Raw genomic sequence first — 140,400 nt, 5'->3', positions numbered from 1 at the left:
CTCTTCCTACCAGACCTAGTGAGCACGTTGCTTTGGGAAGTGCCTCTGTTGCCCCCAGGCTCTGCCCCCCTGGTGACCCTCCACAGGGTTTCCCAAGCCCTCTGTTGGGAAACAGCTCCACAAACAGCGGCACAAGGCCTTGCCCTGGTATTGGCACCCAGTTTGCATTTTTCCTCCATCCCCTCATGTCTCTGCAACATGAGAAGGCTCTGGAGCTGCTCAGCTCTTGCCATGGCCACCCTTCCAAAGGGGGAGGAGGGAGCAGGACCAGCAGCCACGGTTTGACTGCGGCATGAAAGAAAAAGGCACCTGTTGAAAGAGTTTCTGGGGGTTCAATCCTGACATTCTCCTCCAAAATTGATCTTACTTTAGGAGAATTTCCCAGTGAATTGAATGCCATCAGCCTGAGCGAGGTGGAGCAGTGGTCCCACACCTCTGGGCATCCTGCTGTGGCTTCCAAAAAGGGACACATGGAATTCCTGGCTGTGAGGGGTGTTGGGGGGGTGAATGGCACGGGCTGCCCAGAGAAACTGTGGGAAGTGTCCAAGGCCAGGTTGGAGCGACCTGGTCTGTGGAAGGTGTCCCTTGCCCATGGCAGGGGGTGGAATGAGATGAGCTTTAAGGCCCCTTCCAAGCCTGGAACTGAGGTGCTCAAGGAGCAAAGGCAGGAGCGAGGTCAGGGCTGGAAAACAGCCACATTCCATGCTCAGCATCCGTCCGGGGATGAGCTTGGCTCCTGATCAGGGCTGACAATTAGGCCGTACAGTTAATATTTTTACAGCTGTTTTATTAATAACACATACAGAGCATCCAGCCAGGATTTGTTGGAGACACCTCAGGAAAACGAATGATGTAAATAACAGATGGATGAGGAATAGTCTCACAAACAGGCATCAAGATATTCCCATCTTGTTTAGAAGGAATTTAAATAGACAGATTGGAGATAAACAGGCAAACTGAGAAGCGGAGAGGGTGGGAATGGGGCTGGATAAACCTCCAAGGTGCCTGGGGAGTCCCTCAAGTCCTCAGGATCGTGCCATCCATACAGATGCGGGTGTGCCCACCTGGAGCAGCCGGTGGGAGCACAGAGGAGCCTTTCCCCTGTGTCTCCCACCCTGGCTGGCCTGGTTTAACCCTTGCAGGATCTCACTCCCAGCTCCCCAGCCTGGAAATGGTTAATTAGGACAATTTCATCACCCCTGAAATGATTTTGCCTTTAAATCTTAACTCTGCTATTCCATGGTTTTGCTTCTCTGACTGTCTTGGATTTTTGGGGCAGAGCAATAAGAAGGGAGAAGGGGGACGTGACCTAGGAAGGGACTGACTGGTTAGTGCATTTTTGGGGCAAACAGCTGCCAAATGTGAGCACTGCATGAGCTGATAAACATCCCCAGTGGGTGACACACTAATGCTTTGTGTATGGAGGGTAAACCAAAATCATCTGGCACCAGTAGCCGGTGAATCATAGGGATTTGCACTTGGATTTGTACCTTGGGATTTCCTGTGGAGCTTGGAGGGCTCGGAGACCCGGTGGTTAACAGCTGGAACTGGAAGTCCAAGTTATCCGGAGTGTCATGGGAGGAGGGCACGGGGGTAGACAGAGGGGTCTGGCCTGGAGAAGAGAAGGGCCTGGGGAGCCTTGAGGGACCCTGGCAGTGCCTAACAGGGCTCCGGGAGAGCGGCCTGTCCCTGATGTGGGCACAGTGTGATTGAAAAGCCGTGTGGATGTGGCACTTGGGGACGTGGGTTGGTGGTGGCCTTGGCACCGCTGGGGGCTCAAGGCCTATTCCAACCCCAGTGATCCCATGGTTCTATGATTCTAAAGGATTCTATGATTATATCCTGGCAATGTAACTGAATTTTGGTAACTTTAGGCCACAGGCATAGAAACTTCCTGAACCTCATGGAAGCCTCTTCCCAGGTACAATGGGCAGGGATGGAGCCGTGCACCAGAGCTCCCACCAGGAGCTGCTCTGCTGGATAAGGGGATAATCAGGCATTTCAGTGGAGATAGTTAAAGGATAAAGAGTAGAGGCAGGAAGTCTATGGAGCTCGGTTTGCAGAACTCTACAGTACAGACGCCTTAACACATAAATTTAACAATTATTATTGTGTTGCCCTTTTCTAAGAAAGGGTAAAGGAGATTTGTAGGAGCACTTAACACATGTAAATCCCTACCTCCTTAAAGCAAAGCACTGTGCTAAATGGGGCCATAAATATCAGGAGTATTCTGTCCTTTTGGAAATCATACCTTTCTTCCCCCTCCTTTCAATGCAATTAAACTGCGCCTTATTATAACACAGCTCTTGGGAACCAGGCATTTAAAAAACTCTGAACAGGTGTTTACGGAGAAAGACAACGATGTTCCTTGGGTTAAACGGAAGTTGAAGGCAAAGGCAAGAGGCAGTTTGTGGAAAACAGGGCCTGAATCACAACTTGCTGTTGCTTTGCCAAAAACAAGATCCAATCTCCACCCACCGCATCTCCTGCCCACGGGCGGGAGCTGAAACACTCACCTGGGGCTTCTCTTGAGTCCCTCAAAGAGCTGTGGCAGCAGAATCACTGAGGCTGGAAAAGACCTCAGGGATCACGGAGTGACTTTTGGGTCCTGCCGTAACTCCGCGCTGCTGCATCGCCGCCAGTGTAACTGCACTTGTACCGTGACGGTGGTGGCAAAGGGAATAACGAGGATCTTTGTGCATTTGGCACATTTAATCATATAATTATTTTTTTAAGGAAGGAGCAGGAATGTTCAATGCATTTCCCCCTTTTTTTCCATCTGTCGTGGCTGACGTGCAAGACTGGAGCTCTGCTAAGGAGGCTGCTCTGCCGAGCCGCCGCCTGATTAATATTTCAGGATTATTCGGGCCCCCGCTCTCGGCGCGGTGTCTGTTTGCAGGACATCTGGCTGCAACATGTGCCTCGTTAAGTTACACCTGTAAATCTGAGGTCAGCCTGGAGGGGCCCGTGGAAAGGGCCGGGAGAAGGGCTGTTACCGGTGCCAGGTGCGGGCACACACGGCGCAATAACCCTGCGCGGTGTAGGGTATCAGGAAGCAGGGTGGGTGTTAATCACCCCTGAAACACTCCTGCACCAAGCCTCGGTCTCACTGCGTCAGCCAGCGGCTGAAACAACCCACTGCAGGGCACCCTGGAAAGCCTCACTGTGCTCACACACGTCGTGTGACCCAGGCTGGGAGGGAGGGTTCAAAGCTGGCCCAAATCATTTGTATTCTGGATGGAAACCTCACTGGGTTTTTCCCCCTTGGTCACACTGAGTCAATCCATCACATAATGGAGCAAAGAGCAGGGGCTAGTGGTGGGGCCTCCCTGGCCCTCAGGACCAGCCAGGAGGGGCAGTTGCTTTCTGGGAGTGACTTTCTCACAGCCAGCCAGGAGAAAAGTCCAGGAAAAAGGTCACTGGTGGCAGCAGGCAGCGGGTTCCAGAGCCAGTCCTGACTGGGAGAGCAGCTCTACCGTAAGGACAGACCCCAGGAGGGAAGCAGAGCCCCTGGTAACAGGAAAAACCATCCCAGACATTAACCAAATGGGGAGGGTTTTAAGGAAATAGGGATACCTGCTCTCCTGGAGCCCACGGCTCCCTCTGAACTGAAGGGAGCTGTTTCCTCCAGCTGGGAATGGCAGCACAGGGATTTGTTTTTTCATTTCTTTGTTTGTTTAAGAAAACCCTTCCTGGAAAATTAGTTTCTTTGTTACTTTTCCCCTTTCTCCCCCTTTTCAGAGGCAGAATTAACAAATAGTTCATAAGGCATTTTCTGCCCTGCAGAAAAGCTTCCCCTAATTACCAGGGAATCTCTCCTGAGACAGGACTTGTGGGGTGGCCACATGTTGGGAAGTTGTGGATACCTAAAGGTTTGTTCCACTGAACGAGGGAACAAGGAAGGAGGGTTTGGATTGGAATCCTCCAAGGTTTTAAAAAGCATCAGCAGCTTTTTGGGGGCTCCATTTTTTCCAGCAGCTCAGTTTGTGCCACCCCATTTCTTTCTGCCTTTCCCAGAGGGTGGGTGATGGATTTCCCAGGCCCTTGCTCCTCCCAGACCTGGCTTCCAGCAGGTCAGGCCCATCCACATGGATAAGCTTCCGAAAAGGCTGGTTTTCCAAAAGTTTTAAAGTCTACTTTTCCACCAAGTACAACATACCGGATTTGGAAAAGGGGACGTCTCCTGTTTAATTTTGCCGTTGCCATAGTGATTGATTAAATAAAATAAAATAAAATAAAAAAACCAACCAACTTCAACTTGTAAATTCCAAATCCTAATTGTACTGACAACAATCTAAATGTGACTGGAACAGTGAGTCACACTCCAGATTATGTGTCTCAAATAGGTTTTAATTTCAATCTAACAAGGCAATTATTGTACAGTATGTTAATTCCGTATCATTTGATTAACAACAACGTGCTGCTGGAGCTTTAGCACCCCTGGTATTTAGTGAGATCTCTGTCTACAGCAGGGATAAACCCCCTGCCTCGCTTGGTGCTCATAATTAACATGGAATATGCATATGTGTCAGGGCACCCTCCCAGAGCCCATCCCAGCCGCAGATCCCAGGGTTCAGCCCCAGGGGAAACCACTGCCCGAGAAACCAGGGAAATACCAACCCAAACATGTTTACTGTCAAAGGCAGTGAACCCCCAGCTATTCCTGAGAGAGTCTTCCAGCATCCAAGGCTCCTGATCGATGCTGGCTCTTCATGGTGCTGAGAATGCTGCAGCCCCCCAGACACCGTGTTCCTCTCTCCACGCTCACTGTGACCGGCCTGGCAGTTTCTTCCTGCCGGGAGACTGCTCTGGAAACTAAGATGGGAATTCACAAGGAAAATATTTAGTTTAATCCCATAGTGCAGAGGGGCCTGTGCGGCCTTGGTTTATTCATTTTCACGTGTAATCCCATAAAAGCTTCTGTTCCTTAATATTGGAGGCTGCCAAGGAATTCTAGGGCTCCTTCCAGCGGTGAGGTCAGTGCACAAAGCCTCGATAACGAGTCAATGGGGACTCGGCCCTGGGACGCTTCCCCACCTGGCTCTGCTCCTTCCTCCCTGAGATCCCAGAGCGTCCCACGGACCAGCTGCAGACACCCAAACCCCGGGTTATCTGCGAGTCTCCATCTGCCCCCAGAAACTGCTGGACACAGAAGGAAAGCACAGGAGGAGACTGGGAGCCGTGGTACAGCCGAGGCATCATCCCCGTGGTCATTTGGGACACAGTCCGGGGGGAAAGTGGGACCATTCCCTCAGGAAAACTCTGAGATAAGGGTGATCCCACGGCAAGCAGTGTCTGGATGAGTGAGGCAGCACCGGGACACGGGGCCCAGCCCCGTGTCCCCCTGGGGAGTAATACAGTGATTTATTGTAGGCAGGAGCTCCTTTTAAACCCCTAGCTGCTTTCAAGTCATTTTGGATGGATATTTAGCTCTGAACAAATGGCATTTCCTTGTAAATCCATATTCCCAAGCCTGTGTACAAACACAGTTGAGCACCAAATCCCTTCGAGGTTTTGACGCCAACACACGTTTCCAAACTGAGGCACTTTGGGGTTTGACACTGGAAAAAGGGGGAAAACAGCTAAAAACCCCTGAGTTTAGATGGTTTGCAGCACCAGTGCTTGTGCTAAAGTTGTTTTCCTATGAATATAGGTTACATTTTTTTACATGGCAAATAAACAAATGCATAAAGACGCGTTATTTCGTAAGCATAAGAAAACCCTGCTGCAAGTATAGTGGTTTTAATTTGTTTTTATGATTACTTGTAATTAATTAGCATCAAAATGAGATTATCAACACATCTAAAAATTGAAATTGTACCACCCAGCACAGGAGTGATTTCGCTGGTTTATCTTCATATTGAGGTGGAAAAAAAGAAATTATCCTGGTTTTATTTTATTTTGTAACTATACTTAGATTAAAGTGTCAAAAACTAGTGGCAGCACAGCCTAAAAATGGACAAAAATGCCCCAAAAGAGAAATAATATCAATCATTACAAGCTGTGCAGAGCCCTCACCACACACATAAATATTTGGGGCAGTCTGGCTGATTATTAAAGTTTCCAAAAGGCTTTTTAGAAACCATATTTACACTTTATGGAGCAATTTATGGGGTGATAGGGATGTTCTCCCGAGGAAGCTGCTGTTCCTCGTGTGAAGCCAAAGCAAGGAGAAATTTTGGGAGACATCACGGAAGGAGCCCAGAGATCCACCAGGGAAAACTCCAGGGTGCCAACTGTCTAACCCTGTGGGAGGGTTGGAGGAGGTTCTACTCCAAAGACAGGCTTTAATTAAATCCCAAAAACCTGAAAGCAGATGATGCCTCCCAAGCCTTCTTAGGGATTTCTGGCCCTTCCACCACATTCTGCCCTCCTGTTCCACCACTCCAGGGCCATCTGGCACTTGGATGCTCCTTGACATCCTGGTGTTCCAGGGGAAGAAGGTCCTGCACCAAAGGTTGCTGAAATCCCACCTGGGGGTCTCCAAAGGACCCCCAGCACGTAATGCCCCACAGCAAGACCACCAGGGCTTCGAGTCAGAGCTCTCTTGGCCTTCCACACCCAGCAAGGAGCAGCTTCTCTTAGAGGCACATCCATAACTCCCTGAGTGCATCTCCCCCTCTTCTCACCCTGGAAAATTCCTGGCAGCCACCAGGACTGCCAGCCCTCTTCCCAAGGAGAACAATCCCCGAGAAGCTCCTTTTAAACACCACTTTTTCCTATTAAATGCCAAATCCGGCACCGCCTCATTAGTTATTAATGAAGCAACATATTTGTTCAAAATTGATGATTGTTGATCTGCTCCCATCGTTGTATGAAATATTAACGCAGCGTTTGTACTTGCAACCATTTTGCAGACATTAGGCTGTAGATTTGCATATTCATGAGTGCTCATAAATGTTTAAGGAGACAGCCCAGAAAGCATGTGAGCTGTCAGCCAGCCAGTAAAAAGGCATATTTACTGGCTTAATAAGGACTGCAGTTTATAGGACAAAACACAAGAAAACAAATTCAGTGGATCTGAGTTTCCCCGGCACAACCAGCTCTGGCAGCTTTTCCTCCTCTTGGTGCCCCGGAGCTGAGGGAGCTTCAAAGCTGGCTGTGACACTGGCCACGCAGCAGCTCGTGGTGCAGCTGGGACACCCTGTTCTTCCCCTGCAGCATTCCAGGGGCTGCCTGACCTTGTCACCAGGATATCTGTTCCCAGGGGGAGTTATGGGATGTCAGGACAGGGCAGGGATACCTCCCACTATCCCAGGTTATTCCAGCCTGGCCTTGGACACTTCCAGGGATCCAGGGGCAGCCACAGCTGCTCTGGGCAACCTGTGCCAGGGCCTCACCACCCTCACAGTCAGGAATTCCTTCCCAATACCTATCCAACCTAAGCCACTCCCTGTCTCCTGTCCCTCCATCCCTTGTCCCAAGTCTCTCTCCAGCTCTCCTGGAGCCCCTTTAGGCCCTGGAAAGGGCTCTCAGGTCTCCCTGGATTGTTCCCTTCTCCTGGGGAACACCCCCAGCTCTCCCAGCCTGTTGATCCAGATTAGTCCCAAACACCTCCTTTGAAGCTCTTTGTATTTACGCGGTGGTGACACAGGTGCTGTTGCTCCGCAGGGCTCAGATCCCACGCCCGTGGAACTGAGGGAGGGTGGGAAGGCAGAGCAGGGCTCCCGTGGTGGGGCTTGTGAGCTCCTGCCTCAGGAAATGAGTGCAAATTTTGGAAACTGAGGCAGCTTTGCTGCCCGAATTAGAGCTCTGAAGGTACCACCACGGGCAGGAGAAATGGTCTTTATTTACCACAGCTATATGGGTAATAAAATGCTACATTCATGTTATTAAATAAATATTTTCCTGCCTGTTAACTGTGTCTAAAGCAGGACAGTGATTCACTGGCAAGACAATAAAACTTCCTTTTCTGCTTACTGGGATTTTTCCGTCTGCAGAGCATAAATCACATTTTGTGTGGAGCGCATCCTTGCTCGGAGCGCCCCGTGCTGCAGTGTCACAGCCAAGCCAGTTATTTTAATCTCTGCTACTTTATAATAAATGCTTTTTATTGATTTTTATTGTGCACGGCCACGAATTGAATAAACTATGTGCACTAGCAGCCGAGAGGGAAAGGCTGAAGGAGAAAACGTGATCAGCATGTTTCAAAGTTAAAGGTGGAAACACATGGTTGGCACTTTCCTTGGTCAGCAGCTCCCTGGGAGCACCAGGAAAGGGAGCGAACGTGCTGTACGTGTGATTCTTTCCTCTTAAAGTCCCAGATCTGGGAGAATTCTGCAGCAAGGATGAATGTGATATACAGAATCATCAAATCCCAGATGGATTGGGTTGGAGGAGATCTTAAAGTTCATCTCGTTCCATGCCCCAGGGGCAGGAAGGTTCCACCAGCCCAGGTCACACACATTGCAGGGGTATCATTTGAAATCTAATTTAAAAAACAAAAAAAGGAAACATTTTCCTTGAACAAGCAGCTCCTGGCAAAACGGGGTTATCCAGCCGGACAGTGCCCTGCAGTGGCAACTCCACCGCCGCAGCCGGCAGGGGCTGCACGGGGGGCCCTGTAAGCGCCGACGCTGCCCATCATCCCTTATCCGCGGCAACCTGCTGCCCAAGCTCCTCTTCCCTCATGCAGAGCTGCCGTCCCGCTGCCTGTCGCCTCGCCAAGGCCTCCGGGACACGGGAATAACTGTTTGCTTGGCCTTTGGCAGCCCTGCCTGCCCGGGGTCCGGCCCGGAGCGCCGGCAGCCCCGCGGCGCCGGTTCCGCTTTCGCGGAGCCCTGTCCCCGGCGGGGACCCCCGGCACTGATTTATCGCGGGGCCGCCGCAGTTCCGACACTTCCTGCGCTCCTCGGGCTGATTTCTTTGGGGTGTTATAACTCGGAGCTGCTCCACTAAGTAGCAAACAAAGTAGAGCCGGATCCGGCAGGCTCAGCTTGAGGCTGGGCTTTCACACAACCTGCTCGGTCGGGAAGAATGCCGTGCCCTTGTCACACGGCTCCGACTGGCGCCTGGAAAGACGGGAATCCATCGATTCCTGCATAATAGGGACTCACGCTGCCTTTGCACAACAGCAGGTTTCACACCCCAAAATAACCTGGCAAAAAACCCGCAGCAGTTTTCCTGCTGGTTTAGCCGGGAAATGTGTTACTACTCCAGGTAATGTGGTGCTTATTACACAATTACCTCAAGTGCTTGACAATGCATTAATTGCTGCTTGATTCAAACATTTCCCGGGGAGGAACCAAACTATGTCATTGTGACAAATTACGAGTCAATAACCGGGCTCCAAGGGAGAGGGAGAGAAGAAGCTGGAGATCCCTTCATTGAGGGGACCAGAGCGTGGCTGGGTGAAACCCTGAGCAGCATTAGGGCAGGGAAAACTCCCGACCCTCCGGCCCTCCTCGTGCGGGCTCTGTCATCCCCTTTTCCTGGCAGCTCCCAGCCGCGGGCCCCGCCCAGCCTTGCGGCTGCCCGTGGCGGGACAGGGGCGGTGCTGGGACCTCCCCAGGGGTGACACCCCCGGGGTGACACCCCCGGACGGAGCCGTGGCCGCTCCGGGGTCAGCTGCCGACGTTTCGATGGGCTCCGGAGGGAGAGCATTTTGCCCGAGGTGGCTGCAGATGTTCAGGGAGATGCCCCAAGGCCCCGCAGATAGCCGTGGCTCCATTCCTACCCTCAGCTCTTCCTTCTGCCTCGCTGCCCCGCAGGCAGCGCCGGGAACATGCTCGTGGGTGGGCGGCCCCCGGCCGCTGGGCAGGGACGTCAGGGCAGCTTTGGGGTCGGAGCCGTGACGAGGTGCCGGGGCTCGGCAGCCGTGGGTTGATGCCCCGTGGGTTGGTGCCCGTTTGCAGCTGCGGGGGCGCTGGGGCAGGAGGAGCCCCAGGGGCGGGCAGCGGTGTCGGGTTGGACACCAACCACGCGCGAGCTCCTCCCGCCCACCCGGCACCGGCATCCTCCATCCTCCCGGGAAACCTTCAGCTCCGCGGCTCTGCGAGGGCTGGGGGCTGCTTTCTCACCACCTGAGAGAATTCCGCGTGTCGCGGAGATTTTCTTCCAGCAGAGAATTCCTCATGCAGAGGAATGTTTCATTTTCCAGGAAGTTCTGTGACTGTGTGTAAACAGTTCCAGATACCAAAACACCTATCTCTCCTCTCTCCTCTTGTCCCACTCTGTCCCTCAGTGTCAAAGTGTCCACAGAGTCCTGGAATCATAATTTCCCCATTCCAGAGGTTCCCTGTCAGCCACAGCCTCGTCCCTCCAGCTTTAATCCCACACTATCAGCCAGTGCCTGGGTCTGCATGCCACCCTTCAGGGAGCAATATATTTGGGATAAAACCCTTTGCACCGAAATGTGAACCAGCAGGTTGAAAAGTAATTCCCAGCACTTGTGTTTCAGTGCCCAACTGGTAAAATGGCTGGTGGGGGAACTGCTCCGAGGGGATGGAGCCTGAAATTCCCGAGGCTTGTACACACGGAAAGGAACTGTCACAGGGAGCCGCTCCCGAGGAATCCTCCCCATCCAGACTTTATCTAATAAGCAGGAGGCATTAATCAGGAGTTGAGGTCTGCAAATATTTGCCTGTTTCCATAGCGATGGGGGAGCCCACACACACAATAATACCTTTTCCCACATGCGTTATCATCGCTTCCTAATAATATAATCACAAAGCCACTGCTCAGGCGGGGCCAGGGGGAGAATAAACACCATTAATTAACAGAGTTATAAACTAGAGGAGGAGGAGGAGGTGGCAAAGGAGGAATCGAGCGTAAGATGCGTGTTGGAGCACAAGACGGTGGTTTGGGCCTGTCTCGTTTCGCAAGGAAACTTCACAAACTCTTAATTATCTCCCCAAATACTCCCTGTCTTCTTCCAAAAATAAAACTTCTGACAACTGTTCAAACCACGCCACGCTCTCACCCACCAAACACACATTTCTGTAAAAATATAAAGCCATGGCTGGGAAGTGTCAGAGTTATTTATTTGAAGGAGAAAAAGTGAGACTTTTGGCATCGCTCGCAAAATCAGACGCCGAGTTGTCTCCCAAAGAGGACACGGATTGTCTGGAGCTGCAGGGAATGTGGCACATGACAGGAGAGTGACACTTGGCCAGGCTCTGAATGAGTGATGTCACTGCACAGCACCCACAGAGCCGCAATTGTCTGAGAGAATCACTCCCGGGATTTCCAAATCCTGTCACTGAGATGGGAAGTGCAGCCTACCCAAGGTGTTTCACAGGAATGGAGCATCCAGAGCCAAAAGGATTTCTGGAATTCAACCTGGCTTCGCTCATTCCTTATTCCTTACTTCTGAATCAAAAGTAATCAACAGAGACATGGCCTCTGGTCTGTAAAGCAGCAGAGTTTTAAGGCTGGCTTTGGTTTCTGAGGATCAGCAGGACCCACAGGGTTCAGCTTGGAGTTTCCAGGGTGAGAGAGTGTCCCTGTCCCAGAATGCCCATGGCAGCTGAATAGCTGGATAACTGGATAGCTGGGTAAATGGATGGCTGGATAGCTGGGTAACTGGAGAGCTGGATAACTGGAGAGCTGGGTAAATGGATAGCTGGATAACTGGATAGCTTTATGGGTGGATAACTGGAGAGCTGGATGGGTGGGAGCAGCCATCCCTGCTTCCTAACTCAGTCCCATGCCCAGAAGGATGGCAGAGGAGATGGGCTGCACTGCTCCCCAGTGCCACTGCCATCAGAGGGATGTGGATTTGGTTGATGACAACCTCATTATGGCCCATAATTGCGACGCCATCTCCTCGTAAACACTGGGTTAAAAACTCCTGGAAGATGCTCGTTCCCCTCATTATTAATTAGCACGTGTCCACTCCGCCAGATCCACAGCCCAAACTTCATTTGTTATGTGCAGCCAAATGCATGAGTAGCTTTTGAGTAATTATTTTCCAACATCATCTAATACCTCTCTGCACATCAATTAAAAATCCTCTTAACAAGGAACTGCATTTTGTTGGAGATCAAATGCCTTGTCCAAAGCTGTATCAATCATGTAGAGCTAATTAGTGGGTCTGCTTTATATCATTTGTTTTACTTTATTATTCTATTATACACTTCCTAATGAAACCAATTGAACAATTTTGAAATCTTTGTTCAATTAATTGAAGGCTTAGAGGCCAGATACTGGGGTTTTTGCTTTAAAAAGCATGAATGTAAAAGGAAATAAAAATCCCTACGTGTTTTATATCTATTTATTTTATGTGTTAAAGGCTTTAGCACTATTTTTATATCGCTTGCAAGTAACTCATGGCTCAGCAGACCCTGGGAGCCCTTTGGTCAGTCAGGGGCTGAAAGGATGGGAGAAGATCTATGGGAGCTGATCTGGGCCCCTCAGACGAGAGAGACACGGGCCTAAATGATCCTGTGGTCCTGTGATCCTCAAAGTGTAGCAGTGTTTCCTCCTTTTACCCCTTTGCACACCGATTTTCCACTGTCCAAACAGCCCAACTCGCCCGGTATCTCTAGGAGGACACATCACATGTGGCAAAGCATATCTTAATTAATGTACAATCAGAGTAGTTCATGATGCTAAAGTAGAACTAATTTTCTCCAGCCAGGCTGTCTGAGCAGCCCCTCTGCAGCAAAGTGAATGCTTTTTAGCTAAATAAAACTGACAAATCAGCAGATGCTTAGGGGCTTGCAGCAAATGGACTGTGTTTCCTTTTTCATATGGATAAGGAGGGTAAAAATAAGAATGACTTTCACATGCCGTCAGATTGCGCCGGAGAAATCAAGGGATATTATAGAAGCATTGGAGCAGAGGGAATTCAGATATAGACCTCTAGAAATCTGGGTTTGGAGCTGAGTTTCTACTTCTTGTTAATATAAAAAAAATATTGCTTGCATTTGCTACAGGCTGGATTTAAAGGCACAGGTCTGTCAGAAAGGTTGCTCCGACACCCAGGAGCAGGAGTCACCTGTGCTTCCATCCCTCTGGGATACATGGGTCATCCAGTGGGATGTCTCCCCCATCCCCAGCAGGGTTGGGACAGGCTGGATGTGTGCCGAGCTCGGGGAGGGATGAGTGGTGGGATCCCAGAGCTGACTCCAGGCTCCAAACTCTCTGAATCACAGAATCAAGGAATGGATGGGGCTGGAATGGACCTTAAATCTCATCCAGTCCAACCATTTTCCATGGCAGGGACACATTCCAAAGCCCAGGCTGCTCCAAGGCTTGGTCTCAGAACATGAAGAGACCCCAGAGGAGCGGCAGAAAATGACTGGGAGTATTTCTGGGTTCCCAGTGAATAATCAGGGAATTCAGGTTCTATTTTACTGTGTAAGCAGGTCCCACTGAGCTTCATCTGTAGCAGATGTGGTGGAACTGCCCCCAAGGGCATCCTGCTCTCCCTGGACATGGGTGGTCACACCTTTGATGTCCAGTGCCCAGGTGGGAAGGGCCTCTGGAGTCAGGACATTTGGGAGCCATTAAGATTCCTCGCTCCTTCACGGCCTGTTTCCCGTTTCTCCCGACCGAGGGGAGCGGGGGACACATCCTTTTCGGATTATCCCGGCATCCTGTTTGGGAAGTTTGTGCCAGAAAGAGCAGCTCCATTTCACATCCAGCCACGAAGCAAAAGCAGACACACACAGACCCTAGGACCTCTCAGTGTCACAGGAGAGCTGTTGCTCCCTTGGCTTTGGGGCCTCAGCCGTTTCAAAGCTTAGGAAGAGTCACAGGGAGAAAATTTCCTATAATTAGTGGAGTGCTAAGCTGATGTGAGTGGGAGGAAACGCAGGGAAAAGCAGTTGAGACTGGTTTGGAATTGTGCAGAGTTTAATTATCTTTTGGGGGTGATGGAAATAGCCCTCGTGAGGGTGTGAATCCCTTTCACACCTGGATTTGAGCCGGAGGAGCAGCAGCTCCCCAGACTGCCTCTGCGTGGAAAACAAGGGGCAGAGCAGGAAGTTCCTGGAGACCTGGGCAGCCTGGGCTGTGGAAGGGGGCCCTGCTGGGGCAGGGCTTGGAAGGACGTGGCCATTCCACACCACACACCCCTGGCCAGCTGCAGCCTGGCCTCGGGAACACTGGAGCCTTCCTGGAGTTACGTTTTCCCTGAGAGTGCTGTGGCAGTTAAATTTCCTCTGCTGGAGAACCACCAAAACCTTTGGGAATCTTGGATGGTGCAGCTGGAGCTCCTGTCCCTTAACTGAGCTCCTTTCTCTTTGTCTGAAGGTCTCTGCAAAGCAGCACCATGCAGACACTGCATTGGGAGTTCTACACTTCCCCCTAAGCATTTGGAGCTGTATCCATCTCTTCCAGCAGGGATTGAGTTGGCACCCAAGACTCCAGTTTCCCAAGGGAAAAATGCAGCATATTTTGTTTTAAACAAGTGGTGCTCCAGTTTAATTAACATGAGGGCAAGCCCCAGGCTGTGGATGCCTGGATCTCTGCACCTGAGCAGGGATAGACTTTAAAAAGAAGCCTAAAAAGTAGATCTAACACACCCAGGGCCCTGAATTGAAGCTCACCTGTGTCCTGAGGGCTCTTACTCAGCCTGCGGAGTGTCGGAGCCACATTTCCAGTCCCAAAATAGGGCTTAAGTAGGACAGGAGTGTTTGTAACCTTGTGCTGGCCACAGCGCGGGCATGTTTTCAGCTCAAGTGAACATTGAATTCTTGCTGAAATCCTCTTGGCACCGAGCCTGGCTCAGGGCTTGGCGAGGGGACACCGGGTACAACATCCAGGACCCGGAGTGTGCCCTGGATGAACCGCACGGAGCACATGAGCTCCGTCCTGGGTGAGACATCCTGGGCACGTCTCAGGGCATGGATGTAAAAAAGGGTCTCTATTTTCCCACGTCCCCTCTCTGAAAATTTAATGTATTGGAAAGCAAATGCACCCCTGTCCTCCTTTTTTTAGGGGGGTCACCAGCTTGTGATGTCCTTACAATCCATCCACAGAGCGATGGTTCCCCCTCCCACCCTGGTCCTGCTCCACACAGCCCGGCATCTTCTCCTGCCCCTCAGCTGGAGCACAGGAGAACAGCCATCTGGAAATTAATTTGGAACAAAGTGTAAAGAGAGAATATTTTTGTGATCTAATCCTTTCGGTGCCATTATTTAATTTCTGCGCACAAAGCGAGGAGCGCGGAGACAGATGCGCGGGAGCTCGAGAGGCAGCGAGGACATTGTTCTGCTCTCCTCCTCTAAAGAGCCAATTATTCTCCTGTAAAAGTCCTTTAGTTTCGGGGGCTGACGGAGTAGTTTAAGGGATAAAAGTATTAGCCTTTCATCTGGAGGATTCAAGTGCCAGTCCTCCAGGCAGACCAAAGCAAAATGAAGTGGGTTGGCTTATTTTCCCTCCTTAATGCATTATTATATAATGGTATTATTAAACATTAGTGAATAGAGAATTTAAATTTGCAGCATTGACAGCTGATTAATTTTTTTTTTTAAGCAAAAAAAATTTAGCTCATCATCAGAAATATAAATTAAATCCTTGAGGAGAACTGTGCAAGGAAAAGCACAATGGTTGCTTTTTTCTGAGTCTGATGCTCCTTTCTGTAATTCTGTATCGGGGGGGAGTTTTCTTTTGGCCGCCGAATAAAATACAGATTTGGGGCTTTGCAGTAAGGTAATTGGAGGTGTCCTGACCTGTGATGCCATCACAGCAGGTGCCGAGGAGCTCCTGAACACCTGGAAACACCCGTTTTCCACAGCAGTGCCCAGCACTGCGCCCCAGCCTCTGGCACATCCGTACTTATCCACACTCTTCCACACTCATCCACACTGCCAGGTAATGGGCAGCCTGAGGAATAACAAAGAGAGCAGCAAAACTGTGGGAATGTGGTTTATTATGTGGTAATGTCCAAGACCACAGTGTTCCTGGAGGTCTGACCTGAAGTGTCTGACCACACCTCTGCTCTACACTAGAATGGCTTTAGGTCACTTGAACTCTCAGAAAATCAAATCATTTCCCACTAACGCCACTTTAATTCCAAATGTAACTGTTTCTTCAATGGCTTCATTTAACTGCCTCATTCTAAATTCCCACCTGCTGCTCACCCCTCTTAACTTTACCTCCTGATCTGATGGAGAAAGTCTCACCATCGAGTCATAGAAAGGTTTGGGTTAGAAAGGCTTGAGAACTACCATCAGATATAAAGATTCCCCTCCGATCTCGAGTAACAGATTTATTGAGCAGTGCCCTTGGTTTTCCTGCAGCTCCCGGTCTGTATTCCCCGCCGGAGGGAGCATCAGCAGCTCCTGTGGCAGCGGTGTCATTGTGCTGACTGCACACAAGTTTAATGATTTCCATCCATCTCGGGGACCCGGAACCGCTCCTGGCACGACACACCTGTGCCTGGGACGGGGACGGCCGAGTAATTGCCGCGTCCTTCCCGCTCCGCTCCAGCTGCTGCAGCCCGGCCCTAACAAAGATGCATGGCCGAGCTGGCATCCAGCTGCACTCCCGATCCGCTCCTGGGCGCGGCCCTCGCCGCTCTTAACCCCTTCTGCTTCGCCCCCCAGCCCACACACAGCGGCCACAACTCCCTCTCGGTTGAGCGAGGGCAGAGGAATTGTACTGTTTGTTATTGCTGCGCGAGGTCGTGGAATGTGTTACATTCCCCTCACCGGGGGTGAGGCACGTGAGGGTTTAACCAGTTGTAGTTCATCACTCCTGGATCAGGGATGGGTTCAGGCCAAAGAGCCGCAGAATCCCAGAATGGTTTGGGCTGGATGGGATTTTAAGGATCAGCTGGTTCCCACCCCCTGCCACGGGCAGGGACACCTTCCATGGGATCAGGTTGCTCCAAGCCCCGTCCAGGGGAATGGAACGGATGATGTGTAAAGGTCCCTTCCAATCCAGACCATTCTGGGATTCACTGGGATTCTTTGGAAACGCTCCCACAGGGAAAAATTCCCTGAGGCTGAAACAAGGGATAGTAATTCAAGGCATCCAGAACTCAGCAGGATCCTTCTCAGAAACTATTTGGACCCCAAACCCCTAATTTTTGACCAAATTGGACCCTCCTGCGCCTCCCCAGAAGACCCTGACTGCTCCCAGCCACCATACAGGGAAATACAAAATCCCATAGAAATTGTACTTCCAAGGGAAAAATAGAGAGACTGATGCAGTACCTTCCAGCTCTTTACAGGGAATCGAGAATCTGAGGGATTAGGGGTGGTTTAGCCCTATAAACCCAGCACAGGCTGCTACAAACAGCACTTCAAACTCCTAATTTCCCAAAATCTCCATATTACCCGGTCAAGATCTTTAAGCAACCAGCAGATTTCCCCAGATTGTTGCCCAGAGCTATTAATCCCACGTTTCATCCTTTCCTGGGGGTTTTGCAGAGGCTGAGAAGTGTAATCCTAATTTAATCCTGACTGTGGAAACCAGTGGGGAAGGTGGAGGGGCAGATCTGGAGCAGGAAGATCTCCACAGCACAGACTGAGGGGTTGAGTGTGAAAGGGCTTCCCAGAAATCCCCTTTGTATTCCCAAGGGAAAGACAGTGACCCCACAGCCCTGCTGGGGGAAAGGCCACAGGACATCTGAGGGATTTACCCCCAGGGCATCCCGTGCTGGGGTGGGATGAGACACCAGGGAAGCTGGAGAGTGAGCAGACAGCTTGGATGTCACTGAGAACAGTCACTGAGGCAACACAAGTCATTCAGTCACTGATCCGAGCTGATGCCAAATATTGTCAGGTCCCCACAGGCCTGACATACCCTGGATGTTCCAAGAACTTTTATTCTCCTTGTGACCCACTATGTCTGTCCTTTGCACTGAAAATTCACCCTTTCCGAGGGGGGGGAGAATGGATCAGGGTTGAGAGAACTATCTATGAGGAGCTGATCCTGGTGGGCCCCTCCCAGCTCAGGCTGTTCTGTGATTCTCTGACCTTCCCTCATTCATGCAGAGAGAAATTCCTTGGGCAGCAGTTGTGTCCATGCAGATTCCACTGCTGTTTACTCCTCTCTGCACTGAGTAACCCACATTCCCTTGCGTGTCCTCCCCTCCTGAGCCAGCCCAGCTCCTGCCTGTGCTTGGCTGCCTCTGGTTCCACTGGGAGCATGGATCCCAAATCCCACCTCCCGCCATCCCCTGTCCAGCTGCAGCCGGCCGGGATAATGCGCTGCTTCCAGCACAAAGCATTTGTCCTGTTTATTTTTCTACTGACAGGGGGGAAAAGCTTTCCCTGCTTATTTAGGCTGCAAGTTCTGAATGCTTGACTGTTGCTGTTACTCATTTAAGCTGTTCCAGGTGCTGATAATGAGTTAAGGGTGATCAGGTGTGGATAAAGGGTTAAGGGTGATCAGGTATTGATGAGTTAAGGGTGATCAGGTGTGGATAAAGGGTTAAGGGTGATCAGGTATTGATGAGTTAAGGGTGATCAGGTGTGGATAAAGGGTTAAGGGTGATCAGGTGTTGACAGGTGTTTCTGGGTTTGTGGTTTGTTTTGTTTTTTTTTTTGCCCAGAAAGAACAGTAAATAGAAATGTGACATTCCAAAAAGCAAGCGGAGAGAGGAACCCAAAGGCCTGAGCCTCCAACCCACTTATTAGAACCAGGATTTACTGTGACTTTGTGCAGTGGGGGATTAGTGGAATGAATCACCTTACTTCCCCTTAAGATTTGCCTGGGCCTGTGATTTGTGCCTGCTAAGCTGGTATAATGATGAACAATCCTTTTTATTAATGTGGCTAAAAATAGCAACTGCAGCAAGACCTTACATAAACCAGGAGTAACACGTGCCAACTCCTGCCCAAATCCCCGGCGAGCTGTCTCGGTCTGGGAGATGCTGGCATCACACAAGTTGACTATTTTGAGAAAAGAGAAAAACACAGGATAAAGCTACTCCAGTGCTGTGCTTGAAGCACAAGGTCAGGACTTCCCTTGGCATGTTTTTCCCACAAGATAACGGGATGGGCTTGGGGCCCTGTGGATGGAGGAGCAGCATGTGCACCAGGGCACTGATAGACCCCCCAGAAATGCACACAAATACATCCCCACAAATACACACACACAAATACCCCCCCTTAATACACACACACAAACACCCCTGTCAGGAGGAGAGGTGGGGACACCCCACATCCCACCACCAGAACTCCTCTCCCCTCTTTTACTCCAGTATTGTGATTTCATCCCAATGTTACTCCTCAACTGTGGTTTCATCCCAGTTTTACTCCTCAGCCTCTCAGTCGCCCTCTTCCCCTCTCATCCAGTGATGACAACTCCAACACTCCAGTGGCTGCTTCCTCCTCTTTTCCCTCGAGTTTTAAGGGGACATGAGCCACCCTGGGGCTCCATTTGCATGAGGCATTGGAGTTCATCTTGTGGATGCCTTGGAGTTCACCTCTCCGAAACACCACGTTGTCCCCTTCCCACACAAGCTTTAGCACCTCACCTGTGCCTTCGAGCACCATCCCTCACCTGCTCTGCCTGCAATAAAACAGGTGGATGAACAGAAGAGGGGTTTATGCCGTTCCTAAGAGAAACAGAGCAGGTTAGCAGCACAGAGAACTCCCAGCACCAGGGAAATCCTTGCTCAGAGAGCTCCAGGAGCCGCTCGTGAGCTCTGCCCACCTGGCCCGGTCCCAACCCGCTCAGAACCCCACAGCCTTATCAGCCCCGACACTCCTGCCCAAGCCTCGCCTGCTCGTGCCGCGCCGGAGCCCAAATTAGCAGTGCAATCAGGAGACAGAGAACGGAGCCTCCTCCAAGCTGTCAAGTGCATTTTGCTGGCTGATTAGTTGGCGGAGCCACGGCCAAGCCCTGGGTCCTGCTAAAGGCCAGGCCCCTTGAACTGCACCTGGCGCGGCTGATTGCGGGGCTGGGTGGCTGTGCCGCGCCCACCCTCTGCTCCCGGGCAGCTACTGAAGCACTCTGAGACCCCAGCCAAAGAAACACAGCAATTCCAGGAGAACTGGCCGAGAGATACTCACAGAAATGTTCTGGGTGTGCAAACACTGAGTTCAGAGCTATCTTTAGTGGGAGATGTCCCTGCACATGGCAGGGCTTGGGATGAGATGGGCTTTAAGGTGCCTTCCAGCCCAAACTAGTCCATGATTCCAACTCCCAGCTGCCACAAGGCCAGGGGTGACTCCTTTGGTCCTGGTTCCCCATCTCCCACCTGTGAGCAGGGAAGAGGGAAGGCTCATCCACTGCACTCCCAGGAAATGCTTCCCTGCTCCCAGGAGGCTCAGACACTCCTGATTTCCCCAAGAACCCTCGGATTCTCCTGGCACACACAGGAGCTGGGACTTTAAGAGCTGTTCCTAATATTGTGAGTCTTGCAATCAAGTTGGAAGGGTTGGAAACACTTGTGCTCTATAAATAGCTGCTCTGTGGAGCCCATATGCAGCTCCTGTATTTGAAACCTCGGGAGACATGGAGAAGGGAGTCCTGGGAAGTGTGAGCTGCTCATTAGTGTGGGAGCTGAGGGGAATCAGAATTCCTTGTGCTTTCCCCACCCAGATGCTCTGCTCCCACCCAGAGACTCCTCCCTGGTGCCTGGCATGGCTGGGGACACCTTCCAAGGGGAAAAGCAGTGGGAAAATGTAACACTTTCTTCCTGCTTTATGTACTTAGTGTGAAGAAAACACTCCAAAATGCTTTGCAAAGCCAGAGGGGAAAGGTGGGACCCTCTGATCATCCCAGAATTGGCCTTTGTCCTTATTTGTCCTTAAGGGGGATTTCTTTTTAAAATGGGGAGGTTTTTCCTCAGAAAACAGCAATAGAATTGAATAACATAATGTGGATGAGCACAGTGTTGGCTCCCTGGGGTCAGAGCATCTCTGACCGTCACTGGAGCTGCAGTAGAACAAGCTGGACTCAAAGGACACCAGCCCTCTGTGGACAAGGAGAAAATATGATCCAAAGGCTGCTTAGTGCTGATGTTCTGGTTAGGAGGTGGGTGGAATCATGGAATCATAAACTCATGGGATGGGGCAGTCATAGCTTCTCTGGGCAACCTGTGCCAGGGCCTTGCCACCTTCCCAGCCAGGAATTGCTTCCCAATATCCCATCTGGCGGTGGGGAGCCACTCCCTGTGTCCTGTCGCTCCCAGGCCCTTGTCCCAAGTCCTTTCCCAGTGTTCCTGGAGCCCCTTTGGGCCCTGGAAGGGGCTCTGAGGTCTCCCTGGAGCATCCTCCTCTCCAGCTGAACACCCCCGGCTCTCCCAGCCTGTGTGTCTGGGTAACATCATTCCTGCAGATATCTCCAAACCTCCCCTTCCGTTTGGAAGCTGCTTGGAGCTCCTTTGGGAGCGCTGCCTTGGGAGCTGTGTAACAGCCCAGATAACCCCGTGGAGCAGAACGTGCTCTGGGATGACCTAGAAATCACTCCTACTGGTAAGGAGCACGTCCTCCGTGTGTGCACTCAGCTACATTTCACTGGTGCAGCAGGCGGAGAAACCCGGAATGGAGAAGTTGGTCCTTTAAAAGTCAATTTCTGCGTGCGTTTAACCATAAAAGCAACATCTGCTCTGCTAAATGCAGGTGTTTTATATCCCTGTCATTAATTGGAGGGGACATTATGTCAGTGCACATCAACAGGGAAAGTTGGGGAAAGTGCCACTTATCTCTGGCGCTGTCATTAATCAGCTCCTTTCACCGGGGTGCCCACACTGCCGCTGTCTGGGGCTCTGTCACATCCCCTCGGTGCTTTCCTTCTCTTCTTTGGCAGTCTGGGATTACAGGTGTGGAATTCTGACATGCAGAGTGGTCACTGAGGGGAGGGGCCCTCACCAGGCAAACCCCCCTCCGTTTGTGGAACATGGATTGTGGGATCCAGCCGAGGATCCCACAGGAGCAATCTGCGACAAGGAGACCATGGAATGGTTTGGATTGGAAGGGATTTTAGGGATCATCTCACTCCAACCCCGTGCAATGAGCTGGAACACCTTCCATAGCCCAGGTTATTCCAGGCTGGCCTTAGACACCCCCTTGGATGGAGCAGCCACAGGTTCTCTGGGCAACCTGTGCCACCCTGGAAGAGGCTGTGCCCTGGCACCATCATTTCCCTGGACATGGGAGCAGGAGGAGGTGGAGCAGCCATCCCCAGGGCTGCAGAGCGAGGATCACCCCCCTCCAGCGGGGGCATCCCTGACAGGATGGGGAGCGCACGTGGCAAACGGCCCGTCTGCAGCCTCAGCTGATGGGAACTGGGAGTCAAACAAATTGAGTGTGACAGAAATAAGTGAAGTCTTCAATGGATTTGCTTCCCGAGAATTACACCAAGTCAAGTATCTTATTAAGTTCAAGAGAATTACATTTTCCATGCTCCAGCAAGAGACAGGGGCCCTTTAGAAAATAATAATGAACTGCTTTTTTCCCCGCCTTCATTTACATACCTTTGATAAATTACTGTAACCAGATTAGGGAGATAAAATAACTAGTCTATTAATTACAATGATTATTATTTAATAGAAAATGGGATTGTGGGCACTGCGGATGGGAAAAGGGAAGCTTAGCAATGCATTATATGGATGTGGTGGTTTATCTTTAAGAGTAAGATAAGTGTCCAGCTCTTTCTGCAATCTAAAGAATATGTTCATTACCTGGGCAAGATTTATAAGTATAATTGAGTGTAATATTTTAAAACTCTTTGCCTTATTTCGTGGTGGACAAGGCAGGGCTGCTGTAATTAAGCTGGGTAAGTTCCTCCATGGAGTTGTCTAATGAGGGTCCCATTTGTGAGGAACGCACGGCTTTGTTTTAACAGTTTGGGGGATTATATAATTACTGTCCTGCTTGAACTGAGGTGGGGGGGTGAAGTGATTTACATCTGTCTGTGCATCTTGTGTATTTTTTATACAAACCAAGCCCTGTGTGGCAGCAGGACCAGGGCAGGGATTGTCCCTCTGTGCTCAGCACTGCTGAGGCCTCATCCTGAGTCTGGGGACAGCTCTGGGCCCCTCAGAGAGAGACACGGAAGGGCTGGAGCGTGTGCAGGGAAGGGAACGGAGCTGGGAAGGGCCTGGAGCAGCAGGAGCGGCTGAGGGAGCTGGGGGGGCTCAGCCTGGAGAAAAGGAGGCTCAGAGGGGACTTTCTGGCTCCGCAACTCCCTGATGGATCCAGGGGGGAATTGGGCTCTGCTCCCAGGGAACAAGGGACAGGAGGAGAGGGAATTGCCTCAAGCTGCTTCAGGGGAGGGTCAGGTTGGACATCAGGAGGAATTTCCTCCTGGAATGGGTGGTCAGGCCTTGGCAGAGGCTGCCCAGGAAGGTTTGGAGGTGTCTGAAGAAGGCCTGGTCGTGGCACTCAGTGCTCTGGGCTAGGGGACAAGGTGGGCATTGGGCACAGGGTGGACTCTATGACTCTGGGGTCTTTTCCAACCTTGATGATCCTGGAATTCCATGATCCTGTGATTCTGTGTTTTCACATTCATGGGCTGCACGTCCCTTCTTCCCCCACTCTCTGTTGTTCCAAGCGGCCTCTCAGCTCTTCACACTCCGTCAGCAGGACCCCCTTGTTCAAAAGAACTTTGCCCAAATAAGAGTTGCCTGGAAGAGAAGGAAAACAATAAAACAGGGAGCAGGAGGTAGTGATATGTTCTGCAGGGTGCCTGGACCCCCTGGGGCTAAGGAGGGGCCCGGGGACAGATGTAGGCACAGGGATGGATGTGGGCACGGGCAGGGATGTGGGCACGGGGAGGGGTCGCTGCTGCAGCCGCGGCTCAGGGAGCGTCTCCCGCTCTCGGGCAGAGCCTTTACCTGCCACTGAAAAAGAGAATGAAAGATAAATGGCAACATCTGCGCCCGCACATGCGGCGGTGGCAGGGGAGGCTAAATGCTAAGTAGAGCACGAGACGTGTCTGGCAGAGGCACCTATGCATAAAATGAGCCTCCCCGCAGTGCCCGGAGCTGTGTCCATCCCCGGCCTCCCGCAGCGCCCGCCCGCTCCCCCGGGAGCCTCCCGGGCCTCCCCAGCCCGCGGCCAGCCCGGGCCGGGCCGGGTCCCCGTCTCTTCCCTCCCTGCCTGCTGCCAGGGAGCTGTTGTCACCTTTCCCGGCTCTGGGCTCGTGTCTCACATCTCCCGTTCACACTCCAGGCATCCATCATCCTCCGGAGCCCCGCGGCCGGAACTTCTCCCGGCATCTGTCAGCTCACCGGTTACGTCTCGGCTTTCTTTTTTGGGCGGAACATGCCCCACGCTGGGAGCGTAGCCTCATGATTTATAACCCCCCCGCCCTGGGTGGCTCTCTTTCCAGCAGGTCGGGAAGCCGCCCTCCCGGCCCTTGGGTGAGCTGAGCACGGGTGTTCTCAGCTTATCTGTCACATCTGCTTTCAGTCACACATCTGGCAGGCAGCAGCCAGCCATTCCATCTATTTTCCCCAAGTGCTGCTGCCTTGCCTGCAGCCGGAGGAAGGGGAGGTCAGGCGGGAGCAGCTCCCTGACAGCCCCGAGATGGCTCAATGCGGCCACCTCACAACATTCATCAGAGCTGCCAGTAATTAACTCTCCGGCCGCTTTACCCTACAGCCGATGCTTGAACCGGCGACCGGAGCGCCGGGATGCTGGGATAACCACAGCTGGATGGCAGCTGGATCACTGCTGACCCCCAGCACGGGGCTGGTCCTCACAGGAATGCTGAGTTCCCAGCCTGGGCACCCCGAGCAGACCCAGCTCTCCCATTCCAAGCACTGAGAAATAGAAACAACCACCCATCAGGTCTGATTACCTGGTATTTCCCACAAGAGATTGGATTCCCTGTTAAAGGGCACTGGAATTTTCCCTTCCTTACTCATTCCTCCATATGTGGAGGAGACAGGCAGGATAAACTGGAAAACCATGTGAGAAACAGCAGAGTAGTCCCTAAGCCCAGCAGGATTTAATAAGGATGGAGTTAATGCACTTAATAGGTTCTGCAATAGCTGAGCTGAACCCCTGTAATGTGCCAGCTCTGCTTACGGATCAAACAGGGAGCCCTGACCCTCTTTTCTACTCAATACATTTCACACACAACTTCCAACCCCGGAAATTCCTTCAAGGAGTTGCTGATCAGCGCAATGCCACCAGAAATCAAGAGTAGTGGTGGTTAATAATAAACCAGGCAGCGTGGAAAGAACAGATTGCATCGGAATTACTGTTTTCCCTGAGATTTGGGGGCTGGGGGGGCTGGTCTGGGTTCGTCGCTGTTGTTTTTAGCTGATGGATCCCAGCTGGGACTATAAATTGGTGTGTGTGGAGCTATTTCCCTCCCTGGTTGTGCATCCTTCGGGATGCTTTAGCAGATAACAGCATTGCTCACAGTCACAGAGTCACACACACAGGAAGTCCTGGCAAAAAGCTTTCTCTGCGTCCTACTCCTGTGTTAAGGAGATGTTTTCCATTAGAAAAGTGACACTGAAAAGAGTCACTAGAGAGTCCCTCAAAAGAGACACTAGAAAAGAGCCAGCTTTGCTGGCTCCTCATGATCAGGTTAGAGCAGCTGCGTGAGAACCATCTTTTGCCACCCACAGGTGTCCAGAGGGACATCCCTCCCTGGCTGGGCCATTTCCCATGGAGGCCTTCCAGCCACAGAACTCGACCAGGGCTTGGAGGCAGCATCTTGGGAATTATTTCACCAACAAAACCTCCTAATGGTGGAATCCCAGAATCCCAGACTGGTTTGGGTGGGAAGGGACCTTAAACCTCATCTCATTCCAGCCCTGCCATGGGCAGGGACACCTCCCACTGTCCCAGGTTGCTTCAACCTGGCCTTGGACACTTCCAGGGGTGGGGAATCCATCACCGAATTCCAACTGCTGCAGGGATGACGGGACTCCTGCAGAGCTCCCAGCAACCCAGCTCTGGCACCAGCGACAGGAATTTGGGCAGTCCCAAAAATAGGGACGCAAGTTGAGGGGATCCAGGACTTACCTGTGGTCATTCTGAGGGTTAAGTGAGATAATCCGTCATACAAATCATAAAGACAAAACTGCCAGTTCCAGCATTTCCCTGTGGGCACTAATGGGGTTCCTCTCAGGGGGATGTGATGTAAGAACATCCAGGTACTTCTGGATTTCAAACAAACAGAAAATTCCCTGCTCTCATTAAGGAAAGGGATGGAAATACAGGAAGAAAGTGCTGGGAGAGCAGTGTGTGTGTGTGTTAGTTTATACCCCACTTTAACTAACAAGCCATGATCTTCTCCAGAACAGTAGATAAACCGGGAAATGAAATATAGGGCAATAATTGTGACACGGAGGCGAAGTCGCTGCGTTTAATATATTCCTTTTGCGAGCAGATAGGCCATAACATGACAATAATGAAATATAAATGACCGACATAAAAAAAAAGATAAAATCAGGTAATTACCGAAGCGTCAGTTCTTTACAAAATAATTGGTAATGACCTTTGATAAAGAAATCACTTCTGTGATATTGCTGACAGCACCATTTCCAGCGGCAGGAGCACACAGCAGCTGGCTCACAATCAGGGAAGGGGCTGCTGGGATGAGCTGGCACTGGGGCAAGGGGGATTTGCCACCCCAAGCCTGTTTGTAGGGTGAGTGCGGTGGGACCCAAACCCAGCAGGTTCCAGGGATGAGGCTCAGCTGCCTGTGGAACCTGTGCCAAGGGAGCTTTGCGTTCCTTAGGAAAAGGCTCTTCCCCTAGAGGGTGGCTGGGCACTGACCAGGCTCCCCAGGCCGGCCCTGACCCCTCAGTCCCTACCACCGGGGGTCAGCCCTGCCTGCAAAGCACTGTGTGGAGGGTGGGATGGCAATTCCATATCCCCTGCCCTCCTGGGTGATCCCTGGCAGCAGGAGTTCCTGCGGGACCCTGGCTCGCTCCGGGCAGGCTGGAGCACGAGCTCAGATGGAAATGACTTGTGATTGCTCCCAATCTGGCTGAGGCTACAAACAACAGGCTGCAAATGTCACAGGCAGGCCCCCCCTGTGCATGCTCCCCCTGGAAAAACTTGGGAAGAGTGCAGGCATGGGGAAGAGGAGGTGGTAGGAGCATCCCAAAGGAGCTGCCCAGCATGGAGGAGTGACAGGGCCCCGCTGCAGGCAGCCCCCTGCTGCAGTGGCAGAGCTGCTCCCCAGGTTTCATTCCTTACTGATCATCTCAACGGGAAAACAAGGGAATAGCTGGTGTGCTCAAGAGGATGTGGATAGCTCCATCTCAGGAGGAACAAACCACAGAGCCCCCACATTCCTGTGGCAAAGCAAGGGCAGCAGTGAGGCTCAGAGGCCGGGGCAACGGTGATCCCTCGGAGGAGCGGCGTGGGATCACATCCCTCACAGAACGTGAGAGCCACACGAATATCAGAAAAATCAGACTCAAACTGGGATATTTCAGATTTCCCCAGGTCAGGAATGAACCAAAATGACATTATGGACAAGTGTGTCCTCTGCCCTGTGTCTCCTCATGAGGATGCCCAGGAGGGCCAGGCTGGGTGGTGAGGCTGCACTTCCCACCGGGAATCCCAGCAGAGCCCGTTCAGGAGATGGAATTGTGCCACAAGGCTGAGGAACAGCTGCCGAGTGAAGCAGCACGACAAGATCAGCACATTTCCTGGAACAGGGAGGGGGAGCAAAAAGAACCCTCCAAATGTCCCGGCTTCCGCTGGAGCCACGTTCCCAGCACCGAATCGCGCGGCTCGACGTGACAAACCTTGCAGCACTCCCACTCCCCTTCCCTTCCCCCAGCCCCAAGGAGGGAGAAAGGATCTTCACACTTTCCCTAATACCAGCTGGTTCATTTATATTGCAGAAGTTTCCCGAGACAGTAAGTGACAGTGATATCCCAAACACGGGCTGAACCTGCCACGCTCGCTGCCGCACTGGGAAACAGAACATTGGCACAGAATCACCACAGCGGCCCCAGATTCCTGCAGGAACCCTGGGAAACCCACCTGGGCCCCCCCAGCCAGAGGCCACAAGACCCCTGTGGAAGATGAAGGGATTCCTGCTCTGGGATTGCAAGTTACTAAGGTTGGAAAAGACCTCCCAGACCACCCAGTCCAACCGTTCCACCACCACTCGGATGTCCCCAAGTGCCACATCCACAGACCCACAGGAGGCACCTCGGGAGAGGGTGAACACTTCAGTGTTAAAAAATCCTGCTGCTAAAAAGGTGTGGGGAAAAATATTCCCTTTCTTTCTTGGACGGAAGCACCAACCTGCCTTTGGCCCTGTGCAGCTCCCCGACAGGAAAGCTCCCTATGGAGGATACCTGTGGAGGATCCCTAGGGAGCAGTGCATGCTTTGTGCCACAGCCTGTGCCTTCCAGAACCAGGCAGGAAAAAGCTCCAGGAAAATCAGGTTTGCAGATGTTTGTGCTCTTCATTTGGTACTCAGAGCTGCTCCCAGTTCTCCACTTCTCCAGGTGAAAGAGAGGGAGCTCAGCTGCTCCAGCAGCTTTTCCTGTGCCGATCTGTGTTTATTAATTTCCAAGCTTTACACACAGAGCCATCCTGGAATGTGGCAATTTTCTTGCTAATATGGAATTGGGTACAGATTTGGAGCTGCTGCAGCTGGAGCAGAGTCTGAGCACCAAACTGGGGCTCTGTGGAGCAGCAGCTCCAGCTTTGTTGGCACTGGGAAATGCATCCCAGGGACATCGGCACCAGGACCTGTCAGGGAGGGTCTGGAGTGTCATCAGCTGCCTCCATCACCATTCCAATTGTTTTCCCTGCCCCTTGGAAGCCCAGCTGGTTACCACGATGTGCTAATTGCTTTTGTGCAAGTGCTGTCAGTGCTGGGACTGGACTTCCCAGTGCCAGACATGGTGTCCCGGCACATTCCTGGAGGTGGGAGTCAGTCCGGATCCATCACCACACTGGATGCACAGATCCAGGGCTGGCACGGGACTCTGGGAATGGGTTCGGAGTGAGTGTTGGATGCAGCCTTACCAGGTGTCGTGCTGAGGGCACCCACATCCCATGGTCCGGATACTGGCCCCGTTCCCGGGGAATCCTGTCTGGGCAGCAGCACCTCTGGCTCTTGATCGAGGGAAAGGAGAAAATCTGAATCCTGCATCACCACAAAACAAAGGAAAACAGGCAAATTAGAGATGCAAAACAACTGTTGTTGAAAAACCACTTTCTTTAGGTAGCTTTTTTTTGGTGCAATTTTCAGGATTAGGTGGGGATTTTTCGGGATTTAGGAACACTCCAGCCTTGCACTTCTGAAAACACCCCTGGAAAAACAATCCACCTCCAGAGGGATTAAATGCCCAAATATTGCTGCCCGTTTTCCCATCTAAATAATTAACTTTTAATTCTTTTCAGACTTTTAATTTTTAATTATTTTCCAATTAAATACATATTTTTAGGTCCAAAATGCCTTGTTCTAACTCCTACCCAAGCTCTGTGTGGAAATCAGGAAGCTCACGACTTCGTGATCCTCCACTCGGAGTGCCTGAAACAGGGAAGGGGAGGAAGGCTGGCTCCCATTTCCTTGTTAAAGAGGGGGTAAAAAAGGGAAAAACAGGTGCTTAAAAATTTCCAAGGTGCAAAGCAAATGACAAAGCACAGGAGCGTTTCATTGTTTGACTTTGGAATAAAAGGCAGATAATTAGGAAATTGGGAGTCTATTAATTTCCCAAATTTACTCAGGCACGAAGCACTGAGCTATGGTGATATTTGCTTACCTCGTCATTATGCAAAAATATATTAGCTAATTATTTTGACTAATGCAATTAAGATATGCATATTTAGCATAAACTCCACAATAGAAACGTTCCAGTCAGCAGTTGCTGGGTTGCATTCATGGGCAGTGGAGAGGGAAAAGGGAAAAGGCTCTGTGTGGCTCTGATGACAAACGGGAATATCGCTCCTGCCCTGCCCGGCGGTGGGTCTGGCACAGGGATTAACTGACTTTGCAGCACCAGGTGGCACAGTGGGCACTGGGGTTACCTGTGGTAACAAGACACTCCGAGGTATCAGCCTCCTTGCACAGAACCCCAGGATGGTTTGGGTTGGAAGGGATTTTGAGGATCATCTCATCCCACCCCTGACATGGGCAGGGACACTTTCCACGATCCCAGGTTATTCCAACCTTCCTGGAACACTTCCAGGGATGGGGCAGCCACAGCTTCTCTGAGCTGCCTGTGCCAGGGCCTCCCCACCCTCACAGACAGCGATTCCTTCCCAAAAGCACATCTATACCTGCCCTCTGGCAGTGGGAAGCGGTCCAGATGTGGTCCCTCCCTGAGCCATATCCCAAGTGCTGGGGCAGGGAGGGGGACCGGGAATGTCGGGAGAGCGCCCCGCTGGAAGCTGGGGATGTTTGGGTGCATCCCCAGGCCGCAGCTCCAGCTCCGGTGGGCACTGGCTGTGCTTCCAGCGGGGCTTGGCGGCTCCCGGGGAGCCATGTGGGCTGTCAAATGGCTTCTGCTGTATTTTGTTGCCCTTTCAAATATTTCTGCGAGAGTGGGATGTACCATCTGGTGGCCAATCTGGCTGTGTCTGGAACAGCGCGGCAACCAGCTCAGCGCCCATGGGTGCTCAGCACCAGCCAGCACCCACCCACAGCGCCCAGACAGCACCCACTCAGCACCCACTCAGCACCCACCCACAGCGCCCAGACAGCACCCACTCAGCACCCACCCACAGCACCCAGACAGCACCCACCACAGCACCCACCCACAGCGCCCAGGCAGCACCCAGACAGCACCCACCATAACACTCACTCAGCACCCACCACAGCACCCACTCAGCACCCACCATAACACTCACTCAGCACCCACAGCACCCACCCACAGTGCCCAGCCAGCACCCACATCACGCAGCCAGCACTCACCATAGCACCCGTGGCGCACCCCCAGGCCGAGGGGCCAGTGGTGTCAGCAGCGGGGTTGTTCCCGGGGAGCGATGCCCACCAGGCTCCATGCTGGGGAAGAGGACAGTCCTGTGCTCTGATCCCCCACAGCAGGTCCAGCTCAGGGCTCCAGGACCCTCAGAGCTGGGCAGGTTCATGGGCAGCTCTGGAGACTGAGGGGGGTTGGTTGGAATGGCTGACCTTTAAAGGCCCCTTCTGACCCAAACTGTTTTGTGGATGTGGATGCCACATCCCTGGAGGTGCCTAAGGCCAGTTGGGTGGGACCCTGAGCACCTGCACTGGTGGGTGGCATCCCTTCCCAAGGCAGGGCAGTGGAACTGGATGATCTTTAGGTCCCTTCCAACCCAAACCATTCTGTGATTCCGTGATTCTACACCTGCAGGACAGTGAGTCCTTCCACTGCCACTGCAAACCTGGAGGCCTCCCAGTATTCCCTCCATCCTCACCATGTGTGGGAAAGATGGTGGGAGGATTTCCCTGAGGGAGAACAATTCTGGAGCCACATCATCAAGTTTTAAAGCTCCTTCCCTGCCCCTTTATTGGTTTCTTTTAACATCTTGCACATTCAGAGTTCCTGCTGACTCCACACTCTGCTCCCTGTTCCCAGCACGCTCCGAGAGGAGCTGCCAGACAGGTTAGAGAGGGTGGATTAGACACTGCTGACAGTATCGAGAAATCCTCATTTATACCCTGCCATGGCAAGAACAGGATGGTCTTAGGGAAATCACCAATAATTCCTTGGGGATTGCTCTGAGCTTTGTTATCCAAAGCAAGAGGCCACCTTAGGTGCAGTTTTGTGCCTTGGGAATAGGCAACACTGGGACAATCTTTGCCAGGTAGAGTTTAAGGAAATAGGGAATGGGCTTGCAGGTGGGATTTCCTGCACAGCGGAATATTGAGGCAGAAATATTGCATCTAGGAACAGGAATTGTCTGATGGCTGCAGGGCTTGGCCCTCCTTGGTTAGATTTTAATCTTACCTGGATTTGGGGAATTTCTGTGATATGAAATTTTAGAAAGAAAGGGAGAGTTAGAATATCCAGGTGTGCTCCAGGGAACATGCTGGGAGGGCTCCTGGGTGCCAGTGATCCCAGAACATCCCAGGCAGGGTTGCTGCTCCAAAGGCAATGACTGTGTCTCACCCTGTGGTAATTTCTCTTTATTCCCTGTCATTTTATATATGCTTAACCTGCAATTTATCTTTATTCCTTATTATTTCCTATATGATTAATATGTGTGAGCAGAGCAGCTTTGGGGGCCAGATTATTCCAGCGATCACTGGAAAGTAAATCCCATTAGGTTCCCCCGGAACACATCTGACAGGGCTATCTGGCAGCACATCTCCCTCCGAGGAGGGATCTCTGCTCCCCTGGAAGCTGGAGTGAAACTTAATCGGGAATTACACCCTCTAAATACCCACGGAAGAGAGAGTGGACTTTTCGAACTGGGCTGGCGTCCCAAAGCCCTTAATCCTCTTAGGCAGTGAGGGGAAAGCAGTGGAGATGATGGTGTAGCTCACCAAGGGGGAAACTCCAGCTCTTCCTCTCTTTATCCCATTCCCCCCTTAATTCCCCTTCCCAAGGATTTTTTAGCCCCCCCTCTCCACAGACAACTTGCTGGAAAGAGCAAAGAGGCTCCCAGCAGCCAGCAGAGAAGACCCTTCCATTCGTTTTTTCCATTTCATTAATTCCACAAGGATAGGAGGAAGGAGGAAGCCCTGGGAGTGTGAATGGAGGGCAGCAGGTGGATGGTGTGAAGAGCAGGAATGCTGGTGGGAGATCCCACAGGGGATCCCAGTGGTGCTCTGGGCATTTCCCACAGGGCCAGGCAGGTCTGAATCTGTGGATGGAGGAGCAGCGTGTGGAGATGCCCCCGGAGACCCGGGTGGCTCATCCTCCCCAGCATAGTCCCTGCTGGATGCTGGTAATTCTACCCCAGACGGATTTAGCAGGAAAACTGCAGCACGGCTACATCTGCTTGGCAGCTGTGGCAGCCTGGGATAGGCACGGAAATTCCTCTTGCCACCTTTATTTTCAGCCAGAGCAACTGGAATTGATACAAAAATCCCAGTGGGATAAATCTGAAGGGGGCATGGAATAGCTTGGGTTGGAAGGGACCATAAAGATTACCTGATTCCAGCCCCTGCCATGAGCAGGGACACCTTCCACTAGCCCCATCCAAGCTGGCCTTGCACACTTCCAGGGATGGGGAATCCACAACCTCTCCGGGCAATGACCATGGAGGGTGAGGAAAAATGTTAAAAGCTGGGAAAAAAAGGAAAAGAAAACTTCAGCTGTGCCTTACTGGGAAAACTGGAAAGGACACAGCTTCAAGTACTGATTATTTTTATTTGAGAAAACATTATCCAAGGGCCCCTTTCCAAGGAAAGCAATCTGGGCTGTGTCTAGGCTAAGCACACAATGTCATCCCGCTGCAAAAAAAGCAAACATGGTACCAGGATGTCTAAACAGGAATGTCATGTGGGACACACATGAAGTAATCCCTCCCTCCAGGATGGGCTCAGCTGGAGAACTGTCCCTGGCCTGGCTAGAGCTTTTGGAGAAGCTGTGCAGCCACAGGAGCCAGTCTAGGGAGAGCAGCAAGAACCATCTGAAGGTGGAAAATAATGACCTGAGAGGGGAGACTGAGCCAGTCGGGCTTGTTCAGTCTGGGAAAGGTGGGAGAAGGAAATGTGCTCTTCAGCAGAAGCAGAGGGAGGAGATGGGTGCTCCCAGTGCCACCACACACAGGGGAGGTCGTGGCCAGCTGACCACACCAGAAATTGGGGAATTGCAAATGAATCCAGTGGATTTATTATCCAATGAAAGAAGGAACACTGTTCCTGAGTTTTCCCCCTTGTTTTATCCCCATGGCAGAGGGAGGCAGGCAGGAGAGGGCTGTGGGATAAGTCAAGTGCGGAGCTGTCTGATCCCTCTTTTCTGTGCTGCTGGGAACAAGCAGAACTCTGCCGTGTCCCGGCTCTCCTGCAGAGGGCTGGATCCCAGGACAGCTGCCCCAGGGAGGAGGGAGCTGGTGACCTTGTCCAGCTGAGCCAGCACTCGAGCTGGCACAGCAAAGCCACCGTAAGCACTTGCAGCCCAGCCGTGAGGAGGTCACGGTGCAGGCGGATACCTGCCAATCCGCGGGCTCTCCGTGGAGCTGGCAGCAGTGGGAAAGGCCAGGATGAGGCAGTGGGAATAGAAGCACTTGTGAGAACTCATAAAGAAGAGAGGGGAGCTGCTCATGGCCACTGTAACGCTGGGAATTATGCCACCATCACTAGCCTTAATCCTGAGGAAGCTCTGTGGTCACACTGGGGGGAGTTCCACACTCCGAGTGCTCCCAGAACACTCAGAGGGGCAAAGGAATGAACAGGGAGGATGCAGAGAGGAGTCTGGGGTTTGGGAGACCCGCTTTCACAAGGGTTTCCATTGCAATTTTGCCTAATTAGTCTCCAATAATTAATGCTGTGAGTACAACAGAGATGGAATCAGACAAAATGCCGGTGAGGAAACCCCATGGAAGCCATCCGTCTTTGGGTAGTAATGATTATGTTCTTTTTTATTATTAAAGATCCCATTAGAAAGAATTTATGATTTTTCCCCTTTGTGAGAGAAATAATCAACATTCCGTTGGCTGCTCCCGGTTTTGGTGCCGAGCAGCCGCGGCTCCGTAATTAGCCACAGTTAAAAAGAAATTTTGCCTGATTGGCTTTTGGGGAACATTATTTCCAAATTACAGCCCCGCCGATTTATTTCCAGGGAAAATACACTCCCAATAAATAACTCAAATACAGTTGGTCTGAAAAAACATTTGGAAAACACGCAGGGAAGGGAAATGACAGTGCTGAGGGTGAGGGAGGGCCATGCCAGGGGCTGGGCCCAGAGCACTGCGCAGATTCGTCCCCCTTTCCATTCGGGGTGTGACCGGGATGCGCCGCTGTGTGTTTGTTCACGTAAGGGATCCCACGAGAGTTTGGGCCCCTTTTGAGGGGGGCCCAGGAGGAGCCACCAGCAGGGACAGGAGTGTACTCTGGGGAGGTATTCCGCCTGGGGATCCTGTGGATCACCACCATGGAACAGGGACACCTGTCCTGCCCCTTCCTGCACAGAGGTGTTGCTGAGGCTCAGCCAAACACCCTGAGAGCACCAAAACTCCTGCTGAGGGGAGGAATGAGAGGGGGGTGATGAGGAAGGGAGTGAGACAGGGAGATGAAGAGGAAAGCCTGGGAATAAGTTACATGAGCAAGCTCTGGAATTTTGCAGAATGCAGGTGGAGCCACAGGCAGGGAAATCTCAGGCCAGCTCAGCAATGGGCTCCTGTCTTCTGGACCAGCTTCAAGCTGGGAGAGGACATGGATGGCTCCCAGTGCTCCTAGGCATGGAGGAAAGTCACATTGACGTACTATCCATAGATCATGAGAAAAGAAGTGGCTCCAAACTCCTGTCCTGTCAGCACTGGGAAACAGGAAAGAGGAACAACATGGTGATAACAGTGACCTCTCCCAGAGCCACATCTGCATTCCCAGGGTGGGGAGGGGATGTTCCAGCAGAAGCAAAGCCAGTGTCTCCTGGGCACTCCCAGATCTGCCACTGCCCCGGGCCTCTCCTGAAGGGGCAAAGCTGCCCCAGTGCTCCATGGAGTGATGTGGGCTTTGAGGTCCCTTCCACCCCACAGCATTCCGTGATTCCAGGGCCCACAGAAGTGAGCAGCGCTGTGAGCTCCATGTCTCCTCCACCTGCCTGTTTTCCAAGAGACAGCACTGGCATTCCCGAATCTGTTGTCAATCCAGTTCTGTCTGGATATAAATAGGATATTTTCCTGGGACTCTGCTGTTCCAGCTCAAGGTGCAGCTTCATCCCTTCCATGGGTGCCATCTCCACAGCTGCACTTGGAAGTGCCTTTAATGGGCAGCCATTACAGGAGAAGCCGTTTGGAGATCATTCTCATGCTGGGAAATTTTGTTCCCGGAGCCATTTAATGCAAATTTCGGTCTTTGCTTGTTGGGAGTTGATAAATTCCAGCGGCGCCTGCCTTGAGTGAAAACATCCGAGTTTTATGCTGCGGGATTCGCTGCGGATCTTAAAAACAATGGCTGCACAAGTCCCATTTAATGTGGGAATTCAGCCTTTCATTTCAAGCCCTCGGTTTCAGAGCGGCGCAATTGGCAGGCAGCTCCATTCCGCATCCGGGAAGGCTGGAGCCTTTTCCCTCTGAATCAAATGGAACTGGTGATTTGCATGCACCTTTGGAGTCAAAATCAAACATTTGCCCTGGCTCGGCCCTGGCTTAATTAAACTGATGAGAAGGCGCGATAGGCTTTTGGTCTGAGGCAAAAAGGATGCACAGAGCTGGAATTTGGAACAAACATAAAAAAACCTGCGCAAGGCATGGCTGGAAGTGATAAGAAATGCCAAGACTATGCATTACATGGGATCACGGGATGAAAATAGAAAATATCCTTAAAAAAATCCCGGCGTGCTGTGCAAGTGTTGTCGGAAGGGTTGGATTGGATTACAGGCTTTATGGATAATGTCCTGAGAGCGGCACGGCTGGGGGCTGGCACCCGAGCTCCGGGGACGGTCGTGGGGGTGACAGCTGGGGGCAGGCAAGGGAACGGGAATTTCAGCTTGGATACAGGCCGGAGGAGCCGGAGGGGTCCTGTTCACAGAGGTGCATTCTTGTGCTCAGATTCATTTCTTTAGTGGGAGCTTTAATGTATTTTAAATGAGTTTAAATGTAAGTTCTAGAAAACAACTGCTCAGTTCTGGTGAGCATCACCAGTTTAGGGAGCCGAGGGTTCTCTCTCTGTTATTCCCATCGCTTCTGTCTCCGTGCAGCGCCGCATTCGGGAATTCTGGGCACTGATATTGCGAGATTTGGTAAACTGGCTTTTGTAACCTTAAAGCACAAACTTTCCCTTCGCCTTTCAAACCATCAAGTCCAGAAATGAGGAATATGGGCACGTCCTCCTACTCCAGGTTGGCCAGAGCCCCATTCCAGTGCGTGAATTAGGGGATGAAGGGCTGAATCCCATTTCCCAGTCACCACTTGCACCCCCTGCCTGCTTCACCCAGCCCATCCAGACTTGCTTTCCCCATCTTGCTCAGGTTGCAGATACCCAAAAACAGGGAAGGGGTGTAGTGTTTTAAGAACATATTTCCCCCCCACCCCCCCCCCCAAAAAAAAAAGAGTTTAGTTTAAAAAAATGTAATTTCAGAAGGCTGTTAAAAAGAGCTGATTGAAATAGATTTTGTTTTCACAAGACCAATCGCCGGTGGAGCAGCTGAGCTATTTATAGCCCAGAGCTTTGCACTTTTAAGTTGCTTGTTTGATACCAGTAAAGAACAAAGGAGGAATGCGTCTGACCTGATTTAACCCTCCAGAACCTGCTCTCTGCTTTGCCCTGGTCACCCAGGCTGGTTCTGGGGCCTTGGGAAAGCTCTTCCAGAATTTTCACCCCTCTTGGACATAAAATCCTGAGATGTCTCGATGCTTATGTTTGTTTAAAGAGTCATTCTTGTAACCACCATCAAAATTCAGTGTCAGCTGCACACAGCAGCTCCAGAGGATACAATTCCACCCCATATTATTTTCCTCTTAGGAAGAGCCCCACACTGGGTCTCCAATAGCCCACCCCGTTTCCTACAGCACCACAAGAGCCGAATTTATTTTCATTTTAAATGCTTTGATGTCGGGGAACTTGGCTCTTGTACAGCCCTCAACTTCCAGTACGAGGGAACAGTTTCCAGGACTTTTAACTTGACTTGGTTTCCCACTGTTTTCCGGGATTTGCATTCATCTCAAGGGGGAGCTATTCATTTCCAAGTGGGATTTTCTCCCGCTCTTGGGCTCGCTGCTATTCCAGCAGTCACGCGAGGCGAGGCTCCTGCAAACCAACCCGTGCATCTGGTTTGGGAAGGACTGGTGGGAATGGGAACGGAGGAGCCAGGCGGCACAACTCCAGCTGATTTGGGACGGGGAGAGGAGGAAGGAGGACTCTGGGGACCCGTTTTCCCGTCTCGCCTTGTAATATCCCAGGGTGTCACCTTGGAACCAAGCCAGGCCACGGGAGGGTTTCTCCCATCCCAGTTTCGGTCCGTGAGCCACCGGGCTGGAGGTTAAATCCGAGCATCAGCTAACGAGGTTAAACCCCGTGTGAGCACAAAGCCCAGCTCAGCCCTGGCTCCTGTCACAGCCCAGGAACTGAGAGACACGTGGAACTGGGGGCTGAGAGGAGGTGTCCCGTCCCCGGGGCAGCTCCAGCCGGGACGGGAGGGAACCCGGGCCAACCAGCTGCGTGTGATCCCCTCGGATCCCAAACGAGCACGAAGCCTCTTTCAAATCCCTGGATGCAGCGCATCCATAAAACATGCACTGCCATCCCTCCACACGCGGCTTTCCCGGCTTTTAGGGCTGTCAGGAGCGTCCTGTCCCTCACGGACAGGGCCTCGGGTACCCTGGGGTGCCCAGCACAGCTTCTTGCCAGGGGTCAGATGGAGCCAGGGATGCACAAACATCCCAGGGCTGAGGAAGGCGCCGGCTGCAGCCTCCAGGCTACTCGCGGTCTGCGCCGATCCCGGGATTTAATGCGCTTTCCGAGGAGACGCGGCCCCCCCCGCGCGCTGTTCTGGTTTGGTGCCCAGAACATCTGGTCACCCTATAGCCTTTTTTTAATCCAATCGCTCCGTTCCCTCAGCACACTCCCGACCGCCGGCGGCTGAGCGGGCACCGGGGAGCCGGCGGGGCCCCCTCCCCGGCCCGGGGGGCTGCCGGGGGCATCCCAAATTCCGTATGCCGCCTGCACTGGGCACGCTCGTTCCCAGCTCAAACACAGTGTTCATCTCCAGCCGAAGGAAAGGCCGTTTGAAGGGTGTTTTGGGGGGCACATGGCACGGAGGTTTTAGTGCCCGGGGCAGCGTCCCTGCATCCTGCTGAGCCTGGATGGGCACCGGGAACGGCACTGCCCCGGAGCAGGGACTGGGAATGGCCCCCCCCCGCCACGGGGTGCAGCCCCTTTAACACAGCCCCAAAACCGCTCCTGCCACTGGCTTTGGGGTGGGGGCTCCCAGCCAGGGGCACCCAGAGTCCTGACAGGCCAGGGGGCATCCCAAGGGAACAGCACCCCAGGATCATTCCAAGGAACCATCACAGCCACTCCAGGGCCCACCATGACCCCCAGGGTGAGTGAGGCACTAAAAATCAGCCAAAATGCTAACACTTAAAGACCCACACCAAGCGAGCCTGTTCCCCCACTTCCCTCAGCCGTGACATAAGTATTCCAAGATGTTCACCCAAGGATTACACATCAGTGTGGGCCCTCAGCCTGGCACAGAACAGCACAGGCTCTGGTATTTGGGAGTGATATTTGAAATCCTACCCCCCAAGGAAAGCGTAAGGCAGTAACATCCTGTTTTCCACGGAGAGTGTTCCCCAGCCCCAGCAGTGGGAAAAGGCTCCTCATTCCTTAGCAAAGCATGTAATGCAAAGCCTGAGCACTAAACCCTCCTGCTTCACAGTGCACACGGACTGGGAGGCAAATATTTCTCCAACAACATCACCACATGGAAAGTTTCAGCCTTCTCACAATATTGTTTTGGGAAAAAACAATCCAACCTGGTGGATCAGCGTCAAGCTGGGAGGGACAGCAGCCACTGCTGGCAGCTTAGTTGGTGCTTTTAAATGAAAAAGGGGAGATTTAGGGGGGATATTACAAGAAATTTTCCCTGAGGGTGGGGAGGCCCTGGCTCAGGTTGCCCAGAGAAGCTGTGGCTGCCCCTGGATCTCTGAGAGTGTCCAAGGCCAGGCTGGAATAACATGGGATAGTGGGAGGTGTCCCTGCCCATGGCAGGGTGTTGGAATGAGATGGACTTTAAGGTCCCTTCCAGCACAAACCATTCTGTGATTCAGACTGTGATTCCATGAAAAATTCCCCACAAGATGGCACTGCTCCATCTGCTTTTCCCAGCGCGGAGGGCTGGAATCCGGCACAGCTGGGAGAGACACAGAGTCACAGGATCCTGAGTTTTCCACCCACCAAAACTCCTAAGGCTCAGTGAGGGTCCCCCAGTAACCCTCTTTATCCCCGAGGCTCCTGGAAACGCTCCCAGCTGGGCTGGAAAAGCCGCAGTTTCCTCCTGTGAGAGGAACCACCAGGCTGCAAATTGGGGCTCCCGGCAGGAAGCTGTAAGGTGGTGCCAGGTGTGCAGCTCCCGACCCGCAGCCGGGACACGGTGCTGGGAAGAGCCGGGAAGGGAGCGGAGCTGCGGAATGGGGCGATGGCAGCGAGCCGGGCTGAGCGAGCCCGGGAGATGGAGCGTGGGTAATGTAATTACACACCCACTCCTCGTGCCGCACGGGCAGGCGAAGCAGCACTAATCCCAAACGGATACCTGCAGGGAGCACGGGCGGGAGCAGCTGTTGGACAGCACGGCAGGAGCCACATGCACGCCCGCATCCGCAGGCTGCGGATCGCTGCACGCTGTACCGGGAGTGCGGGATGCTCCGTGAGAGCAACACCCAGCTATTGTGTAAACCCTGCTCCCAGCTTGTTTAGTGTTGGAACAGCCTTTGGAATTGCCACGTTGGAAAGGACTTCTCCTTGGTTTCCTGACCTCACCCGTATTCCCAAATCAGCTCCCGGTTCAGGGGCCACAGAAGTCTCATACCCAGGGAGTGCTGTTGATGTTTGGGGTGAGTTGGCCCTTTAATATATGGATATGTTTGGGATGGCATGTCCTCACCCAGGATACACTGACCAACAGGATCCTGGGCTGGGGACATTTTCACTTTATGCTCTGGTAGGAGTTGCCCCAGCCCATTCCAAAGGTCCCCTTGGTGACCTCCTGGCCCCTCTGTCATCCCCTCTGACTCCATCCCCACCACCAAAAGCACATCCACATCCAGGCTGGATCCCCCCAGGGCACCTGCAGGCAGGCAGTGGGATTTTTGCACCAGAAAGGCTGTGGCTCTAGGTCAGGACCCATCAGAGCAGGCGGAAATCCAAGTGGAAGTGGGTTTTTGGGAGGGATCTGATGGGTTCAGCTGAGCCCCACGCGGAGCCACGGCGCCATAAACAACTCCGGTGGAATTCTTTGGAAACTATTGGCCCATGTACATGTTGCCATGTGTGTCCTGCTTTCAGGAATTAATGTCTTTTCCTCCTGAGCCACCTACTGCTGTTTATTAATGACATTCTGGTCATCATTCCTGAGGGCAGGAAGGCAGAGCTAAATCTGGCTTCATCTTCATGGCAATGATTGCAACTCTCCGGCCCCAATTTCCACTCAGGCTGCACCAAATGGGGGGGAATATAAAGAGAATTAGTGTTTGCTGCTGATAAGGAATCATGGGAGGCTCTGTTTCCACTCCATGGAATCATGGAATGCCAGAATGGTTTGAGTCAGACAGGACCTTAAAGCCCATCCAGTGCTACCCCCTGCCATGGGCAGGGACACCTTCCACTATCCCAGGTTGCTCCAACCTGGCCTTGGACACTTCCAGGGATAGGGCAGCTTGTGCCCAGAGCAGATCCCACCGGATCCAGGGCTGGGTGCCCTCTGGAAACAGGAACCACACTTGGACTTTCCCCAGGGGGCCTCAGTGTGACTCCCCAGCCCAGACACTGCGGCTCCAGTAACGATTCCCATTAAAGGAATGCCAGCGCTGCTGGATAATGTGTGGAGGGTAAAGAAGGCATTTAGAGGATGGAAAAATAATTGGTTTAGGAATCAAATTTGAAAAATGCAGCATCTTCCTGGAGCAGTGGGAGCACAAAGCCTCCGATCTTAACGAGCTGCCTCTGAAGGAGGCGGATGTGTCATTTTCCTGCGTACCAGTTTGCATTAGGAAGCTGCTGGGATGGGAATAGTCATTACCTGCTTCCCACAAAAACACTGGCTCCTCCCGAGCCGGGCGGCGCGGTTACCCGTGGATGGGGACAGCGGCGGGCGAGGGGGCTGGAGCAGCCACGGGGGTGTGCAGGTGCACGGCAGAACTTCTGTGGAGCTGCAGCAGCTTCCCGGGAGCAGCCCACAATGGATATTAAAGGAGTCTGGGACACTCTGAGCCCTGGTGGCTCAGATCGCGTTTCTAATGAGCTCGTTTATACCTCTGCAAACATCTTTTCCTCATTATTCCTCTGGAATTCTGAGTGCTGCAGCTCTGGGGGGAGTGAAGGTGTGGCAGTGACATCCACCGTCCAGGATACCCTGGATCAGCAGCCATCCAATCCCTTGGGAAGGGAGATGGGACCCACAGCCATTTTATTGCCAAATGATGAAACAACAAACACAGGCTGCTGCTCTTCCAAATCCATAGGCCAAACTGAATGGAAATGAGGAAAACCCCAGCTGGATGTTGTGTGTCTGTGTCCCTGCCCTGGCAAATGCTGGGAACCCCCTTCCCAACCTTCACTCCCCCAGCTCGCACCACACTGGGCTTTATAGACATTTACCCTCCTTGTTATTTAAGATTAAAATCCCTTTCATGGCAAATCACATCCATTTCCCCAAGTACAATTCCAGGACTTTCCCCACCTTATCTCCCCAGTGTTCCCAGAGCCGTTAATGAACTTGCTGACACTCATTAGTGCCAGTGTTGGTTTGTGTGGACCTAAAACACGTCTGAAGCCAGACTTGGCAGCTGCCTTTTTAAAACCAGTGGCAGGAAAAAGATCCCCACTTTGGCCTGGATGTTTTGGAAATAATTTTGTTTTCATGCCTCAGTTTATTTTTGTTTCCAGCTTGCTTTTATAAACGTGGAAAACCATGGAGAAATGGGACCTCTGGCTCCTTCAGCCAGGGGAATCCTTCAGGCTTTGTGTGGCACCGTGAGAGCTATGTATAAACCATAATAAACAGGGAACTGATAGGGAATGCTCAAGTGTTTCCAAAGGAGACACTGCTCTTTACCTGAATGTGGAGTTGGGATTCCAGAAAAACTGCTTTCAAGTAACAGGAAAACTCTCTGGAAACATGGAAAGAGTGGTGTTGCCACCCCTGGACAGGAGACCGATGCCCCAGGGCTGTCAGTGTTCCAGAGGCACTTGGAAAATGTCCTTAACAACACACTTTAGCTCATGGCCAGCCCTGAAGGGGTCAGGCAGTCAGGCTGGATGGTCGCTGTAGGTCCCTTCCAGCTGAACATATTCCACTCCATCCCATTCTCTCTGGCAGCCGTGGCCACAAAAGGCCAGGGAGGCCCTGCCAGGTGGTTTGGAGCATTTCAGGGCTCCCTCTTCCCTTCCCTTCCCTTCCCTCCCTGGTCAGGGAGAAGGCAGCTCCAATTCCGAAGCAGGGCAAAGCCAGGGCTTGTGTCCCTGGCGGCCTGGCAGATGCACAGCCTGGAAAAGCACTTGGAAAGGTCAGGAGAATACATTAAACCTGTCTCCTGGCCACCTCAGCAGATGCTGGTGGGTCTTTGTGCCTGGGAACCTCGGGCAAAACGGCCCCGGCACCCCCTGGGCTCATCCTGCGTGCCTGTGGAGTGGGGCCGGGTGGGACAGTAGCACCTTCCCCAGGAACAGGGAAAACCAAGCGTCCTGCTGGGTGGGTGTCAGGGACAGAGTGGGAACCACAGAGATGGGGTTGGTGCTGACTGGCAGTGAGGGTGGATTACTGCAGAGTACCCAGACATGGCACTGCCTGGGAGGTTTATCAGGGTAAAACTCCAGTTTGGGAGTTTGAATCCCACTCTTTGGGTTTATTTTTTAACTGTTGGTATCTCGGGGTTTGAGCCTCAGTGGTTCAGCCCCCAAAGTCCTGCTGGTCTTTCCCACCATGGAGCAGAGTCTGTGCTCAGAGGCACTGCCTGGGACCCCCCAGTCCTGCCTTGTGGGGGAGCTGCGGATGGCACTGGTGGAGAGAGCCCCTTACAGCCACTGCCAGTGCTGGGGAATGGGAGGGGGGCCGGAAGGCAGCTCTGGAAATGGAAAATATTCCTTTAATTAAGAAATAAAAGCTTCCCATCCTACTCTCAGCTCGGAGTGCACAGCCCCGCTGGATTCACGGAGGGTTGAGGGAGAGCAGGATCTGGCCAGTGGCTGGAAGAGATAAGCCATATGTCTGCACACTCTGGAATGTGGAACAGGGATAATTACGTGATATTCCCGCTGATAACAAACCTCCCCCGTGATGGGTGGCGGTGGCAGCTTTTCACAGCGTTGGTGTTTGCAGGGAAACACGGGGCGTGAAAATGGAGATTACGGCGGAGCTGTTGTTCCAGACGGAGCAGCTCTGAGGCTCCTGGGCCCTGGGGAGACAGGAACCGGGCAGGGTGGGGGTTCTCTGAGGGTGTTTACAGAGCCATGGAACGGTTTGGGCTGGAAGGGAGCACAGGGATCGTTCCAGCCCCTGCCATGGGTGGGATCAGGCACTATGCACTGGCACGGGCTGCTCTCAGCCCCAGCCAAGCATGTGCTGAACACAACTTGAACACCCACTCGGTGTCAAGTTGGGGCCAAACAGCAGGAAAAAGGCTCCCGGGATAGGGACCGTGTCCAGGCCTTCCCGGGGTGCGGGGCCATCCCCACGTGCCCTCAGCCGACGGCTCCTGGTGCCAGCTCTCCCCAGCTCCACGTGTTTATGTTCCTTCTGCTTAATATCTCTGTAATCTTCCCTGGCATCATCCACTCGGAATTCTTCTCCTCCCACTTCACACTTCGGAGGAGCCTTCTGGTCCCGCAGCAGATGCATTGTGAAGCCTCTCCTTCCCCGGCGCCTGCATATGCTTCATTAAAAGTGTTTGTTTCCTTGAGCAGCTCCAAGTTGGGCTGTGACAAAAAAAAAAAAAAAAAGATCCCAACTTTTTTGGACTTTTCCTGGCAGTCCCTGGGCCCGGGCTTCAGGCTCTCGGGGTGCCTGTGTCACCCACCCGCTCTGTGCCAGCATCTCCCTGTCCTGCTGGGAGTGGCTCCGACATGCTCCCGCACCCAAAGATAGAAATTGGGCTTTTTTATCCCTGCACATGAAAGAACATGGTGGGAGGTGCCAACTGGGAGCAGCAGAAACCGGGATAGATTTCACCACCGTTGCCTAGTGATGGGAATGCGGCAGGCTGGCAATTCCCAGCCCCCCTGGCACGGGAAAGGGGACAGGGCACACGAGGGACACCCCAGAGCCTGGGGGTCGCCCTCCGGTTACGCTGAGGCACGGCCAGGCACGGATCCCAGCTCTGCTCGGGGATGTCCTCAGCGCTCCCAGGGGCTCTGCTGCTTCCTGCAAGGATACACTGGGAAAGCATTCCCCCCTAAACACTCCCTCCAGGTGCTGTTGGGAAGCCCGGCCCAGCCCTGGTGAGACTCTGCTCTATACCCCCTGCACAGAGCCAGAATTCCTGGCTGGATTAACAGCCCTGTGCACAGGTTTTTATGGAATGGCTCTGGACACAGCTGCCATTCATAAAATACCCCAGCCCGGACTTTTATTCGTCTTGGAAAAGGGATTTGGTTACAATTCCTACAAATGTGGGGATGTTAAAAACAGCAGTATCCTGCAAGCCCTGACACACGTGGGATGTTAACTTCCATAAAGCGTGTAAGGGTATCCCAGATTGTGGGATTCCACATCCTTTATAACAGCAGTATTACACCGCATTTCAGGATGCTTCCCAATGGGAAGCAATGCCTTTGTCCTGTCTTTGCCATGGGCAGGGCTGCTGAGGGAGAGGTGTCCTGTCCTGTGCCTTTGGGTGGGAATTCACATTTTTCCCATTTAGAACTGGAATTGCAGCTGGGAAAACACTGCCCTTGTCCCAGTCCCTACAAAAGCAGTCGGGAGAGCCCCTGCTGGCTGGTGGGAGCTCTGTGGGATGAAGGGGGGGCTGCACCCACCATCCCACCATTCCCAGGCTGCCGGCCCTTCCTTCCATCCACCCCATCCCACCTTGGCTTCCCGACAGCGGGAAGTGAGGCAGGAGCTCCATCCTTGGCATTCCATCACCATGGCTCTAGCGGGGAGGAACAGATGCTGTTCCTGCTCCTGCTGTCCTGGAACTTCCTGAACAATTTGGGGGTGATGGATGAGAAGCTCCAAGATGATTTCCAGCCATGCCGTGGACAGTCCCAGGAAAGAGCCACCCTTCCCACAGGGAGAGCTCCAGAGTGGACCCACCATGGTCCAACCCAGCTCTGGAGCCCGTGGCTGCTCCGAGGTGTGAAGAGCCTGGTCTGCATCGAGCTCTAGAGACGCTGAGCCCATCCAGCAGCACATCCAGTGGGATCTGCAGCAGCAGCTGCTCCAGAGGGGTCTGCCCTGTCCCTCCCCAGCCCCACCACCAGCTGGAAATGACCCTTTTTGATAAGATTCACTCAGTAGTTAAAAAAATCCCTAAACATTTGTCCTTATTTCACTTACAACAGTAAGAGCCAGTGCAATTCTCAAGCTGAAATTTAATTAATTGCAGTTATTTGTCCTGAAGTTGATGGATTTACTCCCATCCCTAAGCACAGGATGGAATCCTGTCAAGGTTGTGCAACCCTTTTCCCTGCCCATGGTTTTCCAGTGCCCAGTTTTCCCCATGCCTGGGGCAGCCACAGGTGGTTTTGGCAGCAAAGCATCACCTGCCTGTGGCTTCCAAAGCCCAAAACTCCAAGGAAAAGGTAGGAGCCGCAGTTTGACACTTGCCAACTGCTCGGATCTTCGTTGTCACTGGAAGTCACCGTGCCCCCGACTGTTGCCGAGTTTCACATCCCATTTTTCTGCTGTCTGGAATGAAAAATGCCAGCACACGGCTCCTTCCCCCGGCAGGTACCGCTGTCGAACATGTTGCCTTCCCAACATGACACGGAGACTAAAAACTCACGGAGAGACTAATTACTGCAGAAAATTGCAGCAGAGCCCCTTTCCTGGAGGTGGAGCTGACAGCCCCCAGCCTAGCCCCCTGCCCAGGAGAGCTGTCACTGTGTCCTGCTCTGGGATCCAGTGGGAATCCTGCGGATCCCACTGGGATGGGCACATCAGGGGCTCACAAACACGAGGATTCAGGCCCCCCCCCCCCGAGGCTGCCTGGGAGACAGATCTAGCAGCATCCAACCACCTAAACTGGGCCTAAAATACTTATAATTGAAACCTGCCAGACCTCTCTGCTTCCCATCCTTCCCAGAAATAATATTGATAAATACGAATGTGTAACAATAATAAATTCTTGAATAGAACTGCAGTTAAATTAATGCCACAATAGCTACAAATAAACCTCTGAATGGAAGATCTGATATAAAAGCAAAGTGCCAGGAGATAACTGATCTGGAAGCTGAGGAATTAGCTCCGATTTACCTAGATGAGGTATAATAAATGTAATGTATCGCAGTCACATGCATGTAGCTCTAATTTCCTCGGATTCGGGAAATACTGCCACATGAATTCCTTTAAAGAGCCATTTTGCCCAGGAAAATTAAACTGGGAGAACATATTGTTTCTGTGAAATATTGAGCTGTGCAATTGGAGCTGCTGTGTGCTCTGAGCAGACCTGGGTGGGGGGACTCATCTTCCCTCCCCTAGGAGCTGCCTTGGAAGGGTGGGAAACCTTTCATTTCTGGTGGCCAAAAATGGGGGGAATTTTACCAAAACACCCCCAACATTTGTCTCCCTCTTTATCCTTTGACACTAAAATGGGGTACACAGAGAAACCACCTAAAATTCCCTGTTCCTTTTGGGATGAGTTACTTGGGAGCTGATCCTGTGAGTTAAAAAAGCATCCTTGTTAAAAGCTACTGATAATTTGCAGGAATTGCTTTTGTGGGATCAAATCCCAGCACGCTTTGCCTGGGAGTGGAGCCACCTGAAGAACGCTTGGGTTTCTCCACCTTTCCTGGCTCAAGAAGCAGCTCCACGGCTAAATCAGTTTGGCACTGAAGGAATCATAGCCTGGAATGTGTGTAAAGCAAGGCTGGACAATCACAGGATGAGGATTATTGGTTGGATTTGGGTTAATGTTTGGTAATGGAAATGCCATTTCTGCAGGATAAAAGGTGTTTTGGTGCCTGATCCACGAGCAGAGGACGATCCCATGCCTGTGCTTCCCTTGAAACCTCCATCCCCACACAGGACTTTGTGCTTACAGAGACACAAACCAGGAAAAATGAAAGAAGAATTTTTAAAAAGTGAGGAAAATTAATTAATATTTCCTAGAAGTTCATTTAAGGGGAAAACCAGCATTTTGCCAGGGAATGGTGTGCTTGTGGTGTGTGTTTCTGTGCCTGAGCCCATGCAGGGAGAAAAATACACCTTTGAAAGGGGAGGAAAAGTGCCGGAGAGATTTTTATTGCCTGGTTTTTGGCAAGATGCTGCAAGTTGGAGATTTCCCCCAGTGTTAATAACACAGTGTTAGTGACACACGGCTGCCTTCCTGGAGTTCAACCTCCACGACTCCAGGAATTTAGGAAATGCAGGTCTGGTGGGGGAGAATTCAGGCAAACAAAAGCCTTCAGAAAAATCTAAACACTGAAAACATTCGTGCCATGCAATCACAAATATTTCAGTTTCAAAGCATAGGTGTGACCTGATGGAATTGCAGTATTTTGGCCATTAAATGTGATTTTTGACAGGAAAAAATGCAATCCTCAAATTAAGTGGAAAAGCAATTATTTTCCAGTTTGTTTGTGAATCCTTCCAAAATTCTTACAGTGAAAATTTTAGGGGCGAAAAAAGTGCGAAATGCTCTGGAAGTTCTGCATGTGCTGTCAAGCATTTGGAATTTAGGGAATAACTCAGATTTGGGGGGGCACAAGGAGAGAGCCCAAGTCTGGCCTGGCCATGTGCTCAGGAAAGCCATGGAAGGTGATTGTTAGTGTCTGGAGAAATTGGGAAGCTCCGCAAATCCCTGCTCCTCAATTTCCAATTGGATTTTTCAGTTGGAGGCTTTTCCACATGGGACACACCAAGGGAAAAACAACACTTTGACTTAGAACTGAGGTACTCCTGGAGGCAAATGTGATTAATGGGATAATCGTGGAGATTTGAGGCAGTTCCTGCCATTTCCCACTCTCCAGGGGCTGGTTCTGCTTCCGTCCAACACCAGCTGCAGATTCCTCAGCACCATTAGTATCCAATCCAGGAATATGACATTTGAAACCCTCTGTAATTATGGGATGAGTGGCATTAATGTAATCCTAAATAGCGTTTCTTGATTGAGGGAATTCTGGTGGAGCAAGTTGTGTATAGGCTCACCTTTCCCTAAATATATTCCCTACGTGTATTCCCTAAATATATATGCACTCACACAGTGCTCCCAATAATATCCTTAAGTTAATCATGTCCTAATTAATCAATTATCAAGTCTTATTAGTTAAAGGGGAGTCGTGGAGCTCCTGATTCCCCCCCGCATTCGCATCCAAGCTGCTGCAGGACACACGTGAGGAATTAAGGGACAAGTTCCTTAATCTGTACAAAGGGGAGGATTAAAATTAATCAATTAAAATCCAGATTACAGCTAAATTATATATGAGGAAAAAACCAGAAAAAACAACATTTCTTTGGGAAAGCTGTCCCAGTGCCCCACAGACAGGTTCTCCTGGATTTAACACAGTTTTTAGGTGATTGAGATGTTCTTTTCCCGTTCTCGTTTTCCAGTTGGGAACAGCAAGGGCGTTGCGGCCGCACTTCCCAGCTCCAGGCGCAGCTCCGGGACGAGGAGTTTTGGGGTCTCCTGCCCCAGAGGTTCGCGCCGAGGCTCTGCGAGCCCCGGGTGGGGACACGCGTGTCCCCGCGCGCATCCCGCGCGCATCCCGCGCGCATCAGCTCGAGCGCATCCCGCGCGCATCCCGCGCGCATTCCCGGCCGCTCCCCGCGCGGCTCGGCCGGGGCCGCAGCGCCACCTGCCGGCGGCGTGTGGAACTGCCGGGGCAGTCGGGCGGGAAGGCGGCGCAGGGACCCCTCTCAGCAGCCGGCGGGACGGGAGGTGAGCGGAGCGGGAGGGCAGCGGGATCGAGAGGGAAGCGGGAGGGGAGGGGAGCGGAGCGGGAGGGAAGCAGGAGCGGGAGGGAAGCAGGAGCGGGAGGGAAGCAGGAGCGGGAGGGCAGCGGGACGGGAGGGAGCGCGCGGGACGGGAGGGAGCACGCGGCCATGGCCGCTGAGGGGCCGCTGTGAGGGACCCCCGGCTCCGCCGCCCCGCGCGGCTCCGGCCTGAGGCCAACCCGCCCCAAACCAACCCGAGCCCCCCCGGGAACACAAACCCCCAGGTAAACCAAAGACACCGCGGCCCCTCGGAGCTGGATGCTCAGGTGAGCCGGGGGCAGGAGGGCAGCGGCCCCAGGCAGGACACGAGCCCAGCCGAGCCGTCCAGGAAATCCACGAGCACGGCGGCGGCAGGGCAGGGAGGCGCTGGAAATAACAAACATTCCACGTTTCGCTCAGCTTTACACCACCACAGTCACTGCACCCGGCACAGAACTCAGGCGGGAGCGAGCGAGGACATCCCGTACCGAGGCCTTTCCCCGAGAATCCGGAGGGGAGGAGTGCACAGAGTCAGGAACGGGAAGGTATTCGTATTAAAAATGGTTTATTTCTATTTACAGTTCCACGTCTTACATCCCTCGAAACAAAGGAGTAAGGAATGAGGAGTCAAGCTGTCATCGTGTGCCATTGACTAACACGGCTCCATGAGGATCCTGGAATATGCAGTGAGAGTGAAAACAAAACAGTGCCCCTCAGAAAATTCCATTTTCTAGAGAATTCCCGGTTTTCTTTGGGAAAAAAAAAAATTTCTATTTTAGCAGGAAATTCACTTGGGATGAACATCCAAACGTGCCAAGGCAGAAGAACCACCCCACTGTGTCCAAGGAACAGCAATTAGGCCAGGATTTAAGTTTTAATGGGATTTGTGTAATTAAAAATGCAGTAGATTTAACTGAACAAAGAGATTAATTATGGCAATTAAACTCTTTGTAAGTTTTCTTGGGAATTCAGAGAATTCTATGGATATGGTGCTGATCAATGCCTGATTTATTAACATTAATTTAGTAAGTTTTCTTGGAAGTATGCCCTAAGTAGTATAAAAATTCCAATTAAGATGGAAAATTAATATTTGTAATAAATATTTCCATACTGAGATCCAGAGAGAAGGAAAACATCCAATAAAATAAATCAGGAACAACATCTAAATCCCAGCCTGCTCGGGAAACAAGGGCAGGCATTTCTAATAATATTTAAAAAACCAGTTTGGAAGACTCAGGAATTTCTTCGAAGTCAAGATTTTATATCTGCTTCCTCTGCTCTGATTTGGGAGGGAAATGGGAATTAAACAGGTGAAGTTCCTCCTATCCAAGAATTAGCTGTATTTTGTGGCAATAAGGATCCAAAGTAACTCAGATTTCTTGTGTTTGACATTAGAAACTCTGAGCAAGCATTTTCTGTGGAGCTTTTCACTGGAGTCAGGAGGTTCCAATGGAATAAAAGAGCCACAACTGTTGGAATAACAAAATTCAGCATGGCCCAAATCAGGAATTTTATCTACAAATCCATGGAGGAGGAGGACACCAGAAACACACTCCAGCTCAAAGCAATGATTTATTGGAAATGGCAGTAAATCAAACGGACAGTCTCTGGTTATGGTCAAGCAATTATCCAGGAGTCAGAGAGGAAAGGGGGAATCTCGGACTGGGATAAGGCCTTCCAGTGGCTTTGCTTCCTAGTGGCTCTCTCCTTTTTTGCCAACTACCTGGAAGAGGGGAAAAAAATAGGAATAATGTTTCGTACCCCCTGGGCAGGACTTTTTTGGTTCGGGTAAATCCAAGTGCAACTCAATCCCCAGGGAGTGAATCCAGGAGCGTGCGTTATGGGAGCACCCAGAGGGATGGGAATCCTTCCCGGGCTTAGGAGGGATGGAGAACACACACAAACCCTTCTGTTTAGTGTTGAACACAGCAAGGCTATTTTGGGAGGCGTTAGGAGATGGGAACTGCGAGAGAACACTCCAAAATCCAGGTTACATGTCAAGCATTAAACCTTAACACACTCCATCAAATATTCAAGTGGGGAAAAAAAAACCCTGGATGCTCAATTTGAGGCTGCTCCTTTCCTTGGCATCCTTTCCATGGGCTTCCCCGAAAATACTGACCTTGTAATGTAGCTCAAACCTGTACAACAATCCAGGAATTCACAGGTATTCCAAAAAAACCCCAACCCCCTCAGCCCTGAATCCTTGGACCCACTGGAAGCATTTTTCCTCCTCCTTCCCCTTTTTAATTCCTTGTCAAACTGTGACAGGGAGGAATTCTCTCCCATTTTCACCTCAAGGAATCCCTAATCAGGAGCATTTCCAACTGGAAATTCAACCTAATGCTCAAAGGCGGGAATATTCCAACCTGGCAATGTGAGGGAAGAAGAACAAAATCAGATAAAGTCAATTAATCCAGTTAAAACAATACAGTTAAACTTATCATGGAGCAAAATTTATCCCTGCTGTGCTTCCAAACTGTGTCCACACACAGATTAGGCAAAGAAATCAGGAAAAGAAAAAGGAAAACCAGAGTTAAAAGATTAAGGATTAGGTGTTAGGAAGTATGGAATACCAACAAAAATGTTCGATACCAGTCGGAGTCAGAGAGGGACAAGTGGCCCATGTGAATTATCTGGAAAACCCAGCACATGGATATGGATATTTTGGCATCTCAGCTCAAACCCCACCTGTTTTCTGCCCATCCCACCCCACAATCCCACATGAAATGTTCATTAGACCCACAGGTAGGTGGGTTTAATTCCATTTGCCTTGCTTTCCATTAAGATATTACAAAGGAGCCCTGGCAGAGCGTCTCCACCAGCCCCACAAAATTCTGGGCAAGGACTCTTTGGTGTGACCTTAAAATGTCAAGTTCAGGGTAAAACCAGGGCAGAATCTGCACAAGTGAAGTGTTTAAGGAATGATTTGGAGCAGGGAGAGGAGGGGGAAGCTGAGCTGGTGAGGTGGGAGGTGGAGAAGGTGCTGGGATTGTGGGAAGGGCGGGAGCTGAGCAGAGGGAGGCAGGGAAGGAGTGCGCGGCCACACCAATCCCATTATTACTTTTTAATTTCTTCTGCCCTTTTAGTTCTTTGGGAATGGGGAGTTAAGCTGGAAAACAAACAGAAGGAGCGTTACAAGAACCAAAGCAGCAGCAAAAGGTGTAAAAACGTGTAGTGCAAACAGGCAGGTCTGAGGAGAACCACGGAATTTACTCCAGAGGGGACAAAACATATCCCCCACCCTGTCAGTATTTATCTGTGGCTCTTCCCACTACTCTCCATGGGCCTAAGCAGCACCTTCCTCCCTGGTGTCCCTATTTTCCATCGCTCTAAAAGACTTCCCTCCTCCCCAGACTCCATGTTCAGGAAGGAAAACAGGACTGTTATATGCAGTGTTGATGAGGATCTGAGTGGGACAGATCAGCCAGTTCGTAATCCAGCCCTGCTCCTCTATTTGTGAGCACTCCTTTCCCATCCTGACCTGCCCAGCACAATTCCAGGAGTACTGGAATTGTACATGTCCACAGACATGTTCTCCTTTCCAGTTTCAAAAGCCACAGAAACCAACAAAGCAACTCCCAGGTTTGGAGCTTGGGAAGAATGAGGAAGGCCTGCAATCTGGATTAAGTGAATTTTAGTTCATTAGAACAACTTTTTAATGACTCTGAGTTGCAGTGAAAGGGAGCAAAGCCTGTTAAACCTATTTATTACCTGCAAAGAAATCCAGTTTTATGTTAAGGTCAAATTTTGCTGTTATAAATTCAGTGGGTGCCACGTTGGTGTTAGTGCTTTAACCTTCTGAAATTAAAGTTTATTTGTAACATCAGTTGTGGTGCTCTCAGTGTTATTGTCACCTCCACAGGAGTTTGCAGCAGCATTTTTCGAAGGCTGCTAATTTTTAAAGCAGTTTATTTTAAAATAAGACCTTTTATGTTAAAGGTTCAAAAAAGGGAGTCCCAAAACCAAGATATAAATCTCAGCTGTTAAAAAATGATATTGCTGTTGGTGTTTAGACCTTGCCAGCCCCTCAAATTTTCACCTTTACATTCTTACCACTGATTCTTACAAAGTGAATGACCAAAACCTTGTAAGAAGTGGGTTTAAGAATAGGGCTTACTCGTTTGAAGTCGTTCATGTTCGTGGCTTGCACTGGAGTGCCAATAAATGTGAAATATGTGATTCGTGTTGTCTCTTCATCACCATGATTGGACTGGACAAACAACTGAACAGGAAAGAAAGAGCCAAAAAAAAAAGGGAGTTAAACTCTCCATCCCTCACTTAATATATAAAACATGAGGTGCTTGAGAAAATTAACCGAATTAACACTTTTTTCCCCAATTATAAAGGTCTCTAACACTTAGATGAGCTCCTGGCCTCCTAATTTAAATAGTTATATATAGAATGCTCATGTCTTCCTGGTAGTTTGTCAAAACCCCACCCAGCTGGGATTTTCCCAGCTTCCACTTCCCCACCCTGAGGCCACAATGAGGAAGCAAAACTGGATTCTGAGAAGTCCCAGCTCAGTAGAATAGAGTCATTGAATCAGATGGGTTGGAATGGACCTCTGAGATCATCAAGTCCAACCCTTTCCAGTATTCACTGGAATGAACATCCATGTCACGCTGTTTGGGCAGCCCCTGAGTTACTCGGGGGGATTTCCCCCTCCAGGGTGCAGAAGGCCGTGGTTTCCAGCCTGTGCTCAGCCCTCGGAGAAGGGGACTCACAGTGACACTGTTGACATTCTGGAATTTGACGTAGCGGAGCTGGATGATCCCATCCTCCTTGATGTCCTCCGGGCCCAGCTCCAGGGCCTGGGTGGGTTCGCTGCGTTCCGCCTCCTCGAAGTCCATCGAGCGCGGCAGGTTGATGAAGATTTTGATGTATTTTGGCCCTTGCCCTGGGTTAAAAGAGAGCGGTGGGATTCCATTTGGATATCATATCCCAAAACTACACCTAATTATGAATTTGACGTGATTTCATAACGTAAAGTGAGTGACTATAAAAAAGGTTCATCTTTCAGTTGCTCTCACCTTAATCCTCGAGTTAAATCCACAAGTCTCTTTGCAGTGCATCGAACACTAATATTTGTGTATCAAACGTTCAAAATACTTATATTTGTGTATAAAACGATAGTAATTATGCTTGCACATAAAAGTATAACAATTCCTTATATTTGTCCCACATCCAACTCCCAGACCCTTCACTCACCATTGTCTGGCCCCTGAAGTTTCATCGAGTAAAGCTTGACAGGCTGACTAAAAGCGACAGTGATAAGCAGCTGTGGAGGGAAACAAACCAAAAAACCCTGTATTAAACACTGTTTTCTTCACCTAAACACCAACTTACTTAGCACAAGAAATAGGGATAAGGGAGCTCTGCAGTAAAACCATGTGGTCACCTCCCTCTACCCACACGCTTTAAATACCAGCCAGCGCTTTTCCGACCGGGATTCTGGCAGTGTGCGAAGCTGCAATGAGCTCTGCATCCCGGGTTTTTTGCACGCCCCCGCAATGCCAGGATAACCCCCGTGCCCCGTTGCCCTGGTGTGCCCCCGTGCCGCACCTGCTCGTCGCAGTCGGACTCCAGGTAGGAGGGGTCTTTACGCAGGCAGTTCTCGAAGCCGTGCTCGTCGCTCTCGTTGAGACACTCGCACCCGGCCTTGTTGATGAACGGCAGCAAATCCATCTGGGAACACAGGCAAAGCGTGCTGACAGCGGGCCAGGGGCTCCAGAAGCTGCTCAGCCCCCGCACGAAAGTCCCACACGGCGCAGGGGTTGCACAAACACAACACGGGGATTACTGGTGGGAGTCATCCCTTAAATCCTGCATCCCTGGAGCCACCTACCATCCCAAGAACCAGGAACTTGCCACAGGGAGAACTTCCAAATGTATTTGTGCTGAACAAGAGCACAAGGCACACACAGGCATCGGCCTGGAGTTAGAATCAATTTAATGAAAATCCATCCCAGTTTAGTCTTATGTTCCCAGCTCTCCGTGCTCCAAGCCACTTAAAAGGGGGGAGTATTGCTTAACTATCAATAATGTAATTATTTGTGATAAACATAAAATTAATTATTTTAATGACTAAGGAGAATTTTCATGCTTATTAAATGCGTGCATGTCAATATTTAATTTTTTTCTGGAAAAGGAAGTCCACATAAGTGATTTTCTGAGGCAGCTTTGCCTAAAACCCTATTATTTGGTTTGGAGGGTGCTTAAAAAACAAAGACTTTTTAGAATCCAGGCATTCCAACAAAACTCCTGGGAGACACTCACGTATCCTTTGGGGATGTCTGTGTCCTCGCTGTTCCCAGGGTCGTTCTCCAGGTGCTGTTTGATTTTGTCCTCCAAGCCCACGGCATCTGCTCCCTGATACTGGTCGATCCGCACCTTGTTCCGGAAGAACAGGAACGTGGGGGTTGCGGAGATGTTGTTGGTGGCAGCTGTGCCCTGGGAGGCAGAAACCAGTCCCCGTTAATTGTCTGACTGACCCTTAAGTCAATCACCAGCTCACCTTCGCCACTGTCTCACTGGTCCCACCAGTAACATTGATTTATTGCATTTCTGCTTTTTCCCCACGATAATTACACCAGTAGTCAGCTGGAAGGACTCTTTTTAACTCACACTGACACCAGATTCTATATGTAAAGTATGATCTTAATAATACTTAATAATACTTAATAACCTCTCAGCACGCTGCTTAAGCAAAGGGCAGCACAGTGGGCACTGCCAGAAAACTTGGCTAAACATTGAATTTCATAGTATGGTTATTTGTGATGCCCCAAACATGTCAACAGCCTCAGGACACCCCTCTTAGCATCAAGTCTGAAGGGTCTGATGTTGCCTTCAAACTCCCCATTCTCTGCTCTCTCTCTTCCAGCTAAAAGTGTTTTTTTTTCATACCAACCTGGCATTGATGCACATCCACTTCCAAAAACGTGGCCTGGGGGTATTTGTTACTCAGGGCATTGAAGGCTGGAGCTATCCTTAAGCAAGGGCCACATCTGTGAAAAAAATACTTCCCTTTAATTCCACTTTAATTTTCTTTTTAAATGCCTGCCCCAAACGGAATCAGCACATTCCCGCTCTTCCCGATATCCTGGTGCAAAAATAACCCCTCTACCTGGCTGCCAGCTGGTGATACAATTAAGGATGAGGAGTTAATTCCCAGCTTCCATGTCACGTGAGCGGCTTCACCTATTAATTAATACTAACTCATATCTGCAACTTAACTGCAGCATTTTCAACTGCTCAATAAAGTGATATAAAGGATGGTAAAAGCAGAAAAAACCACTATTATTAGAAAAATTGTATCATTGCTCCACATCAATTCCCATGGAAAAATAGCATTTACATATGACTTAAATATTTAATGGTGATAATGTATCAAAGTTTCAGGGATCGTGAAATGCTTACAACAATAAATCTCATTTATACCTGTAACTGGTTATCCCCATATTCATTTATGGGAATAACTGGTTACATTGTTATTAATATGGCCCTGTTTTCTGCTCATTTAACTCCATCACCTTGGCTGAAAATATGTCAGTTTTAATTATTCTGTGCCGGCAAAAATGTAGGAAGTGTCCAGCTGCAGCTATTCCTGCAGAGAGATATTCTCACAGGGAAAGAAGACATTAAAAGCAAAACCGCTCAAAAGTAGAAAATTAGCTAAAACAAAAAACCGAATTCAGCAGCAGCAACCAGACAATAACGAGGTGCACTCTGAAGCCCCAAACCCCCTGAGATCATCACTATTCGTAGATTAATGTGAATAATTCAATCGCTGAGGTTTCTCTGGTCACGAATTCGTCCAGACCTCACCGCAGCTGTACCTCAAACCCCTGCTGAGGAGGGAAAGAGCATCTACCTTTCCTCGGCAAACAGCGCGAGGATAGGGCGAAGTTTTGCGAGGGCAGATGTTTGGAGAAGTTTGGGATGTTTTATTGTGGTCTGTGCAGCCCCCTGACCCGGATCGGGGTTTTGGACCCGGATCCGAGGGCTGGCAGGGGCAGGGGAGCGGGCTGGGCGGGAAGAGGAGGCTGTACCGCAGGAATAGAACCACGGCGCTGATGCTGCGCCTACACCCGCATCTGTGTCACAGAGCGCCGCGAAAAGCCCAACCGGGCCAGGAATAAATAACGCAAACACGGGCACAGCGGAGCGCGGGTGCGCGCCGGGCGGCTGAGGCGGCAGCGCGGGGCCCCCTCACTCACCCCCTCATGGTGAACTTCACCACGGCCAGGCGGGAGCCGGCGGCGCTCAGCTCGGGCTGGAACTCGGTGTCGTTGGCGATCACCTTGACGCCCGCCATGGCGCGGCTGGCGGCGCCGGTGCGATGTGCAGCGTCACGGCGGGCAGGGCGCCCGGCATGCACCGCTGGCGCGGGGCTCGCACGGCCACGGCCACGGGCGCAGGCGCGGCCGCTCCGCCCGGCCGCCGCCCTCCGCCGCCATCTTGGGGGACCGGGGCGGCGGCGCCGCCATCTTGGGCAGGGCACCGAGGGGAGGGCGGAGCTGCCGGCCGCCATTTTGGGTAGGGGCGCGAAGGCCCTTCGGCCATTTTGGGTGCGGGCAGAGCGGGAGCTGTGGGCGGGGAGCTCTGCCGACATATAAATTGTCGTAGTTTGCTATTCGCTACTTTTTTTTTTCTTTGTGACGTTCCGGAGTGACGCTGCTCTTTTGTAGGCGGAAATTACGTAATTCTTTTTTTTTTTAAGTGTTCTGATAGTGGGGTTTTTAATACAGGCATAATAACGTTATTATTTACCTGATAACATGTAAGTGTCACTTCGGGATGTCTCATAACGGCACTTTTCCTGCTGAAAACGACGAGCCCTGCTCCCAGCTCTTACAACTCTAAGGCCCTTCAGTAACCGTTAGTTAAGTAAGTAATTAAGTCAGTAATTCCCGTCTCCCTGAGAGCGCCGAGCGCGGGCCGGCCGTTCCCGCGGTGACCGGGCTGCCGTGAGGCGCGGCGGCCGCGCTTTGCGGCAGTGCCGTAAGAGCCGGCGGTGTGAGCCGGCCGGGGCCGCGGCTCCGGGCCGGGCCAGCGGGACTCGGAACGGGAGCGGTGAGAGCGGGGCACGGAGCGGGAGCGGTGAGAGCGGGACTCGGAACGGGGGCCGGTGAGAGCGGGGCACGGAGCGGGGGCCGGTGAGAGCGGGGCACGGAACGGGAGCCGGTGAGAGCGGGGCACGGAGCGGGCCGGGCCGGTGAGAGCGTGGCAGGCACGGAGCGGGGGCCGGTGAGAGCGGGGCACGGAACGGGGGCCGGTGAGAGCGGGGCACGGAGCGGGCCGGGCCAGTGAGAGCGGGACAGCGGGGCACGGAGCGGGCCGGGCCGGGAGAACGAGGCAGCTACACCGGGAGGGGCCGGGCCAGCCCCCGGCGCGGAGCCTGTGGGGGCCGGGGGTTCTGCGGCACCGGGCGGTGCCGGAGCGCGGGGATACCGGGAACGGCGTGCACGGGAGCCCAGGAACACGGAGACTCGGGTGTCCAGGTATCCAGGTGTCCGGGGACACGGAGACTCGGGTGTGCAGGTGTCCGTGGACACGGAGACTCGGGTGTCCAGGTGTCCAGGTGCCTGGGCAATGCAGGACCCAGGTGCTCGGATGCCCAGAGCCCCGGGTATCCGGGTGCCTGAGTGCCCAGGGACCTGGGTATCCAAGCGTCCAGGTGCCCGGGGACACGGTTCTCCAGGGACACAGGTATCCAGGTGCCCAGTTCTCCAGGGATACAGTTCTCCAGGTGCCCATAGCCCCAGGGAGCAGCCCCATTACAGGGGCAGGATTGGACTCCGGATTTCAGCAAGTGTCACCCCAAAACAAGCCCCAGGTTCATCGTGGATGGGGTCTGTGCCCCTGTTAGTGGAGCATGGCCTGAGGAGAGGCTGCTCACACGGAGTTAATGCTCCGTGGGGGCTGAAATTCCCTTTAGTGCTGGTTTGTTGTGGCCTCGCAGCCTCTCTGTTTTATTGCCCTTCCTGTACCAGCCCTGTTGGCACCCAGGGTAGGATTTAGGGTTATGCAGCTGCTGGGGATAACTGTCCTTCTGGACTGGTTTGGTGTGTCAGCACGTGAGGCACCAGGAGAACCTGGGAGCGGCTTCCAAGGGGTCAATTAACTGTAGTTTGGAGTCCTAGATTATTATTATCTCATCCTCTGCCTTGCTTTGAAACCTACTGCATAGCCAGAGCAGTGTTTTAATTGTCTTCCCCCCTTAGTCCTTTTTCTCTGTGCCCGAGTAATAAATAGAAAGTATAATTTGTAATTAAAGTTAGAATAATCAGATTTTTAGAAAATGTGTAAACAGCCCATTCATAACTGGTTTATATTATTTAATGCTATTTTGCATTATTTTTTCCTAATGTTAATTCCTTATTTAATGGCAATAAAAGTGTTTGGGAAGAGCAGCTCTTGCTGTTGCCCTGCTCTGGTGTGACAGTGGTGGATTTACTTATGTTTCACCTCTTCCTCCCATAGATTTATTCTGTTTGGGGGATTTTCTGGCTGTAAAAATCATTATTATGGGTTTCAGTGTAAGCAACTTGGCTTGATAAAGGTGTTTAGGTGAGTCTTGGATTCAGCATTTAATATCTTGCACTTAAAAAATCAGTTTAATGGCTTTACTCAAATAGGGACTGATCCCAGACTATTAAGTCTGCCTAAATCCCAACCTTAAACAGAGCAGTTCAGAGAGTCACCAGGTTATTCTATCAGATGAACACATTAAATAGCATACATGTGTAAAATAACAGCAACTCCTTGTTTCATTGTATGTTGGGGAAGAAAACTGAAATTCTGGCACTCGTGGAAACGACAGAGATAAATTTACCAACCCAGTGGAGACCGAGAAGTATAAACAGGAAGAACTTTGCTTGTGGTCGCTCCATTTTCCACTTGAGAGTTCCCTTTCCTGCAGAAATCCGCTGCTTTCGGGAGTTATAAATAGCTGGGCTGTGGCAGCTCATGTGGAATGACTCCCTGGCTGCTTTTTGGCCCATCTGGCAGCAGGACAGGCTTGATTTGCTCCCGTAGTTTGTCATCACTGATGTGAAAAGGGCAGATATTGATCTGCTTCAGACAAAAGGGGCGTTTCGGTGCTCGCAGGGGCTGCAGTCGCGTTTGCCGGGGCCGAGCTCTGTGCTCTGAATTCTTTGGGAATTAAGATGTGGTATTTCCTCAAAAGGAAGTTCTTTCTGAAAGCCTGGCGGCACCATAGGCAAACAGGAGAAGGGAAGAGGTAGTTCTTCTTTTTCCTCTGTCTCCCAAAGCCCTGAGTTGAAATATCCTGGGGATGTCGGGGGTTGGATTGTGTTTTCTGTGCATGGAAACCCTGGCACGGGTTAGTCGTGTGCCGGGTTGTGTGCCGGGTTAGTTGTGTGCCGGTGCTCTCGCAGGTCGCGATACCTGAGACGTTCCTTCGGGAAATGCCGTTCGTTCCGAGTGGTGTGGGTTCTGAGGTGTTCGTAAGGAGTTGGGGAGAGCTCTCGGTGCAGAATTTCAAGGATCAGTTTTGTGCCCCTCTAGGGGAGTGTTTTTAGCAACCAGGTGACGTGGGAATAGCGGGACTCGGTCCCTGAACCTGGAGCAGTCGGACGAGGGAGGAATGGGAAGACACTCTTCTGTTGCTAATTGGCATTTCTCAGCTCAACTTTAGTCATTCATGGGCCATTTCCTCGCCAGAATTGGGTGCTAAGAGTTAAATGGATATTTTTGTTTGCTTTGGGTGGTTTAGTTCTGGTTGTTGATAGTTACATTTTATTCTATTGCATCTGGACACTTTATTTCTGGTTTTATTCCATTTTTGTGATTATTTCACTGTAAATCAAGGGGGGTTTTAATCGTGGCTCTATGTATGTCGCTGTATTCTTTAAAATTTTTAATTAATTCATTTTCCTCTGTTGTGGTTGTCCAGACAGAACAATTGATCCAGCATTGCATAACAATTAACACTGCATGGACAGGTGGGGTTTGCAGTGTAGCAGGTTGCAATAGATTACATTCTTGATTTGTGGTCTTTATTTATAATTTTATTAAATTAAAGCTCTTAATTAAATAATTTTTAATTAATATAGTCCAGTGGGCTGCAAGAAATGAGCTGCCTTATTCTGAAGTGTCATTCTATGTGATCGTGCTGATTTTGTGCTGTGGATTTTGTGGAACAGACCCACGTTAACCCCTCGCTGGAGTGCAGTGGGAGGCTCTGGGGAGCTGTGTTTGTCATCCTTAGCTATTCATCACCCTGCTGCTCTCCCTTCCCTCCCCTTTTTCCACGGACACCACCGTGTTGGATTTCCATGGGGATAAGAAACTGCTTTCTGGGAGGAGATTGCACTCTGGGTTTGGTGTGGGTGAGGGATGACAGGAATTTCTGTTGGAATCCAAACTGGAAGAATCCGTGTTTATCTGTGATGAAAAGAGCGAGGAGAACGCACGTATTTTAAAATATTTCTTCCGTGAATCCTGCTTTGTTGGTCTGTTTATGCTCCTCTAAGTCAGAGATGCTGCTCAGGTGTGAGCTGGGACATTCAGAGCATGGACCTCCACGAGACAGCGTGGAAGGCATGTTTAGTTATTTATTTAACACAACCTCTTCACCGATAAGAAAATGTCAGTTCTGAAAACCTGCAAGTGGTTGGCGAGCTGGGAGTGTTGCTACCAACAACACAGGGTTGTTTGGGGGTTTAAATCTTGTGCTAATCCAACTGGGTTTTATTGCCACAACCTGAGTTTCTGTTTTCTTTCCACTTCCCAGGCACCGAGACAATTTTGGCCTCGTGACAGTTCAAATTTCTCCGTGTTTTTTGTGTCAATATCTTTATAAGATCCCAAATGTTGCCATAAAGATAGGATTGTACCTGTTTCCTGCTGGAGAATGGCCAAAATCCACGTTATCAGTGGGTTACACAAGGCTGGTTTCACCTAGTGTGGGATATTCCATATTCCAACGTAAATACCTGTATAATCAGGCGTTTAATGCTATCAGACATAGAGTAATATCAGATATGTGATATCAGCAGTATAATGATATCAGGGATGTAGTAATATCAGGGCTGTAATAATATCAGGGATATAATAACTGGGGCTTAAAACCTTTGCTAGTTCAAAATGACTCTGAAAAGAGTGATTTTGGCAGAACTATCTGTGTGTCCAGGGATGTACTAGCTGGGGCCTCTAGGGATAAAAAACCCCTTCAATTTTGCCAAACGTGTAAGAAATGCAATCTGTGAGGGTGTATGTTTTTATGGGACTGTTTAGGGAATGCAGTTTGGTCCCTGAGGGAAGGTGAAGGCTCTCCCTGAGGAGAAGTGAGGGGGATCTGAGGGGTCCCTTTGCTGTTGTATCCCATCCACGGCGTCGGCTCTGGTGGGTTTTGTGGGGTTGTGTGTGCAGGGTGGGAGTGGTGGTTGTGCAGCCGGGCTGTGGGTGGCGTTCCCGGTGTCCCCATGGCATCCCCGGTGTCCCCGTGGCGTTCCCGGTGTCCCCGTGGCGTTCCCGGTGTCCCCATGGCGTTCCCGGTGTCCCCATGGTGTTCCCGGTGTCCCCATGGTGTTCCCGGTGTCCCCATGGTGTTCCCGGTGTCCCCATGGCGTCCCCCGTGTCCCCATGGCGTCCCCCGTGTCCCCATGGCGTCCCCCGTGTCCCCATGGCGTTCCCGGTGTCCCCATGGCGTTCCCGGTGTCCCCATGGCGTTCCCGGTGTCCCCATGGTGTTCCCGGTGTCCCCGTGGCGTCCCCGGTGTCCCCGTGGCGTTCCCGGTGTCCCCGTGGCGTTCCCGGTGTCCCCGTGGCGTTCCCGGTGTCCCCATGGCATCCCCGGTGTCCCCGTGGCATCCCCGGTGTCTGTGTTGCAGGCGGACGGGCGGGATGGCCGGGAACAGCCTGGTGCTGCCCATCGTGCTGTGGGGCCGCCGCGCCCCCACGCACTGCGTGTCCTCCCTGCTGCTCATGGACGGCGCCTCCGTCATCGTCACGGGCTGCCACGACGGGCAGATCTGCCTGTGGGACCTGGCCCCGGACCTGCAGGTAACGTTCCCTCGGGAATTCCCCGGGGCTTCAGGGGTGCTGTGTCATCGCTCTGCCTTCCCTTGGGTGCCCGTCCTCCCCTCTCCAGCGCTTGGGTTGACCCCACAGTGACCACTGCAGGTTAAAAAGAGAGATTTTGCCTCTTGAACTTTGTTGCTGTCCCTGCACGAAGTTTTTTAAAGTAATTCCTATGTATACAACAATAGTTTCCCTGTCATTTTTTTAATTCAAACTGAGCCAATTTTGTAAATATTTGTAAGTGTTGGTTTATAGATTTATAAATATTGACGTTAGTTTGCCAATTGCCTTTTTTTTCCCCCAAATTGGCATGGCAGCGTTAAGTAGAAACTCTCTTTCAAGATTATATATCCACAGCTATGCTAATTAAATGTGTGTAAATTAATAGATATAGAATACATGACATAGCAAGCTGGAATATGTGTATTCTGTTTCTCAAATGGTGCCTATGTTATTTTGACTTCCCATTTTCTCTCCCTGGTCCCAGATTAATCCCAGAGCTCTGCTGTTTGGTCATACAGCCTCAGTTACTTGTTTATCCAAGGCCTCAGCTTCCAGTGAAAAACAATATATAGTGAGTGCATCCGAGAGTGGGTGAGTTTCTGAGCAGTTTTGATATGCAGAACTGTCAAATAATGGAAATCTGTCCCCAAATTATCTGTATTTCCACACTGGGGCTGTGTTTGATTTTTTTATCCTTAAGAAAAATTTCGTCAGCAAATACATTTAATTTTTTAAGTGGTTTAATTTACTAATGAGAGCAGCAGTTTAGAGGGTGGAAGAGGGAAGGATTTCTTTTGCAGTTGATGTCCACGTAAATATGTCTGGCAAAGGCAGGGATGTTGTCGTTTCCTTTCTCTAAACGCAATTCATATAAGCACTAATAAAAGGGTCACATTAAGGTCCTCCCAGTGTAGAAGTGTTTTTAAATGCTTGGAAGCCTGGGCTGGTTTCCCTGTAGTTTTAAGGTGCCTTTCGTGTTTCAGGGAGATGTGCCTGTGGGATGTGAACGATGGGCGATGCATCGAGTTCACCAAACTGGCCTGCGCACACACGGGAATCCAGGTCGGTCCTGGGAAGGGTTCCAGAGCTGTGGGTGTCACAGTGCAGTTATAACATTGTGGTTTGGGTTGAAAATGAAGGACTCCGTGGCCCACACGGAGTGTAATTTCTGTGTGTTGTCAGTTCTACCAGTTTACAGTCGGCTCTCAGCGGGAAGGGAGGCTCTTATGCCACGGACATTATCCAGAAATTCTGGTCGTGGATGCAACCAGCCTTGAGGTTCTTTATTCCTTGATATCAAAGATCTCTCCTGACTGGATCAGCTCCATGAGTATCATCCGATCCAACAGGACACAAGGTGATTATTTCCTGTTGCAGGGACACCTTCCGCTTGCTCCAGCCTGGCCTTGGACACTTCCAGGGATGGGAAACCTGTTCTGGGTGGATCAGTTGACATGGTTTAAGTGTTACCTGTGCACAGATCTGTTTCTCTCTGCTAATTGGCATTAATTTGGTGGGCTGTAATTTTTGGCAGAGAGGTGTCTCGTGCAGGTGTGTCTGTTGTGGACACTGCAATTCCTGAGAGATTTGGGGAACACTGAGGAGAAGATCCTGACTGAAGGGCTTCTATCTTGGGTTAAGTTAAGGCTGACAGCAGCTGTAAATTGCATGTTCCCAAAATCCCAGGGAGGGAAAGCTCAGTTGCTGTCCCCAAAACGCATAAATTGCTGGAACATCTGGAAGTGAGCTGTGGTATCAAGTGTTTCCTGATAACACCTTTCACTTATTCCTTGTTTTGTAATAATCATCTTCACAAATAAACATTCTGTTTGGAAGCAAACACTCCAGGAGTGGTTTTGTGATTAGTTTTAGTTTATCCTTAATTTATGTATCCATAATTTATGTATTTGTATACTCAGATATACACAAGTGAAGAAGTCCTTGTGATCTCATCCTCATTTCTGTGTTTCCCAGAGGACACGGTGGTGGCAGTTTCCGTGACTGGCATCCTGAAAGTCTGGATAATCACCTCGGAAGTCAGTCGTCTCCAGGTACACAGAGGCTGCTGGATTAATGGTATTTCCTGTAGGGATGGAGGATTTTATTCCTGTGGTTTCCTGTTCTTTCTGAGAATATTCCTCTTCCTCTTTGCCAGCTGAAAATCAACATCCAGAATTTTGCTTTACTGATCCAAGTTCCTCGTAGAACTCCGGATCCTTCCGAGAGAACCGATTTCAAAATTTAGAATAGGATAATCTCCAGTTTTTCCAAATCTGCTTTTATTTGTACCATTTAATGATTTGGGTTCATATTTGCTGAGCAGAGGATACAGGTTTTAGGAATATTCATTTTTCAGGACTGTCTCCAGCTCCCTGTTATCGGGCATTTCCTGTGTACTAGTGAATAAGTCTGAGAGATTTACTGCACGTCTCAGACCTCTGGTAAATTAACTCCTCACCGAAACACCTTGCAAAAGATGTTTAGCAATTAGAGAAAAATGAACTTAAATAATGCAATGAAATGGCAGTGGAATCTGCTTCATTCCTGTTTCCTACCTGTCTGCAAGGTGATTCACTGACTAAATCAGCACCACTAATCTGTCCTGCTGGGGAACTGGGGAGACTTAAGTGCCCAAAGAGGACACCACGTGCTCCTGCAGATCTTCTTATGAGGAATAATGGAATCAGAACCACTCCAGGTGTTTGGATTTCCCTTAGAAATCGGCCGTGTGGCACCTTTTGAAATAATGTAGCCCCTATTCCGTGGTGTCTGGCGTGGTCCTGACTTCAATCTGAGCAGGAAAAGAATGAATTTGATGTTGGTTTTGGTTGCTTTCAGGATACCACGCCAGTGTTCGAGGAAGAGTCCAAGCCCATTTACTGCCAGAACTGTCAGAGCATTTCCTTCTGTGCGTTCACCCAGCGCTCGCTGTTGGTCGTGTGCTCCAAGTACTGGAGGGTAAGGCAGCAACCCCTGGGGCCTTCTCACCCTGGAACCTCATTTCATTTCAATTGCACTGCAACATTTACATCAAGATGCTCCAAGTCCTTTCAGTGGGATTCTATTTATAAGTTTCATGTATATCTTATTAATATATTAATATATATTTAATCTAAATCTCTGCCCACTAGAGGATCTTTAAGATCCCTTCCAGCCCAAACCATTCCATCCATGATTCTGTGATATTAAACCCAAAATTAGCTGCTGTGTGGGCATTTTAATCTGCAATAGATTCATGACACCACTTTTGTGTTTCTTCTCAGGTTTTTGATGCTGGGGATTATTCCCTCTTATGTTCAGTCCCCAGTGAAAACGATCAGACCTGGACTGGTGGGGACTTTGTGGCAGCTGATAAAGTGATTGTGTGGACAGAGGATGGACAAAGTTTTATCTATAAATTACCAGCCAGGTAGCCAAAAATTAAATACTCCATTTATTTAGTCTTGAGGTAAAACCTGAAGAAATGTTGAAATACTGGCCCAGTAAGGGAAAGTGCAAACAGCTGAAAATACGCACATAAATATAAAACTATGACATAAATTTAAAACTGAGCATCAGAGAGGTTAAACAAGTGTAGAATGACAAGTAAAATCAAAACCTTTTCTTCTGACATCTTTATGATATGCAAACATCTTTGTTCTGGCTAAAGAGACAGTTTTATATTGAATATTGAATGTAAATCTGGTGGGAACTCCTTCCTCGCCCTCTGGTGATCACAGCATGAGGATGGGAGCAACATCCATGTACTAAGGTAGTAATCACTCTGTAAATGCAAGGAATTTTACTCCTTTCTCCTTGTCCTTACACCCAGCTGCCTCCCAGCCAGCGACTCGTTCCGCAGAGATGTGGGGAAAGCAGTGGAAAACTTGATTCCACCGTTACTGTACAGCGTGTTGGACAGAGCAGACAAACAGGTACCTCTGTTTCTTTGGAGTTTTTCTCGTGGACTGCAGTAATTTCTGTCCTGCTTTTAAAAGGCACAGTGAGAAATGTGGAGGTGAGCTCATGGCCTGAAGTTGTTGATTTTTTTTTTTTTTTACAGCTCCTGATATGTCCTCCAGTTACTCGGTTCTTCTGTGCACAAGGAGAGCTTTCCTACAAGCTGCTGATCCAAGGAGACTCCTCGGGGAGACTGTGCATTTGGAGTGTGCCCGACACCCTTGAACAGCAAGAGAGTGCAAGAGGTACCAGATCACCAGCCTTGTTGGCAGATCTTTTAACAGGCATCTGTGTTTTAGGTGTGCTTTTGCTGCATAAAGCCCTGCTGGTTCTCTCAGACATCCGTGAAGTTGGGCTTTATTTGTTACCTTCCTGTAAGGATTATAGTAAGATAATTTGATAATGCCTGATAGAAATCTTAATTTGCTTTATTTATGTAAGAGTTACAATTTTTCATAAATGGTCAAAATCTTAATTAGCACTGTTCTTGTAGTCAGTACATTAATTTCCAGTGTAGAACCAAGGAGTGGTTTGGGTTGGAAGGGAGCTCAAAGGTCATCCAGATCCACGGGCAGGGATGTCTCCCATTAGCCCAGGCTACTCAAATCCTCCTCCCACCTCACCCCTTCCTTCTTCTTTCCCTCCTTTTTAACAGGCCTGCAAACAACCACCTCCGTATCCCTGCAGGAAGCTTTTGACAAGCTCAGCCCTCGTCCCGCCGGCATCATCGACCAGCTGAGCATCATCCCCAACGTGAGCGAGCCCCTGCGGGTGACGGCCAGCGTGTACATCCCGGCGCACGGGCGGCTGGTGTGCGGCCGCGAGGACGGCAGCATCGTCATCGTGCCGGCCACGCAGACCGCCATCGTCCAGCTGCTGCAGGGGGAGCACATGCTGCGCAGAGGTACGGCCACCGCTGGGCCAGGCTGCAGATCCTTTGGCTGAGTGAGCAGGAAGCTGTTTTATGGGTGCAAATCCTCTAAATCCTGTGATGTTCTGTTGCACGGTGAGGACCCCGGGCGGTGACAGTGGAGTTGTTACCCGGCCAAGGTCTGCTGGAAAGCCTTGGATGTTTCCCCTGGGTGTTTCTGAGATGCAGCAGCAAAGATGTGGCAGGGGACATGTGTCTCCTCCAGGATTGTTCGTGGCGCTGGCTATTGGTGTACCAGTGGGAGTCCCCTTGGGAAAATAGTTCATCCACCCAGATTCCTCTGTATCCAAGAGTTGTATTTGGGCTGCCCTTGGATATTTGGGTATAACGTTGTAACTGTGATCAGAGTTGCAGAACAAATATTTGGGGGCTGATTCTTCCCAGTGCTGGTACATAAAGCGTAAATATTTGGAAATGCACCTCAGAGCTTGTCCGTTTTGTACAAGGCTGTGGGCTGCCCTGGTTCCTTTAGAGAACTGATTTAATTTATATAACTTTATACCAAAATGATTTTTTCTCAATGTAAAAAAATACTAATATTAAAAATAGGGTTAATTCTCTAAGAATATGAATTGCAGTGAGTCTGTTTTTTTCTAATCAAGAGCAGCATCTTGGATTGCTGACTGTTCTGCTGAAATCTGGTTTTTCTCCCTTTTTTTCTCCCTTCGCTCCTCTCACCCCAATCCCAGGTTGGCCGCCCCACCGGACGCTGCGAGGCCACCGGAACAAAATCACGTGTTTGCTGTACCCTCACCAGGTCTCCTCCCGCTACGACCAGCGGTACCTGATCTCGGGAGGGGTGGACTTCTCCGTCATCATCTGGGATATCTTCTCGGGAGAGATGAAGCACATCTTCTGTGTCCACGGCGGAGAGATCACCCAGCTGCTCGTGCCCCCAGAGAACTGCAGTGTGAGTGTGTAGGGGCTTAATTGTTATCTATTATGATACTATCATAATTACGATAGTAATACTGATAATAACATGTATAATACACGTCAGATATTTTATTATGTATGTTATGTCATATAGTATTATATATAGTATATAGGTATGGACGTCATTTAGTACTATATATAGAATATACTGTATATATTGTGTATGTTATATACATACAATTACATGCATTATACATCATTATATGTTATCTTATTGTTATACATTACTATGTTGTCTTAAAAAGACCTTAGTTCTCTTAATCGTGGTTTTGTTCTTCTCATGTTTTAATTATATAAAGGATTTAAAAGAGGGGGTTTATTGAACTTGCTAAGAATAAATTTTAAAGGCAATTTGGCCTCATATAACATGGCTGAGTAAGTACAATTTTAATGAACAAAATGACAATAATTGCATGGAAACCATCTTTTCTCTGATTTTTGTTCGATAAAATATGGTTTATTCCTGTTTGCTCTTCATGGTGTGCATGAGGATGGATTAAATGTAATTTCTGCTCAGGCAGTTCTGTTTCCAGTGAGTGTCACTTGAGGCTGAGGTGCCTGTTGTTGTTTATAAAATAGGTTTTTGGTCACCCTGCTTTGTCTAATGGGGAAAAGGTTTGTAATAGAAACTCTCCGCATTCTGATTAAGATTGTTCTCTTTTTGGTGGTTGTTTTTTAATTAGGCCAGAGTGCAGCACTGCATTTGCTCCGTTGCCAGTGACCACTCGGTGGGCCTGCTGAGCCTGAGGGAGAAGAAGTGCATCATGCTGGCATCCCGCCACCTCTTCCCCATCCAGGTCATCAAGTGGAGGCCTTCCGACGACTACCTGGTGGTGGGGTGCTCGGATGGCTCCGTGTACGTCTGGCAGATGGACACTGGTGAGCTCACAGATGCTAATAATCAGTTTCTAGTACATGTAAATATCACTTTGCTGACAGTCCCGTGGAAGTTGTCTGAGGGGGGAGTTAAAGCCGGGCGATAACACACGAAGGGTTTTACGTGGTGCAGCCGGTGCTGCGGGGAGGCGTTTTCACCCTGTGGTATGTGGGGCATTCCGAGTTGTTTCCATGGGAACTCAGGCTCTCCCACACCTCGCAGGTGCCCTGGACAGGTGTGTGATGGGCATCACGGCAGTGGAGATCCTGAACGCGTGTGACGAGGCCGTGCCCGCCGCCGTGGACGCGCTGAGCCACCCGGCCGTGAACCTGAAGCAGGCCATGACGCGCCGCAGCCTGGCCGCCCTCAAGAACGTGGCCCACCAGAAGCTCCAGACCCTGGCCACCAACCTGCTGGCTTCTGAGGCCTCGGATAAGGTCAGTGGGGGGCAGCACCTGGAGCATCTGTTTCTATAAAGGAATAAAACACGGCACGTCTCTGTCAGAATCTGGAATCGTGGAGTCTTTCAGGTTGGAAAAGCACTCCAACACCGCTGAGTCCAATTGTTCCCACCACTAACCCCTATTGCCAAGTGCCACATCCACACAGCTTTTATATCCCCCCAGGGCTGGGGACTCCAGCTGTGCCCCGGGCAGCTGTGCCAGGGCTGGACAGCCCTTTCCATGAAGGAATGTTCCCAATATCCAGCCTGAAGGTCCCCTGGCACAGCTGGAGGCCGGGGCTGTGGCCAGCAGAGGGCAGCACTGCTCCACTCCCGGCTGCTCCCGGTCAGCTTTACCTTGTGCTGTTCTGTGAGTTTGGAAAGACATCTCCCTGAGTGAGAACATTCCTTAGAACACCAGCACCATCACCCACAAGTGATGCAGTAATTGCATGTCTGGGTGAATTTGTGTAGCTTATTCTGCAACAGCATAAATTGATTCTATAGTTCAGTCTCCAAATCTGAAATATTCCATGTGTTTTAAGCATAATTACAAAAGACTGGATTTTTGTTGTTCCTTGGAATATAACTGATCTTGTAGAATTCAGGAGAAAGAAATGTGAACTTGTGTTTTACCTGGAGAACTTTATTTACCCACAGATGTCTATGAGTTGGATTTCTGTGTGTTGAGGGTGTGAGTTTTGAACTTGGATCAAAAGGTTTCTCAGTAGGAATTTCAGTTTGTTCTCTTGTTTTTCCAGGGGAATTTACCAAAATACTCCCATAACTCCCTGATGGTTCAGGCTATCAAGACCAACCTGACAGACCCAGACATCCACGTGCTGTTCTTCGATGTGGAGGCCCTGATTATTCAGCTGCTGACCGAGGAGGCCTCCCGGCCCAACACCGCCCTCATCTCCCCAGAGAACCTCCAGAAAGCCTCCGGGGGCTCTGACAAGGGAGGCTCCTTCCTCACTGGCAAGCGGGCAGCCGTGCTCTTCCAGCAGGTCAAGGAAACCATCAAGGAGAACATCAAAGAGCACCTTCTCGACGACGAGGACGAGGATGAGGACACCCTCAGGCAGCGGAGGGAAGATGGCGACCCGGAATATCGCTCCAGCAAATCCAAACCCTTGACTCTGTTAGAGTACAACCTCACCATGGACACGGCCAAGCTGTTCATGTCCTGCCTGCACGCCTGGGGCCTGAACTCCGTGCTGGATGAGCTGTGCCTGGATCGCCTCGGCATGCTGAAGCCACACTGCTCCGTGTCCTTCGGCCTCGTGTCCAGGGGAGGCCACATGTCCCTGATGCTCCCTGGCTACAACCAGCCCGTGGGCAGGGCGGCCTGTGACAGCGTGGAGCCCGGCAGGAAGATGTCTGTCACGGAGGGGCTGGGCAAGGGCACCTACGGCGTGTCCCGCGCCGTCACCACCCAGCACCTGCTCTCCGTCATCTCCCTGGCCAACACCCTGATGAGCATGACCAACGCCACCTTCATCGGGGACCACATGAAGAAGGGTCCCACCAGGTACAGCAAACATCACTGGGACAGCTGGCAGCTGTTAGCAGGGCCTGCCTGAATTTAGGGTCATATTTTGGGTGTTCCTGCCGTGGGGTTGGTGTGTTTGGTGTATTTTCCACCAGAAACCCTTTGGTGGTGTAACTGATGTGCCTCCTCATGGATGTTTTGTGTTTGTCTCTCCGTGGATATTTTGTGTTTAGGCCACCCAGGCCCGGCACCCCAGAGATGGCCAGAGTGAAGCCCCCCCCTCCCATTTCCAGCCATGCAGCACAAGGACAAATTAAACAAGGTAAGTATCCCATCCTTTGGAACTGTTGGATCTGTCCTTCCAGCTCCTGACACCAGATTTATCACCTGGTCATCCAGCATCACAATATTGCTGGGTTATATGTGGGAGGGAAAAGTAGTGCAATATTGTAATATTAAAAAGGTAGAGTAATAGTGTAATATCAACCTAGGTACAATTACCAATGATGAAGACCTTTTTAAGAATCATTACAAGATGCTGATTCTGCCATGAAGTCACTCCCTGACAAGGAATTGTTGTATATTTTAAGTGCTGCCAAACACTGGTGTTGAGGTAACATAAGAGGTTTAAAGGCTCTAATTAAGGGCTCTCCGGACTCACCCAAAAGCGTTCCTGTAGGAATGATCCCAGCTCAGTGTCACTCACTCATAGTTGGAACTACTCACATTGTTACTGCAGGAACAACTCCAACAAACCCAGGCAAAACAATTCTGGAGTGAAGCTTTAATTTCAGGCCGGGGTGGGTTTTATAATTGCTTTTATAATTGCTATTTTCCCTGAAATAAGCAGCTTTTTGGATACACCTACTGCGAGTGGGGTTGGAAGGGATTCAGTCCATCTCCCTGTGCCTGCCCACGTGCCGTTGGTGTGGGAAGGCTGGGAGAAGGAGGTGGGATGCAGATGTCCCCCGGTGACAAAAGCCTGCAGAGCAAACAGCCCATTCCAAAGACAATGCCTGATCCGTTCGGGAGCTTGATCCCATTGTTGTTCTGCAACGGAATAAAAGGGAGGGATTAGCGGGAGGATGCTTGTGCAGGACATCTGCTGGGGGGGCTGCAGGAGGAAGTGGCAGCAGTGACCTCCCGTCCCCACGGTGACCTCGGCATGTGCAGCACAGAAGGTCCAGCAGCTTTCCGTGGGATAATGCCGGAGTCCCGGGGCATTCGTGGCAGGATAATGCTTGGAACGGCCTGGAAATCACATTTACACCGAGAGATGACGATCTTCAAGGGCTTTCAGGGGGTGGATGTGGCCCCTGGGCACTGGGTAGTGCTGGACACCGTGATGGGGCTGGTTCCTGGTTGGATTTGATGATCTCCAAGGTCTTTTCCAACCTTAACAAATTCTCAGTAAAATGAGAATGTCCAAGATAAATGTCACTGGTTTGGATATCAGGCCTAAATTTGTGTCCTTCTCCTTTAGGATTTTAGGCCTTTCTTTGGGATAAACTTATAATTATTCACCTGGAGACCCATTTAAAAATTAACTTAAATTCCAGCTAATGCTCAGGAATTCATTCTGGGACATTTTGGAGTGACAGGTAGGGCAGCCCAGGTTCATTAAGAGTTACTTTTTGGACTCTTAGTGAGTAGTACAAATCCCAAATCTGCAGAAATGTGGGAAAAGCATGAGAAGAAGCAGCACAGCTCCTGTTTTTATAGCTTATAGTCAATCAAGTGCACCTGTCTAAAGACATATTTAACATCACTTTATTTCCAGGGATTTTTGTCTTTTCCAAACATCCAAGTCTCTCTTACTGTCTTCATGTCCCTCTGCAGCTGCATGTCTGCCTCTCACTTCTTGGAAAACCTGGAATTCTCATTAAGTTGAATATTATTTTTTCAGTTGAATCTTATTTTTTCCATTGAATATTTTAAGTTGAATATTCTCATTAAGTTGAACATTTCAGTTTAAAGTTGTTTCCATTCTCCAGTGGTACTAACCCGTTTTTCTGCAGCTGCTTTCCTCACTTTCCTCTTTTTTTATCTCTTTTCTTCCTTCTTTGCTCTGCAAGTTGCTCCTGCTGCTCCTTCTAACACGGAATCTGGGCACTCTGACACTGCTCCTCCTTTACATTCCTGTTTCTTAGTCAATGAAGGTATTCCTTCCTCACTTTTCTATTTATCCCTTACTTTCAGCTAAAATCCTTTATCATTACTATGACATTTTTAATTTGATTTATAGAGGAATTTTTCTTTGCCAGTGGGGTACCTGGGTGTGGGTTTGCTCTTGTCTCTTAACAAGCTCCTGCAAATGAACCAGAGAAAATCAGTTTCACGTCATTTAAATCTGATTTTTGGTGTTTATGAAGACTTGGGGTGTATTTAAACTACTTGGGGTTGGTGGTGGAGATGAGTTTGGTCTAATAAATACTTATTGTGTTTGAGAAAAATGTCTTTCTGCACAAACACCCTGTGGGCAAGTTGCTTTAAATCAGAATTTTTAGTGCTAGTGTATAAATTCCTGCTTCTTAAACTGGAAATTCCTCTTTTTAATCCTTTTTTTGAAGGAAAATTGGTATCATTTCTTCAGCACCAGGAAGTACTTGATTGGTGAAAATACTCATGTTTTTGTGCCCAATATTGCTGAGAAATCAAAAATTGTAGATCTATATGTTCACCTGAAGTATTTTTCCAGTCAGTGAGATATTGGATGTAATATTAAATGTATACTAATATATTATTAAATAGTTGTTGCCCATGGAGTATTTCAGCAGCATCTGTACACACTGTGCAGTTCGAGCTCCATGTTTCTCTCTACTGGTTTGAACTACTCATTGTTGCAGACCTGTAGCAGGAATTCACCTGGAGTAAGCATCTTAAAATAAGATTTAGGTGGAAAAATGGGGATACAGGCCAACTGTGCTGGGCTTTATTTGCATAACTTTTAAATCAGGACAGAAAATTCCACGTAATCCCTGAAGGGATAATTCCTGATTGGCTGTAATTTATCAGTATCCCTGCTCCAGGTGGGACCTGAAATATGGGGATAAGGACAGCTTGCTGCGGTGTGTTGCATCCCTCTTCCCGGTGTTTTCCAGGCTGGAGCCAGCTGGCTGCCATGCACTGTGTGATGCTCCCGGACCTGCTGGGGCTGGATAAATTCCGGCCTCCTCTGCTGGAGATGCTGGCGCGCCGCTGGCAGGATCGCTGCTTGGAGGTCAGTGCAGCCCTTGGATTTCGGGCTTTGTGTTGTGTTTTACAGATTCCTTTCATGTATGAAAGAATTATTTTCTGCCCCGAACGCTGCAGTTTTTATTTGCAGTGCGACCGGTGAATTTTTGCATGAACCGAAGGAGTGCTGTGTAAATCCAGATGTGTGTGTTGTGCCTCGGGGGTGCTGTGTTTGTGCTGGCCCCAGCCCCGCCTGGTTTTGGGGTGCTGTGGCACTCAGGGCCGTTCCCTGCAGGTGCGGGAGGCGGCGCAGGCGCTGCTGCTGGCGGAGCTGCGGCGCATCGAGCAGGCGGGACGCAAGGAGACCATCGACGCCTGGGCCCCCTACCTGCCCCAGTACATGGACAGCGTCATCTCCCGTAAGGAACGCCGGGCAAAGCGCCGGCAGCCCGCCCGGGGGGGACACGGGGTGACGAGGTTGAGTACCTTGGGCAGGGTTGGACTTCAAGGAGCACAGAGCAAGGCAATATTTGAGTTAATTAAAGGAAGTGTAGGTGGTGCAGTAAATAATTTTCCCAAATCCCTGATCTGTTGTTTCCTCCAGCTGGAGTGACCACAGAAGCCATTCAGACCGGCACTGCCAGCCCAGATGCTGTGGGAACAGAAGCAAAAGTGCAGGAGGAGGAGCAGGACCTGGTCGATGACGACATTGCAGCAGGTGAGCATTAGCTGAATTATTATCTATATTGTAATAAGTTTGGAGCCCTTCAATCTGCCCACAACCAACATTCAGCTTGTAGTTCTTGAGGAATAATTACCTCATATGATTCTTTACAGTTATCCCTTAAACAATTTCTTTTGGAGGAAAATCTGATCTAAGGGTGCTGCCAGCAGTATCCTGAATTTCGGTTTAAATAATTCACATTTTTCCTAGTTGAGCATAAAATCTCCTGGCTCCAGTGGTCAAAATTTTGTAATTTGGTAAGTTGGCTTATGCGAAGTGTCTTTTGAATTACTTTTATTATTATTTTACTGTTATTATTCTATTAATTTGTAGACCTTCTTATTGCGGTACCACTGAACTGAAGTCCTTTCAGATTGATTCCTGAAGTGATGTACAGTTTTTTCCTGTGTGTTATTACCATTTTTCACTCAGGGAAGTCAGGTATTTCAGAGGATGATATTTTAACAGACTGCAAGCTGTGGCCATACTGTGCTTTTCCAGTTTTAGTTTTTCTGATACTGAGCTGGAGTTTTTTATAATGTTAGTTTTTAATACTGGGCCTCTGGGCTCTGTTGGAGGTTCCTCTCTACTCCTGGGGCCGGAGCTCTCCAGAGGGGAGCAGCAGGTGCTGTTTCCCATTGCGTCCGTCCCGCTTGCAGCCCCCAGAATTCGGGGTGGGGCAGAGCCCACAACAAACGGCACCATCTGGCAGCCCCAGCCGACAAGCCGGTGGCCCACTGTTCCACACAATGAGGGTGCCACGGGAGACAAAATTCGGGACCAAATTCCTGCTGGGTTGCCCTTTAAGTAGGTTACACCGGAGCCCAGCACCTCCTAAATCCCTGTCACTGGGAGTTTGGTGGGAGAGCTGGAAAAGCTTTTAATTTGGATTTAATCACCCACTGGAACCCATCCACCGTATCATGCCCTGGCTATTGTGTCACACTCCCAAAAAGTGGGGGTTTGTCATCCAAAACTCAGTCCCTTTGAGATGCTAATTGGGAAAACACATCCCTGGGAAGGGCTCCATCCGTTACAATTGCAGATGGGATGTCACTGCTGGACGGGCTATTTAACGTGGAAAAGGTAATTTTTATGGGAGTTTTTGTGTGTACTAACAGGAAGTCTGAATTTGAGGAAGTATCCAATAGATAATTGCATCCCAGTTAACAGAGAATTTGAGTTCCTGCTATTCCAAAGCAGCTGTCTAGAAGGAAACATGAAATTATGTGGGAAACTGTTCCTTTTTCCTATTGAAGGGACTGTAACTGGGGAGAAGGGGGTTTTCCAGTGAAGCTGCCGGTGTTGGGAAGCTGTGGGCATCTGCCAGGGAAGCAGATGTCTCCCAGGAAACCCCATTCAGCTCCCTGCTCCCTGCAAGGGGTTATGGGCTGGACATCTGTGGGATCGGCATCTGTGCTCCGGGTGTTCATTAGGGAAGTTCCCAACTCCACAAACCCGCTCTGGGGGCTGGAGGCTCCTTTCTAATTAAGGGAGAAGCGTTGGAGCGGAGCTGGGGGCTGCCCAGGGTCCATCCTCAGGGCTCAGCTGCCCCGTCCCTGACAGTGTTCCAGGCCAGCCTGGACCATCCTGCTCTAGGGGAAGGTTCCCTGCCCATGGATGGGCGTGGAAGTCTGGAAAAAATCATATTTATGGGGGAAAACTTGGTTCTCTTTGTGTTAAAAACATTTATTCTGTAGTTTTCCTCCTCTGACTGCTCCTCTTGTGGGCTTTTTGCAGCTTGGCTGTAGTTTGAGCAGCTCTGACTACTCAAAATTAAACCTTGGGCGTCACTATTTGCTCAGAGTGGTCCTGTTGGAAAGTCTAAAGTTTAAATCACATTCATTTAAGTGTTAAAGATCATTGGTCTAAGGGCTCTTTAAAATGTGTTTATATTGGCAATGAACAAATTCAGATTATTGTCCCTTAAATGTCTCTTCTGAGGGATATTTTGCTGCATTAACCTTGTGCTTTAAAAGCTGGATAACAGGTGCCTGAAATTCCTGATATTCCCCATCTGAGCAGCACAGAATCCATTTTGTCTCTGCCTATTTCCCTGGAACAGGCTGCAGCATCCTCACCCATTTTGTGTTCCCACATGCTGCAGCACAGTGAAATATTCCCTCGTAAAAGGTACAGCGCAGCAGAAAATTCCAGTAAACTGCAGGAGATGGGAATGGCTGCAGAAATACTCATTTTGTGTGGGGAAGAGCACGTTTTGGACCTGAGATGAAAGAAATGAAGTTGTAATTTGTAATGCAGGAGACACCTCCCAGCATTTAAAGAACTCTGCCTTTAAATTATCCCCCATTTCGAATTCCAGAGATTCCAGAGTACTGACTGTATTGACAGTGTTTGTATTAAAAACAAGTGATTGGCACAGAACTAAAGCCAGATAAATGTAAACATTGTATTTTTAACAACCTTAATAAGCTGTTAATAAGGATGAATAATTAATAAGAAATTCCTTATTGAATCCCAGATCTCTCTAAACAGGGGGAAGACTCCAGTAAAACCAGTCCAAATCTGGATTTCCCATTTGGAATTATGCTGATTATTTTATTCAAATGAATCTGAGAGTAAAACCAATTTAAATTAGAATTGTTTCTAATTCGGTTTTAATATTTCATAGTTCTGGGCTCAGTTATGGAAATAATGAAAATACTGATTATAGAACGTTATCTCTGAAAGTGTTTGAAATCCAGGCTTGATTTCCCTTCCATCCGGGTTTCCTGGAGGAGCCCAACGTGAGGGACTATGGAAACAGCACAAATAAAAACGGGAAAAATGATAAGTATTAGACTGCAGAATTCCCAGGTACAGGTAAGGGCTCCTTAACTGCCTGTAGTGCCAGGTTTCTGTGTGTCTCCAGGGTGGGCTGCCAGGGCTTCCAGGGAGAAATTCCCAAAATTCCTGCTGGTCTTGGCCCTTCCAGGCAGGAACTTCAGCTCGGAGGAGAGGCTCCCAAAGTGCCTTCAGTGCTGGGCCAGCGGAGGGAGCTGTGGATGCAGGAATGGCTGCACTTCCAGGCAATCCCAGTACTTTTACAGCAGGAGGCTGGTAATGAGTAACCACAGGTTTTATAAGGTTGGATATAATATTTTCCTCTTTTCCTGCATTTTCCTCATCACATTTACTGTGATTTCTTGCTGCTGTTTCACAGTCCTGATTTACTTTGAGCCAGTCCTGCAGACTCTGCGCTCAACAAATCATTTTATCCACTCTATCCATTTGAACTCTGTGTTTCTGATATCCCTGTATTCCCACAATACTTATTTTGTGCACATGGAATGGTGTGACTAAATCCCAGTGCTGGGAATTAGGAGGTGTAACTAAACCCTGGGCTGGGTTGGGCTGGCACCACCGGGGACTCTCTGGGACTCTCCGTGGCCATGGTTTTGTTGGATCAGGATCCCTGTGGTTTGGATTTTATGTTTCATAGAGCTAACTGGGTCTGACCCCTGCTCCTCCAAGCTGGAGTGGCTACTGCAGGCTGGGAGTACTCCAGGTTTGCACCTGCTGGCAGATACAAAGTACCTGGGCACAGCCCACCTCCCATAAAACTGCCTTAATTCAAATCCATTGATTCCTCTTCCAGTTAAACCTGGAGAACTTCATTTGGCTTTTAATCCTTTTATTGTAAGCTGGGCTGAAATTAATTTTCCCCTCGAAGTGTGCAAAGCCAATTAAGGGAGTCAGGGAGGGAAGTGCTCCAAAGTGTTAAGTGCAGCCTGACCTCGTGGCCACACTCTCCGCCGCGCTGCCAGCGGAGCAATCGATATCCCACAGCCTCCTAAACAGGGAAATTTGGGAAGATTTCACCTGCCTTTCCAGTGCTTCATCCGTCTGCTTCGTGCTCTCTGCTCTGAGCAGTTGTGGGGGTTTAACACCTAAAGCTGTAAATGTTTGGGAATATTTGTGCTTATATTGGGAGCTCACACACACCCCCACCTGAAACGGGGATTTTTCCAACTAAAATCCCGAAGGTTTTTGTCCTGTCAGCAGCGCAGCGTCTGTTTTCCACCCAGACCTATTTGAGGTTATTAATTTTGTCCCAGTGATAGGGTGATCAACCGTCCTGTCAGGAAAATGGATCTGTGTGTCAACCTCTGCCGTGATTAAAGGGAGCCACGGCACAGGGAGAAAATACCAAGTTTTCATGGCCAAAGGAAAGGGCTCCTCATCAGGGCATTATTCCAGTGGAAAAAAATACCTCTCAGTTTAGTTGGGGGAAACCATTCCAATTAACTGGGGGCTTCCTCTAGTTGGGGTTGGTTGGAGTTTAATTTCTTGGAGTTTTGGCAGGTTTTTTTGGAATTCCTTTCTTTTTGAGGTAGGAAATCCTCTGAGGATTGTGGTGTGGGTCAGATTGAGACAGAGTTTGTGGATTCCCAGCAATTTGTTTTTGTCCATCTCAGATTGATCTGTGAAAATTCTGTTGGTACAGATTCTGTGGCCCCAAGAGGTTGTGGCTACCCCATCCCTGCCAGTGTCCAAGGCCAGGCTGGACGGGGCTTGGAGCAACCTGGGCTAGTGAGAGGTGTCCCTGCCCACGGCAGGGGATGGGACTGAATGAGCTTTAGGGTCCCTTCCCACCCAAACCATCCCGTGATTCTCCAGGCCCGTGGCTGGGAGGATGCTCCCAAATGCCCGCTCCAGGATCTCCGAAGGGTTAACTTCATCTGGCCGCAATCAAGCGATGGCAGGGGGGAGGGCGCAGGGGTTTAATTTCCTACTGGAAGCCGCACATGTGTTGGCTTTTCCTTTCATTGTGGGCCGGAGCGGGCGCCCGGCGGGGTCAGCGCCTGGGCTATTGATCCGCATCCCGCCGGCCCTGCTCCCGCAGCTGCTCCGCATTAGGGCACACATCCATAACCCGCGCTCCGCTCGGCCCAGCGGGGACGGCGCCACGTGGGACCAGGCGAGCTTGGAGCGGGAGTGGGGCCGATCCATCTTCATCCCAGGGGTCTGGCCGAGCACCTGGAATGGGCTGGGAGCTGCCTGCGGCTCCGGCCATCCCAGGGAACAGGGACCTGTCTGTCCAGGTGTGACAGCCAGCGGGATGTACACGAATGTTAACGAGAACCCGGGATAAACCTCTGTTGGACAGTTCCAACTGTTCCCTTCCCTGCTTTGTTCCAGCCCGTTTTCATCCTTCTTCCTCCGAAGGCAGTTGCTATTGATTTTTTCCTTTCCTTTCTTTTCCCTCCCTTCCCATTGTTAAGCTTTCCCTTGGTTTTTTTCTCTCCCTTTTAGCTGGCAGGGGTTGCCTGACCACAGCTCCTAAAATTTGGTTCAGTTCCTTGTTTTCCTGTGGAGCCCCACGGATGTCATTAACAGAGACGTCCCATGCGCCTCATTAATTCCCCCTTCGTTAATCCACGTGCCCAATGAGCCTCATCCCATGCCAGGTGGTGCCTCCCAACTCCTCAGCCCCTGGGAAGGATTACAACTTCCTTATTTTTGGACAAAAATGGTAGGGAATTTCCTAGGATGCCGGGAATTAATATAGGTAAAAGTGAAGTTTCTTTGTCAGAAAAAATGACAGCGGTGGTTTCATTCCAATAATTTCTTCTAATATTTTGGGATATTATTTCAAAAAAAAACCCCAACCTTCCTCTGCTTAGAGGAATTCAGAATCCCTGGAGTGTATTAAACTCGTGACACATACTTCAATTTTATTTAAAATTCATAATTGTGATGTTCTTCCCACTGTTAAAATCCCGGCTATAACATATTACTCTATAAAAACACCAGTTTGGTTTAATGGCATTTACTGTTATCTTAAAATTTAGTAGGAAGTTGGGTGTGATGATGGATCCTAAACCAAAAGGATGCTTTTATATAATATATGACATAGAAGTTATCCTGAAAAAATCCATCTTCTTTTAAAAGCAATGAAAATTGCAGTCTGCTAATTTAAAGTGAACAAGAAGCACCCTGAAAATCACTAGACAAACACAAAATTCCACAGATCTTTGATCACTGAGCAAATAAAACTATGGAATTAGGCAGTTTTCTGGTGGATTTTTTTCCCTGTGGAGGCAGGTTTTGAAGGTGATGTTTCGAAGGTGATGTTTCTATTTTTAGTGTGCATTGGAGGTTTTTAGAAGTAAAATGGAATCGTGTCCATGCCTAAAAATCCTGGTAGTGCTGAAGATGGGAGTTCAGGTTCTTTGTTCAGGTATTTTCTCTGGGAAACACTGTTTGGAATATTCAAGCCAGCCCTCCTTTGTGTTTTAGGGTGTCTCTCGGGTCTCCCCCAGCCCAAGAAGGTCTCCACGTCCTACGAGGAGAGGCGGAAACAAGCCACGGCCATTGTCCTGCTGGGAGTCATCGGGGCAGAGTTCGGAGCGGAGATCGAGCCCCCCAAACTCCTCACGCGGCCCCGGAGCTCCAGCCAGATTCCCGAGGGATTCGGCTTGACGAGCGGCGGATCAAATTATTCCTTGGCCCGGCACACGTGTGAGTACCCCGAGCACTGCGTTCCCTGGCTTGGGGAGGGGGGTACAAGCTGCTTTGTTTAAATTCCCTTTCCACTGGAAAAGAGAAAGGCTAGGAATTTGGGATGTACAGAATGTACAGTTGCCAAGGAGTCAGTGCTGATGGAGCGAGCTGCTGGAATTCTGACAGCCTTTATTCTCCTCCCAGGTAAACCAGAGCACTTAGCCTACATTTATTTAATTTGCTCTCATTTATTTCTCCTGGAATAACCAGGAGCAGGGACACTTCCCACTAGCCCAGGTTGCTCCAAGCCCTGTTCAGCCTGACCTGGAACACTTCCAGGGATGGGGAATCCATAAAATACAGGGTATTTCTCTGTGACATGGAATTGTGATCGTGCCTTTTGGAGAGGGTGGAATCCTCTAGAAATCCCCACCGTGCCCTTGCCTGACACCTGCATCAATCACTGGTTCCCTCACAACTCGTTCCCGGAGCTATTCCAGGATAAAACACCCCCCCCAGGAACTGCTCGTTGCAGATGCCCCACATCCCCCCAGAAGTGCAGCTAATGCCGTGTTCACGGAGTTAATGGGCTGGGAAATCCGACTGCCGCGTCCTGAATATGGAAAAGCGACTTCCATGGCTAATTCAGTGGATTTTCCGGGCAGCTGCCGTGGGTGCCGTTATTGATGAGCAGCTCCTTGCCCTTTCACTCCGGCGGTGTCGCAGGGACGGCGCCCTGGCGGCTCCCAGTTATTTATATCTCTCGTGTATTGACTCACACCTCCTTCCACAGGGAATTCTAGGCTGGCCACGCTCCCACATCCCTGCAGCCACTCCAGGTTTGCTGCGTTCTGGACTGGCTAAGCCAGCCAGCAGTTTGGTTCCTAACTCAGGCCCCTGCTACCATTATGGTAGCTGCAGCCATCAACCCGAATTCCCAGCAGGGGAAGCAAGGGGAATTTCTAGGCAAAAATTAGGGAAAGCAGCTCAGTGACTTCATGTAACCGACCCCAGAGCTGGATTGGTGGCTGGACATTGTGTCAGAGATGCAGGAAGCTGCTAGGATCTCCATGGATCCTGTGGTGTGTCCCTAAAATCCTCCAGTGATCCTCTCCTGGGCTGTTGATGAAAACAGCTCTGGGGTTGGTTCTTAATGAGTTCTTATAACGAGGTATTAAAGGGAAGCAGCGAAGCTGCGTGTCCAGGGCTGCACATCCTGCAGGATCTGCCCAGCCCCACTCCACCGAGCTTTTCCAGGGCTAATTACCTCGTTGCTGCGCTGCCTCTAATGTGACATGTTTATTGCCCTAACGAACAACTCATTAGCTGCGGTGATGTTTTTGTCAATATTAATTCCTTCAGTTAAGCCAAGTCAAAGCTTTAAACAAAGATGTCCCGGCTGAGAAACGGGCGGGTTCGGGTTAGTCCAGCTCGTGCTCTGCACAAGGCAGCTGTGAGCAACAACACTCCAAGGGAAAAGCTGGGAATATTTCATCAGAGTCACGGTTGAGGAGTCACACTTTTAGTGAGGTTTTAGAGTTGGGACATAAAACTGACACTTTTGGGTGTTGTTGGGGTTGGTTGGTGTGAATCTCATGGAAAACGTGTCTGTTGGCTTTTCCCAATCCTGAAAACAACAGGAGGTTTGTTTAATAAAGAAAACAAGCAACTCATTGAGGACAGTGCAGGAAAAACCTGATAAAATCAGTAATTATCTTTATCAAGAGGTATGTTATTAGGAGGTAACAAATAATGATGAGAAGATAATAATAAACTATCTGTAATGGCAAGTGTTGCTTCTACACATATATAATTAATTTTATTAAAACATAGACTATGAAATGAAATACTAATAATTTTTTCTCAATATGCAGAACCTGGATCAGGATTCAGGATTGTTGAAGTTGTTTGGGATGTTGTTTCTCTCCCCCATGAGCTCTATTTCTCAGAACTATTTAGGGAGTGTGGACTTAACATTTTTTTCCCCAAACAATCCTATTTCTTGTGTAGTGAAAATATTATGTTTGAGATGCAGCACTGGCACAGGTTGTGGAGGCTGTGGATTCCCCCTCTCTGGAAGTGTCCAGGGCAGGCTGAACAGGGCTTGGAGCAACCTGGGCTAGTGGAAGGTGTCCCTGCCGTGGCAGGGGGTGGAACCAGATGAGTTATGAAGTCCCTTCCCAGCCAGTCCATTGTGGGGTTCCATGACTCACTCAGGGCCCTGGGTTGTGTCTCAGGCCCAGCTTTCCAGTGGCAGGGGCTGGGTGGGACCATGTGCTCCTGCCCAGCGAGGCTTTGGAGCCGGGGCAGTGCCGGTGCCACCGTGTCCCGCTGTCCCCCCAGGCAAGGCGCTGACATTCCTGCTGCTGCAGCCGCCCAGCCCGAAGCTGCCCGCGCACAGCACCATCCGCAGGACCGCCATCGACCTCATCGGCCGCGGCTTCACCGTGTGGGAGCCCTACATGGACGTGTCGGCCGTGCTCATGGGGCTGCTGGAGCTCTGCGCCGACGCCGAGAAGCAGCTGGCCAAGTAGGTACCTCGGGCACTGGCTGTTCCCACCCCTGCAGCCGGGGGATCGAGTCCTGGGGCTGTGGTGCTTGGCAGGACACTGGGAAGGAATCCCTCCCTGTGAGGGTGGGGAGGCCCTGGCACAGGCTGCCCCATCCCTGCAGGTGTCCAAGGCCGGGCTGGAGCAGCCTGGTGGGAGGTGTCCCTGGCCATGGCAGCGGGGTGCAATGAGATGGTCCTTAAAATCCCTCCCAGCCCAAACCATTCCATGAGGATTTGTTGATAACACACAGATTTTAAATGCTACCTGCAACAGGGAGCTGCCCAGGGTTGTTTTAATCCCATGGATGTCTTTGCGTCCGTCAGTGGAGCTCTTGAGGATTATGACCTTATTCTAAGGCAGATCTCACCCATTTTATAAAAGTTGTAATTTCCTCAAGATACTAAGAACGAATCCATGCATTGTGTTAATGGAGAAATGTGGACAAATTGGATTACAGTTGTTTTTTGTCTGAACTCCAATTACTCCTTGTAGTGTGGCAAAAGCCACCACCACATCTACCCTTCCCACAGCCTCTCCTGAGCCCCTTTATGTAAACCCCGACTTCCCAGCGCCCAAGTGAGCACAGTCCTTTTCCTCGTGTGATTCCACCCTTAGCTGTCAGGAAGATTAGTCTGGCTCTCCCTCCACGGAGCCAGGAATAAATGAAGGGATCAGCGTGGAGCCTTGAGGAACCTGCCGCAATTTTCCTCATGATAAATTGCATAATAAGCGCGAAAGTGTTTTGCTTATTAATCCATAACAAGATTTAGATTGAAAATGGCCTGTTACATTCCTGACGGATCCAGGATGGAGGGAGATGGAAAGAAACGGAGCAACAATGTGTGCAGGGGGTTAAGTGTGGCTCTCACCCTCCGGAGCCCTGTGGAGCTGCCTCTTTGTGCCTGATTTGCCGTGGACACAATAACGGCACACGGCTCCTGCATGTTTTATCCAGGAGCTTTTATCTCCAGCTCCTGCTTTTAGATGTATATAAAAAAAAAATCACGTTTATTGACCAGGAAAACAAGTGGGTTTCTTTTTTCCCTGCTGAATTAAAGGAATATCCAGGCTGGCAGGTAAAACTCAGGGGTTTGTAACTCCAGCGCTTGCCCAGTTCATCCCAGTCCCTGAAAGTTGGACTGTGCTGAAGGAAACTGCTCGGTTGTGAGATTTGGGTTTTGCTTAATGGAGTTGTTGGGTCCTTACCACCTTATTGCTTCTTGCTTTTATCTTTGTCACAGCAAGTAAAAGCCTTGAATTAAAGAGAATTTCCCTGACCAGAGGATTTCTCAGTCTGTGTTTCAAATACTGTAAAAACCCAAACCATAAATCCTTGGGCTCTGGGCTCGCCTCTCCCTCCGTGGGGTGATATGTATTCAGCACATACAGATAATTTGTTAACAAGGCCTTTTCCCCACTTTGGACAGATGCACTCACTGTTTTCAATCTTCATGGTTAATTATTCGATTTGGGGTTGATGCAGGAACACCCTGACTCCTAATCACTGCTCATTGTTGGGAGTCCATTATCCTGGAACTGTCGGAGTGCTCCCGGTGACCTTGAACTGACATTATAAGCTGGTTCTAATCTTTTCACTCTATATTTCTAATGCTCCTTTTCTTTGTCCCTGCCTTTGTCCCGGCCCCGTTTAGCATCACAATGGGGCTGCCCCTGAGCCCGGCGGCGGACTCGGCGCGCTCGGCCCGGCACGCGCTGTCCCTCATCGCCACGGCCCGCCCGCCCGCCTTCATCACCACCATCGCCAAGGAGGTGAGCAGGGCACCCGCGGCCAGCCAGCCCGGGAACAGCCCCGGGAGTGCTGGGTGCCCAGGGAGATCCAACCCTCCCAGACTGGTTCTGTTTGATGAGTCCGGTTTGATTTGTTGTATCCTGGTTGGAGAAGTTTCCAGAGCACTGTGGAAAATCCTGCTTGCTTCGAGCAGTGCACACGTGACCCTCCAAGTATGAATTCTGATGGAATGGGGACTTTTCCATGGGGTTTGGAGGATAAGGGGGCAGGAGAGCGCAGGGGGTTGGTGCAGGCCAGGCGTGGTCTGTCTGAGGGTCATGAGCGATGCCAGAGCAGGGGGAGCTCGACCGGGCCAGAGGACGTGGCTGGGCGGTGCCCTGGTGGTGATGCCAGTGCACGGTTGGGCTGGGTGACCCGGGGGTCTTTTCCAGCCACGGTGACCCTGAGGTGTGTCCCTGTCTCCACAGGTGCACAGGCACACGGCCCTGGCGGCCAACACGCAGTCACAGCAGAACATCCACACCACCACCCTGGCCCGTGCCAAGGGTGAGATCCTCAGGGTCATCGAGATCCTCATAGAGAAGATGCCGACCGACGTCGTGGACCTGCTGGTGGAGGTGAGGCCGTGCTGGTGCCGCAGCCGTGGTGTGTGTGCCTGCAGTCCAGCTGGACAGGTCCTCTCTGTGTTGTCTCTTGGATGTGGGGAGGTTTGGTTTATACCGAGTTCATTTCTCGAACTTTAAACTGCATCAAATTACACTGCTGGGGAACAAATCCCGAGCGGGAGAAGGTCAAGGCCGGGTTGGACAGGGCTTGGGGTAACCTGGTCTGCTGGAAGCTGTCCCTGCCCGTGGCAGGGCGTGGAACTGGATGAGCTTCTCAGCTTTAATTGTGAGACAGAAAATACAGATTGTCAAACTGATTTTCATTTTTTATTTCCAAGGTGATGGACATCATCATGTATTGCCTGGAAGGATCTTTAGTTAAGAAAAAGGGTCTTCAGGAATGTTTTCCAGCCATCTGCAGGTAAGCTCTTCCTCCAGGAATACTGTGAAGTAAATGATAGGACCACCAGCAGGATGTATTAACTGAGAGTGAAACAGTGTTTTGGGTGCCACTGACCCGTAAAACAACAAATAGTAAAATGTGATTTATAAAGCAGGCACATTTCCAGTATCTTTAAACTTGGATAAATATCCCAGTTATCCTCTTTAACTGGTCCAACTAATAAATTCCAATAATCACCTGTCAACCATTACATCTTAATTTAATAAGCTATTAAAATATTAAATAGTTTCAAAGAAAGAACAATTATTCTGTTGCCAGGTTGGATACTGATGGAGGTGATTTTCCTCCTTCCTGATGCTTTAAAAGGCTTTCCTTAAAGCATAAAAGCAGGGATAAGTGGGAATTAGTGCAAAAACCTCCCTATTCCTATTGTATATTTATAGCTATACAGTATTTTTAAAATTCTTGGCAATTACTGGTAATATTTCCTGTTTATAGCCAGGATAAAAATGATCCAGCACCCACTGACGGGATTGTTGAGCCCAGAGAAAATTGCCATCAGGTTGTAGCAAATGGGGGAATCTCTGGAGAGATTCCAGATGGAAGTGCTTGGACATCATCCTATTGTGAATTCCTGTAATATCCCAGTGTTCCTTTTGCTGTGTTGCCGTGTGTGCTCACCTGCTGTGGTGAAACCATCCAGGTTTGCAGCTCCTCTTCCTCGGATCAGAGGGATACGAGGAGCAGACTGAGGGGACAGACACAGCTGACATCCTTGGGAATGCAGGCACAGGGATGCAAACCTGCACCTCAGCTGCGTTTTCCCTTTTTTCCTGCACAAAAACTAGTGATTTTCTTCCTTTTTATTTTTGATTGGCTTTTTTCCACGTTCCCTCCTGGTTTTCTGCCGCGCTGTAGGAGTGTCTGGGACCTGAGTGCGAGCAGTTGCTATGGCACTCTGGGAATCCTGAGGAATGAGGAGATAAATCACTGGAAGATTGGTTGTTTGAAGCCATAAATATGTTCAGCAGCATGTTTTTAGGGACTGATTCCAGATATTTCTGGCAGATTTTGGTATAGGAAAATTTAACTGTAAAATTCCGGTGTAACTGGAAGCGCAGTCAGCATTTTCACAGGTCTGCTCTCCCTTTTTTCAGGGAAGGCAGTGTTACCCCCAAGGATTTGAGTATGCAATAAGGATTTGGACTCTCTTGGGTTTCCAGGTGTCGGAATTCCTTGGATTTATCAGTTGTTGGAATTCCAACTGATACCACACAGTCACACTGGGCACTAAGGACTATGCCAGGCTTCACCCCAGGGATATTACTGGATTAGGGAATGTCTTTCTTTTTTCTCTATACCCATCAAAAATGGATGAGTTTGCATATTTTTCTTTGCACCTCCCTTCTTTCCTGTTTGATTCTCCCAGGAAATGCCCTGAAGTCACGCAGGGTGTTGGACTGTCATTTAACCATTTGACTTCCAGCTTTACTGAGGTGCTGCAATGCTAAGTGTGTATCCCACGTGGGCATGCAGGGTGATTACCCCCTGGGTTATTCCCAACATTCTGTATCAAAGCAAATAAATCTGACAGTTCAATGGGATTCCATGGTAACGTATCAAACATCAGGTGTTTTCTTGTGGAATGCCGAGTATTAAACCGGCAGCGGGTGGGTTTTTAAATCCCATCCCCGCTCCAGCCCTTCATTAATGATCCAGGGGCGTCACAAAGGGGTTTTCCTGTGGTGCAGGCAGGGGAGGCCTCACCTGCTGCCCGTTCCCCTGTGCCGAGCAGGTTCTACATGGTCAGCTATTACGAGCGGAGCCACCGCATCGCCGTGGGAGCTCGGCACGGGTCAGTGGCGCTCTACGACATCCGCACCGGCAAGTGCCAGGTACGTCAATCACGGGGAATTCCTCCCTCCCTGCGAAACCTGGGAGCTCGGGAAGCACAGGGCAGCCGGCTCTGCATCCACTGAGCCACTGTGGATAATGCCCAGGGGATCCATGGTTTAGTGAAGGACTTGAGGATATAGAGTCCCACTGGCTCTGTTCCCTGGGGCTGCTCAGGAGACGTGGAATAAGGAGAGGATGGTGTGGCTGAAGAAGTTGTGTCAGTGGAGAAAAGATGAGGATTTTTATTTCCTTTTATTACAAAAGTTAAAAAAGAAAACAAAACAGTGAGGGGTTTGGGGTTCCTGAAAACCATTTTTGGGTTGTTTTTAGGAACTGAGTGAGAAATGACATGGACTGATGAATAGGATGATGACTATCATGAATCCCCCTTTTTAACAAATAATAAATCAACACTGAACTGGGATAGGGTTTTGTCCAGTAAAATTTACTATATTAGCAAGTACAGTAAGTTAGTAAATTGTGTTCCAAACACTTATCTTTTTAATCCATTTTTCCACAATTGGACACAGAGATCAGGCCCTTTCTCTTTCCCCTTCCCCTAAAATGACTCACTAAACCTGTCCCGAGGGTTGCCGGTGTTGCAGCGTGGGACAGGGCTCCAAGGGGTTTTTAGGATGCTGTTTTCGGCGCTGGGAGCCGGGCAGTGCCCTTCCCGTGCCGGTATTGATTTGCCCTTCAGCTGTTGGCAGCTCCCAGAGATCCCAGGGCCGGGTGTTGATTATCTCCGTCTCGGGAGCGGTATTGACCCGGAGCCGCTCGCTGCCGATGGCCCTTGATTTTTCACACCGTCTCCATGACACTCCTAATAAAACAAACCGGCTGATTGCTCCATGCCTCTGGAAGCCAACCCGTCCACACCAAGAGCTTTTCCCTCCAGGAGCCACCTTGGAGGTGGTTTTGTTCTCCATTCCAAGGGGGATCTCTGCCCTGTGCATGGACTCTGTCCCACATGGCATCGATAATCTGCTGTATTCCCCCCGCACATATTCTAGGAAAGCTGAAGCTGAGAATTCCTTAAAAAACTAGCTGAGCTTTGGCACAATTTGGGAAATAAATATCTCTAATGTTTGCAGTTGAATCCATGTAGCATTTTCCATGCCTGGAGAGGCAGTGGGTTTGTGACCAGAATATTTATAATCCTTTAAAAACATGGGTTCCAAGGCAGATGATGGGAGATAAAGGCTCTGTAGGAGGATTTCCCAGGTGGATGGTGTGTGGAGCAGCCCCCCAGGAGCTTTGTCCCTCACACAGGTTGTCACTTTTAGGCTGAGCTTGGGCACAGCTTTAGAACTGAGTGTGGTTCTCCCTGTTGGAATCCAAAGGGATGTGGGGGGAACAGGTTTGTGGGTGTTCTGTGCTCAATCCCAAAGGGATGTTCGAGGGGATAGAGGTCTCTCCCAGCCATTCCAGCAGGATTTGGAGCGCTCCCACAGAGCTGTCTGGAACTGAGTCCTGGTTCTCAGGTATTGCAAAGGTTAAACTTTATCAGCTTCCCAAAAAAAAAAAAGGTCGAACTTCCATCAGCACCTTCCCCCTCCCAGCCCGCCCAGCACGGTTTGATGATGATTATTGATCCCTTCCCAGCTTTTCCCTCGCTCTGGCCTTGATGTCCGGATAGCGCTGCATCCTGCTAAAATAAGGCTCCATCTTGATCAGGGGCTGAGATGAGATGCTGGGATTTGATAAAGATAATTGATGGTTCACAGGGAATTGGCAAACGGTTCCGAGGGCAGGGCGGCAGCTCCACCTGGAAACGCAGCCTTTGTTTTCCAGCGTCGCACACCAGGGCCACGGAGCCCAGCCAGACACACGCTCGAAGCACAAATGGCAATTTTTATCCCAAAATAAACCACTTAAAATGTCAGAGCAGGCTCAGCTGATGCTCAGGAGGAAGGATCTTGGAATAACAAGAATATTAGAAGGATTAGGCAATGTCGTTAAGGTATTGCTCAGAACAAGCTCTGGTTGCCCAGTTAAATATTAGAAGAATATTAAATTCCAACCAAATGATTAATATTTTGCATGAGGTTCCTAATTATCAACACACAATCCATAGAATTATTATTTCAAGTTCTTTTCAAGTCAGATAAATTCCTGCTGGGTAACAGAGTCTGGCCCAAACCCCCCCCACTTCGTTCCTCTGAACAGGGTGTTTAATTATCTTCTTTTCCTTTAGGAATGTATTTGGGTCTGTAAGGAGAGACTTTGAAATATTCCATTTTTATTGATTAAATCTTGGGATTCATCATTAATATTTAGAGCTGCGGTTCAGAGATACTTGTAATTTTTGTATCTAAAACCTCGGTCATTTGCACTGGAAGATTAAAGAGAAACATGAGTTATTTTGGGTTTATTTCAAAGCAAGAACTGCTTTTAAGCCTGGGCTGGAATCAATAATGTTTGGTCGTGGGTCCTTCCAGAATTAAAATCCCAGCAATCTGAGCAGTAATTGAATTGTGCAGGGGCTGATTTTATTTCAGTCCTGGATGCCTTGGCAAATTTGTATTTATATGGGAGGCAGAAAATGATTTAATATTCCATTTGGAATGAATAGTGGCTCGACTTAATTAAGTTTAATTACAGAATAAAAGATGCTGTCCTTGAGTATGGTGTTTTAAAGGTGTTTATCCTGCAATCCATACCTGGCACTCCATTGCCAAGTCCAGGTGAGGCAGGAAAACCTGTTAGGGGAAACCCACATCTCTGCATTTCAGGAAAAAGGTAATTACTGAGTATAACCTTAACTGCATGGGCCAAAGCCCTGTTCTGAACATGCCCAATGACACAGTTAAGGGATTTTTGATTCATTATTTCATCCTTAAGAAGCAAATCCCATCTACCTTAGGGGTAAAATAAATCACAGTGTCCTGAGTTGGAAGGGACCTGCATGGATCATGTGGCTGCCCCATCCCTGGAAGTGTTCAAAGCCAGGCTTGGAGCAGCCTGGGCTAGTCCAAGGGCAAAAATGAATTTAAAGATATAAATATTGATGTTCTCTCAGTCCACATAGAACTTCCCCTCATTTCCACTGAGTGTTCATTTAACTGCTCCAGAGCTGAACACTTTGGAATGAGCAGCAATGGTGTGGGGCTTGCTGCACTTCCCCCTGGAAAACACAAGCTGAACACCAAGAAACTCTTGGCTGGAAGGGATTAGCATCAATTAGAGAAGCACTTCCTTTAAATAACAAAACAACTGGATTCCCTGAGGGATTTGTGCATTTGGAATGTATTGCAGTAGAGTAAAAAGAGCAACAAGTGTTGTACAAATTGATTTTCTACCTTTGTCTCACCCAAACCTGTTTTATTGACAAGTTTTCTGTGCCTGCTAAAGAGTGGGATGGGGCTAAACGTGGGACCAGCTAATTAAAGGCCCTTTGAAACTGTGCTGATTCCATTCAAGAGGGAGATTTGGGCTTCACCCACCTTTTCCAGGAGGAATAAATGAATATTTTAATGGGTTCTGAATATATCAGGCTAATTTCAGGTGCAAATGAATAATGAGCAAGTCTTCATCCTTCAGTAACCCAGGGATTGGCACAGGAGCACTGATAATGGGGTTTTCCTAATGCTGATCCAATAGAAAAGGGGATTTTCAGTGAGAAATTCATGTGGTGGCTTTTGGACCTTTTCTGGGGTACCAACTGCAGGACAGGAGCTCGTGGGGGAGTGCAGGGCTTCCATTCTGAAAAGTTCCTGTTAAAGACTCATTCGTGTTCATAGTCCTGGCAATTCCTCTGGTTTAAAAACTGGATTTGGCAGGGGGTGCGTTCCAGGGATGGTTTGATTCACTTTCACTGGCTGAGCAGCCTTCAGCAAGCTTACAGGGGTTGGGGTGGTGTTTAATCCTGAGCAGCACGTGCTTAAATCCCTCCTGGTGAGACATTTCCCACATGGCTGTTGTCTCCCCTGCCCAGACCATCCATGGCCACAAAGGACCCATCACCGCCGTGGCGTTCGCCCCCGACGGCCGGTACCTCGCCACCTACTCCAACTCTGACAGCCACCTGTCCTTCTGGCAGGTAAGGGCACCTTCCCACCCCTCCTTCCCTGAGGAACTTGGGCTCGGCACTTGGTCCATGTACTTCATGCATTAAACTGCTTCGGGGAGGGAAAAATCCTGAGGGAGAGGCTGGACAGGGCTTGGAGCAACCTGGGCTAGTGAAAGGTGTCCCTGCCCTGGCAGGAGGGGGAATGAGATGATCCCTGAAATCCTTTCAACCCCAACACAAAGAGTTAAACATCCTGCACGTTTAGTTTTCAAATGTGACCTCGTGTGCTGGTGATTTTTCCCTTCCGTGTCCTGCTTGGCACGATTATTAATGCAGGGAAATCGGGAGCATTAGTCATCTTAAAAGGGTTATTACTCAAGATGATTTAAATTGTGAAAATGTCAGCGAGGCTCGCACGCTCTGGCTCCAGATGCCATGATTTACACCCTCTGACACGAGGAGAGCTGGGAAAAAGGGATGGCTTGGACCTCAGACTGCTCAGGATTCAGGACGTGGCATCAGCAGTAGCACAGCTTAAATATCCTGGGGTTTGCCAAGGTCTCCTGAGGATGGGAATCCTGGGGTGAGGAGGAAGATTGGGAGAGTCATATCTCAGCAGGTTGGGTCAGAGAATCTCATCTTTAAAAATCTGGGAAAAGGGGAATCAGCAGTGTTTGGCCTGTTTTCCAAAGAGCAGAACTCAGTAGATCTCTGGGAGTGTTCAAGGCCAGGCTTGGAGCAACCTGGTCTAGTGGAGGGTGTCCCTGCCTGTAGAAAGAGATGACCCTTTAGGTCCCTTCCAAGCCAAACCATTCCACGATCCTTCTGAGTTTGGGAGGAGCTCCAGGTGTGCCTGGAAGCCCCCGGAACACAGATCCCCCATGTGTGCCGTGCAGATGAACACGTCTCTGCTGGGAAGCATCGGGATGCTGAACTCGGCGCCGCAGCTGCGCTGCATCAAGACGTACCAGGTGCCGCCGGTGCAGCCGGCATCGCCCGGCTCCCACAACGCCCTGCGCCTCGCCCGCCTCATCTGGACCTCCAACCGCAACGTCATCCTCATGGCCCACGACGGCAAGGAGCACCGCTTCATGGTCTAGGTGGGGCCGGGCTGCGCGGGGGCACTGGGGGGGGAACGAGGGCAGGGACGGAGGGGATCTGAGGGGCTGCGGCTGGGCCGGGGGGTCCTACCCGGCTCTGAGGGGCTCGGCTGGAATCTGAGGGAATGCTGCCTGGCTCTGAGGGAATCCATGTGATTCTGAGGGCTCATCCCGTCTCTGCTGGCCTGTGACAGGGATCTTTCCTTGCGTGCAGGAGGAAGCAGGTGCTGGCAGGGGAACGGGGTCCTGGCGTGGCCCGGCAGAGCAGGATCAGCAGCACCTCGTCCCGACCCGCAGCGGCAGCTCCAGCTGAGCCCAGCCCCTCCTCACTGGATGTCATCCAACACCTCTCCCCTTTGGAGCCTCCCAGAATGTCAGTGTTTACCAAACGGCTCGTGTTTACATGGACTTCCTCCCTGTGACCATGGAATGATGGTGGGTGATGCAGCCCAGAGCCAGGTAACTGCTTGGGAATGGGGAGGGCTGGAATTTGGGAGTGCGTGGCCTGTGTGGTGATCCCAAGGGGATAAAGTCTCTGTTTCTGAGGGAATTGGAAGTGCTGCTGTGCCCAGTCCAGAAGGAAAAATAATAGTGTAAATAAATAATTTAAAAATATCTTTAAATGGAACAGCAAACTTGGAAAAAAGGAGTATTTATATATAAAGGTGGTTTTTGCTACCAATGCAGGTATTTATTTAAATAAAGGACTGAGAGGAGCCATTTGGGCTGGAGAAATGATCAAAAACTGTGGAAAAAGTGAATTATTGACTGGATATACTGAAATATTTCCGTCAGTAGGAATATTCCTGTGTAACACTGGCTGTGACTGTGTTTCCTTCTTACATATCTAATTTTGTGGAATATTTAGTGTGAAATTTGCTGGTTTCTGCTCATGGGACAGAGAAGATTCTCTCAAATGCTATTTTACTTAAATGTCTGTTTGTCCAGCTTTTCCTTGGCTGCAGAGCTTGGAACTGAGGCTGGCCCTACATGTTAAACAAAAAACGGTACTTAGAGAATCAAAAAAGAATAAAATTAATTTCTCAAATGGCTTCTAAGGATAAAATGCATTTATTTCATTCTTATGTGCAGTGCTCAGGTGAGATTTGCAGCCCAGGAGCTCCATATCTATTTACTGTTTCAATTCAAAAGCAGGAAATTCAGACCATTAGGAATGTTGAACCCAAACTGCTGGGAAGTTCTGTCTTTCCCAGTGGGTATTCCTGGCCCTGTTGTCATTCCAGTGTGAGCTTTCCATGCTGTGTCCATTGTTAACGCTGTGTTTGGCCTCGTCCTTGTAAATGTAGAGGTGTCCGTGGCTTCCCTGGCAGTTCCCAAGCAAAAGGTGACACGATGGGACACCTGGATGAGAGTGGGGTGATGGAAGTCACCGTGTGACTGGCTCCAGTGTCTGCTTCTCCAGCAATCCCCGCCCCGTGTATGGGTTACAATTCCAGTGTAAATATGCTTGTGGAATAAAACTGGACTGAAACATGTTGGTTTTCATGGATGTCAGTAAATCCCTGCTGATGATTTATTGCCCAGTAGCCGGAAATCTTTCACTGTTTAAGGAATTTCTTCCTTTCTGTTTGGAAATGGGCAGGAATGAGAGCAGAAGCCTGGAATGGTTTGGGTTGGAAGGGATTTTAAGGATCAGGAATGCCTTCCACTCAACCAGGTTGCTCCATGTCCCCCCCAGCCTAGCCTGGAACATTTGCAGGGGTGGGGCATGGACCTGTTGGAGCCCTCTGGCACAGTGGGAAGCCATTACCTGTGTCGTGTCCCTCCATCCCTTGTCCCCAGTCCCTCTCCAGCTCTCCCGGAGCCCCTTTAGGCCCTGCAAGGAGCTCTCAGATGTCCCTGGATCCCTCTCCAAGTGAACGCCCCCAGCTCTCCCAGCCTGGCTCCAGAGCAGAGATGAATTCCACAAAGGAATCAACTGAAATAAAAAAATAAATAAATAAACCTGAAATAAATAAATAAACCTGAAATAAATAAATAAACCTGAAATAAATAAATAAAACTGAAACAATTACCCCCTGCCGGTTTGTGGGAGGCTCCCGCCCCTCAGGGCTGCGCGAGACCCTCCCTCTGCGCTGCCCCCTGCTGGGCTGGGGGCGCCTCGCGCCCCTCAGGAATGGGCGGGAAAGTTCCGTGCCCCTCACGGTGCCTCGGGCAGCCAGGCCCGGCGGCGGGGGCTGAAACCCCCGGGCGGAGCTGAAAGCACAGCGGGACCGGGCCCGGACGGAGCATCAGGAACAGCAGCGCCTCCCCAGACAGCGCCGGGATGTGGGATACGGAGAATCCTGGAACTGCAGAGCAGGTACATTCACCTGAGGGCGGGGAGGGGGCGGGAATCAGTTCCAGGGCTGGCTGGGGCTCGGAGACATTGCTGGGCGTGCAAACACTTTTGCAAAGGGCATTGCCAAGCTTCGTGTGGGCACAGGGAGGGTCCTGCTTGAGGAATTCGAAATTCATGAGGGGATGTGAGATCATTTGTTGCTGTTAACTTTGACAGGAGGGTGATGCGTGGTGTACGCTCTCTGGGAAAGCCTGTGGGGAGGCCTGTTGTGCCCTGTGGGTAGGCCTGTTGTGCCCGTGTGGGCACAGGGAGGGTCCTGCTTGAGGAGTTCGAAACTCATGAGGGGGTGTGAGATCGTTTGCTGCTGTTAATTTTGACAGGAGGGCGATGTGTGGTGTGCGCCCTCTGGGAAAGCCTGTACACTTTGGGGAGGCCTGTTTGTTGTCCCCTGTGGTGCCCTGGCAGGGCTGGCCCTCGATGCTGCCCGTGGACCAGCAGCACGCAGGTCCCTGCCCTCACTGCCCGTGTCTGTGGGAACAGGGTGGGCGTGTTGCTGGGGGCTGGTTTTCCTCCTGGAAGGATGGAGGAGAGGGAGCTGTCATGTGGAATCCAGAGCCCTCGCTCATTCTTTCCCTGTCAATTTTAAGGATGATCCATAACGTGTGAACATCACCCGCAATCTAGGCCTAATTGCATTTCTCCAGCGGGCAGGCGGCGCTTCCAAGGAAGCTTAAATGAGCACTTAAGGGATAATGCTCGGAGCGGCTCCGGGGGTGGGGGAGCTCCTCACAGCCAACTCCCCCAGCGCTTTTATCCCGGAGTTATTGGGCCATTATGGGCTACGATTGTCTTTTACTGCCTTGCATTTCTTTGCTGTCAGCCGGGAGGGAAGGGATGTGTAACATGACCCAAAGTGGTCTTGTTTGTTTTAATCTGCTGGTTTAATATCTTATGGCTTCCTGCCATTATCCCTTTCTGCGCCGGACCCTGGAGTCGCTCCCGTAGGTTTGTGTGGAGGCCAAAGGCAGCTCCCAGAGGGTGCAACCTGTGCAGGCAGAGCTGCCCTTGCCTTGTTCTCTGGGGGGGGGGGCATCGACAGTGTTGTTCCCACCCGACCGTCCCACCCTGCTGTGCCGCCGGTCTCCAGTGTTTTTGTAGTTCCTGGTTGTTTTCTTTAAGCACCGCCATCCCACATGTGCCGAAAATACATATCACTGGTATTGCAGAAGCTCCTGCTGTTCCCCCCCCCCCCTCCTTGGTGCGGGTGTGCAGCATTCCCTGCGGGAATGCCCACAGGGCTTGAAGTGCTGCGGAGCGTTGGGATCGGGGAAGCTGCCGGCACTTCATCTGCAGTCAGGAGGGGCCCGCGCTGTGCTCCCTGCGGGTCCCGCACGGCAGATCATTACTGTCAAGTTCGTCCTGACGGATGCACTGCCGGCACTGCCGGAGGAGGAGGAGGAGGTGGCAGCCCCTCCTCGGGGCTGGGCTGCTCTGCCCTGCAATGCGGGTGAAGGTTTTGGGGAGCACCGCTGGGTCCCCACCACTCTCCGGGGGCCAGGGACACCATCCAGCCTGGCTACCACGGGGTCTTCCTGCACCCCTGCGATGGAAGTGCTGTTTTGGTGGTTTGTTTTTTATCACCGGTGAGCAATCTGAGGGGCTTTAACGCATTTTAAGCTGGAATAATTGTGTGATCCCTGGCAGGGTTAGTGAGTTGAGGGGAGGTCACGAAAATGAGCTCCAGCGGGGACAGGGAAGTTGATCCCTTCACCCTGGGTACAGAGTCAGCCCTGGACCCCAGTGCCTGGCACTGGGACAAGCTGATGCTGGTACAGCATCCCAGCCCAGCTGCAATCCTGCCACCCACCCAGCTCATCCTTCAGCTTTTTGGCAGCTTAATGAAATGGTCCCATTTCCTTCTCCCAGCTGTGCCCACTGCTAAGTGCCTGGAAAATGCATTCCCGGGAGAACGATCCCGCAAGTGAAATGGAAATGACCTGCCGCGGCTGCATTAGTCTCGGTGTCACTGCTTTTCCCTCTTTGCTGTGACGGTGATTTTCCCCTCCCGGTGGCTCACGTGCTCCTCTCCCTGCCCTGGAGAGGCTGCTTAGGAAGGGGGCTTGGGAAAACACCCCTAAGGCAGAGTGTTCTTCCTGGCTCAGCCCCGGGGGCGCTTGGAGCTCGGGGTATGGAGGGCTCAGGGCACTCCTGTGCCACAGGATCCCCCTGCACTCCCCAGGCAGAGGGTGAAGGGAAGGAGCCTGGCAGAGCCACGTTCCGGGCTCTGTGACACAAAGTGCTGAGGAGGCACGTCTGCCTTTATCTGCACCCGTGACCACTCAACAGGGTGAAATGAGGCAGCGTAAATGTAATTAATGGCAGAATCTGGCTCAGTGTGAGAGAAGAGCGACACGGAGAGAATGAGCATGAAAACAAATTTTTCAGTCAGTTTATTAACCCCAAGGTGAAACTTGGGTGCCAAGGTTAGATCCCAGATAACAAACTGTGCAGTGCCTTGTTGCTGCCCTGGGGATGGGAAGTGGAGGTGTCTGTGAGGGTCTGGGGTCCTACTTGTGCCCTCCCCTGGCTAACCCTGCCCCTGGCTCCGAGTGGGCAGAGGGATGGAGCTGGAGAGAGCTGGGGGAGGAAAGGATCGGTTGTATGTTTGGTTTTTTAGGAGAAGCACAGGAAAGTGCTTTTCCTTGTGCATTCTGTTTCGCTTTTGATCTGCTTATGATGAGATTAGTCCAGGAGACAAACCAGACTTGCCCATAGGTGGGGTGAATGAATGATTGACTGACTGAAGGGAAACCTGCTACATCCTCCTTGCCATGGAATTTCAGCTCCAGGAACCTCCTGCCTCCTGTAGAGTTGCTTCAGGGAATGAAAGTGCAATAATTTACTTAATTTTATGGTAATTATGCTGCATCATGTAGTTCCAGGACTTACATAAATATAAAGGGATTTCTCCTCTAACATCATCAGAGAAGGTGCCAGATCTTTTTCCAAGTACTTTTTGCTCACTTGGCCAGGCCCTCCATCCCAAGCAGCATTTCTGGGCTGTGGTCCTACATTATTCTGGCTGTGCTCAGCTCTCCTCACCCATCCATATCCCTGAGAGCAGTAGCAGACCGAGCCCAGGCTTGACTCCACCCCACCCCATGGTGTGGGATTGGGCTGTGGTGGAAAAAACCCTGGAAAAAAATAGGAACTTTTGATCGCACAAGGAAGCAATAGTGTTGTTTTCCTCCTTTATTGAACTTTGGCAAATAATATGTGTGTGTGGGTTTTACATCAATAGCTATAAATAAAACTTTGAAAGCAATGTAATACTTGTCATTGAGATAAAGGACATCTATTGGCACAAATCAGTGAGTAAAAACCCTTTAATGATAAAATAACATTCACTCTTTAGCTACTTTATTTGTCTGAAAAACTCAGCTTACACTCAGTTCAACATATCACCTTCCACAAAGTTAAAAAATGACATAAAATGACATAATAAAATAGACCTTAAATTTCATAATACAAGTACCTTGGCACACGGCAGGCAGCTGGAACAGCTCGTGCCCCGCGGTGCCGCCGCCATGGCCTCACATACCCCTTGTTGCCTTTGGACTGAGAAATGCAGGTGTAGGTTTTACAACAGCCGCGTGTCGGTGAGGAGTGGTGGGATCTGCCCAAACCATCCCGGGTCTGCTTATTGCGGAAGAACATGGAAAGCTTTCTGGAAGATTACCCACTGTTACAATCATCAACTGTCTTACAAAAACCCCTGTTTAAAGTTCTTGTATCCATTACTGTCTTTGGCAGAGAAATAAGGAAAGAAAATAACCTGACTATATTACACAGCTTTCATTATCATCACAACCTACCGAGTAAGGCCAAATAAAAATGTCTCTTTGCACTAATGAAAGCACATCTCTAAAATACCCTTAATGACAGACGATATCAACACTCTACTGACGGACTCAGATGCCTCCTCAGAAGACTGTGGCTCCCCCCTCCCCAGACCACACTCTTCCACACAGAGTGAAGTGTAGGGAGCAGTTGGTTTGGCTTTATGTGCAGTGTGACCCAGGGCTGGGGGGGACAGCAGGGCTCAGGAGCTGCACCCGGGGGGAAAACACAACCCAGTCGGAAACGGGGGGTTCGAGCCTGAATCTGGCTGGTGACATGGGGGACAAAGCAAAGGGTATAAAGAGGTATAAAGCACCTTAGCAAACACCTCTGACCCCAGGGCAGAGGGGGTGAGTGAGGGGCTGCTCCCTCCAGCAGGAGCAGCGCGGGAGCCTGGCTGGACTGCTCAGATGGACGCCCATCCCAGGCCTGTCCGCAGGGACGGGGGACGTGGCTGGGACAGCTGCTGATCCCACGCTCGTGTGTCCTGCCGGGCACCTGTGCTGGCACGGCAGGTGCTGGGCAGGAGTCACAGGTGAGGCCAGGGATGGGCGCCCACCCTGTCCAGAGCCTGAGCCCCCCACCCTGGCTGGTCCCCCCCATGCCCCAGGGCTGCCATAAAGCCAAAGGAACTCCTGATCCTGGGGAAAAACGCACAGTTGGCTCCGTGTATTTTCACGTGACTGAACAAATCGAATTGGCTGGGAAGAAGCTGCCACTTGGCCCAACTTCTCCTCAAATTGCAGTCTCATTGAACTGGAGTTGAATTTGGCCTGTTTAACACACGGGCAGCGCAGAGCTGATGGAACACCAGCCCTGAGCAGCAGTGACCCCCACGGGGCACAACTGGGCGTGTTTTCCCAGTGTCAATGCAAACACAACTGCGCCACGACTGCGAACGGGTAACAGGCTCCATGCATAAATAAATACCATTAACAGAAAGACCTCGTCCCAAACTCAAAGGAATAAGTTGCCATTAAGAACCACAATGCATCACACTGCTAAGGGTTTGCCTCATGCATAAACATGGGAGCGCTGATTGGCAGTTGCTAATTATAATTATAATTATAATACTACACCGTCACACAGGACAATCAGCTCTTCAGACCAAGTAGCACAAATGTAGAAAATAATCCTTTTTTTTTTCCTCATTTTTCTTTTTTTTTCCCCTTTTTTTTCTTCCCCCCCCCCCCAACAGAGCAAATGAACACAGATTGTTTCTTCAGCAAAATATGAAACTGTAAACTTTGGGCTCATTCTGCAACTTTTCCCCAATCCATAATAACAAAAGAAAACCCAAGGGGAAGAAAGACTGACGTACATTTTTAAGCGCACCTTCTCCGTCTAGTACAAAAGCACAACCTAAAACGTATAAAGCTTTTTTCTTCTCTTTTTTCTTTTTTTTTTTTTAAATCACAGTTACCAAAAAGAAACAGTGAATAATTTATTACATACGCTATAATAACATTACTCTAAACAGCTACTCTCTATGAGGTATATCTGAGAAAATTCGGTGAGGGATTGCACGGTCTGCGTTGCCAACATGCCCAGTTTGTAATAAAGCTTTGGAACCAAGGAGAGAGAGAGACTGGGGAGAGGGAGGAGGAGGAGGAGGAGGAGAGCCTTTGGTATTTTCAGGAGTCTGTTCTTTGCAGGGCTGCATTGCAAAGCACCACAGTACAAAGCCCACCAGGTACGATTCGGCGGCCCAGTTAAGCTGAGGTATTCACAGGAAGAATAAAAAAAAGCACAGAGAGGTCTAGACTGGCAAAACGGTTGCTTTGGTTCAAGCAAGGCACTCGTCCCATGGTAACATCACTCTGCAGTGAAGCTGAGTCTGGTGGGAGCCGCGGGGCTGCAGGACCCTGCGGGACCTGCCAGCTCTGGGGACGGTCTGTGTCCGAGGGCACCGGGAGCGGCGGCTCCCCCGCCCGCAAGGCATCCTGAGATTATTATAGCTTTGTATTGAAGGAACAGAGAGAGAGAGAGAGAGAGAGAGAGAGAGAAAAGCACACTTGTCACGTCCTACCACTTCCAACACAGACCTAAAGCCCAAAAGAAACACAAAATAAAAGGCAACACTTAATTAAAGCGGAGCGTTTGTGTTGAGCTGCCGGTAACCTCTGTGAATCCAAGGGCATGGCTCAGGCACATTCCTTAGGGAAAGGCCCTGCAGCAGCTGGGCTGAGGCCTGGGGGGAAGCCCAGGGGCACAGAGCAGTGGGGAGAGCGAACAGAGCCCAGGGGTGGATTCAGCGCCTCTGAGCGTGGGTTCAGTCACATAAACAGGATAAACCAGGCTGCAAGACCCAGATGCCAAAGGGCACCGCTAATTCCCCAGCCAACCAACCAACTTGGAAATAATCACTCAGGAACGTGATGCTAATGGAGCTTAATGTAGCCTCGCTTCATTGCTAACTCGAGAAAAGTAATTAATTGATTTTTATCTGAAAACTGTAATTGTAAACAACAACCAAAGGTGAGGAGGAGGAGGGAGCAGCCCCTGGATCTGCTGTGCCCGCCTGGCCAGGTCCCCATGGAGGGCACGGGGCAGGAAAACCCCCTCCCTGGAGCGCAGGAGAACCCTGGGCTCTGCTCACCCCCAGACCAGCCCATGGGCTCTGCTCAAGCAGGAAAATAATAATTAGTGATGTTAATTGCTGCTGCAAATGCACCCCACAGTGGCTCAGGGGCACTTGCAGAGCCTTTCCCCAGGGAATGTCCCACGGACACAGCCTGGATTCACCTCCAGGTCAGCACAAGCGCTCCCGGCCGGGACCTGGCGTGGGCACAGCTCCACGGCTCCAAACGCTTAGGCTGGCAGGAAGGCAAAGGGAACACAGAAAAGGGCGTCACCAGAACTGGTAGCTTCCAGGGAAGCGTTTCTTTGGGAATCTGGGCTCAGCTGAACATTACTGAGGGTAGGAGAGAACGGTGGGAGCTGTCAGAGAGCACAAGCAGAATGCAGACCGCACAGAGAAAGAAATCTTTGGTATCTTTGGTATCATCAACACGATTAAAATTACAAATGGAAAAGTCAGTGAGGTAGCCTCTTTGGTTCTCACTAGAAATACAAAGGTTTTTTCTGTGTTTTGTTTTCTTTTTTCCTTTTTTTTTTTTCCTTTTTCTCTTTTTTCCACACACAGAAGTTCATTCTTGGAAGCAGCTAGTTTAAGGGTTTCTCTCTTTTTGCTTGGCATGGATTATTTTACCCCCAGCTTAAGTTTTAAGAAGCCACAAAGTTCAGGCAAAGTATCTCAGTGTTTTGGGTTTTTTTTAAACTGTTTTTCTGAACACACAGTTTTAGGTTTGAATATTCATTGCTTGTCCTCAAAGTTTTCTCTGCTGTTCTTACAGGAGATCAGCTGTAGTGCTTTATAGATAATTCTAAATCAAAAATAAAAACTCTACAAGGGCATCCTGGGGTGGTGAGGAATAAGTTAAATAAATAAGTTATAATTACGAAGGCTTCATGTGCCATAAGGAAGGTATGTTGCACTTTCCAATCGGATGGGAGGAGATTAACTTAAATAATTTAAACTTTGATACTTAAACAATTAAAATTAACTAAAAGAGGGAACTGGAACTAGACTCTTGTTTCATGGAACGAGTTGTTTCTCCCTGTCTAACAGAACCTGGCTGCTCTCGGAAGCAGCCCCAGCTCTTCAGTGTATTTACTAACAGGCTTCGCATCTCTGATGCGCCACAACAGGCTAAGGGATAAATAAGCAAAATTAATCCCAAATGAGTTCATAGATGAGTGAATTAAATAGCTGCAAATAGCTAACGTGGGAGCATGACCCTCCAGTCTGCACTCAGGCAAAACTCCCACTGAATTCAAAAGCTCAAATGAAACTCAGTGGGATTCAGACTGAACAGAGATCTCAGGACCTGCCCTAAGACTAAATTAAATAAATTACATTATTGATAGATAATATACCGGGTCAAAACCCACAAGTGTCTGGAAAAAAAAATAAAACCATTTTAAGCTTTACCTTTTTAAAAAATTTAAACAATAAAAATTCCCCTTAATAAATATAAAGGAGGCCAAGTAGAAAGTTTCCCCATGTCTTAAAAATCCTTAGGAATTGTGACAAGCAAGAAAAGCATTGGCTGTGTCCAAAGCCAGCGCACTCTTTGCAACACCGTGTCGTTACCGTGTCTTCCTTTGGGAGAGGAGGTTCCCAATCCCTCCTGCAGGGCTGAGATCCCCCTCCCCTCCCGCAGGGATGAGCGAGGTTTGCTGGTTGAGTCCTTCTCAGGTCTTTGGATTCAGCTGTAGGTTAGAGAGATCCACAATAAAGCTATTCAACCGAAGTCATCGAGCACATTCCTTGTTCCTTCAGGGGCAATTAAAGCAATATCCAAGGTTTCTTGAAAGTTGAATTCATCTTGGCTGTGCCCACGGTTGTAACTCCAAGTTCCCGGTCCGGAAGATGCTGGGATACTCTCTGCACACATCAGTCTTTTGCAGCAGAATAAATAAAGCAACAAGTTACGTTACACAGCTCTATAGATTCATAAATATGGTATAGAATCAGGACTTATCTGTTGGAGTTTGGATTAGGGCAGAATAGGGCACGTACTCTGCTCACACACACAGGGATCTCCACCCACGGCTCCTCGTCTGAGGGAGCTGCTACATAAAAGCCAAGAGGGGGGCAGTGAGATGGAGGGTGTCACACGGGGCCACGAGAGGTACAGGGATAAAAAATGCAGCAGGATTTGTGGCTGAAAATGGTCTGTGACTGTCGGTGTGTTTGAGTCCCCAGCCCAGAGAAGGCTCATGGTGTTGTTTGTTACCCAGCCGTAAACAAACACTTCCACAGCTTGGAGAGAGCTAGTGATTTCACTGAGGAGGAATTTGTAAATAATCGTAAAAGAAATTTGTAAATAGTTTTGTAACTGACCTAGCACTTACTTTGTTAGGGCTGTGGGGATGAACTCTGGGCAGGAATAAAAAGCCCTCAGGGTTTATTATTTATTATTTAAATAGTTTTATTCCATGTCTGGCTACAGGCTGCTTTTCTGAATCATGCACAGTCTGCCTGGAAATCTCTGCTGAAGGATGTTTTGATTCCCAGAGCAGGCACGTGCTGTCAGTTCAGCTGGGAGGATCCTGAATTGGCTTTCCAGAAACCTTCCCTGCCCTGAGCAGGCAAAGCTTCTTGATTTTCTTTCTTTTTCAAGTGCAATCATTGGGAAATGACTGCAGCAGTTCTGTGAAGCTGTTAAAAAGAAGCCCTTATTTAAAGATAGAGAGGAGCAAGGTGGTACCACTGTGCTCCAGCTTGGGGATAAATTTGGACATGTCATGATTCAGATCATTGTGACCTGGATCAACAAACAATACATGTCTAATATGTCAACACCAGCTCCTGAACTGCCACTTGAACTGCTGAAAAGCTGATTTTGGTTCAGGTGGAGTTTTGGAGTGGGGCTGTGGGGCTGCTCAGCACTGACGGTGGCAGAAATCATCCGTGTGGCAAGTTTTATCCCTGGGGAAGAGGAGGAAGGGTGGAGGGTTCTGGCTGATGTCACATACAGGAGGGTGGCTGTTCACAGCTCTGGGCACACAGGAGACCAACACAAAGGTCACACCCAACCCACAAGTTTTTGCTGGAGGGAGGAGACGTACCAGCGTAGTATCCCAGCATCTTGCACTTGGAGTCCGTGCAGCTCTTGGAAAGGTGCCATGTGGGGCAGAAACAGGGAAAACAAATAAACCCACCCTTTGGGTTGCACAAAGACTCAGAAGTGTTACCTGTCCAGAGAGCAGTGGGGTTATGTGCATTAGTCGTGCAAGAGGAGAAAACAAACTGAAACACAAGTAGTGAGAATCCTCATCTTTGGTATTGTAGCTGTTGAGGTTTTGGTTGCTCTGTTCCTTGTTCTTTTGAAAAAACTGCATAGGCACAAATTAAAGACAATCTTCAACTTTAAGATGACTGGAGTTGTCAAATGAAGCAGCAATTGTACTGGTTTTGCTTTGTTCTCATTCTTGTCAACCCTTTCTTTGAGTTCTGCTTCCGAAAACATCCGAGATGTCTGTAAAACACAGTGTGGGACTCGTTTGCTTCCTGACGTGCTTCCTTGTTGTTTTTTTTTTTCATTTTTATTTTATCTTTCAATGGAACAGTTCGTTGCAGAAGAAGTAGGTGCAGAAAACGTTTCTTTGGTTTCGATTAAGTAGTACATAAAAAAAGTCTCAAGTGTCTCTAAAGAGCCACGACCGCGCTCGGTCACCAGTCACGGGGCGGCCGCGGCCGCGTCGGTGCCGCGGGGGCGGCTCCGCTGCACGGGGTGGAGAGAGGGCTCAGAGCTCGGGAGGCTTCCCCAGCGCCACCCGACCACCCACACCAGCCATGGCGAGGAGAAATGGCAGGTTATAAACATCTTTGGCTTGCAGAAATCCTGTCTCTTTGGTGTGCTGTGTTCCCGCTGGCTCGGGCAGCGGGCGGGGAAAAGGAATTGGGGATGCAATGGAGTAGATGCGGCACGTCTGAAATGGTCAGTGGCATCTGGAGGGCTTGTTTCTGTTTCTTTCCTGCTTGAAAGTACCATAAAATACTGAAAAAATGAACAGAAATACCTTGAACACTAAAAAGGTTTTGGTAACAAGGACGTTGCCGAGGACAAACCAGATTCTGGGAAACCAAAAGGGATGTAATAATGACCTAAAAAAAATCTAGATCTTTCAAAACATTGTGTTTGCTCCACGTACTGTAGCAGTTCCGTCGACCTCCTGAGTGTGCATGAGGTACAAACACAGGCCTTGGGAGGAACTGACAGCTGTGCTTGGGGTGGTGGTGGTGGTGTCCGTGGCGTTCCCGAGATGTCAGGCTGCAGCTGGCACAGCCAGGAGCCCAGGGCCGGGCCCAGCGCTGGAGCTACGGCTTTGTGCTTGATACTTTGAGCTCGAGGGAACTGAATTTGTCTGATCCAAGAACAAACTGATTAAGTTAAACTAAGGAAACAAACAAAAACTTAAATTGCATCTTTTCTTTTTCTCCTTAAAACACTTAACAAAAACCATGCCTGAGTTTAAAACCGGGCTCTTGGGTTCTTCAGTACCAGACTTTGTGCTCCGTTCTCGCGGGGCGGTGTGGCCAGCACACGGCAGGAGCTCCCACCTGTCGGGGGAACGTGGGCTCAGGAGAAACTCGCCTCGGGCACGGCTCCCCTGCGCCTCAGACCTGCTTCGCCTGTCCTGAGCTTTGCATTGTCCAGAGGGAGGTGGGAGGTGGACGTGGAACTCGCGCCTGCTGGGACTGATGGGGAGCCATAGGAAGGTCCTCGGGGACAGCTGGGCTGGGGTGGTGGTGGGAGGATTGTGCTTTCAAAGTCACCGGTGGAGGGCCCTGCGGGAAGCCGCTCTCTCTGCCGCGCCATGCCGGCCGTGCCGCACTGTGCCAGCCATGCCCTCAGGCCTTGGGGCAGGTGCTGGGGGCTGAGGAGGAGCCCCCGGAGCTCAGGTCGTCCTGCCACTTCTCCAGGCTGCGCCGGCGGGCGTTCATGAAGAAGTTGCTGACGGTGGTGAGCTCCAGGCCCAGCTGCTGGGAGATGGTGATCTGCATTTCCTTGGAGGGGCGCTTGTTCTCCTTGAAGATGGCAAAGAGCGTTCGGCGCTGTAGGTCCGTGAAGACCAGGCGGGATTTCTTCTGGGAGTTGTTCCGCTCCTTGTTGGGCTCTTGCTCTTTGCGTTTGCAGGCTGGGGAGGGGTGGGCAGAGACAGAGAGAAAGGGTCAGGGTGGAGCCCACAGACCCCGCTGGCCACCCCCGGGTGTGACACCAGGTGAGCCAGCACCGCTCTGGCACGCAGGGTCTGAGGGCTCCCGGGGAAATCCAGGGGGCTGCATTTGCACTCCCAGCCTGACTTCTGCAGTGTCGTAACCCCCTTGTGCCCTGCTCCCATCTCCTGTCCCCCTTCCCGGGGTATCTCCCACGGGTGAAGCCTTGTGAGAGCTCAGGTCGGGCAGGGTGGCAGTGCCGGACGTTGGCTGCGCCGAGCGATGCTAATGGATCCTAAAAACATCCGTATTAATAGCTCCTTGTATTTATTAGCAGAGAGAGAACAGCCAGTGCTGAAACCAATACCACTGCCGGAGCACACCCACACTTAAAAATAGCCCTGCCAGGCCGTCTGCGCCGGGCACGGGGAGAAAATCCATATGTTGACATGGTCAGGGAATGTGCCGGCACAGAACAGGCCCAGAGAATTGATAAGTGGGCAGGTTTTAAGCAACCCTGTTAAATAATTCTGCAGGTCTGGAATGTGAAATGAACCTGGCCCACAAGCAGAACTCAGACAGTGGAAATGTCTGTAATTAACCCCAAGTCAGGCTGTAGCTGTGCCGAGCTGTAGCTAACCCCAAGTCAGGCTGTAGCTCCCCGAGCAGGAGCCTGGCCCAGCCAGTGCCAAGTGACCTGCCTCCATCTGCAGGGCACGGCATCTCACAGGACTTCTGCAGCAAACTGCAGTAGTTTGCTCCTGACCCCAAATTCCAGCAGCTGCAGCAGAGCTGCCTCTGGGAGGGAGGTCAAGGTCAGACCTCAGAATACCCCCGAGAGTAAAAGGACGCTCCAGAGAGCAGACACGGGCTGTGGGTGAGTGCCTGGAGCAGCTCCCAGCATAGCACTGGGAGCTGAGGGAACAGGGAGCAGCATGGATGCTCCTGCCTGGACACACTGCAGAGGTGTTGGGGTGAGCCTGTACTGTGTCCCAGTGGCCAGTCGGGTCTCCAGAGGTCATTAGCCTGAAAACATCAGGAGGCAAAAATGTGGGCTCTCTGACTGCGCCTCTAACACCCCATAGATAATGTCCTGCTGCCTGTCTGAGCTGCAAAAGCAGATTTACTTTGCCATGTGTGCAGAATCCACATGGGGATCTCCCCAGTGCTGGGGACATGACGAGCACCAGCATCTTTGCTGCAGCTTCTAAAAGGTTCCGGGACACTGGGACGAGTGGAGTGTTTCCTCCCATCACTAATTTATGTCCAGAGATACTCTGCGTTTTACAGTTATTGGTATCTGATAATAAATAATGCAGAGGGATGTGCTTTTCGATGCATTCAGTAAATACTTTCCTTGAACTGTTGAGTTTGCTCTCGAAAAGGCCCCACAAAGGCAAAGGCTGAGCCTTGTGTGCATCTCTGGGCAGAGAAAAATGGGGGGAGCACTAATAAAATCAGGAGATTTTCCGGGAAGAAAGAGAAAGGTTTTAAGGGTGGAGGGAACGGAAGAGACCGTCTGGATTCTAAGCACAATTTGATTTACTGGCTGCGGTTAAAACTGAACATATTCTATGGAAGAAAATGGACAACTGGCGAGACCTGGAAGCCAGAGCTGGGAGAAAAATAAATGGAAAAGCTTCCTTCTCCTTCCACACTGGACTAAAGGTGCTTTTACACAGAAATAAGACAGGAGGAGGAGGCCAGGGAGGGGTCTGGGGGGCTGGAGCGATGCCCAAGCAGCCCCGGGAGAAGAGGAGCCACTTGCAGGGCTGGGATGCTGGAAATGTCAACAAAACAGCTCCCGTGCCCTGCTGGTTTAGGATGTTTTTACTCTAAGGGCAAAAGTGACTTGGAAAGAGCAGGTGTTAAGAAGGAGCCAAGCAGAGACCAATATTCCCTTAATCCAGCAGTAAGCCCTCTCTCCATGGCTCCGAAGGATAAGCTGTGACTATTGATCCCACGTTTGCGGTTCCACGGGGGTGCAAAGTCACTTAAACCCAGTTATCTGTCTGATGGAAATAAAGCTGCTCCTCAATTCCATTTCGGAGAGGACTCAATGTGAGGGAAATGCAATTACTCTGGTAATGCTGAACACAATGAAATGACCATCCAAACGTTTTCCAAAGATTTAAAATGTTTTTCTTTTGCTGTGATTCACTTAAAGCAACCCCCTGTATATCCCTGTTACTACAATCTCTTAAAAACTAGGCCTCAGAAATCAATTTGATTACCTCTCTGAATTAAGTATGCACGAACAAGAGCGATTGGGATCAATACAAATTAGGTTAAGTACTCCACTGTGTACAAAATCATTATGGAACAAGGAACAATCGCAATGAAGATGCAAATAATCACATTGTCGGGGTGGGCAGCGGGTGCTGCTCATTCCAGCTGCTGCACACACACCCAACTCCTGATTTCTGGAACCCTAGGAATGCCCTCAGTGGCATTTCTCCAGAAAAACAGATGGGAGGTGTGGCACAAAGTGTTAATTCTGCTCTTCCAGAGAAGATCTGGAGTTACTGGAGATCTCTTTGCTGGCTCAGTCAATGCTCTTGTAACAGTGAGGTGTTCCCTATTTGGAGATCCAGGAATTCCTGCAATGCTCCAAAAAGAAGGGCACAGCCTGGCTGTTTCCAGCCAGGAAGGTATTTTCTTGGTGCCTCCCCAGGCTCTGCATCCTCAGTTTTCTGAGAAGAAAAGAGGAATTGTTTTGGGCAAGTGGCTCATTTATGTTTCTTTCGGACAGGTAGCAGCTCCCAGGCTGTTTGTGTCCAATGTCCTGTAAATGTGCTGGTTGGCTGGAATGGGGCTGTAAATCCTGTGGGGCAGGGGCTGTTTCCTCCTGCAGTGCTGCAAGACCCACCCCCGAGTGGGATCTCTGACAGGGCTCACTGAGAACCACTGGGATATGCTTCCCTCATTAACATGGAATGATAAATAATAGATGGGACAGGGCCAGGACGAGAATGGGAGGAGGAGGAACCAGGGCACTCCCAGGACCAGCCAGGAACTCTCTCCAGGCACGGCAGAGCTCGGGATCCTTCCAACTGCACTGAGAGTCCTTCATGTCTAACCCCTGGGAGATTTATGCTCCCTCTTTTTCTGGAGATTCTCCCTTTTGAATCCCCAAATAGTTTCCAGCTGAATTATAGCCCTTTTTGGTGACAAGGATTTATATTCCCCTTGTCAGGGCGCAGGGATGAAGCCAGACCTGCCTCATGCTGAGTGCTCTGCCTGTTGGAGCAGCAGCTCCAAGTGATGCGCCAGCACATCCCTGAAAGCACCAGAACAGCTGTGACCTTCTCCTGTGGAGAAAGGGAAGTGCTTCAGGCACCTTGTCCAAGAAAGGGCTGGGAATTTAAAGCTGAAGTGGGTAAGGAAGCACTGAAGAGGAGCCTGAAATCTTACTGCAAGAAGGAAGGATCCAGTGTGTGGATCCTGTTTGAAGAAATCCTGTCCCAGGGGAGAAAGCAGGACACGAATATTGCCTTTACCGGCTGTTACTGATAGGGTGGAATTAAGAACAGGAGAAAACAGGAGCAAAGCTCTGCCAGCTTATCTGGGAAAGCCCGAACTGTGCTGCCCTCCTGGCTCTCCGAGCTCTCCTGGCACTTCAGCCCGGAAGTGCTGAACACACAGAGCAAGAGCAGCCCTGGCAGGAGGAGGGATGTTCTTCTCCACACACTCAGGTTCCCATTTCCTTCTTCCCAGGGGATTATGAAAGCTCAGCCTGAGCAGGAGAGGGAAGTGTCCTTCCCCCCTGGGCACCAGAGAGGTGGAGGTGAGGAAGGGAGGGGAGATGCCCACCATGGCCAGCGGAAGGAGAGGGCAGTTCAAGGCCGGGGGAGAGGGCACACGGAGAAGTAGGTGTGTGGAAGCTCTTGGAGGAAGATTTCCTGCTGCTCTTCCTTCCCCTCCTGCTCCTTGCCAAAGCTTAATGCCTCAGCACAGGGCCCTGCTCCGGTGCCCATTATGGGGGGATGAGAACTGCTGGAAAATCACCACTGCTCATAAATATGTTCCCTCTTACTGAGAGATATTTTGGTCTCGGAGACAATTTGTGTTTTGGGAAGCTGCCAGCCTCTATCCCTTGGCTAATAATTCCTTTGTGCAGCATTTACCAGTGGTTTGAGTCCCTCCTTTCACAATGGAGCAGTTGGATTTTATAGCTCAAAAACCCCAAACAACCCCAAAACACTCCAATTTCTTTTTTGATTGCATTTCTATCTGCCATCAGCGAGTTGTCTGGCTGATCTTATCACCAAACCCATTTGAGATTAGTCTGTTTGGTATGATTTCTGCGTGCAAAGCCCCTCCATAAATCAGAGAGCCTTTTATGCAAAAGTCTGCAAGATTGATAGAGCTGGATACAAAATCTTTTACCTTGGAAAAAGAGATGTATTATCTGTCCCGTTGGATATAAAGCTTTCCCTGCATATTCATTGCCCAAGTAGGACGGGCTTTTTCCAGAGAAGGCAGGAGACAAGATGGGAGCTACAAACAGATTGCCTTCAGAAGGAGGGGAGTCTTCTTTTTTGCTGTGTCTAGGGGGGATAAGATGAGAAGCAAAGGATTTAAAAGACAAAAAGTGAGATTAAGGCAAGTCATTAAGGATTTTTTTGTACCTGTAAGCCCTGGAAGAGATTGCCTGGCTAGCCTGGGAAATCCCCATCTCGGGAGATCCCCGAGAAACGGGGCAGACTGTCAGGACAAGTGATGTCTGCAGTCCTTTGCAGCCCTGCTTTCCCTCTGAGATCCATTCTCTGTGCCCCTGCAGAGCTTGTTTCACTCTGAAGGCAGCTACGGGGGAGCTGCTCTGATGAGAGGAGGCTGCTGCCTTTAGTGCTCGCAGCCTGGGAACAGACGTGTTGGCTCCTGCAGGAAGCTTCTCATCTCCCAGCAGTGTCTAATTGGAAGGGAAGGAATGTCCCCTCGCAGCTGGCACATGGCAGGAACAGCCAGGACGAGATTTGGTGGATAATACCAGGGAGGAGCACTAAGGATGAGCACCTGGGGCCACAGCACAGAGCCGAAACACCCCTTCGGAGCGAGGGAAGAGCCAGTACCACTCACCGGAAAATAATCCTTTAGGCAAAAATGTTTCCCCCTTTATGCATTCCTTGCCACAAATAAATGGTGGCAGTTTTCATCCGCAGAGGAACATCTGAGTTTGGGATATTTCAGTTCAAATGGTGACAGGCAAGAGATACAGGAAAAAACAAGATGCTGGGAGAAAAAAAATCTTTTAAGGAAATAGTGAAGGAAATAGTGAAAATCTTTTAAGGAAATAGGGAAAATCTTTTAAGGAAATAGCTTCAGAATGAGTAACACATGATGATCAAAAATGGAGGGAAAAAATATGGGAGTGCATTTAATGACAAATGTGCTCAGATTTAACTTTATCAAATAATCAAGACTGATAAAACCCGTTTGCTGCACAAAAACAGGACTCAATTTTCTGCGGGGCAGAAATGCTTTCAGAAATGATGGGGAACAAAAAAAGCTAGGGCAGGATATTATTTTGGAAAGTCGGTACGTAGGAAATATAATTAATCACCCGGCACCACAATTTACTGCATGGATTGTTCAAACACAACCACTAATCTATAGCCCAGGAGAGCACCCATATTTCAAGCCACTAAGCACCTTTCAAAGAATCTTTACGTACCTGTATATTCAATGCAACGCTAAGAGATACTTTTGTATATAGATATATAGATAGATAGATAACATGCTTGATAGGGATGTTACTACGGCTTAATGATGAGCTCCCTGCCCTGCATCCCACCGCGCCTCCATCCCTCTGCTGCGCTCTCCGTGGTGCTGACGGTGCCGCCGCTCCCCCCGGGCGGGTCTGAAGGCGGAGGGGGGGTCGGGCCGGCTGTTTTGCACAAATGAGTCATTGATGGTGTTTGGGGACAAAAGTGTTTAATCATCGCTAAGGCGATTCCGCGATGGCCAAGGTAAACAGGCGGCGGAGCGCTCTGCAGAGCCCGGTAGAAATCTGAGGACCGTCCGTCGGGACCTTCCCGCGGACAGGGAGGGAGGGCGGGGGGCTCTCGCGGGTCGTTTTGCGGGAGACGCGTTTGTCCCAACCCCCCCAGAGCCCCCCGTCCCTGCCCCGGGGGACGCGCGGTGTCCCCGGGAGGGCACTCGCCGCCTGCAGCCGCAGCAGGACACGGGCACGGTGACCCCAAAACGGGAGCCCCCGGAGCTCCAAAGCCGCACGGAACAGTAATCTGTTCCCAGAAAGGAGCTGCCCGCACCTTCCCGCACAGAAACCCCCGGCTCGGGAGTCTCAAAGACCCCCGAGAAGAGATAACAAGCACAGAAGTAATAAAATTAAATTAGATCGGAATAGAATAGGATAAACAACGTGATCTTCTATGATAATAAGAATGCTAAGCACACCCCTCTGCTACACCTCCCACAGGGAGAGGGGGATTTCCCTCCAAGGACAGCAGATTTTCGTCCCATTTGGGAAAATTTTTCAGGAGTGTGGGGCAAAGAGCTGACGGGGTTTTTTTGTTTTTCACAAGTCTAAAACACTTCAGGCTTTTTCCCAGTGCTCAGAGGGATTTAAGCAAGCGAGTAAGGGAAGCACCGAGGCAATGGAGCCGCTTATTCACACGTGGTAATAAAAGGAAATTAAAATAATCGATTTCCTGAAGGGAAAGGTAATTTGCAAAGGTCTTTCCCACTCCACGGGGAATCCGTGCCCACTCGGCGCTGGAGCTCTCTCCAAACTTTACTCCTGGATGCAAAGGCATTCAGGGGAACTGGGAAGGGGGGGATCCAGAATTAGACAGGCATAAATCTCTGTGTGTAGCTGCGATCCCTGATTTTCTGCCCTATATGTAGGGCTCCACGGGGAATCCCCACCCGAGACCGGTGCTGGGAAGGAAAAGCACCAGCAGCGTTACTGGAAATGAGCCGGCTCAGGTTCCAGATCAATGAAAACTGGGTCCATGCGTTGATGCTCCCGTTGCCAACATTAATGCTCTTTTAATCTTCTAAACATTATCTGCATCGATTTCCCTCTGGATACGCGTTTGTTTGTGAAGGCGACACCACGGCGTGCCCGGCAAAAACCCCAAACCCCTTCTGTCCCCCTGACGCTCCTGTCACAGCCGCCCCCCGGGACTTTCCTTGGCCGCACGCAGAGCGGAGCCGTGCGAGGGACGGGAGGGGTTTGCAGTCGCCCTTGGAGCCCGGGAGGGATCAGAACCCTCTCCCCAGCTCGGAAAAGCCCGAGCACCCTCGGAGGGGCTTCTGGACACTCCAGGCCGTGGGTGTTTAACCCGCAGCACCCTCGCTCAGGGGTAGGGCAGGGATTACGGCCATCCATCATTGCTGGCTCCTCGTCCCCCGGCTCCGCCGCATCCCCCCCCGCTGCCCCGTGTGCGGGGACTCTGTGCCCGCTTCCCCACCGTAGGGACCCCCGTGTCCCCTCAGCCACTGCTCCGGGTGTGCCAGCGGCCACCTGCCCACGGGGCAGCACGAACGCGCGGGGATCCATCTGCTCGGTTCAGCGTCAATCGGAATGAAAGAAGGACGGGTTCGGCGGCACAAACAGCCCCGGATTTCGTCTCTGTCAGACCAGAGCCCCGGCCCAGCACCTTCCCCGCGCTGCGGTCTGTCCCACGCGTGTCTGCCCGTGCCCCAGCCCGCCCTGTGTCTGTACATTAACAGTTCCTGGTGAGGAGGTAGCCGAGCCTACTGCCCGGCTCCCGACCGGGAGCCGAGCGGTGGCGACCCCCGGGCACCCACCGCGCTGCGGGCGCCCCCCGCACGGCCGCCACCGCAGGGAACAGCGCTCGCTGGACCTCTCCCGCTCTGCCCCGGGGCGGGCGCTGCCGGGGGCCGGTGCGGGGGTCAGTACCGGGGGTCAGTACCGGGGATCCCTGCCCGCCGCCCCCCCCGCCGCGGCCCCCGCAGAACAATGGGGGCTGCGCCGCCCCGCGCCCGCGCCAGAGGGCGCCCGCGCGGCCTCCGCGGACAATGCGGCCGGGCCGCGGCTGCGGGGATGTGCGGGGATGTGCGGGGCATACGGGGCTCCGGCCCTCCCGCTCGCTCCCACCGGCCGCGCCTGCCCCGGGACGCGAGTCCGCCGCCCGGCCTGTCCCGCAGCGCTGGGAGCGGCAGGAGGGATGCTCGCGGAGAGCGCGGGACGGTGCGGGGCGCGCACCTTCAGCACCGGGCCCTGGAGAGCAGCGCCGGCCGCGCCGCCCGGCGCCGGCAGCGAAGCTGTTCCTCCGCCGGCCCCGAGCCTCGCACAGCCCCACCGCCCCGGGCCGGGATGAGCGGGGTCAGCGCTGCGGGAGGGGGGACCGGCCGACCCCGCACAGCCCCGGGGTCACGGCGGAGCGGGGATGCGGCCGAGCCGGGGCCGGCGTGCGGGACCGTCCGGGCGGCGCTGGGCTGCGGGGGTCGCGCTCCGCTCCCCGCACCTACCTGCGAGCCGCAGGGCCGACATCCTCTGGAACTCCGGCTCCTGCAGCCACTTCCACATCCTGCGGAACGTCTCCCGGCCGGACTTGAGTTTACTCCAAGGCTTGGGGTTCCGCAGCAAGTCCGAGAGGGTCCCCTGGGAACGGCATAGCACCCGCTGGGCGAAGATGGCCTGGGGGATGCTGTAGCGCTTCAGCTCCGCCGTGATCCTTTGTGCCACCTCCTTGGTGTTGATCTCCTCTAGCTGCCCCGCGCCGCTCCCCTGCGGGCCGTTGGCGGGGGGCGGGCGGTCGCGGCCCGGGGGCAGCGCGGGGCCGTGCGGGGGCGGCGGGCCGGGGGGCGCGGGGTGATGCGCGCCGTTCAGCGGCGGCAGCATGGCCGGGGGCGTCCCCAGCCCGCGGGGCAGCGGCTGCTCCCCCCTCGCCAGCATCGCGGCGTGCGCCTCGAAGTTGGGGCTCAGCATCTTGTCGGGGCCCGGCGGGCCGTAGCCGTGCAGGCCCTGCTGGGCGCCCGGCAGCGGGCCCAGCCCGTTGCCCAGCGGCGAGAGGCTCTGCCCCACGGCCGGCACCTCCTTGTAGGGCCCGTACAGGCTGTTCACGGCCGGCAGCCCGCGCTCGTCCCGCATCAGCGCGAAGCTGCCGCCGGCGCCGCCCGGCAGGCGCTGGTGGTGGTGGTGGTGGTGGTGAGCGTGCGGGTGGGCGTGCGGGTGGTGGAACTTGTCGGAGACGGCGGAGATGGGCGGCAGGGGCTGGAGCGGCGTCAGCGTGGTGTAGGTGCCGCTCATGCCCATGCCGGGCGGCGAGGCCTCGCAAGGCACGCTCATGGCGTGGTGCAGCGGGATGGACAGCTCGGGCCGGTACTCGGCGGCGCCGTCCAGCAGCGAGGCCATGCTGGGCACCATGGCGGGCCGGGCGGCGGGGGGCAGCTCCTGGTGCGGCGGCGGCGGCGGCGGCGGCGGCGGCGCCCGAGCGGCCCGCGCCGCGCCCGCCGTGGTGCGGGCTGGGGCTGCCCATCAGCTCCGGCTCGTGCCCCGCCGCCCCGTGCAGGCTGCCCAGCGGCTCCATCGCCAGCTCGGGGTTCATGGCGCACGCACCCGGCTCCCCGCCCAGGCACCGCCGGCCGCCGCGCCCGCTCCTCATCCGCTCATCGGGGCGGCGGCCGCCGCGGCCCGGGGCCGCCCGCGCCCCGCCGGCCCCCGCGGGCAGCAGCAGCGGCGGCTCAGCCGGGCCCGCCGCGCCGGCCCCGAGCCATGTCCTCGCCTCGCCGCCGCCGCCGCCGTCTGCGGGCGGCGGGCGCTGCTCAGGCCGCCCCGCCCCGGCCGCGCCCCGGGGCCGGGCCGGTGCCCACCGGGGGACGGGGCCGCCGGTTGGGGGCGGGGCCTCGGAACGGCCGGGCCAATGGGAGCGCGGAGCGGCCCGGGGGGCGGGGCCTCACGCCGGGCACCGCACGGCCCTTAAAGCTCCGCGGCCCCTTTGTGGCGGCACCGGCACCGGCACCGGGAGGGCACCGGCACCGGGAGGGTATCGGCACCGGGAGGGTATCGGCACCGGCACCGGCACCGGGAGGGTATCGGCACCGGGAGGGCACCGGCACCGGGAGGGCATCGGCACCGGGGCTACTCCCAGGAGATGGCCCCGCGCCCGCGGCCTCGGTCCCGCAGCCCCGGTGCTGATCACTGCTGTTGGCTACTGGTTATTAGTTCTTAGTCGCCTCAAATGTGGCAGCAATGGGCTCAGTGACACCGAGACGGACGCACATCACCCCGGGATCGGGGCTGTCCCACGAACCCCCTGTCCCCGTGCCCTGCTGACACACGGCTGGGGGGTCCAGCTTACGGTGCACACACGTGCAGACGTGTCCCCCCGCTTCCTGAGGAAGGGCCAGTTCTCCGGGATGCCTCTGAGCCCCCGGGGCTCCAGGGGCAGGGCACATCTCCGTAGGGCACGTGGGGTTTGCACAGAGGGGCAGGGAGTTATGGAAGCAGAGACACGGAGCCAGGAGGGCAGCCAAGGAGACAGTGGGAAGCTGTGCAGGCAGGAGTGGGCAGGGATTCCCGATAGGTGCAGGGCCCGTGGGGACAGGATCCCTCATCACAGAGTGGCAAGTGGGGACTGACCTGCTTTGGCACAGCAGGGCACCCGTGCCAAGACACGTTGGGTCGTGCCGTGCCAGGCCATGCAGCTGCTCCCAGCTGTGCAATTCCCTCCACTGCTTTTCCTCACTCCTTTAATCAGTAACGCAGTGGCAGCAGCAGCCTGTCCTTGTGTTTTGTGTCAGCCTTATCTCAGTCCCGATAACCATCTCTGTGCTTGTGAAGGTGCCACCTCCACGGGGTCTTTCCAGTAACAAAATGGGGCGAAACAGGGAGAAATGTCACCTTTAGGACCATCAGTTACCAGGCCACTCTCCAGGGCACCTGGAATTTCCTTGCAAACGGGTTATGTGTGTCAGCACCCCGTTCCCTACAGACTGGATCCAAAGGCTGACGATCCGTTTCTCTCCACACTGCCATCGCTGTGTGTCCCTGGAGCTCCCAGGTTTTTCCAAGTTGCTTTTTGGCACTAACTAGGCGGGTCTAAAGTGAAGCTCTCCCCACTCCAGCTACTCCTGCTGCTGTCAGCCTGTGGTGGAGAAGGAAAAAGAAAGGAAGAAGGAAAAGAAAGCCCTGGCCTGAGGTGCCTTTGTTCAGGGCAAGTTATGCGTGAAATCTTTTTGTCCTTCCTAAAGGAAGGCAAAAGTTGCAGTTGATTTGGGGAAAGAGAGGCGAGTGCAGCCCTCGGGGGGTGGAGGTGCCACCCCGGGCAGGCTGGAGGGGGTGGGTAGGCAGACCCTGATGGGAATCTGGTGCTGCAAATGTGCTGGTGTCTGTGTCCTCCCTTTTCCTCTATTTTCCTCCCTTTCTCCCCTTTTCCCCCCTTTCCTTGCCTTCCCTTCTCCTTCTCCAGCAAATTCATCAGGCCTGACTTTGTCTTTGCAAACCTGCACCTGGTGGCTGCGTTCCCTGAAGATGTTTTATTACACGTGGTAGTGCCTAATTCCTGTGTTTCTCCAAACTGATGTCGAGATCTTCCCGGGAATCAACCCGACAATGTATAAATATCTGCACATGTTTTAACTGTACCCGACGTGCTGGGTCCATCCTGGCAGGGCTCTGTAGGAGGCTACTGGGTGTCCCTGGACACCCCTGGAGGCAGGAGGGTGCTGGGTGTCCCTGGGCACCCTGGCAGGACATGCCCCAGCTGTTGTGGGTGGCAGGAGCGGGGCTGGAGAGCTTCCAGCCCACTGAGCTTGGGCTGCCCAGCGGGATGGCATTCCCTGCCTGCATGGCTGCCCTCGCCAGAGGCTTTCCCGGAGCTCCTGGGGAGGGAGGAGGGAATTTCTTTGTTAGCTTCCCTCCTTCTCCCTGCCTCCAGCTCCCTGTGCTCTGGCCGGGTGCCCTTGCTCCCCTCAAAGGGGCAGCTTTGGGGATGTGGAGTCCCATCAGTCCCCCACAGAGAGCAGGGATGTGGTGGTGCCCGAAACACGGAGCAAACCCCAGGGTGGGGGTCCCCACAGCGTGTACCCCCAGTGCAGAGGTGGCTGCTCTGCTCCCTGTCCCTCAAACAGAGACCCTGGCACCTGCCTCTCTGCCAGGATCATCTCCAGGATAAATATACGGGCTGTGTGGGATATTGGTGATGGGAAGCACACGGGGAGCATCCACAGAGGAGCTCTCATAGGGAGAGGCCCCTGCCAGCCTGAGGGACTGTATCACTGGGAGTTCGGCACGGCAGAATTCCTGCTGGGAATCACTGAGGACACCACACAGTGCTGGAGCAAGCAGCCAGTCACCTGGGAAGTGGCCAAGTAACACAAGTGGGTTATAAGAAGTTCTTGGGAATGTAATTCACGTTAATGAGCAAATACCCAGAGCTGAGCCGGGCACAGATTCCCAGGCTTCATATCTCCACATATTCCAGGGGAGTGCAGAATCTGATCCATCACACCATGCTTGTTGTGCTGCATAATGAAATATAGGGAACATTAAGCAACACCTTTGGCAACTCCTCTGGTGAAGTTTTCCAGTAAAACCTATCAGTGGCTGTGAGCAGTTCGGGAAATCATAACAAGGAAGAAGCGGACGCAGCGGAGTTTTACAGACTCCCAATGCACAAGAAACCATTTTATTTAAAAACAATGCATTCAATATCGAGTTATGGCACATGAGTCAATGCTGCAGGCACATCACACTGCAGGGGCACACCGGGAGCTCGGGAGCTCTCCGCACGATGCTCATGAGGAGGATGTGGCACTGTCACGAGAGGAACCAGGGTAGGATGTGCTGTGCAGCCCTGCCCCAGCCTCAGGCCTAGACCTGGCCAGGTCCCAGTGCCCCCAGTCCTGCTCACGAGGCTCTCCAGGGTGTGAGGCTGGACACCAGTGTCCTTCCCACAGCGTGCGGCTTTGCCACTCACCTGAGACACGCCCTGGCCCCTTGTGAGCATCAGCCATTTGAAAACAAACAATGCTTTTAGTATGGCCATTCATTATGGAACCTTTATTACAATTATGGCATTTTTTCTTTTTTTTTTTTCCTTAAATATTTATATTTTTTATCAAAAACAACTCCCTCAGGCATTGAACTGTAGAGCCATTGGAATAAAGACACATTCATTTACAGAAAACCTGCTTTTTCCTATATACCTTGTTTTTACACAGTTAGTTCTGTGTCACAAACACTTGTTTTTGGTTTCCTCCACAGTTAAACCCGGCAGCCAAAATGCCTGTTTTCATGAGCCTGCTCTGAGGAGATGCAAGCAACGAAAATCCACCCCCAAGATGTACGAAAGAAGAAAGGTAAGATGCATTTCCAATCCTATGTACACCCCAGCACCCCCTGAGGGTTCCACCTGTGGATGGGGGCCCCCATCCCTTTGGCAGAGGGGCTGGAGAGGGATGTGGCTGCCACTGGACACCGTCCCTGCAGCCTGGGGCTGAGCAGGGTCTGTGTCCCGATGGGAGGAGCTGGTCAGGAGGATTCCTCTGGATTTTGGGACCTGAAATGTTCTGTACTTACAAATATTGATCCTGCTGCATTAGCTCTGTTGGCTTGTCCAGACATTCGGTCATGAGAGGGAGGGTTCTTCCTGAGCCATCAGGAATTCATGCAGGGATTTGGGGCCAAACAGAGGGGAGGAAGGGCCCAGCCCGACGTGCTGCTGCATGCGGGGGCCACCGAGCGTCCTGAGCGGGGAGGCACCTTCTGAACAACAATTAAATAAATAATGTGACTGGTTTGTTAATGGAAAGGGCTGCAGAGAGGCAGCCCCACAGAGCCTCTCCTCCTGTGCCACTGTCCTCTCTGTCCCCTTCTGTCCTCACCTCTCCCTCAGACCCCACCACGCACAACAAAAGCTGCACGTTTGGCGACGGTTTTCCACGTTGAGGGAACTCGGGCAAAAAAATATTGATACTAAGAAGCAATTTACTTTGGGCTGTGCTGTGCCATCGATCGTGGGGCAGGAGTCCCATTAAAATCAATGATTCTGAAATGTTCAGTGTGGGGCTGCGGCATCGATGGGGAGTTTTGCTTAAAAATCAATGATGGAATATGGCGCTCTGTCAATAATTTCTCTGTATTCCCCTTCCCGAATATTTGCAGTCGGTTTTGTGCTTCCTCCTCTGCACTCGGTGCCTCTTTGTGCCTCTGGGAAGTTCCAGTCGTGATGCCAGGCTTGTCCTTGGCACCGGCAGGGAGTCCTGTCCCTCTCTCAGGTTCCAAAACCTGCATGGAGCACATCAGCCCCTGCTTTCCTGCCAATCCAGTGGGGAGAACGGGGCTGGCTCTGGGGGTGGTGGAGCTGCAGCGCCACGACGGGCACCGGGAGGTGCTCGGGGCAGCTCGGGTTGGGTGTTGTACCAGAGATCTCCTTCCTCACCTCCTACGTCTGCTTGTAGGTAAAGAGACTGAGAAGAATTAGCATGTGCCATTTTAAAGTATGATCTAAATCGGATTTTGCATCCTTTTTCAGTGTGCGGTCAGTTCTCACACAGAACAGTAGAAAATGTTTAAATACTTGCTGTAATAAGGAATCCAGTTATTTCCCAGGATTCTTTATCCTGAGCCATAATGGCCCACATTTCCCAGCCCTGAGTGACCCTAAGGTTTGTCCTGTCTGCAAGCAGCCTGATTTCCCCTTGTGCTGAGGGAGCCCTGTCTGCCTCTGTCTGCCTTGGAGGGCTGCTGGTGACCAGAAAATGGGGCCACTGTTTCGGTGGTTTGACTGGGGACTTAGAGATGTAAATGGGGAAATCTTTTAACTTTAAAACAAATGACCCAAGAGCATCAGATGGATGGGAATGAACATGCTTCAGCCTCTCTAGTCTGGACTAGGATGTGTCCCAAATGGAATTAAAACACTGAAGTATTCCAAGAGTGATATAAACACCTAGCTAAGGTACGAATCATATCGTGACCTTCTTCTTGTTATTCTTTAAAAAATGTAAAATTCAGTAAATATGAAAATACCCAAGCGGTGGAACTCTGGATCCACACAGAGGAACTTGCTCGTGACGATGCACTGGAGTTCCCAGTGCCTTTATCTGTCAGCCACGGCAGCGCTGAGCTATTGAGAGCAACATAGACAAAAGAAGCAAAACCTTTTAAAACCAGCATTTCTAGTTCTAATGGGGAAGGAACAATAAAATGAAGAGATTTAGGGTTTTTAGTGGAAGGCTAAAATATGAAGAGCTCTTAAAACATACTGAGTGGCTTATCTGGAATTGCAAAATATCTCAACTTTGCTGCTGCACAAATCGCACCCACAGAACGTGATAAAAGCTTCTGCACAGATAAATAAGCTGAAACCCCTGGAAGGGCAGTGGCTAAAAAGCATCTTTACATTACGCAAAAGATTTTTAGGGTGAGTTTGTTTCTTTTTTAGAATTCTATCTGGAGAATGTTTAAGTCGGATTTGGGCACTTTTTAGACAATCATTTGGCACTTGGAGATGTAGGTTCTTAGGCACAATGCGATAAGGTGAGTTTGGCCAGTCCTTCCCCGTGCATCCTGTAGAGCAGCTGGAACTCTGCAGGCAGCTGGTGGGACTCCTGCCACTTGGTCGTGAACTTGGTTCCCTTCTTGTCGTAGTAGTGGTACGGGAGGTCCTCCCGCGTGTTGGGGTCGAAGCCGAAGGGCCAGAATCCGTACAGGTGGATCTCCTCACAGATGGCAGAGGCGAGGGTGTACATGAGGATACCTGTGCTCAGCCGCTTGGGGGACAGGTGCTTGTTCCTCCAGTACCTGGGGAAAGGAAGGTGTGTCAGAATCAATCTGTCCAGCAATAACCAGAGGATGTGCTGAAGCCATAACAAAGCTGCTCTCAAAACGAGCAGTGCCAGGTCCTGACTTGCCAGGCTGTGCCTGCCCCATCGGGCGTGAAGGGGAATAAATAAGAGACGCACTGGAACAATTGTACAAATTGTATTTTGTCAAATGCGAGGCAAGACCACCCACCTGTTAACGTGCTGCATGATATTCCCTGGCCAAGCCAACTGGACCTTCAGCTGCCCTCTGTGCTCCACGAAGAAGTCAACCAGTGTTCTCGTGACCGTCGCTGACGTGTGGAAGAAAAAAGCGGGGATCCAAAGAATAGCCCCATCGAGCTTTTTCAAGCTTAAAAAGAAGTTGTTGCGATCCTGAATGGTCAAGAGGTTGTTGTAATACTTCTCCAGGATGCTGGGGTTGAAGGTGGTGAGGTTGGTTTTCCTTCCAACATCTTTCTGGAAAGCCTCGGTTGGGGCGAAGTTGCACCGGAAGACAAAATCCGATTTATCGATTTCCTGCCCACACTGGCTCCCGGTCAGGATGCCGCTGTTCCCAACCACGGCACAGATGTTGTAGTGCTTGTTCAGGATGGGAGACACGTCGGGGAGCAGAGACCTGAAGTTACTGCTGATGGAGAAAACGTACTTATGGCTGGAATAATCGTAGTGCATCAGCTGCCCGATCCGAACGCTGCTCTTGGTCAGAGAGAAGTTCTTTATGACGTCAACATGCTGGAGGATTTCCTGCCTAAAGGAAATGAGTAAAAGAGCAGAAAACACAGTTATATTCCTTTCTTTTTGCTGTGGATTTTTCCCTCCATGTAGACTTATTTTTCTTAAAGTAGGTTTCCAAAACAACATGGTGCAGTGGCTTTTAAATTAATATAAATAGCTGGGAATTAGGGAGCTGGCTCCTCACCTCGGGCTCCGCTTGGTTCTACAGGCTGGTTCTGACTGGCACCAGCTAAGGCTATGTCTGTGCCTCTTGGAATTGTGTCAGGATTAAAACCTTGGATTGTCTGTGTAAGTCAAGGGTACAGCTCATGGTACACCCTGTCACGGTCACCCTGGTGTGGGGGTCTGACATTGTCCTGTTTGTGCTGTGACTTGTGTGGGCAGCTTTCTGCTGGGGCTCTATGGGTCCAGGTATGTGAGCCAAATCCAGGATATCCAGTTGAATTAACAGGAGCCAATTTGTAAATATCTGTGTCTTCATGTTCTCATTAACAAGCTTGGAATCACAAACCCAAGCGACAGCCTCTGTCTCCATCTATGCAAATATAGTTCCTTAATGTCTAATCTGGGCGAGCACGCTGGCAGCTTTACAAGGGTTATTAGGGAGACTTACAAAGCAAACAAAACCAACCCTGCTCGGGAATTTCCCTAGCAGGGCATAAAATTAGAAACCCAATACCACTTTATTTGCTCATGTTTATGGAAAACAAACAACCTTTCCTCCAACTCTCATCCTCCAGTGTCTGAGCATTAATGGAGTCCCACTGGGTGCCCTAATTATGGGCTCTGGCTGACGGACAAGTGCAAAGGCAGCTCCTGAGGCATCAGCTAAAATCATCAGAGGGGTGGCACAGGGACAAGCTTATGGAGCTGGCGGTGCCAGGAATGGAGTAACACTGAAGGGTGGCCACTGTCACACAGTCTGGGATGTCCCAGGGAAAAGATGGGCCAGGCAGAGTGCCACCTCCTCTCTGTGGTCCACGGCTTCTGAGGGCAGTGGGCAGCATATGGTGGCACTGGAAGGGAATTATTTGTCCTGCTGTGTTTGGAGAGGTGCCTGAAGGGAGGAGAGGAGCCCAAACCCTGCACCGAGGGGTGCAGCAGCAAACCCATCCTGCCTGGCTGCAGAGCCGAGGGGCCTGGCTTCCAGCTCCTAGTGTGGGATATGTGAACTGAGTTGTGAGGTGGTCCCTGAGCAGCAGGCATTTGTCAGGACAAAATTACAGTCCAGGAAGGCCGTAGCTATCTTAAATGGCTAAATGGTTCTATTTTCGTTTATGGAAAAGTTTAATCTATGTAATCAGTGAATAGATAAAGAGTACAGAGCTGTGTGCCCGCCCCCGCAGCCGGAGCGGAGCCGGAGGCAGGAGCAGCACTGCACTTGCTCAGAACTGCCGGCAGCTGGGAAGTTTCCCTGGGCGTGTTTTGGCCTCCATGAACATGGCACTGGTGGCTGTTCCAGCCCTATGTGCTTCCAGTTTGAAACCCCAGCCATTTATCCTGGAGTAACGACACTTTAAATCGCGCACCAGGAAACTGGGTCACGTTCCACTACAATAATGTGTGCTGCAGCCTGGTGTCCTGCTCTAAAATAATCAAGGCTTCCAGGGTAGCTGCAACCGTCTGGGGAAACGCTCTGATTCAGCCTTTGTCTCTCGCCGCTGGCAAATCCCTCAGAGCTCAGAGTATTCAGCAGTCCCTGAGTGCATTCCCTTAAATCCCGGGGGGCAGGGGACAGCCCGGGCCGTGCCCAGGGGCTCGCTCACCTCTGGTGGGCGAAGGCGCTCCGGTTGAAGGCCCACCTGGAGGGCTTCTCCTGCAGCTCCTGGCTCAGCGAGTTGGTGATGGGGACGAACGAGGGGTCCAGGAACTTCAGCGCGAACTGGGACCTGGGGAAGGGCGCACGGGCACCGACCCACGCACGGCACAGGGAGACACCCACGCAGGCACAGGCAGAGACACCCGCGCAACACACAAACACGCAATACACACGCACACAGACCCGCAGCCCGTTAGCGGCCGTGCCCGGCCCGCCCCCGCGGCCGTCGCCATCAGCACCGCGGACAGCGCCCGCCGCTCCCCGCGGCATGTGGCTGTACCGGGCCGGACGGGGCCCTTCCGGGCTGTACCGACCCCTTCACACCCGTTCTGACCCGTTCTGACCCGTTCCGACCCGTACCGCGCCGTTCCCCCCACCCCTCGGTGCCGGAGCCCTCCCACCCCTCAGCATCCCTGGGCTGCGGTTCCCACGCCCGGCGCTCCGTCCCCGCTCCCGCGGTCCCTCCCGCTCCCCGGGCCGGGCCGGGCGCGGATGGAGCCGCATCCCCGCTGCGGCGGGACCGGGGGCCGCCATCCCGGCCCCCCGAGCATCCCGGGCATCCCGAGCACCCCGGGCCGCGCTCACCTGAATCCCGCGTGGAACATGTACATGCGGGGCCCGGCGGGGCCGGCGGCGCGGGGTGCCCCGAAGATGTTGTCCTTCTTGAGCGAGACGTAGCTGATGAGGGAGAGGATGAGCAGCGCGACGCTGAGCATGACGAGCCCCAGCACGCTGGCCACCCGCACCATCTTGCAGCTCCGCATGCCGGAGGCGGCCCCGCGGCTGGGCGGGTGCGGGGCGGCCGCGGCGCTACATGGGGGCGGCGGCGGGGCCGGGGCCGGGCCAGCACCGCCGCGCTCCGAGGGAAAATGGAGGGATGGAGCGCTGAAATGGCAGCCGGGAGAGGCAGCACCGGCCCCGGCGGCGCCGCCAGCCCCCCCCCCGGCCCTGGCACGGCCCCCCCGCAGCCTCGGAGAAGGCACTGCCGGCCCCGGGGGGCCCCGGTGCACCGGCCCGGTGCACCCCGACAGCCCCGGCGCTCCCCCCGACAGTCCCAGTGAGGCCCCCAACAGACCCAGGATTCCCCCCCGACAGGTCCAGTGCCCTCCGAAAAGCCCTTGTGCCGCCCCGGCAGTGCTGGTACCGCTGCTACAACCCCGCTGTGCTCCCCAACAGCCCCAGGTTTCCCCTCCAGGCAGCCCCAGGGTCTCCTCCCAGCAGGGCCCAGTACCCAGCCCAAGTGTGCCCACCCTGACATCCCCAGTGTGCCCCCAGCAAGCCTGGGGTGCCCAGAACACCCTTCCCACTGCCTTGGGGTGCTCTGCAGTGATCCCCAAAAGCCTGGAGTGGCTGGGGGTCTCAACCTGGCAGCCACAGGAACCTTTCAGCAACTCCAGTGCCACAGGGATCCCCCAGACTCTCTGGGTGTGTGGGGGGCTGAGTTTGGCTCAGCCATGGGGAGCCTGGGCTGCTGGGGGCACTGTGGCTGTGTCCGGGTGGGTGCCCCATGTCCCCAGTCATCATTTCCCTGTGACACCACAGATGGCACATACAGGGCTGTAGGACCCTGTGCTGGGCTGTGCAGAACCAGTGTAGGCTTGCAAGACCCTTGTTCTTTAGGAGCCTGATGTCTGGGGCAAGGTTCATTAAACTGACCCCTAAATCACGCAGCAAATTCCACATGAACTCCAAGAGAGCCTGACTTCTGATCCAAGGAATGTCCCTCATGAGCATGACTTCTGCATGCTGCACTGCTCTCAGTGTTCTTTCAAACTCCATTTTTCTCTCACAAAGCTTTCCCCCCAAGCCTGCTCTGCCTCCCAGCCCTGAGTTCACTGAAGTGCCTTATAAATAATAAATCTTGTCTTTGTAGCCCCGTCCTTGCTCTGGGCTATATCCTACCCGCTCTCCATGCACGAGGCTCTCTTTGAAGAGCAGGAGCACGAGCAGCTTGCAGGGCTGGGGTTTGTGTCACAGCGTGGTTCTCCAGCCTGCAGTGGGAGTTCGACCTGAGCATGCCCGAGGTCTATATCCCGCTCCTGTGGGATGCCTGTAGCTTAGGTGGAGAGAGGAAAGGCTGGGAATGTAGGATGTAACAGCTGTTTGATACAGGTTTTTATGTGACTTTCACATGGTGCCTGCTGTCCACCCATGGTGTCCCCAGCCTCAACACGGGTAGTGTTGTCCCAGTGATGTCCCAGCCTTCCCAGGATAAACCAACTGGCTGGCACTCCAGCCCCAGGTTTGGGCCCCTTTCTCCCCTTATCCTGCCCATGCAAATGAGGTCTGGGAGCACCTTGGAAAGGTGTTCTGGTAAGAAATGTTCCAACCCTGCCGTGCGCCGCAGCCTCTCTCCTGACCCTCTGTGAGCCCCAACCCCGCGGCCCCGCAACCAACAAGTTGCAGTGGAAACAAAGGCAGTTCTTGCTTCAGATTCTTGCGAGATAGCAATATGTCAGGAGCCCCTGGAGAGGCTGAAAGTAAATGAATCAGTGCTAGAAAGTGAAGGATATCATCCGTGCTGAATGGTGAGAAGGAGTCCTGAGCAGTATCTCCATTGATTTTCCCGTAATTGACACCCAGCTCTGCTCGCCGGAGGCTGTGCGGGAGCGCAGGCCCAGGTACGGCTCTGCCCGCAGCCGCCTCGCCTCAATTAGGGGCTGTGGGAGGCTCGGGAGGAGCTGCTGGGCTGGGTACCCGCACTGCTCACGGGCTGCTTTGCAGCTGCCTCCAGGATGAGGGGCAGGGAAGGCAGTGTCCCACCCATTGGGTCAACTGGGCACTTAGGAAAGGTTCCCACTTTTGGACTTATGGAAATGGGACAGGGTCTTTTTAACTGTACAGGAAAGTTGTGCTTTGAAGATTTGCCCCTGCTGAAATCCACCTTTTCCCTCTGTCCTTTGAAGCTGCTGTTTAGGGTCTCCAAGTATAAGGGGTCTCAATCTGCCTGACTGCACTCCAAGTGGTTTTAAAGAGACTTTAAAAGGTGTTTGTCAGCCTGCTGGGGTGTGTAGATCCATAAATTTATTACCAGGAGCCTTCTCCCTCCACAGCCGCCTTTAGCAGCCCAGGCTGCTGGTTTGCAGTGGCTCTGCCTGGACTGACAACACGTTTCTGGGGGAAGGCAGTGAGGAGTGAGTGCCTGCAGCTCCTGGAACACTGCTGGGCTAATGAACCCCTGCTAACGAACCCCCTGCACCCCAACCCTTACAGCAGTGGCAGCAGCCACAGGAGGCAGCTGCAAACAGGGGGGCACAACAGGGACACTGCCATGGGTGTTGGGGGCCAGAGGGGACCCTGCTGGGACCCCGCTGGAAGCCAGGCAGGACTCAGGCTGGAACCAGGTGGGATCCCAAGGGGACCCTAGCGAGACCCAGGCAGGATCCAGGCGGGACCCAGGCGGGACCCTGTCCGTGTCAGCCGCAAGCCCCGCGGTTTCCCTGAGTCACTCCCGGCCGGAGCCCCGAGGTTCCTGCTGATGCAGCACCGGGGTCTCTAAATGCTTTGTTGAACGCCTGCCCACTGTGCCTAAGTGCTTTCAGCCTGGGTGGCTGCTGAATCGGGTTTCCTGGGACAATTATTTGGAACATAAGTACCCAAAGTCTGCTCGAGTCCTTTTCTAAGTGCTTACGTTATTTTGTTTTAAAACCCTGGCACTGCATCCTCCTCCCTGTGGTCAGACCGGTCCCAGAGATGTACTTATTTTAATTATATTTGGAAAAACGCTTGCTGGACACAACAGAATGTAAAACGTGCAGTGTTTTCTCTCAGCCTCTGAGCCCTCACCCTTCTGGCAGCTCCAGGAGCCGGCTGAGTCCCACCAGGAATTTACAGGAATTACACCCCAAGCCTCAGTGGGAAACAATGGGAATAATCCTGGGGTATCCAAGGGGAGGGACTGGTGGGTGTGCGTGTTGTTACCTCCTCTGCTTGCTGTTGCTCCAAGTGCAGGACCAGGGTTAGTTAAGCTGGGCTTGGCAAGGCCAGCAAGTGACACAGGTTCCTGGGCACTCAGGGGAACATGGAGACAACTGCCCCTGGAATGGGGAAGTCGCCAGCTCCCAGGTTATTATTTACTCTTCCCTAGTTAAACCACCGGGAATTTACTGAAGGCTTCAGGCTTTAAGCTCATCATCTCTTTTAATAGTTTATTACATTTTAAAACGATCCCACCAGCTGCGTCAGATATTTTCCATGCCAATTGCTGCACCTCCTTCCCAAAGGAACTGGAGACATCCAGAGGCTTTTCTCTGGAGCGGAGCAAGAGGCAGCTAGCCCAGCTGTGTGCCCAGCACCACGGGGATGCAGAGCTCCGTAGGGACACAGGGCACCGTGGGGAAGCAGGACACGGCAGGGATTCACTGCACTGCCACCCTGCCAGGCTGCTGCTGTGCCCCCGTGGGCTGGCACACGGCCGTGTCCCTCAGGATGTGTCTGCCTGCCCGTGTCAGCCAACCTCAGCAAGGACGAGCAGCCCCACTGTGCAAAATCCTAATGAAAAGGCTAAAGCTGGGAAGAGTTGGGAGCGATTAGTGGTGTGCATGCAGCTGAGCTTCCCGCAGATTACTTGTCTTTAGACCTAATCCTCTGTGCTGGAAAAAATCCCAAATCTCTTCATTTTTTTTATGGAGTGATTATCACAGACTCCAGAATGATTTTGTAAAAATTAATCCTGGGGGATGAGGCTGGGTTTGGAGCTGCAGTGTGGTGCTGGCCAGAAGCTGGTAAACAAACCTTTCCCGGAGTGAGGGAATTAAGCTCCGGCCGCACTCCCTCAGTTTGACTGCGCTGAGGGACCATATCCAATCCCTCCAACCTGGGCAAGAGCAGTGGATCATGGGGTGGCTGGGGATACCCCACAGCCACAGGTCCCCAAAAGCTTCCCAGGGCTTCCCTGGAGGTGGGAGGGGGCTATGGAGTGGGCAGGGGGCTTTGAAGGTTAGAGTGGGGAGGTGCCATCAGTGGAGCCCGTGCCAGCCCCCCGGCTCCGGCGCAGCTCTGCGCTCATCCATCCTCAGGGCTCCGGCTCAAAAAGGTGCTTAAGCCCAGCATTAGGAGTGCGCCGTCCCGCTGCCAAGCGTGATGGATCTGTAACTATTCTGAAGCCATCCATGAATATTGCATGTGGATCCACTTATCGGAGCCTCCCCGGCACGGCAACCCGGGCCTGCTTTAATAGGCGGCTGTCAGGAAATGCAAACCAGGGAGGAACGGTTGGGATCAGCCCTTTTGGTGCCAGCACTGAGGGATGGGCAGCTGGGGAGTGAGCTGGGGCACAGTGGCAGGGATGGGGCTCCTGGCTGGTTTAAATCCTCTTCCTCCCCTCAGTGTTTGATCCCTGAGAGCAAACAGCGCCTGCGTTTTGGGGGGCTGCCTGCTGGGCAGGAACATGGAACATGGACCACCAGCACGGTCCTGTCTGGAGCCACAGGGAGGAGAAGTGACTCAGAGTCTCACTGCAAACTTCTGCAATCTCTTTAATCCCCAAAAGCAGAACCAGGACAGCCAGGAACTGCTGGGGTGATGGCAGAGTCATTGCTGGAGTCCACAGGGGCAGTTTGAGCAGAGCATCCTGCTCCAGGCCAGTCCCACAACACTCCAGGTAGCTGGGGGCACCAGCAAGGTCTGAATGCCCGTGGAAAAGCCACCCTGAGTGGGGGCCTTGCAGTGATTCACTCAGTCAGGAGTTGGAGGTTAAACCTGGGTTAATTTTATGCATTAATCAGGAGGAGAGGGAACCTTTTATTTGTCCTGCAGGGCCGGTGTCCCTCTCCCGTTTACACCGCGCGGCTCCAGTGATTTCATTAGGATCCGCCAGGCCGGGAAGGGAGCGGAACTCGGCCCCTTAATTAAGACGACTGTTGCTAAAGGCAGAATGATGGAAAATAATTAACCCTGTATAAAAACCACACGGTGCTGAGAAGGAGCAATACATAATTTAGGAATCAGGAGGCCACTATGCAATATTAATTGCAGACAGCATGTCTGAACAGCACGACACGCCGCGGGCCCTGTGCTCCTCACACAGCTGCTGCGGAGGCCACTGTGGCTCAGGACGTTAACAGAGAGCCCAGAAGTTGCACCTCTGCAATAAATGGCCACTGCAGCAGGGCAGGGGGGCTGGGGGCGTTTGGGGGAGTGAGGGGCTCTCCAGGAGAGCCATGGGCACGGGGCTGTGTCTCAGCTCCCAGGTCTCCACTGGGCAGGGAAAATACACTGCTTCTGCTGGTGGAGGCTCAACCAATTTCATTAATTAAAGTTCTAATTGTGCTTTGACCTCCTAGGAGGACCCTTGCCCTTCTTGGCCAAGCAAATTGGATTATTCCTCCCAGTGCTGATTGTCAAAGCCTTCTCTGCTGCTAAAATATTCTATTTCCTAATCAAATGACTTAAAAAGGCCAAACATGGCACTTTCAACAGCAATAACAAATACACCCCTTTATTGAAACAGACCCAAGAAATAGTAATTCCATAGGCAATTTCTGGGAAGGCTGTCACTGGATTCAAAGAGAGGTCCTCTCATCCCTGATGATGCTCTGGGGGGTGGACACTGGATTGGGAAACTCCTTTTTAACACAAAAAGGTGACTTGGGAAGCAGAGAAATGCCCTAGAGATAGGGGAACAACAGGGGTGGGATAAGAGCAGGAACAGCTGGATCAGCACAGTTCGGGTGCTCATTCCACCAGAGATGAAACTTCTGTATCCCACTGGTTGTTAAAAACGTGTCAGTGATGAAATTGTTTCCAAGAAAACATTAACTTAGAGATCTCCTGCCCCTCTGGTCCCATCAGGGGTGCTCTGGGCAGTGGGTCCATCGGGGTGGTGCAGACCAGGGCAGGAGGAGGCTCAGCTTCCTCAGGGATGCACAGCTGGACAACTGGGACAGCCGTGGTGATGCCAAGCCCCCTCCCCGGCAGAGCTCAGCTCCATGTCCTCTGTCCTTCAGCCTCCCCTCCTTTAAATCACGGAATTATTTCCTAACTGACTGTAATTTTATTTTCTAGTCCTCGCTAATGAGCTCTTTGTGTAATGTATCATAAATTACTTAGAGCAAGATCCTTCTTTTACTTAGAATGGGTAAAAAATCGGCGCTGGCTCCAGCCTGTGCCCACACGGTGCTGGATTTTTCCAGCCGAAGCTCAGCTATGCTCAAGCCCTAATTTTGCAGATAAACAGCTTCTATTTCATTAAATGAGCTCTGCACAGAATGTTTGTCTTAGTTATTTCCAGAAAATTAATTCATAGGGCTTAATCTGTTTAGCATCTGATTAATGGGATTTTTAATCACCCATAATAATGATAATAAAAGGCTTAAAGTAATAAGCGAGGCAAAGGTGTGTATTTGTCTTTGCTCTGCCCATTGTCCTGACAGCCATCAGTGCTGCACAATAACTCACGATATTTGGCACCGCTCCTTTCGGATCTATCGATCAGCTGGAAAAACCAGCCCTTGTTTGCATCCCTCTCTTTTAACCCTGGCTGTAAAATCACCTGTTACCGAGGAGGGAGTTTGGAAAGTAGCACTTCAGGCTCCTGGACCCACACCGTACCACCCGTACCACTCGCTCCGGTGACACAAATGACACAAATGACACCCAGCCCCTGTCTGTGATAGTTACACACCTGCTGCACCACCCCTGCCATCACCTCTGCTGTCAGAGCGGGCACGGGGCCTGCCAGTGATGGATCCTGGTGTGGACTGAGCAGGACAGTGGTCATGCTGGGGGGGGGGGACAGGCAGGTCTTTTATCCATTTTTTATCTGAGTGCCAGAGCCCCCACTGCCGACACTGTGGGAGTCCCACCCAGTCCTGAACCTGCCCAGTGCAGCTGAGACCAAACACAGCTCACTGCATATGTGGCCAGGGACCATCCTTCTCCCTCAGGGATTTATTCCTAACTCCCTTCTGTGCTGGTGCAGGATGGCTGGGCTCGCAGGCTGCTGTCCTGGCTGGGACAGCCTCTGCCTTCCCAAGTGCAGAAACTCCCCATTTTGCCTCTCAGAGACTGGAAACCGAGTGGTTTTGGCTCTGGCAGGGTGAGAGGGAGGTCAGGGTCGGGTACAGGCTGCAGCACTTCCCAGGGAGGGATCAATACCCAACCAGCCGTGCTCGTGCTCCGAGCGGGGAGGAACATGTGCTCAGAGAGGCAAAAGGCATCTTCTGCCTCTCCCGGGCTCCTTCCCTCTCCCCGGCTGAAACTGGAAAGAAAGGCATCGATCTTTTACTCTTTTCGGGGTGAGGGGAAATTGCAGAATGAAGATGACTTGAAAGAATGAGATGGATGGGAGCAACTGGAACTCATCCTCCACGGGGGAGGAAAATGCAGCACAAATGATGATGTTAGTGATCCATCCGTCAGTCAGGGGCTGCATCCGCAGCTCCAGCGTGGCAGGAGCGGAGCAGGGGCTGAGCGTGGGCTCTGCTGGTGCTGGTGCCTGTGCAACCTCAGTAATCCATTGCTCCTGGCAGCACGGCAGGTGCTGGGCCCTGCTGGGGGTCCCTGTGGTGCTGGGAAGGAGGAGATGTCCTTGGAGCAGGGGTTGGAATGGGATAGGTCTTAAGGTCCCTTCCAAGCCAAACCATTCTGGGGTTCTGTGACACTTCTCCACCCACAAACACCCACCTGTCAATGTGCCTCCAGCACAGCCCAGGGGCATCACCAGGCCCAGGAGTGAGGCAGAATCTCCCTCCTTTTTGCCACAGTTTTTCCAGGAGAATTCCCTTTTGCCCACTGGAGACAGGTGCATGTGTCCCTAATGGAGACATTCCCAGCTGTGCCACAGATGAGTCTCCCCATCACCATTTTCAGTCTCCAGACCCAGCTCTCTGAGGGGGGATGCTGGGGCCAGGGCATTCCCTGTGGGAGCAAACAGCCATTCCTGAGGGCAGGAGAGGTCCCCCTGGCTGCTGTGGCTGCTCCTGTGTCTCCTGCTGCAGGCAGGGACGAGCTGTCCCTGGCAGAGCAGTTATAAATTCCCAGTGCAGCAGCTTCCAGGCTGATTGCCTTTCCTGACGGAGCCTCTCTGTAAATGAGGCTTTTCAGAGATGACAGATAGAGCTGCTCCCCTGGAGCATAAATCCTGGCAGCCCAAAGTGCCACCACAGCCTGGTTAACGGCCCTGCTTCCCGCCAGCCCAGGGCCCAGCTCCTCGGGATGACACAGCTGTCCCCTGGCAGTTCCTCATGCACGAGCCCTGTCTGCTCCGCTGAGCTGGGCACTGATCCTGGATCCCAAGCAAACCTCCTGCCAAGGGTCACCCCTTCCAGGATGGGCTTCCCTTCATCCCTGCAGGCTGAAAGGCCATTTTCCCTGCTCTGCCAGCTTCTCCGGGAGATCTTGCTCCCCCTCTCCCTCTCTCCCCTCTTGGGCTCCCACAAGTGCCATTTATCCAGAGATCCAATGTACTTCTTCCTAGAGGACTGTGCAGAGGAAGGCAAACATTTAGGAAATCCTCTCTCCTTTCCAGGTTGTGATCCTGCTGGAGAGCCCTCGTCGTTCCTGCCGAGGCGGGAGCCGCAGCCCAGCGCTCATTACTCTGCTCCCAGATGAACAGTAAGTCTCTGGAACAGTACTTACAGCCTGTAATAATATTACTGCTCGCTCTGCTACATGGTCCCTCAGTCATTTTTTCAATTAAAAAAGGCCCAATGCTCTATTAACCTTTTGCCTGCTCCCCCATCCTTCACGCCGCCGCCGGCCGGGCCGGCGAGCCGTGGGTTAGGGAAGGCATATTTTACTGGAAACCAGCCCAGCTCTCTGTCATCACACACGTGAAGTGTCATTTGTTCATTGAAAAATATGAGCCACTTTATCCAGCTCCCACCTCTGAACCGTGGAGGAATCTCCTGTTTGCCCGGGCAGGGTGGGGCTGTGGGGCTGGCAGGGCTCCTGTTGTTCCTGCTGCTGGGGACAGATGTGCTCTGCTCCAGATCCTTCAGCAGCAAGTGTCAGCAGCTCGAGGAAATGGTGTCAATAACTACATTTATCTGCATCGTGCTGGGGTGGGGATGGCAATGAGGACCTGCTGTCCCATCCCCTCACACCTGGAAAGCTTCATTCCGCTTGGATTTGAGGAGGTTTTACAGGCAGGGTTTACACACAGGCCCAGGGAAAGTGCTGGCTAAACCAGCAGTGGCAGGACCCCCATGTCCCATCCCCACTGCTGCCAAACACAGTGCTTTTCATTTTATTCCCAGGCTGATTTGCTGCTTTTCTTCCTGTCCCAAGGCAGTGGCTACTGCAGCTACAAAGAGCTGTCAGAACCCTGGATGCTCCAGTTTGATTTCCAGCATCCACAAACAACAGTGTACAACACATTATTTGCCAGAAATTACCTGAAGCTCAGCCCTCGTGAGCTGGCTGTGCTGTGCAGAAAAGAGACCCTGTTCCAATCAATAGCCTTTCCACGGTCTCTGCCTGCCCACTGCCCATTATTTCCCCAGGTTTATTTTGCTTACGGTCCCAGCTGCGTCGATACGAGTGTTCCAAGTGGTTTGGGGCTGGGTTTGGGGCCCTAACCCGCTCCCTGGCCAGGTTACAGGTCCTGGGAAAGGATGCTATCCATAAAAACTGCGTCGTGAGGGTCCAGTAAAAATGCCCCGCTGCATCCCAGCAGTGGAGAGAGCAGGAGAACAGAGGATTCACAGCAGTGTCCATTTGGGGCAGTGCCTGCATCCGTCCCCTTCCCGAGGATGTGGGGAATGTCTTGGAGTAGCTGAGTGCACCCTGTCAATCCTGTGTCGCCTAAATGGGGGATAACTCCCTATGAATATTGCTGTGAATGGGCCTTTATCCCTCAGTGCCATATTGGATCCACAGATTGTTCCATTACCAAAGGTCTCTGAATTTCATTTCTCCTCCCATGGCTCCTATGTGGGGACTCTTTCCTTGTGGAGCTGCCTCAGGTTAAAGAGGCTTTGTTATTCCCTCATTTTTCCCTGCAGAAGTTCCCATATCCTGTAATCAGGGCATTTTCCCCTCTTCTCTTGACAAGCTCAACACGTCAGGCTCTTTCAGCCGGTTGCTGTGCAGTGTATTTTTGGCTCACAGGTAATTTTGATGGTTATTTTCTCTTCTCTCCCCAGTTTCCCACCCCCTTTGGAGCCCTGACTACCACAACAGGCTGGAGCTCTGCAATCTCTGCCCACAAGTGCCCCATGCTGAGGCAGGAGCCGCTCCCCTGCTCCTCACCCCCACTTACCCAGGCCTTCCATTAGCCCATTTTCCCACAGTAGCTTTTTGGGTATCATGTTCCATTATTTATTTGAGGATAAACACCTAAAAGCTGGCTGTTTTTGAGAGCTGTTGCTCCCAGAGTGGTGTCCTCTGTGGTGCCCTCCTGGGGCATCACACACATGACATTTATCTCCATCCTCAGGTCTTACTGGTTCCCTGCCAGCTCCTCCACTCCCTCCCTGCTCCTCTTGTCCAGGCTGACTCCTGTGCCAGTGGACTCCATCCCACCCTCCAGCCAGTCCCCTCTGTCATTGCTCATGTCCGGAACGCTCAGCTCCTTTGCTGGTTGGATCCTGTGCCCCATCTCCCTCGTAATCTCCCTCTCTCCAAGAGCTTAGGTGGATTAGCAGGTCCCTTTGTATTATCTGTAAACCCCCCTGATCCCCGAAGGACTCCCCTAATGGGATTGTGCCCACCTTTTGCAGCCTGGATGCACCTCTGCTGTGTGGGACAGGCTCTGGGTGTGGGTACCCGGGGTTCCCCCTCTTCCCAGCCCTACTGTGATCCCTCCTTTCCCTTCCTGGCCCTCAGATTTATTATTCCACAGTGATTGTGTTGAATTGCATTTGAAATCAATTAGCACAGGTACTCTGAGATGAATGTTCATGCTCTGAAAAAAGGTGATGAAAACATACCATTTAAATAGAAATCAATTTCCCTTTCATGTATTTCTTCCCAGCTGCTGCCCGAAATTAATAGTTTTTAGATATTTGTGCGTGGAGAGGAGAGTCTCCCCTGTAAAGCACTCCCCTCTCCTCCTCCCCAGCTCTGCCACCCTCATCCCTCTGCAGAGGGGCTGTTTTGTGTGCCGAGCTCGCTGAGGAGCGGCTGGAACTGCCTCCTCCCTCCTCGTATTTTGGTGACATCATTAGCCGTTTCTCCACGGGAAACTGTTGGATTCCAGCACTAATAAACACCAGGGCTGCAGCACAGGGACCCCAGGAGCCCCAGGATGTGCCATTACCCCGGGGGCTGGACCTTTGTAGGAAACCTCTGTGTGCCAATTATGCTCACAGAGAGCCCCAAAGGACAACAAGGCAGGGATTAGGTGATTGTCCCTCTGGATGCCAGGGGCAGCTCCCAGCTCCTCAGGCATTCCTGAGCGTGGGGAGCCCCCAGACCTGCAGCACCCCCAGGCTCCCCTGAAAGGGAACTGAGAAGGGCTGGGCTGGGTGCCCACCTTGGGTCCAGCTCTGGTGCCAAGTGCTGCCACTCAGGTCCGAGGTTTGGGACAAAAGCAAGGAAAAAAAAACCCAGAAACAAAAGCAGCCTTTCTTTTTGGGCAGCTCTCTTGAGTGTTCCTGGATGTCCCTTACAGCCATGCTCCTCTGTCCCACTAAAATGCCGTGCCTTTTCCAAAGCCCATATAGTGCCTGAGCCAGATAAAAGAATTAAAAATGGCCCTTTTTGCTGAACTTTCCTGGATATGGTGCCCAAATTCCCGCAGTTACCCTGAGCAAGGAGTTTTCCCTGGGCTGTAGCACCTGTCAGCAGCCAGTGCCTGACTCGCTCTCGATGACAGGGTGCCCTGCAAGTGACCTGTCCCCTCACCCCCAGCTCTTAATGCCAAGGGTCTTTCCAACCTGCTTGCCCACCGGGGGACCACCATTTTAATACCGTAATCATTTCATGTATTATCTCCTTTAGCCTCCAAAATCTAATCCCAAATTTAAACAAGCATCTGTCCTCCTCATTTACCGCCGAGAACACAAATTATGGTTCAGCCCCTGGGCCCTGCCCTGATCCCTTCGATCTGGTTTTCTAGCAGTGTTATGATTAATCTCCCCCTCCAATCATTTTCCCCTCCCATCTGTTTTCCAGCAGGAGTCCCGTGCCGGGGCCGAGGGCCTGAGCCCTGGAACTGCCGGGCTCTAATCCCGCTGTGCCAGCGGCCTCGGCCGTGCCGAACCAG

The 140,400-nt window shown here is 51.4% G+C and overlaps 4 protein-coding genes across 8 annotated transcripts; 1 reads left to right on the top strand and 3 right to left on the bottom strand.

Annotated features, from left to right (window-relative positions):
• Window positions 1-50,220: 50,220 nt before the first annotated feature.
• TXNL1 (thioredoxin like 1) lies at window positions 50,221-58,055 on the bottom strand. The gene is made up of 8 exons (XM_050329545.1): window positions 57,892-58,055; window positions 56,583-56,679; window positions 55,952-56,125; window positions 55,238-55,360; window positions 54,884-54,953; window positions 54,400-54,572; window positions 53,793-53,897; window positions 50,221-51,395 (listed from the first exon to the last, which is right to left on the bottom strand). Exons 1-8 carry the CDS (start codon window positions 57,987-57,989, stop codon window positions 51,366-51,368), a joined length of 870 nt encoding a protein of 289 aa, XP_050185502.1. The 5' UTR covers window positions 57,990-58,055; the 3' UTR covers window positions 50,221-51,365.
• A 322-nt stretch (window positions 58,056-58,377) lies between these two features.
• WDR7 (WD repeat domain 7) lies at window positions 58,378-96,499 on the top strand. Of its 5 annotated transcripts, none has more exons than XM_050329522.1 (29): window positions 58,378-58,561; window positions 63,531-63,702; window positions 64,208-64,314; window positions 64,707-64,785; window positions 64,906-65,080; window positions 65,698-65,774; window positions 66,562-66,681; window positions 66,987-67,132; window positions 67,535-67,637; window positions 67,766-67,907; window positions 68,318-68,566; window positions 69,283-69,503; window positions 70,213-70,408; window positions 70,629-70,843; window positions 71,610-72,379; window positions 72,574-72,662; window positions 74,416-74,499; window positions 75,442-75,560; window positions 75,810-75,933; window positions 76,119-76,232; window positions 82,482-82,703; window positions 85,029-85,215; window positions 86,890-87,007; window positions 87,455-87,604; window positions 87,931-88,013; window positions 89,791-89,890; window positions 93,829-93,933; window positions 94,800-95,003; window positions 95,218-96,499. In XM_050329522.1, exons 2-28 carry the CDS (start codon window positions 63,544-63,546, stop codon window positions 95,001-95,003), a joined length of 4,458 nt encoding a protein of 1,485 aa, XP_050185479.1. In that variant the 5' UTR covers window positions 58,378-58,561; window positions 63,531-63,543; the 3' UTR covers window positions 95,218-96,499. The 5 variants fall into 5 exon arrangements, with proteins under 5 accessions (XP_050185479.1, XP_050185484.1, XP_050185482.1 ...); XM_050329525.1 differs by lacking the exon at window positions 58,378-58,561 and adding an exon at window positions 58,668-58,774; XM_050329524.1 differs by lacking the exon at window positions 58,378-58,561 and adding an exon at window positions 58,674-58,802.
• Window positions 96,500-100,542: 4,043 nt separating this feature from the next.
• On the bottom strand, window positions 100,543-118,530 carry ONECUT2 (one cut homeobox 2). The gene is given in 3 exon segments (XM_050328747.1): window positions 100,543-108,915; window positions 117,395-118,362; window positions 118,364-118,530. Coding segments are annotated over 3 exon segments (1,422 nt in total). The 3' UTR covers window positions 100,543-108,628.
• A 2,992-nt stretch (window positions 118,531-121,522) lies between these two features.
• Window positions 121,523-128,069, bottom strand: ST8SIA3 (ST8 alpha-N-acetyl-neuraminide alpha-2,8-sialyltransferase 3). Its single transcript, XM_050328748.1, has 4 exons — window positions 127,836-128,069; window positions 127,198-127,320; window positions 124,887-125,444; window positions 121,523-124,673 (listed from the first exon to the last, which is right to left on the bottom strand). Exons 1-4 carry the CDS (start codon window positions 128,012-128,014, stop codon window positions 124,391-124,393), a joined length of 1,143 nt encoding a protein of 380 aa, XP_050184705.1. The 5' UTR covers window positions 128,015-128,069; the 3' UTR covers window positions 121,523-124,390.
• Window positions 128,070-140,400: the final 12,331 nt, after the last annotated feature.

Source organism: Myiozetetes cayanensis, unplaced genomic scaffold (assembly GCF_022539395.1).
Source record: "Myiozetetes cayanensis isolate MyiCay16 unplaced genomic scaffold, myiCay2020 scf4, whole genome shotgun sequence".
Lineage (NCBI taxonomy): Eukaryota > Metazoa > Chordata > Aves > Passeriformes > Tyrannidae > Myiozetetes > Myiozetetes cayanensis.
This window is presented reverse-complemented; position numbering and strand designations above follow the sequence as displayed.

Coding starts and splice junctions, on each gene's coding strand:
- WDR7 (XM_050329522.1), top strand. CDS start 63,544: ATGGCCGGGAACAGCCTGGTGCTGCCCATCGTGCTGTGGGGCCGCCGC. Junction 67,908..68,317: donor ACAGCAAGAGAGTGCAAGAG/GTACCAGATCAC, acceptor CCTTTTTAACAG/GCCTGCAAACAACCACCTCC. Junction 69,504..70,212: donor TGCCCCCAGAGAACTGCAGT/GTGAGTGTGTAG, acceptor TTTTTTAATTAG/GCCAGAGTGCAGCACTGCAT.
- TXNL1 (XM_050329545.1), bottom strand. CDS start 57,989: ATGGCGGGCGTCAAGGTGATCGCCAACGACACCGAGTTCCAGCCCGAG. Junction 56,126..56,582: donor TGGATGTGCATCAATGCCAG/GTTGGTATGAAA, acceptor TCTGCCTCCCAG/GGCACAGCTGCCACCAACAA. Junction 54,954..55,237: donor AGTCCGACTGCGACGAGCAG/GTGCGGCACGGG, acceptor TTCCCTCCACAG/CTGCTTATCACTGTCGCTTT.
- ST8SIA3 (XM_050328748.1), bottom strand. CDS start 128,014: ATGCGGAGCTGCAAGATGGTGCGGGTGGCCAGCGTGCTGGGGCTCGTC. Junction 127,321..127,835: donor ATGTTCCACGCGGGATTCAG/GTGAGCGCGGCC, acceptor GCCCTTCCCCAG/GTCCCAGTTCGCGCTGAAGT. Junction 124,674..124,886: donor ATCATGCAGCACGTTAACAG/GTGGGTGGTCTT, acceptor TCCTTTCCCCAG/GTACTGGAGGAACAAGCACC.